The 114,067-nt window shown below is 52.7% G+C and overlaps 8 protein-coding genes and 2 non-coding genes across 14 annotated transcripts; 5 read left to right on the plus strand and 5 right to left on the minus strand.

The window, feature by feature from the left end:
• Window positions 1-7,425: 7,425 nt before the first annotated feature.
• Window positions 7,426-37,951, plus strand: PSKH1 (protein serine kinase H1). 4 transcript variants are annotated; one of them, XM_065640925.1, is made up of 4 exons: window positions 7,426-7,474; window positions 8,865-9,027; window positions 10,150-11,181; window positions 30,923-37,951. In XM_065640925.1, the coding sequence occupies exons 3-4, from the start codon at window positions 10,237-10,239 to the stop codon at window positions 31,238-31,240; spliced, it is 1,263 nt and encodes a 420-aa protein (XP_065496997.1). In that variant the 5' UTR covers window positions 7,426-7,474; window positions 8,865-9,027; window positions 10,150-10,236; the 3' UTR covers window positions 31,241-37,951. The 4 variants fall into 4 exon arrangements, with proteins under 4 accessions (XP_065496997.1, XP_065496998.1, XP_065496999.1 ...); XM_065640926.1 differs by lacking the exon at window positions 7,426-7,474 and adding an exon at window positions 7,842-7,967; XM_065640927.1 differs by lacking the exon at window positions 7,426-7,474 and adding an exon at window positions 8,270-8,305.
• A 1,813-nt stretch (window positions 37,952-39,764) lies between these two features.
• CTRL (chymotrypsin like) lies at window positions 39,765-42,399 on the minus strand. The gene is made up of 7 exons (XM_065641125.1): window positions 42,348-42,399; window positions 42,084-42,187; window positions 41,836-41,915; window positions 41,508-41,589; window positions 41,244-41,424; window positions 40,100-40,233; window positions 39,765-39,926 (listed from the first exon to the last, which is right to left on the minus strand). Exons 1-7 carry the CDS (start codon window positions 42,397-42,399, stop codon window positions 39,765-39,767), a joined length of 795 nt encoding a protein of 264 aa, XP_065497197.1.
• A 708-nt stretch (window positions 42,400-43,107) lies between these two features.
• On the minus strand, window positions 43,108-52,732 carry EXOC3L1 (exocyst complex component 3 like 1). Of its 2 annotated transcripts, XM_065640904.1 has the most exons (13): window positions 52,436-52,732; window positions 51,273-51,433; window positions 50,125-50,344; window positions 49,179-49,839; window positions 48,899-49,016; window positions 48,574-48,699; window positions 48,365-48,465; window positions 47,839-47,949; window positions 47,567-47,696; window positions 46,406-46,528; window positions 45,909-46,064; window positions 45,025-45,149; window positions 43,108-44,527 (listed from the first exon to the last, which is right to left on the minus strand). In XM_065640904.1, exons 1-13 carry the CDS (start codon window positions 52,476-52,478, stop codon window positions 44,341-44,343), a joined length of 2,262 nt encoding a protein of 753 aa, XP_065496976.1. In that variant the 5' UTR covers window positions 52,479-52,732; the 3' UTR covers window positions 43,108-44,340. The 2 variants fall into 2 exon arrangements, with proteins under 2 accessions (XP_065496976.1, XP_065496977.1); XM_065640905.1 differs by lacking the exon at window positions 50,125-50,344.
• A 543-nt stretch (window positions 52,733-53,275) lies between these two features.
• E2F4 (E2F transcription factor 4) lies at window positions 53,276-67,566 on the plus strand. The gene is made up of 10 exons (XM_065640878.1): window positions 53,276-53,455; window positions 55,330-55,439; window positions 55,933-56,094; window positions 56,610-56,653; window positions 59,608-59,669; window positions 60,009-60,294; window positions 61,330-61,509; window positions 62,693-62,740; window positions 64,909-64,953; window positions 65,292-67,566. The coding sequence occupies exons 1-10, from the start codon at window positions 53,303-53,305 to the stop codon at window positions 65,405-65,407; spliced, it is 1,206 nt and encodes a 401-aa protein (XP_065496950.1). The 5' UTR covers window positions 53,276-53,302; the 3' UTR covers window positions 65,408-67,566.
• A 339-nt stretch (window positions 67,567-67,905) lies between these two features.
• Window positions 67,906-76,385, plus strand: ELMO3 (engulfment and cell motility 3). The gene is made up of 20 exons (XM_065640820.1): window positions 67,906-67,995; window positions 68,067-68,107; window positions 68,226-68,298; window positions 68,374-68,424; window positions 68,880-69,049; window positions 69,894-69,993; window positions 70,098-70,249; window positions 71,134-71,212; window positions 71,866-71,916; window positions 72,276-72,398; window positions 72,568-72,699; window positions 72,976-73,080; window positions 73,606-73,714; window positions 73,937-74,073; window positions 74,167-74,330; window positions 74,436-74,548; window positions 75,179-75,283; window positions 75,446-75,528; window positions 75,746-75,826; window positions 76,004-76,385. Exons 1-20 carry the CDS (start codon window positions 67,918-67,920, stop codon window positions 76,214-76,216), a joined length of 2,160 nt encoding a protein of 719 aa, XP_065496892.1. The 5' UTR covers window positions 67,906-67,917; the 3' UTR covers window positions 76,217-76,385.
• A 1,740-nt stretch (window positions 76,386-78,125) lies between these two features.
• Window positions 78,126-83,477, plus strand: TMEM208 (transmembrane protein 208). Its single transcript, XM_065641123.1, has 6 exons — window positions 78,126-78,161; window positions 78,248-78,343; window positions 78,444-78,503; window positions 78,659-78,795; window positions 81,993-82,077; window positions 83,028-83,477. The coding sequence occupies exons 1-6, from the start codon at window positions 78,156-78,158 to the stop codon at window positions 83,163-83,165; spliced, it is 522 nt and encodes a 173-aa protein (XP_065497195.1). The 5' UTR covers window positions 78,126-78,155; the 3' UTR covers window positions 83,166-83,477.
• A 943-nt stretch (window positions 83,478-84,420) lies between these two features.
• On the minus strand, window positions 84,421-96,371 carry MATCAP1 (microtubule associated tyrosine carboxypeptidase 1). Its single transcript, XM_065641089.1, has 6 exons — window positions 95,934-96,371; window positions 92,924-93,067; window positions 87,411-87,543; window positions 86,508-86,813; window positions 85,323-85,420; window positions 84,421-84,853 (listed from the first exon to the last, which is right to left on the minus strand). The coding sequence occupies exons 1-6, from the start codon at window positions 96,369-96,371 to the stop codon at window positions 84,689-84,691; spliced, it is 1,284 nt and encodes a 427-aa protein (XP_065497161.1). The 3' UTR covers window positions 84,421-84,688.
• An 891-nt stretch (window positions 96,372-97,262) lies between these two features.
• Window positions 97,263-104,544, minus strand: LCAT (lecithin-cholesterol acyltransferase). The gene is made up of 6 exons (XM_065641000.1): window positions 104,378-104,544; window positions 101,319-101,475; window positions 100,759-100,874; window positions 100,321-100,416; window positions 99,819-100,043; window positions 97,263-98,417 (listed from the first exon to the last, which is right to left on the minus strand). The coding sequence occupies exons 1-6, from the start codon at window positions 104,523-104,525 to the stop codon at window positions 97,798-97,800; spliced, it is 1,362 nt and encodes a 453-aa protein (XP_065497072.1). The 5' UTR covers window positions 104,526-104,544; the 3' UTR covers window positions 97,263-97,797.
• A 1,179-nt stretch (window positions 104,545-105,723) lies between these two features.
• On the plus strand, window positions 105,724-105,796 carry TRNAK-UUU (transfer RNA lysine (anticodon UUU)). The gene has a single exon. It is a non-coding gene; the product is annotated as a tRNA-Lys (tRNA).
• Window positions 105,797-107,955: 2,159 nt separating this feature from the next.
• On the minus strand, window positions 107,956-108,027 carry TRNAH-GUG (transfer RNA histidin (anticodon GUG)). Its single transcript has one exon. It is a non-coding gene; the product is annotated as a tRNA-His (tRNA).
• Window positions 108,028-114,067: the final 6,040 nt, after the last annotated feature.

Genomic DNA, 114,067 nt, shown 5'->3' on the forward strand with positions numbered 1-114,067 from the left:
TTATTCCCACCCCTGTTACTGTTATGCTGCAAACTTCAGATTTTTTTCCTAGCATGCTAAAACCCACTGCGGCAAACCAGTTCCCTTAGATGCAGATTGATGAGGTGACAACCTCCCCTCTCTCCAGGGAGCAGTCACCTCCCCTTGTCCATCACCTAAAGGGACATTAAAATTGCAAATGGGCCACCCCATCTATTGCACAGATCAGCGGCTCCACAGCAGTGAGTAGATCTGGCTGTAACGTGAGACACCGTCCCACTCGGTAAAGGCAACAACACTCAACGGCCAAAATCCTCTGGCTGAAGTGTTACCATGTTCTGGGCCTGCCATGGCCCCGTCTGCTGTGCAAGGCTCAGCTGCGAGCAGCAGTGATGAGAAAAGCAGCTCTGCGCTGTGAATAGTGAGTTGCTGCCATGTCTTTGATCCCTGGGGTGACTTCAAGGCTGTCCCAAAAACTTCCCCATTGCCAGTGACAGAGCACGCTGGTGGGTTTGGGCTTGGGAGGTGTTTGCACACTGGCCCATGTCTGGAAGACTTCAGTGTGCAAGAAGGTTCATTATTGCTGTCCTCATTGAGCTGGGTAAAATTATTATTCTTTTCATTGCAGAACCTCTTCCTACAAAGTCTGGTCACTTAAACATGTGATCCCCAACCCCTGGGCTGTCACCCCGGCTGCCCTGGGGCCAGGAAATGCTGCAGGGATTGTTGTATCGTGGCTCATCCCAGGGGCTGGGCAGTTGCTGCTGATCCCTGAGCTTTACAGGGGGACTCCGTATTTATTTCACGCTACTTATTTCATCAACCGGTCTAGAGCTTGCTTGGGAGGGGGCACAAAACATTGCATGGGGACGAGTGGGGACGGGTCACTGGCAGCCTTTGCTGGGGAATGTCACCAAGCTCAGGGCAGGGACCCCCCTGGGACACGACGTTGTCCCGGTTCTCTTGGCCGGCAGCTGCCGCTCCCCATGTTTAACGCTGGCGCTGGGGGGATAATCCGCCGATTCTTTCCTTTCCAGTTCCTGACAATCCTGTGTTTAAGGGTGAATTAGTGCTGAATCCCCACAGGGTGGCTAAGAGGATAAATGCCGGAGGGGTCCAGCGCCCATCGCCCTGCTGGCACCTCTGCAGGGCTGGCGGGGGGGGTTGTCACTGCAACTGCTCCTCTTTGTCCTCTGGTGGGGTGGCAGAAGGTGGCTGGGGAGCTGGAGGGCCAGCAAAGTGGTGCTCTGCCAGGCCATCACCACGGTGGTGACACCGGCGTGTGCCAAACCACACCGCTTCAATCCAGCCGGGAGCTGGGGGATGCTTGGGAAGATCCACAAACACCCACCAAACATGCACGCAGAAAGATGCCCCACACGTGTCCCACACCCTTGGCAATGTCACCATGTGTCCTGCATATACCAGTGCATGTCACTGCGCATGCCCCACACCCTTGGCTGTGCTATCACGCGTGTCCTGCAGCTGGAAAGTGTCACCATACATGACACCAGAGTATGTCACCGCACAGCCTGCTGACACTGACAGCTCTGGGGAGATGGGGTTGGGGCTTGGGAACACCGGGCTTGGACATGTGGGACGCTGCTGCTTAGTGGCACCCCATGGGGCAAGGGTCCATAGCAGAGCAGTGCTTTAAACCCACTGTCACTGTGTCACTCCTTCAAGGAGGTGCCCTCAAGGCAAGGACAGGCATGTTGACCCCCAGGAAAGCTCACCAGGTGCTCTGAAATGGGGACAAGCAGTTGGTGTCTGTCCCTGCATTGGGTTCAAGGGTTTGTGGCAAGGATTTGGGACAGTCCTGTGTCTGTGTCCCGCTGTGGGAAGGGACAACGTCCTCGTTCCTGCCCCCAAAACAAAGAGCTGGCTCCCCACACGCTGGCCGGCGTCTTAAAGCAACTGCCCAGGCTGAAACCTGCGGCAGCTGAATGGAGGGACAGGGACCGGTGGCCCCCGGCACTGGGTGCCTCCGAGCACCCGTCGTGCTGTGAAAACCCATCGCTCCGGTTATGAAACTCCAGCGACCTACTTTACACTCCCCGCTTTTGTTCTTAATTCCCAGATATGGCTGCTCTCCAGATTTTGCCCATCAAGGCAAATTAATTGGAGTAGATCCTAATTTGCTCTCTGCTATTCTTTGGGTAGAAGATTAAATGCCCTGCAGACATTATCCCCCTTCCTCTTTCCTAAGAGACAAACCTGAATTATTAAAAAAAAAAAAAAAAAAGGAAAAGGGGATAAAGGAAGGCTGAGTGAGGTTGAGTTGACATTTGAATTCACTCTTTGTAATCACAGAAGGGGCCGGGAAGGACCCTGTGTCCCTGGGAAGCTGGAACCAGATGGTGACACTATTCTGGGCAGCTGTGAGTGAGACAGCACACGTGGCACGGTGACATGAAGGCCAACCTCTCAGCCATGCCACCCACCGCCACACGACGGTTGAATCCTCCTGTCCTTTGCCCAGGGAAATTCCTGCCGGCGAAGGCGCCAGCTGGGGAATGACGCCTGGTCTGCAGGGACGGCACTTGGGTTTCTCTAACAGGATGGGCTGAAGCTGTGCCGGGGCCACCAGTGGTGGTGGGACAGCTCCTTGCCCTCTCACGGTCCCCGGTGCCACTGTCCCAACCCCATGTCCCCGTGGAGGGGCACACCCAGGCACCAGCCATGCCGGGCAGAGCTGCCTCCAGCATCACGGGGGGAGAGGGAGCATCGGGAGCTGTGCGTAGCCTGGAGGACACCATGTCACAGGACTGGCTGCCGTCCAAGCTCATGCAGGGATTTCTGACAAGCCAAATGTCCAACTTTCCGTAAGGAAACACCAAAAGGCAACCTCAATCCCACGGATTGGACACAGCGGGAACAGCTGAGCCGGAGTCACCTCTGCCACCAGGGCCATGCTCAGCCCCCAGCCTGGCACCCGTCTGCGCTCAGCTTTGGGGCTTTTTTTTTCTCCAGAGAGGCATATGGAAAGTTGGATTTCTATTTTTAAGCAGCTTTAATTGAACATCCTGAGCTCAGCCTTGCTGGGACAACCTTGAGCTCTGGCCCAGCACGGCCGCTGAGGCACGGGCTCGCTGCCACGTGGGGCTGGGATGTGGCTGGGGGGGAAATCCAGGTTTGCTGCTTCACTGTGTGTCCATTCGACAGCAGACAAGAGATGTCATTCTGCTCTTTCACCTTCCCATGGCCTGGTGCAGCAGGAAGCCCCGGGCTCCATGAACTGCCCCGTGCCCTGGACGTGCAGCAGTGTCCCGGGCAGCCTGGGGATGCTGGAGGTGGTGCTGGCCCTTCCCATCACTCCGCAGGGAATTACAGCTCGTTGCACTCCCGTGAGATGTCGGATTCAATGGCAGGCAGGTGTTGGATGCAAAGGGAGCTCTGGAGGTCTCTTCTCCAAGCTCCAGCTTCAAGTGGGGTTCACCCTGGCGCTGAATCAGCTGCTCAAGGCTGTCTCTGGATGAGCTGCGCATCTCCAAGGAGAGAGAATTCTCCACCTCACTGGGTTCCCAACCTGCCTTTAGCAGCTTCCACAGCAGAAGCCGTGAGGAAGCAGCTGATTGGAGATGCAAAACGCTACGGTGAACCTGTCCTTGCAGAGGGATGGTGGTTCCCAGGAGGGAGCAGCCAGGCTGCGGGGCCACCTCTGCTGCTGCCTCTCCATCGAGATCCCTACCTTGATGAGGTGAATCCTTCCCACAGTGCTGGGATGGGCTGCGGGTCCTGGGGGTCAGAGCTGGCAGGGGATTTCTGAAAGGGCAAGAGAGCAGGAGGAGGGTGAGGCTCCTCTGTTGTGAGAGCAACATCTTGGGAGGGAAGATGCAGAACCAGGTGAAAGTCAATCAAGACACATGCAGCAGACAGCAAAACAAGCTGCTAGACCATAACCAAATACAGCGGTGCTGTATGAGCACACCAAAAAACTGTTGTTAAAACCAGCGAGGCTTGGCCAGAGCATTGCTGGTGGGAGCCTCAGCACCCAGAGCCCGGCGGGGTGAGAGGCTGTGGCACCTCCCCAGCACTCGCAGATTCACGTCCAACACCGGCACCCTCAGCTGTAAGACACTTACCCTGGTCATCAAACATTTCTTGTTGGAAAAATGACTCTGGGCTGAATAACAGGTTTCAGGGCTTAGCTGAGCCCAAACACAAATCAGGTGCCCAGACCCTCAGGCAGTGGATCACATAGATGAGAGGAGGGTTCCCCAAGGTCTCTGCCCGCTCTCAAGCTCTGTCACAGGTTTCACACTTCCCCAGACCTTCTGCAGTGAGTGACAGATCCTTCTCAGCCTCATCCCTGGGTAGTTTGCCGGGCGGATGTGTTTGTTTCACGTGGATGTCTGATGTGACATTCTCTGGGCTCCCATGGGTCTCGGAGCACTACCATGGCATAAATAATACAAGAAAGAGCCGCTCTGATGGAAGTTCTCAGAAGTCCATGGTTCTGGCCCAAGAGTTCGATATGTGTTGGCTCTTAGACGGTTTTATCCTGACAATTAGCAGCAGTGATGGACCTGTAACTGCTCATTTGGTGTTCTCATGAGCCAGGCAGGAAACAAAGCTGTGAGGAAGCAACTAATGGAAGATGCAAAACCCTGAGGGAAACCCATCCTGGCAGAGCAGTTGTCTCTATCCCAGCAGCTGTGGCCAAGGTGAGGCTGCCCAGAGCTGCACATCCAGCCGTAGCAACTGGGCTGATGAGGAGAGGTGTACGCTTCATAATTTGCTGGTGGCACCAAGCTGGGATGACCTTGAGAAATGGCCTAAAATAACAGGATCGACATGAACAGGGACACACGCAAGGTTTGACACATTGAGCGCAGGCTAAACCACCTCCCAGGGACACGACAGGGGACGTGTGGCTGTGGAAATATGCCCAGAAAGAAATGGGGGCGTTATAGGGCTGAAAACGCACCAGCAGCACCATTAGTATGTGAGAAAACAAGAACAGGCTTGTTTCCCTTGAAGGACAGTGCACAAATGACCAGATCTGCTGAGTGCAGCCCGAGCAGCTCCTTCTCAGACCCATCACATGCTTCTGTATCTCATCATGAATTACATGGAAAAGGGGCTGATGACAGTAGCATGCATCAGCAGGTATAACTCTTGTTACAGTATGACTTACTAAGCATTTTAAAGAGCTGAAGAGCCCAGGAGTGTTAAAATAAGCCGAGCTATTTTAAACAAGCATGGTAGGAGTGTGAAAATAGCCCCTCTTCACCTGAACCACATCGGGAATGACGCAACAGCTAGGCTGGAAAACAAGCCCGACAGTATCGTGTTTGTGTCTTCCCCGGAGCAAGAAGTGCTGCCAGCACCTCTGCAAGGAGGTGTCATCCCACGTCCCTCTGCTGTCGGGTCACCTAGGGCTGAAATGTGGAGTGCTTGGTTTAAGGATGGGGAAAGGGTGAGAGGAAGAAAATCCACCAGCAGTTACCAAGCAAGCCTGGAGGGTTTTGTGGCGCTTAGTAGCCGGGGAAAAGAGAGCAGAAAGGAATGCGCCTCCTTATTCTGCTGTGCACAAGAGCTCGCCCGCAGGGGCCGGGTTTTCCCTGCCAAGGAAAGGGGCTGATGCTTCCGGGTGATTTTCTTGCAAAAGGAGTGTTTTCCCCAAGCCCCGCAGCCCAGCGGGGAGCCCTTGGCGGGAGCAGCTCCTTTCCTTGGCACTGCTGGAGATCTGGTTTGGCCGGGTTTGGCTCTGAAAAGGAGGCAAATTGTCCCTCCTCAGGCAGTGGGTCACCATGGCCGCCCCGCAGAGGCAGGAGCGTGGGGAGCGGGAATGTCAGGGCCATCCAGAGGCCTCTGCTCGGCCGTGGGGCTGCGGGCATCCAGGGCCCCGTGGGGATGAGGGGAATCTGGTGTAAGGAGCCATTGAAGGAGGAAGGTTGTTTTTACCACTGATCTGGCACTTGACCCCAGCGAGGGGGAAGGACTGAGAGACACCAGGCTATGAATCCTTAATGTGAAACAAAGTCTCTTCGAACTAATCCCGGAATGAAAACTGATTCCTGTATTTTAAAAAAGTTAATCTAGGGGGAAGGGTAGCCAAAGAGCCAGGAATCCATATTTTAAATAGATCAATGAGGGGAAGGGGGTTGTTAGAATTAGATGAATGAAATACGTAAACTGAGGCAGGCATTGGGTAGTCTGTAAACCCTGAAGTACCCAACAAATGGGGAACATGGGAGGGAAATTTGCGGCTGGGATTTGGGGGGATATAAGCAGGGGCTTTTCGCCCTATTCCATGTGCTTGCCTTTAGGTCGGACACCCGGTCTGCAAAATCGTTAATAAAATATCACAGAATCACAGAAAGTTAGGGATTGGAAGGGACCTCAAAAGATCATCCAGTCCAATCCCCCTGCCAGGGCAGGAACACCTAGGTGAGGTTACACAGGAAGGCGTCCAGGTGGGTTTGAATGTCTCCAGAGAAGAAGACTCCACAACCTCCCTGGGCAGCCTGTTCCAGTGTTCTGTCACCCTCACTGAGAAGAAGTTTCTTCTCAAATTTAAGTGGAACCTCCTGTGTTCCAGCTTGAACCCATTACCCCTTGTCTTACTGTTGGTTGTCACCGAGAAGAGCCTGGCTCCATCCTCGTGACACCCACCCTTTATATATTTATAAACATTAATGAGGTCGCCCCTCAGTCTCCTCTTCTCCAAGCCAGAGCCCCAGCTCCTCAGCCTTTCCTCACACGGGAGATGCTCCACTCCCTTCATCATCTTTGTGGCCCTGCGCTGGACTCTCTCCAGCAGTTCCCTGTCCTTCTGGAACTGAGGGGCCCAGAACTGGACACAATATTCCAGATGCGGTCTCACCAGGGCAGAGTAGAGGGGAAGGAGAACCTCTCTGGACCTACTAACCACCCGCCTTCTAATCCACCCCAGGATGCCATTGGCCTTCTTGGCCACAAGGGCCCAGTGCTGGCTCATGGCCATCCTGCTGTCACCAGGACCCCCAGGTCCCTTTCCCCTACACTGCTCTCCAACAGGTCGCTCGCCAACTTATACTGGAACCTGGGGTTGTTCCTGCCCAGATGTAAGACTCTACATTTTCCCTTGTTATATTTCATTGAATTTTTCCCTGCCCAACTCTCCAGCCTGTCCAGATCTCGCTGGATGGCAGCACAGCCCTCTGGCGTGTCAGCCACTCCTCCCAGCAAAATATGCTTTGCTGAGAGATCCTGCCAGAGACTGTAATATTGGCAAGATGATTGTTTCCTGCACCAGGGTCTGGGGGGGCCGGGGCCCGTGGGGCCAACTGGGGTCCCGGGGGCGGGGCGGGCCCGGGGCGGGTGTTCCCGGCGGCCCCGGCAGGGGGCGGTAGAGCGCGGGACGGCAGAACGGCGCCCCCTCCTCGCCCCGCCCACCGCCACCTCCGCCAATCGCCGGCCGCGGTTTCCCAGCCCCACTCCTCCCCTCCCCGGCGCTCAGGGATGACGTCAGGAGGCGGTGCCGAGCTGCGGGCCGGAGCGGGCCCAGGTGAGTGCGGGGCTGGCCGCTCCGCCCCGGGCTGGGGGTGCAGCGCTTCCCTCCCTCCTCCTCGCTCCCTCCCGGGCCGCTGCGGCTCGGCCGCCCTGTGGCTCGGCAGCCCTGTGGCCCGGGAGGCGCGGCGGGCCCCGGAGTCACAGCCCCGCCGCTGCCTGGGCCGCGGGTACGGGCGGGCCGGGGAGGGAGCCCTGGCCGCGGCCCGGAGCGGCCCTTCGCCGGGCCCGTTCCACTGGGGTGCGGTGCTTCTGTGACCGCGGGACGAGCTGTCGGCACTGGCCCGGCCCTGGGGCTTCTCCCTGGGGGGAAAACTGGCTAGTTCGGGCCGGGCGATGAAAAACAATCAGAGTTTTGGAAACCCCGGTTGGTTCCATCGATTCTGGCCTGTTCTCGGCTCTGGCACAGCGGCCCGGAGTGCGGCAGCAGCCCGAGCCCCGGGGCTTCCCTCAGAAACCACCCAAAGGCTTCTGCTGCCCGTCAATACCAGGTGTATGTCAGGCGATAAGATGAACTTTATTAGTAAGACTAAAGAGATGGTGCTTTCAGGCCTCTTTTCCCCATTATGCTGTGTTGGCATAAGTGTGATCTGAAGGTTGCCATGTGTGAGTATTTCTTATGCCAGTATCTTCAAATTTCCTTACTGGCATCTCATAGAAAAGTGAAATTAAGTATTTTCAAGTTGTGAGATGTTTAATTGGTGGTGGAGGGCCAGCTAGGCCTGGGGTGGGTTAGTCAGGTGGCCTCAGGACACCCTCAGGTGTGAAACTGCTCAGGCCCTGATGTTTTCGTAGAGGTGGAGGACGCTTCTGGATCAACAGAGCTGAGGTGTTCCCTGCAGAGCCGTGGGATGCAATGTGCTGGTTGTCCAAGGAGAGCAGTGGGCAGATGTTGAAGCATAAACCCAGTGTTCCTTCTCACCACTGCAGCTCAGGCTTTGTGTATGGGTGGGACCTTTAACACAAGTGGTTCTCTTTGTGTGGAATTACTCTAATAAATTATTGTTTGTGGATACTCTCATTCCATTTATCTGTTAACCTAATATGCTTTAAGGTACAGTAACACTGGGAAAAACTGTCTGTGTGAGGCATGAATACAGGAATAGCTATGGGTTTGTTTGGTTTTGGCATGGTACTTCAATCCGAATGAACACCTAATTACAGGACAGCCCTTGGTGAAATTCAAATGTCAGTTAAGCTTTCTATGAAGTCGTTTTTAATTTCTACTGCTCGTACCCTCGTATAAGTACGTCCCTTGTATAAGCAGGTTTGTGCATGGTTTGTGTGCTTGTCTTCACAGTACTGCCAGGAGGTTTTACCTGAGAAGTTACTTTATTGATGTCTGATTTTAAAATTTAATCTTAACTTGAGCCTTGTTTTCTTTCCAGGTTGGATGTAGTGTCTAAACTTCTTCCAGGTGTCCCTCTAAAACATTTCTTGTTTCTCTACATCATTCTCCTAATGGAAGACCAGCTGAGGTTCCCTTTCTGCTGTTTGTGCTGAACAGTCACTTGGAGAGGTGGTGAATGAGTGAAGATACGCTCGGTGATGGTAACGTGTATGATTACATTTCGGTGCTAATGGCTTTTCTGTAGCCTTCTGTGAAGGCTCAGGCACCATATCTATGGGCTCTGAGCCAAAGAGTAGAAAACTAAAACTGCTTGGCTGATTGCCAGAGCATGTGTAGACAGTTTCTCTGTCTCCTAGCCAGCCCTATTATTTTAATCAGCACCTAAAGACTCACTGAAGTGCAGCTGATTTTGTTCTGCTGGAATACTGTGTGAGGAGCAAGAGCTCCCTTTGCTCACCACCTGGAGCAGCTGGTGGAAATTCCACTTTGTACACCCAGCTCCATGTGGAAAAAGAGAAGTGCCACTTGGTACCTGAAGGTGCGAAAGAAAGCAAAGCAGAGTCAAGACATTAAGAGATGTCAAAGCCCACCTTGATTTCTTAGGGTGTGGAGGGTGAGGGAATTGCCAGCTAAAAGCTGCTCTGGTTAAATAAGAGCTGCCTTTTTGCAGGAGATACAGTGAGTTAATTGATAAAGCCCATCCTAAAAGCAGCATGCCTCTGTCTCTGTAATCCCTGCCTCCTGCACCGTTTTGTTGATCCCCAGGAGCAAGGTAGTCAGATGTTTAAGACACCGGTAGCAGTTATATAGACAATATTAGGAAGATTTGTGAAGTGAACAGGTTGCTGAGGTACTTGGTAGAGTTTCTAGTGAGAAGTTTCAAAACTATAAGATTTGGAGTGGCTGCTGCCTTACAAAGTTGAGCAGTTTAAGCAAAATTAAGGAAAATGCTCGGCTCTTTCCTTAATTACATTTTTATTAAGCAATTGGGGCTGGACAAGAAGACCTCCAGAGGTCTCTTCCAACCTCAACTATTTTGTGACTCTGTTATTCAGTGCTCAGCTCCTTAATAAAAAGAGGTACTGTGTAGTTTCCACAGACATCTGTTCTGTGGCTGTGTTTTTATAGGCACTATCTTCACTACCTTGTTGATGAAAGCAGCAAACACCATGCATACTCTGTAGTATAGTACAGTAAAAATCCCAAACTCTTCAGTTTGTGATAGCGTGGCTCCATTCAGATGTGAACTGCTTGCATTTTTTTTTTCCCTGTTTGATACTTAACTACTTTGATTCCTGTTTATGTGTTATTCTTTTCCTAAGGTTCACACGTGGGAATTTCCCCGGACGTGGTTGCTGCTGGCGCTGCCCTGGGAAAATGCCTTGACAGGGAATTAACACCAGTCAGTGATGGGCTGTGGGACAAGCAAAGTGCTTCCCGAGCCCCCCAAAGATGTGCAGCTGGACCTGGTCAAAAAAGTGGAACCTTACACAGGCCACAATGACATATATAAGCATTTCATCAAAGATGACTGTGGGACTGTCATCAAAGCTGGCTCTCCCTCACCTCCGCGTCACGCAAACCCCTGTCTTGGGAACCACCTGCCCGCCCACGTGGACCAGCCCGAACCCCGCAAGAACAAAGTGGCTAAATACCGTGCCAAATTTGACCCCAGAGTGACGGCCAAGTATGACATTAAAGCTCTGATTGGGCGAGGGAGTTTTAGCCGCGTTGTGCGGGTGGAACACAAGGCCACCAAGCAGCCCTACGCAATCAAGATGATAGAGACCAAATACCGGGAGGGGAGGGAAGTGTGCGAGTCGGAGCTCAGTGTGCTACGGCGTGTTCGTCACACCAATATCATCCAGCTTATTGAGGTGTTTGAGACCCAGGACCGCGTGTACATGGTGATGGAATTAGCGACGGGAGGAGAATTGTTTGATAGAATCATCGCTAAAGGTTCCTTCACTGAGAGAGATGCTACACGTGTGCTGCAGATGGTGTTGGATGGTGTGAAGTACTTGCATACGTTGGGTATCACGCACCGGGACTTAAAACCAGAGAATCTACTGTACTATCACCCAGGAACAGATTCCAAAATCATGATTACGGACTTTGGGCTGGCCAGTGCTCGGAAGAAGGGAGACGACTGCCTGATGAAAACCACATGTGGGACCCCAGAGTACATTGCTCCCGAGATCCTGGTCAGGAAGCCGTACACGAACTCTGTGGACATGTGGGCGCTGGGTGTGATCTCGTACATTCTCCTGAGCGGCACTATGCCCTTCGAAGATGACAACCGCACCCGCTTGTATCGGCAGATCCTGAAAGGAAAATACAGTTACTCAGGCGAGGTGAGTATGATGAGGGTTATGGTGAGGGGAAGGCAAAGAAGCAGCTCTGCCCAGGTGTGTCTTTGTGATGATCAGAAGCTCCGTGTCCTGTGCCAGGTGGTAACTTTACCAGGGTTAAAAAAAGAATATCTGTGATTCTGGCTTTTAAAATCTTTTCCTGTTTTCTGTGTACTTTCCAAAACTGCTTCCAGTGCAGCATAGTGAGCTCCTTTAAAACGTGTGTGTAAAAACAAAATAAAAAAACATCTATTCCTGTAGAGCTGGGATGCTTCTGGGTTTCTACCTGGGGAGACATCAGCCATGGTGAGCTGTGGTTTGACACTTCACTGTTGAAACTCGTGCCAGGGTGAGTGTTTGAAGTGCAGTGTGTACATACCTACTCTGATTTCTGGTACAAATCCAAGTGTTGTCTGACAAACACCTCTGCTGAAAGACAAGGTTATGCCAGACAAAGGGACGCTTGCTGCTTAGATCTGGAAATGTGAGCATTTCTGGAATTGACCTGCATTGTCTCTTGAGCTTAGTATGTGACAAAATTGAGGGTTGAGGGATAATTTTCTTAGGTAACTATGGGAAGAGGGACCTTGTGGGGTAGATTTTAGGCAGAAGATGGGTACCCCTACTCTCCCAGAGTCCCGTCACTCTGCAGAATGGTGGGTGCCAGGCTGGCACAGCTCCTGCTGCTTTGCTTCTGGTCACGGTGGAACATCTCAGTTGCCAGCACAGTTGCCGAGTGTCAGCATAACCTCACTGAGAATCACGCTCATAGAAAGCGGGGGTATCCACATTTGAAAGTTGTGTTTTCTGCTTGTATGCCTCACTGAAAATATTAAAAAATTAAGCTTTTATAATGTCGTCGTCTTTAATAAGAGAGGAGAGGTATAGATTCCTGAACGCCATGACTTTGCGAGATGAAGCCCAGTAGGAGTGTGTTAATGAATGGCTAAGTTTATGATTCTGAAACAACAGTAAAATAACTGTCAAAAAACCTGAATAAATTAATGATTGTTCTCATGTTTTTAGATGTGACAGGTATGTTGACATTTTAATGATGAATGGAAGGAGTATAAAATGTTAAGTTTTAAAACATATTAGACTGCTTAAGGATTGTGTTTTAAAAAATCACCCTCTGAGGGATTTTCAGAGGTGTCAGTACATCTTTTATACTTTAAAGTTGTCAGGCCAGCTTGTGTTAATAGTCAGAATATCCAAGTTAAATTAAACTGAGGAATAATTGCATTTGCATAGAAGGCCACAGAGGAGAGCCCACATTTGACACCTTAGTGAATGTTGTTGATTCTTCCCATGACCACTCGTCAGTCCCTGTTATGCAGAGGAGACACAGAACTCAGAAGTCATAAAACCCCAAATTTGGCACTTTCCAGACCAAGTGTTACTGCCCTCAGAACCTGCAGTTTCTTGCTAGAAGTGTTTTATCAGCTGCTACCTTGAACTCCGAGCTTCAGCTGACTTTGGCAGCCTCTGCTGCTTTTGTTAACTTGCCGTGTTAATGTGATTTATTAACCAGTTGCAGAGTTTTAAGAACGCAATTTGGTTTTCCTAATGCAGAAATAGATGAATTACCAGCAACATGTAACATCTGCAGGGTCCCACTGAAAGGCAAAGTCCTAGTTACTTAGTTTACCTTGTAACCATGGGTAGTAGATATAGTAGATTATTTTTCTTATATGAAAAGGCAGTGTTCTCTGGGGTAATTTAATTTGATGTGCTCTGATCCTTTTGCCAGAACTGAATTATTTGAGAAATTTTGTGACTTCATAGCAACTAGGGCCACTGGATGCTTGCAGGTTGTGTCCCAAAAGGTAGCACATGTGCCACAGGGAAAGCATTAGATTTTATATTTTGAAAGTGGCAGGACACAAGCCTGAACCATTTCACGTACACAAATTTCGTAGTTCAGGAGGCTGTTAGGGATACAATGTGTCACATGAGTGGTTGTTTTGGAAAGCTGTAGATGTTTTACTGCTTGGAAAGCAAATCAGTGTCAGCCAGTAGCCTGCATCTTTTGCCCAGATGATTTCGCTTCTTCCAGAGTAAGGGAAAATGGATGCTTTAATTTACTGGTGTAATTAAGCCTATGCCCCAAGACTGCAGATGAGTTTGACTGTAGCCAGGTATTGGCAGGAGATGCATTAACAGGCTGCTCACTTTGTGAATAAATTGTTGGTGGAAGCAATGTGATCCAGAGATTTAGAGGTGCCTGGCATGTTTCCCACAATCTTGCCAGCTTTCATAAAGCCATCTTCTGGACTTAAAAATGCTTCCAAATTTCAAGTGTTCACAGAAAATTGCTGTTCTTTTTTTGTATTACACTCGAAGTGGGAAGATGTCAGAAATGAGGCTGTTAATAAGTTCGTCAGACCAATGAAAATGGTAGAAGCCATAAGTCCTGGTTTATTGGGAACAAGAATGGGCAGAATACTTGACACTGCTGCAGAAAGTGTCTGTCTCAGACGCAGGAGCAGAGATTTCATGGGAAGGACTGCTTTTCTTTTCTGCAATGTGAACTTCGAAGATCTGAAATGGAAGAGGAAACATTAAAAGAAGCCTGCGAAGTAAAGTGCCAAGAGCTGGCAGCTTGAGCTGGGCAGCTCAGACAAGTTTCGGTAGGGAAGGAGAGGACTGTCCTCCGAACCACGTTGTTGTGCTGTGTCATGCAGTGGCAGTGCTGTGAGTTTGCTGAGAATCGGTGCCAAGTCCTGCCTTTTGAAAGGTCTGGCCCCAAAACCTGGTCAGAGAGGACAAAGCTCTATTGAGACAGGAATAAAAGCCAAGATGCACGCTGACCTGAGAAGTAGCTCCATCTTCTTGAAAAACAAGTGAGCTCATGTCCAGCTAATGTAATTGCTTTTCTGACTGGGACGCTCTTACTGCCGCTCTCTTCCTCCTGGAGTGTGAGGTCTGTTTGAAGAGGCCATTAGCAGATCGATAGGAGAGGTCTCCCATAATAGCTAATTCAGGGACTGCTGACGTCACTGCTCTGATTACCTCTTGTATCTCCTTCTGTACTTTCTGATCTGCTCGGCGTAATGGGTAGGGTGAGGAACGAAGAAAAGCCAGCTTTGTAACTTGGTGTGCTTTATTCTGAGCATCTCTGAGTATGGGTTACTTGGGCTCTTGAGGCTGCATTTGATGTAGCCGGCTACAAGTCATTCTCTTTCACTTGGTTTGTTATGACTTGATAAAAAGAAAATTTGGCAATATTTTAATTTAAATCTTGGGGATAAAACTGATTTCCGGGGATCTCTTTGTAGCTTGAGAAGTTGTCTGAAGAATAAAGCTGGAATTCCATTCACAGTATCCTTTGAATTTGAAAGTGCAGAAGTGAATATCAGAACATCGTTATCCTGCTCAGACAGGCTTGCTCTGGTTCTCTTTCAAAGTTTGTCCTTCTCTTGAATACTGATATTTTTATGTTGCTTTACACACCTGGGACATTTGCTGGAAGTGGAAGATAATAAATTTTGTGGATAAATTGGGAAGGTGAGCTAAGGGTTGTTTTGGTTTTGATACCTGATCTGGGCAAATAATTTCCCTTTGTGGTCTGTTTTCCTGGTCATAAAACAGAATCAGCTTTTTCTGCTTTGTTCACCGTGGATGACGTTGGTGGGTGCTGGTGTGGGAACATCTCTTTATCAGCTTAAAACCAAAAAGCTTGTTGATCAATGTGACCTAAGGAGAGACGTGTTTGATATATGGAGGAAGTTGGGCATTGCAATTCTGTAGGAGCTCTGCAAGGTACTCAGCAGCCATGCGGAGAGACGATCTGGTTTTGTGTGGCTTGCTTAGATTTTTCTAGTGATGTTTAATAAAGTTCCTCACCAAAGGCTCTTGAAGGAACTTTGCAGCTCTAACGTGATTGTGGCCTTTGCATGGATCAGTAATTTGCTGAAGGTAAGCAAGAAGTTGAAATACAGAATCAGTTCCACGGGGAAGGAAAAAACAGTGAGGTCCAAAAGATCTATTTCCTTCTGCCCAAAAGTGATCAAGGCAAAGTTTGCTAACAAAGCTGCATGATCTCTGATGATACAGAGTTCTTCAGATGGTGAAAATGAGGGCCGTGGACCTCCTGGATGCAGGCTGCTGTGAACCTTAGGAGTTTGCCTGAGTTCAAAGAGCTACTGGACAAATTCATGGAAGACAAATCAATGGAGAGAATGACACTGAAAAGTCACAAGTTTGGCCAAAGAGGTCCCTAATCCACACATTTTTGAGGCTTGAGAGCATGGAGGGTGTTAATTGTAACATAGGAACTGTTTTCTTGGCCTTTCCCTCTGTGTCTGCTCTTGGCTAATGTTGGGGGCACCACACTGGCCTGGCTGGATCTTTGATCCAGTAACTTTTGGCCCTATTCAAGGTGCTGGTCTTTCCTTCTCTCATTTCATCCCTCAGCTGGGGGCTTCATCCACTCCCAAGAGTTATTGAGCTGAATATCAGGCAGCCTGCAGAGCAGACTGTGCTCCCAGGTTGTATGTGCAGCATCTGGGACACCTGAGGGTGTTCAGCCATCCTGTCGGACATTGATGGAGCAGGTACTGCACATCTCGTGTGGTTTTGAGTTGTGCTTTGGCGACAGCGTTATTGTAACAGAGCGTGAGAATCAGAAATCAATCCCGAGGCTTATCAACTCCCACGGGCTAATTTCAGTTGCTGTATAATACTGCTTTGGAAAGGCTTGACATGTAAAAAGTGAGGAGGGTAAACATTTGCTATTAGACAGAAATGTTCTTGAACTCTTTAGTCACAACCCAGTGTTGGAGTTCTCCTGTAGGTAGGTGAAAAAGCAGGCAGCATATACAGACTGAGTGCATAAAATAAAAAGTGCATTTTGCAGATGATAAAATCAGTTTAAAATTCCCTTTCTCCTGCAGAATAGTTTGTGTTGCTGGTTTTTTAATTTTTGTCCTTGAGAGAAATGAGTCTGTCTTGACATTATACATCTATAAAGGAAAATGTGTTGTGAATTGCATTCTGCTTGTGACTCTGCCCGTCTCTGTTCAGTGACTCATCCAAATTTGAAGCATAAATGCAGAACCGATCTAGTTGTCCTGCCTGGCTGGCTTCTCCCTGGTGTCCTTAACATGATGGCTTCATTGTTTGACAGCTCCCCTTGCTAGTTAGCGTTGCTGTTTAGAATTCTGCTTACTTACTTTCTTTGCGCTCCCAACAGCATCCCAAGGTTCTGTCTTCCCTGTTGCTTCCACTGGCAGATGCGCAAGGGTGACAGCAGGTTTACCTTAGCGTGGTACCTTGTGCTGCCCTGTCCTCTCAGAGATGCTCTGTGCGAAGCCATCACCTTCCTCTGGAAGTTCTCCCTTTGCTCCATGCCTGGGAGGTCCAGATGCAGCAGGATGCTTCTCTCCTGGGGACCCCGGCCAGTCCCGCTGATGATGGTGTTGCCCTCCCTGGCTATGCCGGTCAGTCGTTAGATGCCTTTGAGGCTTTTGCAAGACGTGATCATCACCTTGGCCTCTGATCTTCCTGCCAGAAGACAGAATAGATTTCAAACCAGAAGGGTGGCAAATTTTTTTCAGTCTTCTCCCTGGAGTTTGAGCATCCCAACCTGTTGAAATGTAAAATAATGAGGAAAACAGGCACAGGGCAGTTGAAGACAAGGTTTTAAACCACATTTGCATGATTGTACAAGTCTCTGGGCCTGTGTTTTAGCCTTCTTGGGGGAAGACAGACTTTTTTTTAATAGCAGCTGCTATGTTTTTTTCCTCTGAGCCACATTAGATGGTAGAAGTGCTTTACAATAGTCCTGTTGTTAGAGAAATACATGTGGGGTTTTTTTCCTATCTTTCCATGTAAGGAAAATTGTTTTTTATGTAAGTTGCTGATCCCTTTGCCTGGAAAAAAAAAATAGAAAAAATATCAATTTACAGAGGAATGTGCTTTTGCATTTCATACGGCTGTAAGAACGCAGTGATTTTTGAGCAGAGCTACAAGAGTGTTGGCGAGATGCGGTCAGATGACTCCCTGTTGAAAAGGGCACTATGCTCTGCTTTGAAGAGCTGAAGCACTTGAGCAGGATGAAAGTGTGCCTCTCCTAGCCTGGCACAAAACACCGAGGCCAGCCCTCTAAGTGTATTTCTCTTAGCTTCTGCTCTTTCTTTTCTTTTAATGCACCACTTGGTGGGTGTGAGGATGGTGGATTTGTGTTGCTCCATCCGTATCTGAGAGCTGAAGTGTTTGTCCAGATCTCTCCTGCTGCAGGAACGGACATCTTACGCTCTCTGAAACATGATAATTAAAACCTGGAAAATGCTCCAACCTCCTGCATGTACCAGTGACCATGTTCCTGCAAAACTTTAGTGTGCTGTGTTGGAAAACACTTTATTTGCAGGTAAAGACTGACCTTATCCAGTAAAAGGGCTTTGAAACCAATGTATGCATTTAAAAATCAATTCACCTTTGCTTTGAATGCTTCTGGAGGGTTGGTTTGTTTGTTTTCCAAAAAAAGGTTGTTTCCTCTGATGGAAATGGTGTGTCACGAGGCCCTTTCCCAAAATCATTCCTTTTGCTTTTTTACTATGTTCTTCACCTTAGGTGGCAACTTGGCTGTGAAGATAGCTCGAAATCCGAGGGCAGGGTAAGCAAGGAGAGGGGTGATCTTTCTCTGCACACATCTTCTATTTCCATACAGCTACAGCCTGCAACACCCATTAAGAGTTGATATTTCACAGAATCGTGCATGTCATCAGGTCAGTGAATTTCCTGAGCCAATGGCTTGCGGTAGGCGCGTTGGCTGGGCTTTCCTGTAGTTTGGATTTGCGGTTTCTGTGGCTGGAAGCATCTATTGAAACAATGAGCTGGAGACACCACGTGCTTCATTGTGTGGCTGGTTTGTGCTGTAATGCTCGGATTTACTCCTGTGTGTGAAGCGGAGGAGCCCGGGGTGGAAACTCTGCCTAAGCCTCAAAGCCCCTGGAAACAAAGCGGGGAGTGGATCTCCATGGAGAAGGGGATTGTCAGGTTTTTTTTTTTTTTCCAGTAGTTTCATTCACAGCCCCTTGTCCCTGGGGCTACTCTCTGTACCAGTAACAGCTGTGGGTTCAAGGCAGGGTGAGGGGTGGCAGCATTTTGGTTATGGTTTTGGGGTGAATGACTGGGTTTGGGAAAGTTGTGCACAGCATATGGCACATAATTGCAAGGATGGAGGAAGGCAGGAGTACATCTGAGGGAAAAGGACTTGTAATAAGGCTATGATTTAATGCATTGTATTTTCATTCCTGCATTGCTGGACCCTATAAAATCCTGTTAATGGCAGAATAGCATTTCTGCAGAATTAGGGATGTAGGGATAAAGGGACATTGGTAGGGTAGAAGAAGAATATTAAGCTGCCTTTGTGTGGACTATACATTATTAATAGAAAGGATTTGAACTATCAACTACCACTGGTGTCTTTGACTCCTTTACAGTTCCCTAAAAATAGACTAGGCAGTTTCCTCTTTTACCTTTGGCTGGTTTAATCCTTTCCTTTCTACTTGTGGCTCAGATGTTTTCCCGATACCTTAGTGGGAGGTATATTTTGAGTGGTGAGACATTCTGCTACATGCTCATTTCCTTAGGACCAAGGTTCAGCGAGTAAGAATATATGTTAATTCTGCAGTGGAAAGAGCTGTGATCTCTAAGAAACCAACTCTTACTTGCTGGGAGGATGGTTTAAGCTCATCTGCATCCAGTGTTTCACTTGGGCTTGTAAATGAGCTTGTGTTTCACTGAGGATGCAGGAGGACTGATAACACCTTGCTGCTTTCTTGTATTTCCACCAGTGGATGGGCTAGAAAAGTTGAGTTTCCTACAAGACTGTGAGAGGGAGAAAGAGTAACACCTTAACTCCAGCTCTGCAGGCTTTGGGAGGTGATATCTGCAAACCTGGCCTGTTCTAAGTACAACATCTCTCCCCTCCTCCCCCCTTGTTGCTGGAGATGATCGCCAAGGGGTGGGAGATGGTGCTTCTGAGCAAAGTGGGGTTTGAAGCTCAGCTGCTCCTGGAGTAGGGTTGAGCGGGGTGCAACCCTTGAGCAGGGTACAAGGACTTGTCTGTTTCTGTCATTGCTGTGACATGTAGAAGTTCATCACAAGTCGTGGGGTGAGTGGATGGGGTTAACGTCTGAAACTGCTTCAGCTGCATTTGCTAGACCTGGTCTGCCAAAGACCTGAGGCTGGTATGGCTCCAGAAGGTCATATGGAAATACAAAACTAGAACAGCTGTGTGACTCTAGAGACACAGGGAGCCCTGACTGGCATCCATAAAACATTTTTGAAGTGAGTTTTCAGGTGGGTGCACTCTGGAGAAAGCTACGGCATCTTCCTAGCTCCCAAGGAGCACCAGTCTGCCTTTTTGAAGAGCTGACACCTGGCCCTAGTCCCAGCTGCTGTCCCTACTGGAGGTTAAAAGCTAGTTAATCAGAACTGAGCTCTGCAAAGAAGGGCTGTGAACACACACCTTGTTGCATATCATTTTGTGGCCTGTAATTGACTCGCCTTACAGCGAGGCTGTTGGACCTGGTGCATTTGGAACAATGTGCTGTTGAAAGGTGTCTCAAATTTCCTCTGACCAAAATTTGGGACTTCTCTAGCAGTTGCAGTGTGCTCCTGCCTTGGGATGAGACAAAGGAGGAGTTAACTACATACAAGGCATAGGTAGGAAGTCAAGATTTTGATTTCAGATAGTTAAGATCTCTTGGGGAGTTTCTGTTGGTGCTGAGCTGGACAGTTAGAAAGGTGCTTCCTGAGCCTGGCGGTTTTCTTGGTAGTGTCTTTATCTAATCCCTCAAATCCCTAAATCTGATGAGATTGCAATTGAAGCTTTCAGTCTGGTAGACACAAGGGAGCTGGGTTTGTTGTTTTGAGCTGGAAGGGGTGGCTCAAACCAAGAGCGGTGTGTCCGAGTTCCCCAGTTTGGATCAGGAGCTTCAGGGCTGGTTCTGCTCCCTCTGTTCTCCCCACCCTGCTGCTTTGCCCTCCTGCTGCCCCAAGCAAGTGCCCAGATAGAAATCCCAGGCATGTTTTCCAATACGTTTGTTATTTAAGTGGTTGCTTTTATGGATTTTCCTGAAAACTGAGCTTTTACTAATACACCAGATTAGTGTCGATTGGTGAAATGGGAGCCGTGCAGACAAGTCGAGGAGAGGCAGAATGTTCTGCTGGTGGCTATTAAGAGATCCCTGCTGTTAATGCAGCATGTGCCTGACTGCTGTGGACATGTGTGTCTATAGCTTGTGAACTTCCATCAGCACGATACACCCTATGCATCAAATACATCCAGTGTTTCAGACACTTTGAGTGATTAACCGAAGAGTTTGATTTTTGTACCTAACGAAAGGTAGAATTGAGCTGTCTGAGAAGGAAAGTATTTGCATGTTTTCTACCTTTGTCCATGTCTGAAGAATAATTTCTAAGGGATTCTTTCACACTCTGATCATTTTGAAAATGGGTATGTAGCTCAGACATAAAAAAGGTTTCTCATTATACCTGGGATGACTCAAAAGACTTTATATACTGTTATATCACATGCTGATAGGAATGCCCGAGTTAGTTTATCCCTTTCCAATTAAAGTCCTCCATTATTTTTTGTTTGCTTTTAGCTTTACAAGCTTCGGGAATTCTTAGTGACATTCTTAAGCTACCTTTTTGCTCAAGAGGCTGATTTTGAAAAGATGAGGAAAACTTGCTTGGCTCTTGGATGAGAATGTAAAATCATTTCACAGCATGCTCATCTTCCAAAATTCATAGGAGTTCCTGTACCTCTGGTGTTTGGCACAGGGGTCTGGCAAGGCTGGATCTGGCTTCAGAGATATCTTTAGCTGGTTCATGGAAGTGTTCCATGGTCTCTGAAAAAACCCTGTTTGGAAACGCGTGGTAGTGCTTGGCAGCCTTGCTTTGGAAACCTTCCGTGTGCGCTGAACGCGTGCCAAGCACGTGGAGCTCCTGAATAGCTGCTATGGGTTAATCCTGTGAATAAGTGCGGTAAGCCGTACTTAACAAACAGAGATGGTGAATTAACCACATCTTCAGGCGAAAGAGAGGCAGGATTTGAAGTATTCCTCATGTTCTGAAGCAGGGAGCCTTCTCCTCTCCCTGCCTCGCCATCCTCTACATCAGCTGGTATCTGCTGTGGCGATGGGCGAGAAGTACTTTGAGAGAGGGGGTTTGGCACTAGGAGAAACTGTGCTTCCCCACTTCAGTGCTACAAATCATTTTGTCCTCAGCTGCCCTTCATGCTGAGCAAAACTTCTTTGCCTAGAAGCTCGGAAAACTATGTTCTCCAGTCTTTCTGGGGGCAGAAGCCAGCAGGCGGATTCTGCAAGTACAGCACTTCAGCCACAGGCGAAGCGGGGGGAGCGCAGGGACCAAATCTTGGATATCCCCAAACCTATTGTGTTAGAATTGGTGTTTACTTACCGGTGGCTCATCAACAAAGCAGAATATGAAGTGAGTGTGGTTCTCTAGATGTTGGCAGGAGGCCGGTGGTATTTGGGGCTTTATTGATTAACCCAGCTGAGGGAGGGGAGGGTATGTTCATTATAGTTGCAGATGACATTGAATTGGTGAAAGGGCTGCAAAGTGTGTTGAATTCCAGGTGACCCTAACAAATCTGAGCAATTCAATAGCAGGTGCAAATTTTTAAAAAATGAGGGTAAGTTTATGCACAAAAATAGGTGAAGAATGGAAGATGGTGTTGGCTTCTCAGAAAAGGATCTGCATATGAATCACAAATTATTGTGTGAGACAGCAATATCACACTGGTGGAAAAAGACAAACCTACTGAGGTGTTTGAACAGAAAGACGGGCTGCGTGTGGTGTAATCCTGCTGTATTTGGTGGTTGGTGCAGCTCGCCAAACTGAAGCTCCGACACTTCTGGGCAGTGGACTTCAAAAACACTGCGGGCCAAGCAGAGAGACTGAACAGAAGATCAACAAAAACAATCATGAATCAAAAAACCACTGTCTCTAGAAGACTGAAACTTTTTTGACTGGCATAAAGAAGGTGTCGTCGTAACAGTTTGCAAATATGCACAAGGCTGTTTTGAAGAGGAAAAGGAATAATCTCTTTCTCAGATTATGGCAAACAGGAGCCTTAAATTGCACTTAGATTCACATTAGACCTTTTACAACACTTTACTAGTGTTTCCTGCTCCTAAAAAAAAAAAAAAAAAAAAATCTACCAGGAGGATTGCTGAAGTTGTCTTGAAGAACAAGTTAGGCAGTCATCAGTCAGGAGTGATGCATCTGTGGTGGATCCTCAGGGACTGTGGGATGGACTGGACGATCCCTGAATGTCTCCTGCAGCCCTGTTTTTACCCTGATTTCCCAAGGTTTATGGAGCTGTGCTATCTGTCTTTTAGTCTCCCACAATTGACTATTTAACTTCTAAGGTCAACTTCAGCCCTGTCAGAGTGATGTGGAGAATTCGAAGGCCTGAAGTTCTGTGAATTTTATAAAAGCCAGTGGCTCCGTATGAGAGAGAGCTAAATTCACATCCTTGCCGCAGGAGAGGTAATTAAATATCAGTCCAGATTTATCCAGAGAGCTGATCAGCATGTGTTCATTTCTAAACCATTCGTGGCACGTTTGACCCTGTGAAGCGTATGTGCTGGAGCCCGGGCAGTGGTGTGTGTGGGAAGGAGGGATGTGCTGCTGCCATGCAGGGGAGGTGAGAGTGCTGGCTGGGGATAGGGAGGAGAACGCTGGAATCATAGAAACCTTCGTTACAGGAGATGTTTGGGGATCTCTAATCCCATTCAGCTTGAGGTCGGGCTGTTGCCAATATGAGATCCGGTTGGCTGTAACTTTGTCTTCCTGAGTCTTAAAAGGCTTCAAGCGTGGAGATCGCCCACCTCCCTGGTGACCTCTTCCAGGGCTGCACCACCCTTGCCAGCGATTTTCTTTTTTTTTTTTTTTCTCTTTCCTTCCCCCAGTATTTCCTAATATGAACCTTCTAAGGTGCAGCTTCTCCTTGTTGGCTCTTGTATAATTTGGGCCCGCTGTGTGGCTCTGTAATCTTTGTAACTACTTTCAAATAAATGTAGTCTGCTATTAGGTTGCCCTTAGACTTCTCTTTGCCTCCTCGAAGGCCATGTGCCACAGAGCCCTGGCCAGCTTGGCAGCCCTCACCTGAATCTTTTCCAAATCCTTCTGGAACTGGGGCATGGCCAGGCTCGGCAGTAGTTAGTGTGATTCCACATAGCAAACCGAAAACTTTTGATCTTCTTTTTGGAAAAAACATGGTGTAGGAAAGAACAGAGTAGGATATAACAGAAAAAAAGAGATCACATCAGTACAAGGTAGTAGCTGCAGAATTAGGTATGTGTAAGCTAGGGGTGTTTGAGTTGTCCTTGCTATTTTAGTTTTTCATTCCTGTGTGTATGCAGTTTGGTGCAGTTTCAATGACATATTGTGTTGTTCAGCAGGATCTGTGTCTCCTTCACTGAATAGTTTGGATGCTGAAAGAGGCCGAGAAGATATTAGAGAGAAATGTGGCAGGGTGACATCCTTGCTTACCCAAACCAGTGCTTTCTGGGAGAGAAATTAGATTGGACCATACTGGCCTAACTTGGGCAGCACTTAAATACTTAAAGCTGGGCTTCTAGGACATGCTGGGACAGAAGGGGCATTGCACCTCCTCTGACCTGTGCCGGATTCTGATTAAAATGGAAAGGGTGATGATAAGGAAGAAAGGAAAGGCAAGCGGGGCAGGTGCTGCTGTTCTGCTGGAGCCTGGGCACTGCTGGTGTCTCCAGCACACTCCTCACCACATCCTGCCCTTGGTGCTTGGCCTCAAGGGGGTTACAGGAGCCTCTGTGCCAGCCCGAGCAGCCGAGGAGAGCTGGTGCCATCTGGGCATCAGGGCACGGTTGGACTAACAGCTAAGACTGTCTTCGGATTTACTCCCCCTTTTCTGTTCTCTTGTAAGCACCCGGGGCTTGTGCATCGACAGCTTGAAGCCCACAGGAGGGGGGGTGTGTGTATGCAGAAGGTTATAAGCTTATCTGTTCATTCCCCCTGCTGCACTAATCGGTGTGATAAAAGATATTCTTCCTCCCTGGGGAAGATTTTTCCTCCCTATTGGGACCACTGTTTCTTAGTTAAACTGTTACTCTGAATTGGTACGTAGAAACACACATTAGTTTCAGTTCCAGTTCTCAGCCAATACATCTCTTGAGATAATAATTCAGAATGAGAGAACATCATTCAGATCAAATCTGAGTTTTCCTTTTGAGAATAAAAGCACTGAAGATGTCAGGATACTCAGGTGTTACGAACAGACTGGGAAGGGTATTTCCCGGTTTAGCTACTGTGAATACTGTTGTGAACTGGTGCTGTAACAAACAGCTTTGGAAATTTCTGACTGTTTCCCCTCTGTGCCTTTTTGATGTCAGTCTCTAGCAGTCTGTACTTGGTGATCTCATCTTTTCACCTGTACTCTTCTGAGTCCAGGTCTCTTGACCCTGAGCTTTCTCAATATACAATTTCTCAGCTAAGGCGCTGGTTAGAGTCCCTTATGTCTAGTTGTAACTTGCTGACACATTTTTAAGAGATGGACGTGAAGTGATCCAAGCTAAAATGTAGTTTTACTCCGTTTTAATATGCCAGTTATCTCCTTAGGCATTACAGTTAGAAGAGCTGTCCCTGGCTGTAGAGAAAAGCTTTGTGTTTATTGTTTTGGTAGCTGCTATAATTTTACTGCATGATTCTAGCTGAATACTCAGTGCTTGTACAGGAAAAATCGGCTGGCTATTTCCATTCGAAAAGCTGGGTTATAGAAGTTCACAGCACCAGATGGCCACGCATACTTATAACGTTGTGGATTATTAAACGGCTGTTGTATTTTCCTCTTTCATCTTTCCTTTATTCCTCCTCCCCACATCAACAAATTAATGCGGAATGCTTGGGAATCTATCCTGCGCAGACTTCAGCACATTATATATTTTTGTTGGAAACTTTTTGTTCCAGCCCTTTTGAACTGGCTGGTTTTGATTGCCTCTTTGCAACTGCTCGTGGGCTGAATGTTGCCCGGGACTGTGCAAACCACCATTACTGGAGCCCCAGTGCTGTGCCAGGCTGGTTCAGCATGTGATGTCTCAGAGTCATTGTCCCCAACCTGCTCCAAAAGATGTGAAAGTTGACACTTTCTGTTTTCCAAAGTCATGCGGGAACCTCCTAAATTAGACACAACTGCCATGTTAGCATGAATATGTGAAAGATGCAATGCAAAGAATACTTGGGCACCTCAAATTAATTTATTTTGAAAAACTAACAGCATGTCACTTTACCACCAAAGACATCTGAATTTTGAGATGCAGCTACTCTGAAAAATAACAGAAGATGGAAAGATGTGCCTTGCCTGCAGCACCATACATACGTGTTAGATTGAGTCATTTTTGGAAAAAAAAAGCCTTTGCTGTTCATATTTGGAATAGCTGGGTGCCATCTGAATACAATAGGAATATTTAGAAGAACTAGTGTCCAGCAGGAAAATGGATCAGAAACACCTTCACCATGTATTTTAAGGTAAAAACAAGTAAAAAGTCAGAAAAAAATGATTGTCTTCATAGTGTATTTGCAGTGCAGGCTTTGGTGACTGCGTGCCAGCAGCGTGCGTTCCCATCACCGGCAGAGTAAAATTTGGGGACTCTGCTCTGGTACCCGAAACCAGCCCTGAACGCTGCTGTGCCTGTGGGTGCTGGCTCCCGCCCCCACTGGGGTTTGGTTTTGTTAGGTGAGAAAACTCACGTTGGTAACACAGGTCAGCGTTTTATTTCAGACGCGCACGCCAGGAGCTCACTGCGGCGTGCGCCCTGTTCCTGCTCACTTCAGCTGTCAGCGAAACAGGTGGGTTGGTGGTTTGAGCCGGAGGACAACGGGGTGTGTTTTCCCCCCATGCCGGTGTGGACAGCGCCTCAATAGCTTTTATGCCGATGTGAATAAAAAGCAGGAATGGTGATGGATTTAATCACAGAGAGCCCAGCGCTGCACACAATCCCCTCGCCTAAGTGACACTCATAGGAGGATCTCTTGCTTTTCCTCCTCCTCCTCCAGACTCGGAGCCTGAGTCTGAATAAAACACAGCACACTTGAGAGCTCTTTAAAGCTTTGTAAGTGAGGCTGCTTTCTCCTGGATTTGTTATCTAGCAGGGCTGAAGTTGCAGGTTGGCAATGTGCCCTGTGTTTTATGCAGCTTAGAAGTTCAGGAGATGGTTTTGTAGGAAATGCTGGTGCACCTGGGAAGCAGCAGCTGACAGTCCTGAGGGGCCAGAGCTACAAACCTGCATGGCAGGAGTTTCTCCTGTTGCTGTTAAGGCTGTAAGACAAGACTGTGGCAAGACTGTGGCAGCGGCTTCGTACTTGGTTGAAGTGTTGCTAATTCTGGCCTCTGTGCCTGTCGCCCACTTGAGTTGATGTAGCTGCTTCTGCAGCCACCTGGTGAATCACTACAGAGAAGAATTTGTCACTGCAGCAGCGGGATTAAAGGCAAGGCTATCTGATGGGGTTTAGCTGATGTGATGTTTCATGGCCTCTGGATGGAGCCATTCTCTGTTTCTCCTCAGAGAGTCTCCTCTAGATCCCTTCAGTCCTGTCGTGTTGAGTGCACCTCGTGTCCTGCGCTCGTGTCCTCCTTGCTGTTCCCCAAACACACCAGTGTCGACCTTCCTCAGCTCTTACACAAACTCCAGCTGCTGCCTTGCAATATTAATTGGGAGGGTTCTGGAGGTTTTGCTAAGTTAAAACTGCCATGTTGCCAACTGAAGCAAGGTTTCCGGAGACTTGGATACGTTTCTCCAGGGACTGGGGTTGAAAATTGTGAAATTCATTCCTCTCAGTGCTTCAGCAGAATGTATCCTTACCTATTTTTTTAAGAAAAGGCTTCAGTCAAGTAAAACCAAAGATGTGTTTGGTGCAGCAAATGAGACCTCCAGCTGTGTAAACAGATCAATAAACAGATTTGTGTTTGCTGACCAGAAGAAAAACCTAATTGCAAGTGCTCCATATTCAATGTTTGTGGAGAAACTAGAGTAATTGGAATAATGAGAAATCCAATTTACTTTTATTTGGAGTTTATTCTACTTTAGGTTTCATTAAACTGGACTGGTGCAATGCACAGACCTTGCAAGGCTTGGGCTGGTGATGTATTCACTGTTTCTAGGTCTTCAAACTGACGTGTTCTTCATGGATTTCTTAAAATTCTAAGTCATCACATTTTCCATCTTTTAATACAACTTAAAATGATTGAATTAATATTTTTCTTGGTGTTTAGAGGCTCGTTTCACCTGCCAGAATCTCTTGCTTTGTGTTGGGCAGCCATCAGTTGACTGAAGTTTGAATGCATCTGAAACGCAAAATGGCTCTCAGGTTGCCTCTGGTTCCAGATCTGTGCAGTTACTGACACCTGCAAGAGGAATTAATGCTTTCCTGCATGTCCTGGAGATGTATTTCCAAGAAAAGCATTACTGTATCAGCCCTCAAGTATTTTTCATTTAAATGCATCTCTTGCATCTCTTTGGATTTAGGTGAAAAAGAGAGGATGGAGATCCTGGCATGATTGTATCTCTGTGAGGGACAATATTCAGAAAGGTAAAAGATTTTAGATAGCTGGGGAGAAATGCTGCAGGGAAAACAATGAGGTTGGAGTCATGTGAATATGTTTTCTCCATTTGAGTGAGACAAAAGCTGTTTCAAGGCATCTAAGTCATCTCAATTGCTGGTAACAGTAATGAAGACGGTAGTAAAGAGTTCTTAGTTATTGCAAGGAGAGTAAAATTGTCACCAGCATTTAATAGCACTTCGAGTTATAATTGGTAAATTAGACATATTGTTAGCTTAGGCATCTCATTTGGAGAGTGGAAAATGAGTCCTCTCTAAAGAAAACAGAACAGGGTGAGCTCTGTGTCTGCGAGGACGAGGAGAAGGGAAGAAGTGATGGGAGGTTAATGGGGTGGGATTTCAACTGTATGAGTAGCTCATAACTTAAATGAGTCAAAAAAAAAAAGCTACAGAAAATGTTTTTTTTAAAAGTTTTCGAAGGCAAGCCTGGTAAACTTAGGGGCAAAATCTCCAACTGCCAACAGAGATTAAACTCTGCAAGTTGGTTCCCTTTGCTGCTCTTTACCAAAGGAAGCTCCTTATCCAGAAGTCTGGTAGGAAATCTATAGACAGGTTTGGCTCTTTGGTTCTGATGTTATAAATAGCATAAAGGCGAGCTCTTCGAAGGGTCCCTAGTTCTGCAAAAAAACCCCGGTGTGTTCAATTGCAGTCGTAACCTTTATTGTGATTTTTACTACATTTCAAAAGATTTTTTTGCTATTTTATTTATCTTCTTTATAAACAAACACTTTAATGAGTCTCTGATCAAAGATTGTCCCTGTTCTATTCTAACAAGCACCTGGGGTTTTTTTCTTACTATTCCTTGTCAAGATGTGTTTCATCAGCTAAGAAGAAGTGATTTAAGGCAGGTCATGACAAACTAATTGTATTTGAAAGCAGTAGACAGAAAAGCTTGAATTGTAGGAAATTTTTTTGTTAACTGATTTTGTTCTGAAAACGCAGAGGGGAGTGGATTGTGGATGTGATTTCAAAGCACAGAGGTGGTGTCTGATGCCCTGGAGAAGGCTGTGCTTCCTTTCCGAGCACGCTGGCTCTAAATATTCCCATTTCTATCCTGAATACCTTCAGGAACGTTTATAGTTTTTTATTCATGTGCAGGTATTGTCTTTATATCAAGTAGTTCATATCATTTTCACTCTCTTCTCTTGCACAGTTGCTGACAGTGATCCTATATCCCACTTTAGCTAAGCTGAGCAAGCCAGACTGATTTAGTCATTGCTTGTAAAATAAGACTTTCTGAACTCTGACCATCCTGGTAGCCAGTTCCTTAACTCGAGCTGGAGTTCACCTTTCCTGGCCGTACCACAGGCTGTCCGGGCCAGGAGTGGGGCTGGAACGCACAGAACATTATATTAGAAAATCCTCCTGTGGATTAGCTCTCTTGCTGGTGCCTTTCAGTCTTTCAAAAGAGAAAAATTGCTTTTGGTAGCCATAAATTGCAGGCCTCAAAAAAATCAGGACATACCTTTTTTTAGACCTTTTGCACAAGAAAAGGGCATTATATCTGACTGTGCTGTTGGTGGACCCCAAATTTTAAAATAGCTGGGTTCTTTTCTTCCTCACCAAATGAAAAGAGGAATGAGACACGGAATAACAGCCTTTTCCTTTTTTAGCCACACAGTTACACCTGTGTGTTTGTGCGTGACCTTAATTATTGTATCGAAACATTCACTCTGCTGCATGAATGTACTGAGGCTTTTTTTAATGCCGCTTGGAATGTGGTCTCCATGTATTTGAAAAATTCAGCATTGGTGGTTTCAGGATGAGTGAGACCTCACGGTGGATTTTGCCATGGTTTTCTTCCCAGCTTTGTCTGCAGCCCAACCTTCAGTCATGCTCAAGGAAATGTTCTGGCTTCTCACGTTAGTGCAAATACGATATTTTGTCAGAAATGACACAATTCCAGTGTGCGTGGCTGTAGGTGTTTGTCTCGTAGGTTGTTGTGGCTATACTTTGGTGTATGGGGGGGATATAGGAGGAATTCGTTATAGGAGTAATTAATTAATTTGGGCTTATTTCTTTAAAACTAGTGTTTTGTAAAAAAAAAAAAAAAAATCCTTCTTTCTTTGGTAAGCATTCCTGAAAATTCCTTATATCTAACATTTATATATATTTAGAATGTTTTATGGGGTCGTTTCCAGCCAGGCTGAGCTGGCTGTTCCAGGGTTGACCCAGTAGCAACATCTCCCAGATTTCCACGTCAGAGTGAGACTGAGCACCATGGCTGGAAAACCTTCCTAGGCTTGGCTTCAGGGTTGATGCAGAGATCGGTGCTTGTAGATGTGTACCCTAAGATGAAGAGTCAGAAGAGATCCCGGGGTCTGGTGTCAGGACCCGTCCCCTGCGAGTGACATGTCTCGATTCAAGCAGTGGTGACTTCATGGGGTACGAAGCACTTGGACTAGGGAGGGTCTTCAGTGAGATGCAGCCACTGTTTGTTGTAGTTGTATGAGTCTGGAAGACAAGATGAGAAGATGAGGTGGGAGAACTCGGGGCCAGGACCTGGAGCAGGATGTAGGTCCAGGAGCCCATGTGTGTCTGTGGAGCAGCATCTGGAGCAAGTGTGTGACCAAGGGTGTGACTGCTGGTGGAGATGGAGCCGGACGAGGGAGCGAAGGGACCTGGAAGCTGGGGATGTCCCTGTGTGTCTCTTAAGGACAAGGACGAGACCACAGGAGGATCTGGTGACCAGAGGGACCAGGGAAGTCCCAGCCAGCTGCTGGAGAGATGGTTGAGTCTGGGGGTTGACTGAGATTGCATGTGTGTATGTGCACGTGTGTGTAGGTATCTGTAGGCGTGAGGCACCTGGGAAGACTGGGATCCAGGCCCCTCTGCTGGATGGATCCACGCTGCACCTATGTACGTGTAGACATTTCCCACTACTTCAGCCTCTCCCTCTAACAGTCTCTTGAAGTAATTGTGTCTCCTTTTCCTTGGGAGACACTGTTGGTTACAACTTGGAAGATTTGAGGATGAAAGAAAGAGTGGAAGAAGCCGAATGCCCCGAAGCACCTTTTGGGGATGGGAGGAATTAATTAATGGGAGGAATTAATTAATCAGCAAAGCTGTGCTGGGATGTTTCATTCTAATCATCTCTTTTGTGTTTCAGCCCTGGCCCAGCGTGTCCAACCTGGCCAAGGATTTCATCGATCGTCTGCTCACAGTGGACCCCAGTGACAGGATGACAGCCCTTCAGGCCCTGAAGCACCCATGGGTGGTCAGCATGGCAGCCTCGTCCTCCATGAAGAACCTACACCGTTCCATCTCACAAAACCTTCTCAAGAGAGCGTCTTCCCGCTGCCAGAGCACCAAGTCCGCGCAGTCCACCCGCTCCAGCCGCTCCACCAAATCCAACAAGTCACGGCGGGTTCGGGAGCGGGAGCTGCGAGAGCTCAACCTGCGCTACCAGCAGCAGTACACTGGCTGAGTGCCGGCTGGGACCTGCCGGGCGTCTTTCTCGATGTCTTCTCTGCGGTGTAGGAACATCCAGGTTCCTCCCTCCCTCGAGGTGTCCCCCCATCCATGAGGAGATGTGCCCCCCTGTGCAGAGAAAGGGAACCTCGTGGTGGCCATCACACCCTGCGAGCTGTGCCACAGGGTCTCACACAGGAAACGGGGGAGCCCTTGTGGGCTCAGAGCGCAGCTCAGAGCCTCAAGTCGTACACAAATTAAGGAGCCACGTGGGGAGAAGAGCTCTTTCTGTAGCCCAGGAGCTTGGTTGTTCATAGTTATTTATTAATTCCAGAGCGTTAAGTTTCTCTCCCTTGCATATGAAAAAAAAATGATTTTATGTGTATGTACATCCACGTATGTGTGTGCAATACATGTGTGGGTGTGTATATGTATTTTAAAATTACATATACACAAATTTTGAGCTGGTTTAGTCAGACTGTGGTCCCTTTGCAGTGAAGCAGGTATGAGTCACATGCAGTTAGAAGTAGGATAGCTCTGACTCACTGGCGTGCTGCCCACCAGCTCCTCATCCCGGTACAGCTCGGAGGAGATGCCAGACAGCAGTTTCCTGTGACGACTGTGAAGCTGTGAGGTTTCCCCCGAGGGCTGCCATCCGCCTGATGACATCAAGGGTTTACTCAAGCTGTGGGAGAGCTGCCCTGCAAATTTGCAACACAGGCTGAAGTGCTGCGAGCTCGGAGCTGGAGTTTGGTTCCTTTGATCTGGACTGGGTGGGTGCTCCTGAGGGAGGGGTGGGAAGAGGATCATCGTCCTGTAAAATTTCATGGTATGCAGAGGGTTGTCTTTAGCGAGGCAGGATTTTTGGAAGTTCTGCGCTGTCCCCCTTGAATTATCCTTCCTCTGTTTGCAGCAAGACCAGTGCCTACCACGCAGGGTTTGTTGTTACTGTGACCTGGCCCTGTCATGTCTGTGACCTGTTACATATCTTGTGCCCTTCACACTAGTGTTACTGACCATGTTGCTTCACTAAAACTTTGGTGGTTCCAGGTATTGCTCCCTGTCTGCAGGTTTTTACAGGGCTCCTCTGCTTTGCGTGCCTGTTCTGCCCCAGTCTTGCTGTCCCTGCTCTGGGACAGTGGAGTGGTGGTGGGAGCTGTTGAGATGGCCACAAATGACTCCATAGCATCAGGGTAGGGGCTTGAGCAGCAGAGGTCCAATCCTGGAGTATCAGCAGAGATGATAACCTAGAGATGGTGCAGAAAAGCTGTAGAGCTGTTAGGTGTGACTTAAATCCAACAGGAAAAAGCTGCCTTTCAGGTTTTCTTGTACTGGATGGGTGATGTGAGGGCCTCTTGTGAAGGACCTCACAGGAGAGGTGGGTGCTGTAGAGCCGAGGTTTGTGCAAGCCTGCTGAGACATCTTCCCAGCTGGTCCGAGCAGCAGAGTGGGGCTGTTGGCATAATCTCAAGGTGGATTCGGCTTCTTGTCATAGCAGAGCCAAGATCTGCAGTGGCAGCAAATGCTGCTTTTTGAAGCTTTTCAGACAAAGCCGTAAGGTTTGCTTCATGCTGGGTACTTGGAAAGTGCTGGCATAGCTCTGGGCTGGAAACACAGGCTCTGCAAACTCAAGGGGCTGGCGAGTGTGGCCTTTCCGCCCAGGATTGGTGTCTGTGCTGCTGTGTTTCAGTGCCAGCAAGGTTTTAAGTGGTTGATTACATCTCCAGGGAGCTGTAACTGTACTGGCCGCAGCCCCTCCTGGTCAGCAAACAGCAAAGCAGTGCAGCTGCAGTGGGAGAAGACTGAGTTTTCTCTGCTAAGGAGAGGGGGGAAAAAAAAAGGAATTTCTAGGGGTGTGCTTCCTACCCTGAAGCTGGGCTGGGCCGTAACTGCTGTGAGCACAGCCTGGTGCACCCAGGCATGCGATGGGAATATGGCAGAGGAAACCTGAGGGCAGCCAGTATGTGTCGCAGGGGTGAATTCTAAATCCTTTGCATGGTTTTGCATATTATTTTGAAAACTCCACATCATTTGCAGGCTGCCTTTTCTCTGAGTGGCCATCCTACCATATCATAGAATCATTTTGATTGGAAGAGGCCTTTAAGATTGAGTTCAACCATTAACCCAACCCGGTCAAGTCCTCCTCTAAACCGTGTCCCTAAGAACCTCATCTACACGTCTTTTAAACCCCTCCAGGGATGGTGACCCCACCACTGCCATGGGCAGCCTGCTCCAATGCCAGACAACCCCTTCTGTGAAGAAATTTTTCCTAATCTCCAATCTAAACCTCCCCTGGCACAACTTGAGGCTGTTTCCTCTCATCCTATTGCTTGTTACTTGCCCAACACCCTCCATGCTACAACCTCCACACGCAGTCTTTCTTCCATCAACATTAATGGTTACCACAGAATTACCAAAAATTGTTCTTTTCAACTCTGTGGACTGCAAAAAAAAAAAGTTTCTTCAGCTTCTTTTGCCTTCTCATGTAGTTTTCTGTGGTTCGTTACCATGAACCGTAAACCAGGTGTGATTTCTGTCAAAACAGGCAGCTCCATAAACAATTCAGTGCCCCTCATATTACTGCCAACAGCTCTCTAAAAGCAGCAACCACTCTAAGACAAGAATTGATTGGAATTTTGTTCTTCCCCTGTATGTTATGAGCTGGCAGGATGCTTTCTCAAAGGGCTTCTGGTTTTGAGCCATTATTCATGGAGTCTTCTGCATGTTTGGAGCATCACACCCAGATGCTGTGATCTCTTTTACCTCCTGGGTTCTTCCATGGCCCTCCCCAGATTATCTGGCGTGTTTATCCTCAAAACAGGTGTTTTTGCCTGTGTGAGGAGGTCAGACTGGTGGACTGAGCCAAGACCTGTAGAACTGAGACCCTCCCCTTTAACCACTAGACCATCACAACGCGCAGGAGTGCAGGTGTCTACTCAGCTTGTTCCTTCGTGCTTTCTCCTGTGGGTGGGGGGTAGATGGTGGGCTCTGGTCTGACCAGGCTTGTTTCTCCACCTTCACAAAGCAGAACAAGAATCTTCTCATCTGTGACAATTTTTGCTTTGTTACTCTTTTCGGCAATTAGGTTTTCACTCGCAAAAGTTAACTCACAGTGTGTTTGGCGTGGAATATGTTTTGGGAAGTGAGATGTTGCCGTGTATGTTCTACTAACAGTGTCAGTTTTCTGTGATGATGCTCTAATGGCTGAGGGCTGAATTGGCAGAAGGGAGGATCCTTCACACTCATGAGCGATGCTGGATAGCTGCAACCTGCTTCCTTGTGCTGTGGAGATGTTTGTGGTCCTCAGGCATCTTGCTATGAGAGAATTGCACCAAAGAGGACCACATCCATCTCATAAGGCGCTTTGGCTTTTCTAGAAAAAGAACAGAAAAATCAGTGTAAACACAAGGAAAATCTTTATAGGCTTTCCTTCCATCGTTTGATTGTAACTCTCCTGGCTCAATCCCTCTTCTTTTTCTAAATTCAGTATTTGCAGAAACTCTTACACCCAGAACAATAACGTGTGGGCAGAGGGGAGACGAGCAGAGCTCCATCCAAGTGTCCCTTGGAGTCCTCAGTGATCTTCCTGTTTTCACTCTGTCTGGAAAACTGTGATGTCCAAACACTACATTGCGAGAACAATACCTCAGGTGCTTTTATCCTTGCAATGGGGCCATGTTTTCAGCTGGGTCTGCTGGGAGGGGAACAGGCGAAGTGCTGTAATTTTGAGCCATAGTTTAGGTGCCTTCAATCTGTCCTCTAAGAAGCTCTTCACTGTGAATTATCTCGATCATCTGTCTTCATATATATTCCACAGGAGTATGTCAGTGCTCAGTTTATCTTAAGTCTCAGGAGTTTACACTTTTCAGGTGTGCCTTGTTTGGGGATTTTAGAAGCTAAAATACCCAGGTGGGGTTTTTTTCTGCTCTTCTGTTTAATTTTTTAAATCCCCTTCTATGGCTCTTAATGGTGGTTCTTAATTCAGCTCATGGGGTTTTTTGGAAGATTTCTGCTGATACTGAATTAGCCAGGAGAACACCAGTAACAAAGGCATGTTCCAGACCATTGCTGAGTTGCAGTCTTTATATTAGCTGCCTGCACATCTCAGAGTGCTTTTGTTTTCTGTACTTTTGTTCATGCAATGAAACTGAAACTGGAATGACACCTAGTGGCAAATCGTTGTGTGTCCTTGTCCAAGTACAGCCCTCTCCTGGGTACGTTCCCACTGTTCCTGGGTGAGATGCTCTTACAAAGAGGAATCTGGGTTTGCTGAGTGGTGCTCCTGGACCACACCCGCAGTCCCAGATGTTCAACAGCTTGCTCAATGGGACACTGTTTTCTCCTTTACTGACCCCAAAGAACAGCATCTGAGCCCACGCAGGGATGAGCGTGAGTCCACATGCACGAACTGGGAGTGATGCTCTGTGCTGGGGAAAAGACACGTGTGGCCAACCCACCAGTGTCTCAAGGGGGTGCTCACGAGCACCCTGCCTTGGGGAGACATCTCAGGGCTCCCTAGGAGAAAGCAAAACCTAAAGACACTGAGGCTGGAATCAGTAGGTTTCGGACTTTCTTAAGACATGATGGAGCAGCTCAGTGTGTTGCTTCCCAGAGTATTCTGTTTCAGGGAAACGCAGTTTTAAGGAGTAGAGGGAATTATGGTTGGTTGTGTTTTGGAACTTAGCTGTACTGTGTAAAACAATCTCAGCATTTTGTTCCTGAGAGTTTGGCTGCTCTCCTGAGGGAGAGAACTATGGCTTCAAAGAATGTGGCCTGTTGATTCCTTGATTTTTTTTTTTTTTTTTATTTTTTAAGGGTTATTGGAAATGAATGTGAAAAGGTCTTCCAGGAATAACATTAGGTGGTCTACATAATTGTGAAGCTTTGCATCCAGATTTTTTAGTATGTAATGTATTTTTCCATGCATTTTGCTAAAACAGCAGTTACTCGTCCATGTTTGATTTACTGCCCACCCTTCTCAGGCTTCTAAAAACCTTAATATGTCAACCCAGTGGTGGTAGAAACTCCCCTTCCTTCAATCCAGAAGAAATCTGTGCTATTTAACACTGAGATTGCAGTAACATCCAGATGCTTCTGCCAGTTCCTGGACTGCGTTGTTCTTGGAAACGTACAGCCAGATGTGAGGGACAGCTTTATGTGATGAGAGTCAGCCCAGACAGAAGGGCTCTGACCTGCTGGCTTCGGTAACGATGTGGAAACCAGCTGCAGTGTAGGGCCTGCCTTACATATTTATTTTGGAAATTATAAGCCCTTGAACTCCTAACTTCTTTGGAATTTGGGTATTTTCTTCTTTAAGGTCAGATATTTTCTGCTCTGCTAATTTCCATTCTTTCTCATACCCTGCTCCATTTCTCAATCCTGTTTTCTACCCAGGTGTTTGGCTGAAGTACCGATACAGTCAACTTATACGTTGTTCACAAACGGGAATAGGGATTGTGGTTAACTCAACTACTGGGCAGCAACTCTGGGTTTGGCTCTGCCGGAGCCGTGGTGCGTCCTGGGGCCAGGTAAAAGCATCTGTATGGTGGGAGAAGGCTCTGAGGGCCCTGCAGCACAGGCTCAGCTCAAGATGATCTTGTACAACACAGAATGAGTGCCTGGCTGTTCCAGGCCTCATCAGACTGCATGAGGCCCATAGTCCTAGTTTAAGTGGTGATGCTAAAGATTTGGAGGGTTTGAGGCAGGGTAAATCAAAATCTCAATTATTTGACTTAATTTAGTTTTCTAAATGAAGCAAAGCAACACAGAGATTGGCTTTTTTGGGGCATCACACCCTCTGAAGGAGTCACGGTCTGTTCTCTGGCAGCAGTGTGAGCCCTGGGATTTGCAGGGAGGGTGTTTGTGTCCCGGCCTCTCACCAGCTTGGCTTCATCCTGGAAAATACCACAAAGTGCCTGTACCACTCGGTGCCAGATGCCCAGCCCCAAGTTGTCTGCACCCCTCTTGTGAGGTTTTTGGTGCTTTTTTCTGACCACTCAGTCTCTCCTTGTTCAGCCTGGATTAAAAATGCAGCTCTTGGGTGCTCCAGAGGCAGGTGCGTGCATGTCAGCTGTGCCTTACTGAGCAGTAAATTTGCAAAAAATTTAAAATGTGAAGCAGCAGGGATGTGCAGTGGCAACAGCGTCACAGAGCTTGGTACCTTGCACGCTTGGTGTCCCTGTGGTGAGGGAGCTCTGCCTGCCTGGTGACACTTTTTCCTTCTCCCGCTGTGGTGATACTGTAGATTCCTCGTGTGTGACAGGCGAGCTGCTCGCTGCTGTTGCAAATCACGTTGCACTGTGTTTGTCTGCTGAACGTGGGGGAGACCCACAGCCCCAACACGATGCGTTGGACATGAGCAGCTCCTGTGAGCACACTCAGGTGCCGTGAGTTTTCCTGTTGCCTTTCACTACGGAAAGACACCTCCCGGGAAGCTCTCGGGACCGGAGCTGTTCCGGCGCCTGCTGTTATTTTTGGTCACCAAATTTCCGGTGCTGGGTTGGAACAGTTTGGAAGTAACTCTGGTCGCGTCCCGTTCATCTCACAACGGGGCTGTTTTGAGAAGCCTCCAGTTTTGTGACTTGCCTTTTTGAATCCTGTCTTTACACTAAGGGTTGTTGTAGGATGAGGTCTGAACCATTGTAATTAGTCTGTAACGTTACAATTAGAGTGTACAGAATTATTTATTTTGTGTACTCGGTCTGCTAAACATGTTAAATGTATTCTGTGTACCCCATCGCTCTGCTGTTGTTACTTCTGGCTCGTGGGCTGACTGCTGACAAGCGCCGCCTTCTCGGCTCTGAACCAGTAAATGCATCAAAAGCCAGGAGCTGCTCACCCCTCTGACATATTCTTGGAGCACAGCAAGAAGGTACTGAAGTGCCCGTAAAAGAGTTTCCTGGTTTCTTTAATGCAGCTGCCAGGCCAGGAGCTGCCTGAGGGAAAGCTGGGATGCCTGTGGGGATGCTCTGGGGGAGTCGGGCACTCAGTCTCTTGCTGCAAGGCAGGATTTGGGGGGTGAACAGACACTTAGGGACATTTTTTCACCTGTCTTTGGGTGCAAGGTGACAAACAGGGCCAGGGAAATACCCTGGTATGCCCACAGCAACTTGTACCTCTCTGGTTTCACTCTGAGCAGCTTTTATAGGCCAACAGGAAAACCTGTAATATCAAGTGAAAAATGTGTACCCCTTTTGAGCCACCTCCTCCTGGAAGGGAGGTGATTTTTTAGGTGCAAAGGACCCTGTCCCAGCACTGGTAGAGGTGACAGTGACGTGAACACACAGAGCAAACAACCCATAGTGCCACAGTTCATTCGTTCCCATTTGAAGTTCCGTGTGGCCACCAGTTTCTTCTGCCCTTATGGCCCATCCTCACATCTCTGACGTTCGGCTGTCTTCAAGGTCATTTAGGGGCTAGCTAGAGCCAAAGAAGAGTGTGCTGCTTTCATGTGGTGAGTCTTATTTCAGGTACCGCAGAGTGAAAGCACACTCCAAATGTCACGGCAGAGCAATGGGACCGGTGTATACCCAGTGCAGCTGCTACCATCGGCCTTAGGGGAGATTTCCGAGGAGCTCAGCCCCTGAACCCCTGTCTCTGTGTCCCAGGTGAAGCTTTCCAAGGTGAAGGAGTCTGAGCCAGCAGCTTCACCAGTTTCTCTATAAGCTGCTGTTCCCCCACATCAGTTTGTTCCAGTTGGTCCTTGCAGAGCAGACCACTAAGTAAGGCTAAATTTTATCCAAGCAAACTAAAACTTCTCAGCCCTGGGCTGTATTTGAGCAGCTTTTGGGTTTGGTTTGTTTTTTTAAACTCAAGCCTATGGGCCAGACTATTTGTCTTTACCCTCCCTTCATGATCTAGAACTCTTTCCACAGGCATGTCTCTGCCTGGCCTGGGATGTCTCCAGGGATGGGGCATCCACCACCTCTCTGGGCAACCTGGGCCAGTGTTCCACCCTCAGTGTAAAACATTTTTCCTCATGTCTAGTCTGAATCTCCCCTCCTATAGTTTAAAACCACTACCCCTTGTCCTATCACAACAGGCCCTGTTTAAAAGTCTGTCCCCATCTTTCTTACAGGCCCCTTTTAAGTACTGAAAGGCCACAATAAGGTCTACCTGGAGCCTTTTCCAGGCTGAACACCCCCAACTCTCAGGCTATGAACCCACCCATAACACTATGGTGGTCTCTGGGCCGGTACTGGGCTGTAGATCTGTGTGTGTGCAGACCCCCTGGGCAGCCCCTGCTCCTCAGCCAGCCCCGTTCCCCCCACCTGCGCGTTGTGTGCTGGCTGCTGCACCTCGGGGCACTCAGCTCCGGGAGCTGCTGGGGTGCAGGAGAGGAGCGCAGGGTGCCCCAAACTTCCCCCGTGCACCCTCTGTACCAGTCTGCATCGCACAGGGAAAGGAGCCAGAGGCAGCACCTGGTACAAGCAAATGCTCACACTTTACTCTGCGAGGTGGAGCGCCTTGCTGCCAGCTCAGCCCCTCGCCGGCTCTGCTGAGCGCACCGTGCGGGAGACGGGATCGCTCCGGCACCGGCTCTATCCCTGAGCAACAATGTAGTCGATCCAGTTTCGGAACTCGCTCACGCGGGTGTAGACGGCGGGCACGTTGACGTTGCAGTTGCTATTTCCCCAGGAGACAATGCCGATCAAGGTCCAGATGCCCCCATTCTGGTATACCAGAGGTCCGCCGGAGTCACCCTGTGGAGAAAACATCACCTGCTTAGTGGTCCCAGCATGTGCTCCAAACTGGTCCCTGCCACCCCCACTGCCTGGTCCCCTGGACACAGTTAAATTTCTGGGTCTGTAGATGGAATTCCCCACTGTCCTCCTCCTTCTCGTCCCTGTGGTGCAGCAGGACCTTGGCTCCTTACCTGGCAGGAGGAGGCGCCAGCCCCGCCGGCACACAGCATGGAGCTGGTGATCTCGTTGCCCCAGTACAGCGCGCACTGGCTCGAGGAGACCAAGGGCAGGGACACCTGCTGCAGGAGCACGGCTGAGGCTTGGGCTGGGGGAAAGAAGCACCATTGAATCACCCGGGTTGTCGGTGGGTCTCCTGGAGCCTTTGGGAGTGCACAGACACCCTGGGCATGCTCCCAGATATGGGTGCTGCCATGCGAAGCGCTTTCTGCCTCTGTGCCAAAGTGTCCCTTCTTACCCAGGCCTGATCATCTCATGCAAACAGCCCCGAGCAAGGGCGAGCTTGTGCCCCTGCACATTCACTTCAGGGGTGCACACGCACCCTCCTGCTGAGCACACACCGACATCCACGCTTACACCAACACACGCATGTGCACACTTAGAATCACAGAGTAGTTTGGGTTGGAAGGGACCTTCAAAGCTCACCCAGTGCCACCCCTGCCCTGAGCAGGGACATCTTCACCAGCTCAGGTTGCTCAGAGCCCCGTCCAGCCTGGCCTGGGATGTCTCCAGGCATGCGCCATCCACCACCTCTCTGGGCAACCTGGGCCAGTGTCTCACCACCCTCGGTGTAAAGAATTTCTTCCTCATGTCCAGCCTGAATCTCCCCTCCCTTAGTTTAAAACCATCGCCCCTTGTCCTATCACAACAGGCCCTGCTAAAAAGTTTGTCCCCATCTTTCTTACAGGCCCCTTTTAAGTACAGAAAGACCGCAATAAGGTCTCCCTGGAGCCTTCTCTTCTCCAGGCTGAACGCCCCAACTCTCTCAGCCTGTCCTCCCAGCAGAGCTGTTCCAGCCTCGGATAATTTCTGTGGCTCCTCTGGCCCCTCTCCAGCAGGTCCATGTCTGTCCTGTGCTGAGGACCCCAGAGCTGGACCAGCACTGCAGGGGGGTCTCACCAGAGCAGAGGAGCAGAATGACCTCCCTCGCCCTGCTGGCCACACTCCTTTGGGTGCAGCCCGAGATTGGCCTTTTTGGCTGCACTTGTACGTGCCCAGAGTTACCTGCACAACTGCCCCCTCCCCACATGCACACAGTGTCACCCCCCCCGCCAGGTGCCCCTGGGCACCCACTGCCGGAGGCTGTGGCGTACGTACAGTAGATGCTGTCGCGTCCCCAGCCGGTGGTGACACACTGGAGGTTGCTGGACAGAACCAGGTTGGCGGGGGGCAGGCAGACGGGGGAGACACGGAGTCCCAGCTGGGCGGGCGAGGAGAGCTTCAGCAGGGCAATGTCGTTGTTGAGGGTCTCTGAGTCCCAGTTGGGGTTTGTGACGACCTGTCAAGAAATACCGTAGCACTTTCACCCCTGTCGCAGCTCCAGCCGTGTCCCAGGACCACAGCCATGTCACCCCGGCTCACCTTGGCCACAGACTTCACTTGAACGGACTCTGCCCTGGAGCTGCGATCATATTGCCCAAGGACGACGACATCGGTGTATCGGCTGCAAGAGGTACGGGAGTCAGGGGGAGGCGTGGGAGCAGGACCAGGAGCCACTGCGGGCGTGGGGCACCGTGTGCCTAAGGGAGGCCACCATGGGGACAGCTAGGGTGGGAGTCCCGGGCTGCTCACTTCTCAGGGTGCCAGCTTTTGGGGCTGTCCCAAGCACCACTCGGCAATGCCCAGTGCATCCCAAAGCCCCTGCCCTGCCAGCTGGCCAGCCATGGGCTGGCTGGGCACCACTCCTCACTTGAATTCGCAGTGGGCAGCCGTGACGACCCAATTCTCGTTGATCAAGGAGCCGCCGCAGAAGTGGGATCCCAAACGGGTCTGGGGAGGAAAAAGGGAGGAAGAGCTGGGCTGGACAGACTAAGCCCCCTCAAAACTATGGGCAGACAGAGTGTCACAGGTCTTCTTGGTGCCTGCCCAGCTCGCTGTGCCATGCCACCGCAGTGCTTACGGCACCAACCCTGCCTGGGGAGTGGGAAAGTGCCATACCCGCAGGGACACCTGCCAGGGCCACGAGCCTGGCACCGCATCGTGCCCGTTGATGATCCTCTCACTGTTGTGCACCGAGGGGCTGATGATCGGCACCCCACAGCCTGCAGGAGAGCGAGAGGGGTACAAGGGGGACACCGAAAGCTCAGGGCTTGTGCCTGGGTGCTGCCTGTTCCAGCGCAGGTGGCTTTGAGTCACCATCCTCGGGGTGCCCCAGTCCTGCTGCACCCCAAGGACCTCCCCACACCTGCAGGCAGCACTTACCTGAGACGGTGCTGGCAAGCGCCAGGCAGGCAACTGCCCACAGAAGCGCCATCCTGGGAAGACACAGCTGTGCCCCAGGGGCCACCAGCTTTATAGAGCAGCCAGGAGCCGTGTGGCTCATAGCCCAGCAGGACAAGGTCACCCTCCTGCTTTCTGCCAGCTGCAGCAGCAGTGATGGGCCACACCTGGCACCTACCTTGCCCCATGCACGTGGTGACATGGGAACATGCTGTCTAAAGGCACCCTGGGGTGCTTGGCAGCTGGTGGAGCTGGAGAAGGAGAGCACTGCAGGGCTGTGATGGGGGACACAGGGTGCTGCTTGTGGGCACACGGCTGGGTAGCAGTGGGGCTGGATGTGCTGGGACACACAGCAGTGCTTGTGGTGTGGGAGGTCACCACGTCCCCAGGCCCATTTCAGAGCTGTTGGCACCAGGGCTGTTGTTCCATGTGGCCATGAAGCCCTGGCTTCGGACAGTGCTGGTCCCAGATGGATGTTCCCAGGGCCACCCCTTGAACCATGACCCTGGTGCAGGTGAGCGTGTCCCAGAGCCAACGGGGCAGGTGGGGAGGGCAGACACCTTCCCAGGCAAGTGGGAGACAGCGTGGAGAGCTGGACGAGCACAGCACGAGGACCAGGACAGCGGGCACCTCACCAGCTGAGGTTGACCCCTCCACCTGAGCATCCCCCCGCTTCTGCTGCTGCCTGACCCCTTGCCCCAGGGCTGCATGATGGGGAACAGCATGGTCCTCTCCAGCCTGGACACAGAGGGTACGTAGTGTCTCCACCATCCCCATGTCCCTGGGTGATGCTCCCAGGGTGGCGCTGGGGGCAGGGAGCCATCCTTGGGGTGATGCTGAGCATAGGGATGGATCCCCCCTGTCTCTGTGCCACCCCTACACCCTCATCCCTGCCCCGACCCGCTGGGGAGCAGAGCCCGGACACCGGTGAGAGATTGCAGAGCTCAGGCCTTTATTTCTGGCGGTGGTGCCATGCAAGGACAGCATGGCAGAGCGTGGAGCCCTCCCAGGGTGCTGCAGGCACTGGGCACAAGGATGGAGCACAGGAACAGGCTTTGCTCCTGATCTTCACATGGCAGCTGGGGAGGAGATGACCATCACAGCAGTGGATGGAGGGACAGCCAGGGTGCGGGGTGGTGCTGCCCATCATGGAGGAACCTTGGGACAGGAGGATGCTCAGCACACCAGACGCAACTCAGTTCATGCTCTCCAGGAGGCTCGAATGTCTTGGACTCCAGTCCTGTCTGGGGCCAGCAGTTGGGCAGGTCAGCAGAACTCAGAGCTGTCCCTTCACGCCAGCAGGAACAGGGTTGGCAGCACCACCCAGGGCAATGAGACCCCCTTGTCCCTTCTCCTCTGCGGCCATGAGCCACGATGAGCTGGCTGAGCTGCTCTCCACTGTCCATGCAGGGCCCAGGCTGGTGCAGCAGCAACACCAGACCTCTGGGCTGAGCCAAAACAGAGGAAGACCTCCTATGGCTAAAACCCTCCTGCAAGCCCAGGTCTAGCAAGGCTCCAGTCTGCCCTGGAGCTGGGGTGGTAACAGGCTCCACGGCCAGGACATGCTGGCTCAGAAGGCTGTCTGGAGACTTGGGGAAACTCAAATATGTCTGCAGCCCCATGGAGACGTGGACTCACCCCAGCTACAGATTCCTGTCCTTTGCTCTGTGGCTCCTCTTTCTCCTGCAGGCAATAGGCCAGGCCTGAGCAGCCTCAATTCCTGCCTCCGCAGGCCAGAAAAATCGCTATGGGTCGATTTTCTCCTGACACAGGTCTCCCAGGACTGGTGCTTGCAGGGGACAGTCAGTTCAGTGAGGCAAGACCAGAGCAGGATGGCACGTGTCCAGACTGTCCCCAACGCAGGGCAAGGTGCTGCACGTAGGAGATGCCACGTGTCATCTCCGCTCTCCTCAGAGATGTCCTGTGTGGTCCACACATCCATGGGGACAGCAGGGAGCGGGCTGTGGGCACAGCGTCAGGCACACTTGCCCTTGCGAAGGCAGAAGGGCAGCTCCGGCGCGGGGACCAGGATGGTGCTGAAGATGGGCCGGTAGCTCTTGGGCAGGACCTGGGGGTGCTGTGCCATCATTTCCAGCACCATGTGCCGCACCTCCTTGGAGACGTCACCCCGCAGATCCAGCAAGGTGGAGATGTGCTCGTCGCTGGGCAGAGAGCAAGAGGTGAGTCCGGGTGCTGCTGGCCCATGGCACCGTCCACAGGGCTCGTGTCCCGCAAACCTCCCACGATCCAGAGAAGCTGAGCTGAGGCCAGGGGAGAGCTGGTACTTTGCACCAGCCAACTTTAAAATTTGCTTGAAAATAACCCCACAAACCTTGTGAATTTGGTTTTGACATTTTGTGGGTTTCAGATGACTCTGTTATTTCCAATTTGGTTTGATTTCTCATGCTTTTTTTGGCCACCAAAGGTGGGTGAATGCCACAGCACAACTGCTTTTTCCTTTACATCTTTGCCCTTGGAACTTTGCAAGAACCCCTCAAATCTAAAGCATGGGAAAATGAAACCTCAGGGAAGAGGGGAAAAACCCCCAGGTTTCTGCCTGCTCTGCAGCGTAATCTCACGGGGTCCAGCCCAAACCTCGCACCTCTGGGCAGACTCACACCTACCCCACATCACGGGAGGGCAGAGCTGTGCTTCTTACCTGACATCGGGGTACTTGGTGGTGAAGCCCAGCACCTCCAGGCTGAGTAGTGCCGGGTCCTTGAGGCAGATCAGCTCCCGCAGGGCAAAGACGGCCTCCAGGCTCTGCTGGCTGCGGTCCAGACCCTGGGAGGGAGAGTGGCCTCATGTGAGACCAGGACGAGGCGACCACGGTGGCTGCTGAGACGCAGCCCGGTTCTCAGCGCCCACGTGGGGACCTGGCTCCTTGCAGCTGGTGTCTTCCCATTCAGTGTGTCCCATCGATGGGGGCCAGGTGAGCCAAGGCTCTGCAGCCTCACTGATCTGTGCTGGGCGGGGTGGATGGTCCCCCAAGTCACAGAATCACAAACTGGTTGGGGTTGGAAGGGACCTCTGGAGATCATCTGGTCCAACCCACCTGCTAAATCAGGTTCACCAGAGCAGATCACACAAGAATGTGTCCAGGTGGGTTTGAATGTCTCCAGAGAAGGGGACTCCACAGCCTCTCTGGGCAGCCTGTCCCAGGGCTCTGGCACCTCAAAGTAAAGAAGTTTCTCCTCATGTTCAAATGGAACTTCCTGTGCTTCAGTCTGTGCCTGTGCCCCTCATCCTATCATTGGGCACCACTAAAGAGAGTCTGGTCCCAACCTCTTGACATCCACCCCTGAGATATTTAAATGCATAGCTCCTCTCTAAGCCAGTTCCTCCCATCTTGGCTTCACAACTGCCCAAGTGAGACAGTCCTGTCTCATTCATGGGCTGACAGACCCAACCCATCTGCTGTGGGCTGGAGGGGAGCAGGGGGGTGACAGAGGGGAGCTCTGAGCTCCTTGCACAGACCTCGCCGTGCGATGCTCCCCACCCACAGCCCAGCCCGGCTCCCCATCGCACCCAGGCACCTCTCACCAGGCCACAGAAGAGCTCCCGGAGCTGCGTGGCGTCCTGCAGCAGGCGGTCGCAGAGCTGGCCCCGCTCCTCTTTGCTCTTGCACACCATCTTCTTCTGCATGAGCGCCCGCAGGTACTGGCTCGTCACCAGGAGCTCGCTCTCCGTCAGCAGGAGCTGGGCAGGGGAGAGCTGTTAGTGCCGGGCATCGCCTGGGTGTCGGACCTCAAGTGCCCATGGAAAGACAGAGGGGAAAGGGGCTGGATGCAACACCACGCTGTGGGGACAACCTGCTGGGGAGTCCCCTGGCCAGAGGGGCAGAGAAGGTAGCTGAATGTGGGGGGAAACCCTGAACATCTCTGCATGACGGTGTCCTCACAGCTGCTCCGGAGGATACAGGCTCTCCAGCAAACCCAGCAGCAACCACAGCCCCTGCACCCCAGCATGGCACCCAACCTCCCAATCTCCTCTCCTAACAGTCAAGCAGCCATTTGAAGGATGCCTCACAGCACCCCTACCATGAAGACGGGTTTCCTGACGCGGGAGAAGTCCTTTGCGTACTTGTCAATCACTTCGCACATGCTGCTGACGAGCTGGGACCCGGAGAGCCACTTGCGGGATGGCAGCTGCAGGCAGAGGGGCTGCAAGAAGCAGAGGAGCCGTGTGGGGCACCCCACATCGCATCGCTCTTGCAGCAGCTGTAGGGCAGGATGACACCCCCTGGTGCTGCCCACCCACTGCTGGTGGCACATCCGCTTTGCCTTGCAAAACCCCCAAGGCTCTGCTGCCAGCCAAAATCAGCATAAAAATACAAGAGTGGTCCAGATTAGGAGATTATGGAAGTACACTGCGGCTGCTCCTCCCTGACACTCTGAAATCCACATTTTGGGTTTTTTTCTGGGTCATGATGCCCCATCATGGGCAGCACCTGAAGTCTGGGCGGCAAGTTACTCTCCACACACTCTCTGCCTGTCCTGCTGTGATTTTCTTTTTAATTTCCATTCCTCTTCACTTCCCTTGTGTAGACATAACATGTTTTTGGCTGAGGGCTTTGACCTCCTCCTGCCCTGCTGTCCTTGCCCGTCTTCCTGCCTGCAGGCAGACGTTCCCTCTCTGCTGGGGCCACAGTGGCCTCCACGCTGCCTGTGAGCATTTCACCTTTTTAGCTGCTCCTTTGTTTTCATGGCATTCAAGCCCTAAATAGCAATGCTGTTGATGATTCCAGATTTTTGGTCCAGACTCCAGGAAAGCTAAATTTGACTACACTGGCAGGAAACAACTCGGGCAGTCATACACGGGCTTGTATCCTCTGCACGGATGTTGCCTCTCTCCTGTTGGTTTTCTGCCACGAAATAACCATAAAAAGGAACGTGAGGCAGCCCTAGACGGCTGTGGCTCCCGGTCCCTGTCAGTTAGTGATTTGGGGACCTGAACCATCTGCCCCAGCGATACAGGGCGGTGCTGGCTGCCGACAGACACGGGGTGAGCTGCGGGCAGTTTATCGAGGTCTGGGAGTCAGGCTGGCAGAGATGTCTGCAGGATGATAGGAGGCCACGGGGTACGTCACAGGGATCCTGGGCAGGAATATGCCCATGCCTGGGCGTGTAGCAGGGGGCTGGTCTTGCTGGGGCCAAGTTTGCTGCAGCCCTGCCAGCTGCAGGGGCTGGGGACAAATGTACCTGCAGGTCCAGGAGCAGCTCCTCCAGCAGCAGCTGGCAGGTTTTCTTCTGTGTCCTGTCTAGAGCAGCCTGGAGGGACGCGGGGACTTCTCTGCGGGCAGTGTCAGAGTGCAGGGAGGAGACAGAGGAGCTGGGAGAGAGAGGCAAAGGAGGGGACCAGTAGCCTGGGAAGCTCAGTGGGGACACTGGTCCCACAGGGGCATGGGGAGGATATGGCTTCCTTGTGGGTGGTGGGGTCGTTACAAGAGCTACAAGGTGCTGGTGGATGTTACCTGAGAGCCAGGTTGTTGTTGAGCATGGCCAGCAGGTAGGAGACATAGTACTTGGGGGTGGCACGGTCCTTCTGGTGCTCCTTCCCGCATTGCACGAGGGCTTCCCGCAGGCTGCAACACAACGAGTCAACAGTGATGGGTGGGCAGAGCCCTGGACATCTCACCGCAAGGACCTGGAGCTGGGATGCTCTTGGGGGCATGTGGACCTCCCACAACCCTCCCAGCTCACTCGGCTCTTTCCAGATCCTGCTGCCAGTTGGAGAGTGACAGGTTGTTGGGCAGAGTGGGACAGTGGGACACATTCTGGACCCCTCAGGAGAGCAGGGTCCAGAAGCACTTGGGACAGCAAGCCCAGGGAGCTGATGGCCCCAAGGGCTGAGACAGTAGCCCCATGGGTAGCCCCTGCTGAGCCTACTGGGTGAGTGCAGGGCTCCCCGTGGCAGATCTCCACCATCAGCCTGTGGTGCTTGGACAAGGGGACCCAGGCTCTGGGAAGATGGGCAGGGGTGCGAGGGCCTCCACTGACCGGCCCAGAAACACCTCCAGCTCCTCCAAGGCCATGTTGTAGACCTTCTGCTGCAAAGAGTCGGTGATCAAGGAGGCTACCTGGATATTCTCATTCAGCATCTGCAGAGGGAGAGGAGAGCAGAGGTGAGTCGGCAAGAGGCTGCAGGCCATGACCCCCTTTTTGGGGGGCTCTCAGCATGGCCATGCCCCACGGTGCTGGGGACCCACCTGCATGACAATGACGGGCAGAGCTGACTGGAAGAAGCCCTGATGGTCTGTCTCAGGTTCCTCTTCCCTGAACCACTCCTTGAACTCCACCTCCAGGGTCCTCTGCATCCACTCGAGCACACTAGCCTGTGGGATGGATACCTACCACACTCAGCCCAAGAAATCAGGTACCAACTCCCTGGAGACCCAACACACAGCACAGCAGCGAGTCCCAGGCCTTGTCCCACAGGCTCATGGTCTCCTGCTGCTGTCAGAGCAGTTGCCAACACAGTGGTGGTGGTTGGGTCCCCGTACCCATTGCACATGTGCTGTCCCACTCACGCACCTTGACCTTCACCACGTATTTCCTCTCTGTCTGATCCACAAGCTCAGGGGACATCAAGGGACCCAGAGCAGAAACGTCCACTTCTGGGAGAAGGTCAGGGTGACCCATCATGTCTGGGCTGGAGGGCAGAGGTGGGACAGGCTTGGAAGACCTGTGTTTTCCAACAGTTCCTACCTCTCTCTCTGCCCTCCCAGTGGTCACTCCCAGGCAGCCAGAACTGCCTTCCCAACCCCTCTGTGTGCTCGTGGACAACCCAATGGGTGCTGGGGATGGTGCTGACCTGGGGTACACACGAAGTGCCCACTCAAGGAGGAGGAAAAGTGCCTGTTTGTCCAGGTCCTCTCGGAGGATGTCCTGGAGGTGGCTGGTGAGAGCCTGGTGGTATGTGGTGGTGCAGATGCTGAGGATGTTGTAGTGAGCCGGGACGCACTGGACCATCAGGTCCTTCACCACATGCAGATTGGACACGATGTCCTTCTGCAGCACCGCCAGGTGCCTGGCCAGCCCTGACCCCTCAGCATCCATGGGGGTGGTGCGGAAGTGGGCTCCTGTGATGGTCTCCTGAAGAACGTGGTAAAACTTCTGCCTCCAGCCCTTTGGGCGGCCAGGGGGCAGGAAGGTGGCCTCCAGGAGCAGAGTATCATCTATTTTCTCCTCCCGCTCAATGATCCTTACAGCAGTGACAAAGAGAGCTGGGTCATCGCGTACCAGCTGCAGGCTGCTGCCCACAATGTCCCACAGCTGCTTGGCCAGGCTCTCGTTGAGCTCCTGTAGGCCACTGAAGTAGGACAGCACAGTCGCCTGGGCGCTGGAGAGCCCACGGAGGTGCAGCTGGGAGAGGATGTTGTCCCGGAGGTGCTCCATCATCATGAGCTCTGCGTGGGCCTCCAGGAGGTTCTGCTCACGGAGGAGCTGCAGGGTGTGGGAAAAAACCTCGTGGACTGTGGGAGAGGGAGGAGAGATGCCAGGATTGAGTGTGGGGGGCAAAGGGGCTCAGCACCGGGGTCATGGTGAGGGAAAGGGTCTGAGATCTGGGGACACCATGCTGGATTGGGTCCTGGGTGGTGGTGGCATCTCCATCCACGGAGACTTTCCAAACCCAACCAGCAAAGCCACAGCAAACTGCTTGAGCTTCGCCGCCAGCCCTGCATGGAGCCCAGGGGTGGACTGGAATTCTCCCCAGTGCCTTCCAGCCCAAATCCACGAGGACTAGGCCAGTGCCTTACCCGAGAAGAGCTGGGGCAGCACCTGGACCACCGAGGCCAGCTGCATGTGCTCTGCCATCAGCACCCGCATCTGCTGGAAGCCTTGGAAGCGGTCCGCGCTGTCGAGCAGGGCCCACCGCGCAGCCCCCAGGTCCTGGGACACGTTCTGCACCTCCCGGGCCGCCGACCGCAGCTGCTCCAGCCCCACACTTACCCCCTCCAGGTAGGACTGGACAGTTGACTGGGGAGCAGAAGAGGACGGAGGGGCAGTGGGGAAGCTCTCAAAGGCTGGAGGACTCGCGCACCGTTTGTCCCAGTCTTGCCAGGTCTCTCTTGCATGCACTCACCCAGCCCCACAAGGTCACATCTGCCACCACACCAGCATAACTCCCAGACCTTCCGCCATGACTCCATCCCACCAGACCCAAGCATACCCAGCTTCAAGAAAGCTGCTCCAGCAGCAGGCATGGCTCACTGCACCCCCCCTAGGGGTAAACTGAGTCACAGTGACTATTTATGGGGTCTGGGGCAATGGCTGCTGTGCAGGAGGTGGGAGAAGGGCATTCCTTTGGGGTGACTAAGGCAGCAGGGTGAGCAGGAAACAGATGTCTCCTTTCCATTTTAAAAGTTTACTTTGTTTCTGCAAAAACATTACAGGCCAGAGGGTCCCCATGTGCCCCACAAGGCAAATCAATGGCATAAAACACCTCAGTGGCCGTATGAACCCTCCTTCAAAATCCCTGAGGTGACATCACTTAAAAGAAGTTGCCTTCTGGACAATTCACCCACATTCAGGGTAAGAGAAACCATCTCCAAAATAATCAAAAGAAGGTTGGGGTGCTCAGGCTGATCGAGTCTCGAGGTTAATCAGTCATTCCTCGGGTGATGTAAAAAGGGTCGCCCTGAGCAGGAGGGGTGCACACAGGGCAACAGCCCTTACAGGTGTGTGTAGAGATGGAGTTTCCCCTGTGGGACCTGCAGGTGGGGGCAGACCTTTTACCAGATCTTTTCCACACAAAACAATTGCATTTCTCCCACCAAGCGCCAGCTGAAGGACAAGATTTTGCCAGAAGTGGACACAAAGAGGACTAAAGGCAGAAGAGGGGACCCTGGCAGGGAACCCCGCTTGGGGAGGTTGCGGGTGTCCACGGGCTGCAGCAAACACCCACCTTCAGCCGGGACTGGATGGAGCTGTTCCTCTGCGTCTCTCGGTTCCGGTACTGCCCAAGTCCCTCCAGTTTCTCGGGGCGATAGAATACCCCTGAAGCCCATTTCAGAGCGGCTCCTCTCGCCAGTTTCTCAGCCTTCTCCGCTTCTGGCCACTCCTCCTCTGGGGATGAAGCCCGGGTTAAGGAGTGAAACGAAGCGGGGCAGGGGCTCCTGAGGCCAGTGGCAGGAAGCTGGTCGCCAGCGATGTCCAAGCACACCCAGATGTGGGAAGCTGGACAGCACGGCAGCAAGTGGGTCCTTCCATGGGGAACCCCCCAAGATGCCACCGCCACAGACTGGGGTTGTGACAGTGGCAGTGAGATGGCTGCCCCGTGGAGCTGTCACCGAGCCTGCCAGCTAGGGCTGTCCCCCAGGCTGAGCGCACATCCCCATTGCTCCCCACCAAGCACAACGCTGGGTTGTTTGAGGGGGCTCTGACGGCACCAGAGGAACCCTCAGCAGGGCTGAGGCTTCAGCAGTGAGTCAGCAGCAGGGGTGGAGAGGTGGCAGGTCCCGCGTTAAAGAGAGGCAGGCTGAGGTCAGGCTGGGAGGCTCCTGGTTTCCCAAAGTCACCCACGCAGCTGGGGGGGGTCGAGGCGTCCCCCTTGGCATGGGGTGCGAAGCCGTGCCACCGGCCTTCTGGCCAGCGCAGTGGGCTGAGAACCGGCGCGGTTATCACATGCCAGCCCCCAACCCCAGTGCCTGTTTCATAGAATCATTCTGGTTGGTAAAGACCCTCTAGATCACCGAGTCCAACCGTTAACCCAACCCTGGCACTAACCCATGTCCCTGAGAACCTCATCTCCGTGTCTGTTAAGCCCCTCCAGGGGCTCCCTTGTTTCCCTACAGCAATTTCCCAGCTTGGGGCTCACCAGTCCCAAGCTCCTGCTCTGTTGGGGACCCTGCCTGCATGGGAGGCGGGGAGATTCGGGGGGGCAGCGTTTTTGGGGATAAGCAGCAGGCACAGCCGGGCTTGCACCCCCTGCAAAGAGCACAAAGCACCGGCCCTAGCACAGGGCTAAAGCAGAGGGTGGGGAGCCCCCAAAACATGCAGCCAGCAGCATCATCCCTCCCCTGCCCAGCACGGCCGGCTCCCCGGGGGTGGCCGCACCGTCCCCGTTACCTCTGGGGCTCGCAGCGCGCTCGCCCTCCGCAGACATGCCCATGGCGCCGGGGCCGGGCAGGGCAGCGCGGAGGAAGCCGCAGCCGCTTCCTCAGGCCGGAGCAGCCGCGTTCCTCAGGGCCCCATTGTGTTCCCGCAGCCGCGCTCAGGACGTCAGGGCTGGGGGGCGGAGGGGAGGGGGGACACGGGGGAAGGTGTCGCGGCTGCCGCGGGGCTGGGGAGGGGAAATCGCGCCCTGCGTGCCCTCCCCGGCACCCCACGGACACTCGGCCCCGCTGCAGCCCGCCCCGGCTCCCCGCCCGGTCTCCGGCGAGCCCCTGCCTGGCGGACCCGGCCCAGGCCGGCGCTTTCACCGTCCCCACCCGCAGCGGGAGCCCGGCTGGGGACGGGCTGGGACAGGGTGTCAGCGACAGCCGGACCCGAGGGGCAGCGGGATGGACCCTGCTGGGCTGGGGACGGGGCTGGCCACATCCCCCCGCCACAAACCGCCTCCCCCGGGGCCGGGTCAGGGGGTTCGTCCCCCGCACTGGGTGTTTCGGAGCGGACGAATGTAACGGGCAGCACCGAACCGCGCCGTCCGCCCGGACGGTGTGAGGGACGCCGGTGGTCACGCACGGGATGTCAGTTTATTGTAACGGCTTCGCTACCACGGGACAGCGCGGGGGGTGGACACACACCTCGGGCCCCCCGGGGCGGGCAGCCGGGACCTGGCGGGCTCCCCGGCCCGGGGCCCGATCGCGGCCGGTCCCCTGCAGGAGCCGCCGTTGGCTCGGCCACCGCCCCCCGCCCGCCCCTCCCGTCGTGCCCCGCGGGCCGGAAGCGGAAGCGCGGCGGGGTTGAGCCGGGGCCGGAGCCGGCGGCGGGCAGATGGCGGAGTGCGGGCCGCAGCCCCCCGGGGGTGGGAGCGGCAGCGGGGCTGCGGGGGCGCCCAGCCGGCACGAGAAGAGCCTGGGGCTGCTCACCACCAAGTTCGTGTCGCTGCTGCAGGAGGCCAAGGACGGCGTGCTCGACCTCAAGCTGGTGCGGGGGCTGCCGGCGGCTGGGGAGGGCCCGCGAGGTGGGGGGGGGGCGGCTTCACCGTTCTGCGGGGAGCCCGGTGCTCCGGGGGCTGGAGCGGGTGTGGGGGAGAATCGGGGCACGGCGGTGCCCGGTGCAGCAGGTGCGGGGTCTCCGGTCCTCTTGCCGCTCCCCGCCGCTCCCGTCCGAGCGGTGCCCCCGCCCGGTTCCCCCCCTGGCCGCGCTGCCCCGGCCGCTCCCCCGTCCCAGCGAACCCCACCGGGTGTTTAAGGCCCGTTTGGCCGCCTTGTCTTCTGCTGCCTTCCTGCCCCACACCCAGGTGCTGCTTCATCTCTTTTTAGTGGTGCCCAGCAGTAGGATGAGGGGCAACGGGCACAGACTGAAAAGGAGGTTCCATCTGAATATGAGGAATGAGGAGAAATTTCTTTACTTTGAGGTGCCAGAGCACTGGGACAGGCTGCCCAGAGAGCTTGTGGAGTCTCCTTTGGAGACAGTCAAAACCCACCCAGACACATTCCTGTGCGATATGCTCCGGTAACCTTGCTTTAGCAGGTGGGTTGGACTAGATGATCTCCAGAGGTCCCTTCCAAACCCAACCATTCTGTGATCACCAGCACCATCATGATCCTGCCCTATAAAGCCTCTGAGACTTATAGAAAGAGATACCTATAGGAACTGTGGCTCTCTGCTGTGCTTTGGCCCTCTGGCCTGCAGCAGGACGGGGGGTGCGGGCAGGTTCATCTCTGCCAAAGGTTGTCCCCGAAGCCCCGAGGCTGTGGAGAGGTGCCCTGTGAACGTGCCTTGCTTCTGCATTTTGAAGATCTTCACCTAAAGGGTGTAACTCTGTGGCATATACAGCATGTAAACCTAGGCCTTTCCTATAGGTGAAGTTCATTTGCCGTGGTTTGTACAAACACCTCTGACCCTTTGCAGGCAGTAGACAAGTGCCAGAAAGCTCTGAAGATGCAGGGCTGGAGGAGTCTTCTGGCTGTCAACTTCTGTCCTCTCCTGTACCAAACTCTTGTCTCTTTGGATTTGGGCAGATGACGAATAATTTCCTGCTTAGAGTGTCTATTAAGTGGGAGTCGTATGTGTTAGCGTGATTTGATGAGTTGTGTGGTGCAGGGTCTACCACGTCCCATTACCGGTAAGCAAGAGGGAATGTTGTTCCTGTGCTGAGCCGCTGTGCCTGCAGTGCCACTGACATTGGTGCTCCCGGCTACACCAGTGTGCCGGTGCTCGGTTGCCGTGCAGCAGTGGAAACGGGTGTATCGGTGCAGGCCGGTGTGTCCCGAAACCTGAGGAGAGTTGTGAGCAAGGCAGGGAAGTCCCTGGGCTGCTCAGGAGCTCCTCCTTACAGCTGTGGTTACTCCTCCCAGTGTCGTGTCTTTCAGAGGAATCTGCCCCTTGAAAAGGTGTCAGTTCTCTCTCAAGCGGCATCAGGTCAGATTTAGAAAAGGCCTTTAGAATGTCAGTTTCACTAAACTGCTGTCAGTTGCACAGATGGCTCTCTGCTTTCCTCTTCCAGTATCTTTTTCCCCGAAGGAGCACTCAATTTTTAGGCTGCCAAACTAGTGTCTTCTAGCACTGCTTTGCCACTGAGGATTGGTGATTTTTGGACCCACCACAAGCGAGATGGCTGGAATTTGGTTTGTGCTTAGTGGGGAGGTTGCTGGGTAAGAAAAGGAACGAAGTCAGGGCAGTGGCTTCTTTTCGTGGTCGTAATGACATTGAGAACATGACTTTGTAATTTGAGGCGCTGGGAGAAGAGAGGTATGAGATGGTGAGCAGAGTGCTTGGCCAGGAATTAATCTGACAGGCAGGAAGGAGCAAAACATGACTGAGAGTTTGGAGTTAAGTGTTTAACCTTTTTGCAGGCTGCGGATACCTTGGCTGTGCGTCAGAAGCGACGGATCTACGATATCACAAATGTCCTGGAAGGCATCGGGTTGATCGAGAAGAAATCCAAGAACAGTATCCAATGGAAGTGAGTGACAGAGAAGATTTAAATTGTTCACAGGTCCCTTTTAGTCCAGGTCTAAGTGACACTGGAGTTAAAATGCCCTGCTCCGAGCAAAATGCCTGGGCGCTCTGTGCATGCTTATACTTCCCCCAGCTGGGCTATGCTGATGGTAGTAATGAGGAAAGCTGAAGTACATATGGCATGTCTCTTTTACAGCAGAGCTGTTATTTTGGTACAAACTAAGTATTTGCGGGGCCTTGGGCTAGAAAAGATGCCTTTAAAGGCAGTGGAGATGGGGAAGAGCCCTGCCAGTCTGTGGTTTGTAGGAAGATGTACCAAATGTTGCTGTGCTGGAAGGCGGGGATCTAGAGCAGGTACAGATGAGGCTTTCTGGGCGATCTGCCCTTGATGTGTGACAGGGGTGGCAGTAAGCGGGGTGACAACCTCCCTGAGAGGCTGGGGCTGGTCTGGGTGCCTGCGGAAGCTAATGTGTGTCCCTCCTTGTTACCTCACCCAGAGGTGTGGGTCCTGGCTGCAACACACGTGAAATAGCTCACAAACTTATTGAGCTGAAGGCAGACATAGAGGACCTGGAGCAGCGGGAACAGGAGCTGGAGCAGCAGAAGATGTGGGTTCAGCAGAGCATCAAAAATGTGACAGAAGACGTGCAGAACAGTCGATATCCTTGGTGTGAACTGACGACTCTGTCTCCATGTTTGCTTGCTGGGCTGGAGCGCAGAGAACTGAGGGCGGGGTGGGCGCTGCCCTGCTCAGGGCACAGGGTGGTTGGCAGTGACCTGGCGTTGCTGGAAGATCTGCACTGACAGGGCTAAGAGGCAGCATCTGCCTTTGAAATTCAGGTAACTGTCCAGCCTGGGAACCAGCTTTCTCAGTGGTGCCTGGCTTCTCTGGCTCTTTGAAGTAAAAACCACCATAATATTTACAATGATGAGGAAAGTGCTTCTCCCCGAGCCACAGGTGCTGCTTTCTCGAGTGCAGAGCTGCTCCTGTGGCCTGTCTCAGGGTGTCAGCTCTGAAGATTACGTGGCTTGCAGACCTCACCTGCAGACCAGAGCATGGCATGGAGAACCTTCTGGGAATGACATTTGTTGTGCTTGGGAACGAAACGCCAGGTGCCCTTTGAGTTCTCTGTCTTTGCAGGAAGCTGCAGCCTTTCTCCTTAACCTTGGAAACATTAGCGTATGTGACACATGAAGATATCTGCAAGTGCTTCACAGGTGAGGAAGTGGGGCTCCATCATACCGATGTGACACTGCCGTCCTGTCAGTCTGTCCCAGCCGCTCTCCCCTCTCCAGGACAGAGGTGGCAGCACACCATGGGCTGCCCAGCAGCATCAAGTTCAGTGTAGTGTGAGCTCTGATGCCATCCTGGCTTTGTGTACCCCTGAGTTGTAGCTTTCTTCTCCCCATCAGGGAGTGGATGGTTTCTTTTACTCCTGAGCATCTGAGGCTTGCAGAGGTTCTTTGTTGGTTCACTTGTGTTTTGGAACTGTGGTGCAGGCTGAATTTCAGCTCCTGGTTTTTCTGATTGATGGCTATTGAACTCGCTTTTTCAAAAGCGCGTTAGGGCTTGAAGATTTCTGTGCTTGGAGTCATGTCAAATATGGATTTGTTATTTGGATTCAGAAAAAAAAAGGCAAGAATACGTGTTTAAAGGAATGTAGCTGCTACTCCTAAGGAAGTCTTTTTGTTGGATGTCTCTACGTGGGTGTGGGTGCGTTACGTTAGAAGCTTTTGAGGGCTTGGGCAGGCAACGTTCTAATAATAGGAAGCAAATTTTATTGCGTGGTAGAAATCTGGGTGTAAGCAGAGTGTATAAAAAGTGGTCCCTCAGCTGCATCTTGCCTTCTGCCAACAAGAGTGATTTAGTGAGTGCAAGAGGGAGGTGGTGAAGAGCAGGGCAGAAAGGAGTACATGGTTTGCTGTGACCTTATTCCCTGTGTACTGCCTTCCTAAGGCTGTGAGGTGTCTGTATAAAAAGCCGCATGTTCTGTCTCTGTGGGGCAGAAGTGAACACAACCCACAGGTGTCTCTGTTTCTTCTCTATTGCCAATTTTAATGATAACTGTAGGGCTGAAAAAAAAATAATCTCCGGTGGCCAGTGTGTAGTACAGCAGCCGGCAGGACGTAAACTGCTCTTCTCAGCTGTGTCGGTGTGGAGTTGCAGCTCCTTTCTGCTTCGGTGGATGCCTCACCTCTCCTGACCTCGTACAACCTGCATCTGTGTGTGTGCAGCAGAGACTGAGGCTGTTTGTCCTGACCTCCCCCGGGCATGCCTCACCTCACCCTTCTCTGACTCTCTCCTCGTCTATTCTCACCCTTCACTTCATCAGCTCTTCTATTTTTCATCTTTGCCTTTGTGTGCTTTCCTTGTTCACCAGACTTTATACTGCTTGAGGTCCTGCTAGTAACTTATGCATCACCACCCCCTCTGCTTTACTCTCTCTTCTGATTTAAGCTCGGACTTTTTGGGGGCAGGTTTTCAGTTTGACAGTGCTTGGGGCCAGATAACTTTTAACAGTCTGGAAGAGTTTACTGGAGACCAGCAGACAGCTTATTGCTTGGTTGATTGGGTGTTTTGCATATTATTGCACCTGTTTTTTGTAAACTGGTTTGTGTCTTGCCAAAATGTGCGGAGGTTAGATCTTACTGAGGACGGACCTGAATTCCTTCTAGAACAGAGGCTTGATCCATGTTTTTTTGTTGTCTCTTCAGTTTTCCTGTATGAATATGTATGAATATGCCTTACCTGACTTTTTTGCCCTCTCCTGAGCATCTGAGGCTTGCAGAAGTTCTTTGTTGGACCTCTTGTGTTTTGGAACTGTGGTGGAAGCTGAACTTCAGCTCCTGTTTTTTCTGATTGACTGCTATTGAACTCACTTTCTCAAAGTGAGTTAAGGCTGGAAGATTTCCATGCTCGGAGTCTTGTCAAATATGGATTCATTATTTGGAGTCATTAAAAAAAGTGAGAATATGTTAGCCTTCAGTGACTGGGAAACATAATTTTCCCATCTGTTGCTGTGATGCATTTTGCACTTGCAGAATCAAAAAGAAAGTGGAAACACTGTACACTGGCTTGTAAAAATATTTGGGATGTAGCTATCAAGGGAGATATAAATTCAGCACCTGTATTGTTAGAGCTTACAGGTCCCAAAGCTTGAGCTTCTCTCTTTGAGCTTTGTTATGCATTTTTAATGTCTTTTAACAATATTTTTCTTCTTAAGTGCAGATTTGCTAAAGGAATCCTATCTTATTGACAAATCCTATAATATTTTAAATCCCTGTACCTTTTCCTGATCTGACCTTTATTTGCCTGCCTGAAATTAAAAGATGTTCCCATCTGCTGTCCACTCTCTCTCATCGCTCTGGGGATCTCCTGCGTTAATTATTGAGTGAAGCTTAAAGCAGAATACCGGTGAAGTGTGAATACTAACCACACCAAAGTTTAAACATTCAAAGTGAAAGCTGCTGACTGCTCAGTCTGAATATGTCTAATGTTCGCAGTAGTGGTGTTTCTCTCTTCACGTTTCTCTAAACCCAGATATGGAATGGAAGCTGCTGGCCCGTGACTGTTGCATTATTAGGGGCGCAGGTCTTAAGGAGCTGCCGAACTTGAAAAGGAAAGATGCTGTCAACCTGGCTCCCAGCCCCGCGTGCGCTGGGATCTCTGCAGGGTCCAGGACAATTAACAACAGGCAGCTCTTGCCAGCAGAGACTGGGGAGTGTTGGTTTGGGGTGCTGGTACTCCAGCACAGGGTTCCTGAGCCTAGTTCGACACCATCTCTCCATTGACAGAGCGACTCTTTGAGTTGTGCCCTCTTTTGTGTATAATTCACATCTAAAAGCTTGCAACAGCTAGATGAAGGATCCTCCCCTTAAAATTCAGATGTTCCTAAGAGTGAATTTAGGCCAGCCTTTCTGAGAGAATGAAAGGTTAGTCCTGCTAAGGATTCTGCTCAAAACCTTTAGGATTGCTTTGGGACAGACTTTGCAGGTTCTTTGTGCCCTGGGCAGTTGGCACATTGGCAGCTGTACCATCTATTTAGCAGTTCAGGTGGGTGTCAATGGCAAGGGAGCGCAGGAGATGGGGGGCTTTGAGGAGGGGCTTTTTGTCAGTGCTTAATTATCATCAGAACAGTCCTCACTGAGTGCTGACCAGTCTGTTTTCACAGGAGACACCCTCCTTGCAATTCGAGCCCCATCAGGTACACGTCTGGAGGTTCCCATCCCCGAGGTGAGTGATGAATGCGTGGGCAGAGAGGAGGAGTGTCTGCGGGTGTGGGCTGGGGGCTGTTGCTGGATTGACCAGGGTGGGAGTTGGCAGTCAGGAGTTTGATGGAGTTGGAGGAACTGGCAAACCCAAGGAAGGCTCCAGATATTAAATAATTGCCAGGAAACTTTGATGTTTGGAAGTACGTGAGTAATTGCAGGAGCACCAAGGGGGAGAGTGGTCCTGGGAGTCAAGGGAATTGTGTGTGGAACTGTCACAGCACATCTTCCCTCTGGGAAATTCCTGTTCCGTTTGAAAGGGGCATTTAATGTCTGGTTGTGTTTTGCTTTTGACTTTTCTCAGGGCCTAAATGGTCAGAAGAAATATCAGATCCATCTGAAGAGCACAAGTGGTCCCATTGATGTTCTCTTAGTAAACAAAGATGCTTGGAGCTCTCCTCCTGTTGTACTACCTGTCCCTCCCCCCGAAGACCTCATTCAGTGCCAGGCAGTTGCACCCTCGAAACCACAGATACCACCGCTCGCCCACTTCCAGGAGGCATCGGTTCCCAGCAGCACCCAGCCCTCTACGCCGACACCCAGCAGCACACAGGACCACAGCCCTCCCACGCAGAAAGCCCCGAGCACAGGTGAGAGGGTGATTCCAGGAGGCAGAAACGGGATGGTGGCCGAGAAAGGGGAGTTCCTTGGCCTGGCTGGTCATGCAGCATCATCAGCTCCTGGCAAAGGGGGCACCTCTCCCTTGCTGCAGTGAACCTTTTCTTTTGTCTTGGTTAGTGGGATGGACTCGGTGTGCTCGTGGAAATAATACAGTTGGCTTCTGGAGATTGAGGGGGCAGCGGTGGGGGAGACACTAATCATGCAGATTCATCAATTAGCAGAAGTTTGTAAAACAGTCTTCTCAAGTTTCCTGTTCACCTTGCAGCTTGAAAAAAGACTGTAAAAAATACTAGATTAGGTTGGTCGTGGCTTTGTCCAGCCAAACTTTGAAAGCCTGCAGCAGTGAAGATCGCCAGCTTCCTTGGTGAGCTCTCCATGGCTGCAGCACCCTCTCAGTGAATTCCTTTTTCCTGATGTCTGGATCCCTTGAGTTGCATCTTGTGCATTTTACATCATGGGGCACCACTGAGAAGTTCTTAATTTTTGTAACTGCCTTTCAGGTAGCTGCAAGCTGCTGTTAGTTTGCCCTTAGGCTTCTCTTTGCTTGGCTGTAAAGCCCAGCTCCCTCCACTCCTCCTGCAGGCCATGTGCCACAGACCCCTGGCCAGCTTGGTAGCCCTCAGCTGGATCTTCTCCACATCTTTTGTGAACTGGAGGATGGCCAAAGCTGGACACAGAATTCCAAGCGCAGCCTTAGCCCCAGGCAGGATAGTAACTTCCCGCAGTGCACTGGCCACACTTCTCCTGGTGTAGCTTACTTTGTGTTAACTGCTGTGAGAGTGTGCTCTTGGCTTATGTGCAGCCTGGCACCACCAAGACTGCTCTCCAGAAGAGCTGCAGCAGGACCAGGGAGTTTTTACTGGGTGAAAGCAAGAAACCTTCTTCCTATGAAGCTGTCTGTGCTTGGCCAGTGCTGCCAGCGAGGTTTTGGTCTGTGCCGCAGCTACTTTGCTTTGGGGCTGGTGGGAGATGACGTTCTTGTGTGTGTCTGTGACCCTCTCCAGAATGCGGCGTCTCCACAGCAGAGTCCAAGAGCAGCAGCGACTTTGACCCCCTCAGTAACGTGTCAGCGTCGGCTGGGTTAGATACCCAACCACTCCAGTCCTCCGCCTCGCTGGACAGCAGCTCCGTCCTACCCAGCCCCTCTACCTCCTTCGAGCCCATCAAGCCGGATCCCACGGGAAGTGAGTATGCGCTCTGCTTTCCTCTGCTGCTCCAAGACTCTGCTGCTTGGAGCGAGGGAGAGGCTGCCGGCCTCTGAGGAAGGAGCTGAGCTCCATTCTGCCTCTGCTCTCAGCCAGGCTCTGTGAGGGATGAGCAGGCAATTCCCTGTCAGGGTGCTGGGGAACCTGGGGAGAAGATGACTGTGTCATGTCTAGTGTCCTGCTGCTTTCTGTGATGTCAGTACTAGAAAATCTGCAAGGGACACATGCATGACACACATCTCTGCTGTTATATGTAGGATTATTCCCTCTCAGTCCCTTCTGTAGTGCAAAGTCCAATTTTGAGACTGCATGAATCTGTAGAATTTCTAGCCATCACTGAAAGTACCTTTTGTAACTTTTGTGGAGTTATCCTTTAGTAGGACACTTCTAGTCTCTGTTTTCCTCCTTTACTCAGAAATAATTCATCTATCTTTAGTGATCTTGTGGTCTTAACAGTCTCTCAGTGTATATTTGGGGAGCTTCCTGTTTTGCTTGGTGAGGTGAAATGGTCTTTAAACAAGGAACATTTGAGCTTTATGCCAAGAAATGAAAGGCTGGACAAAGGACAGAAAAGCATCCTCCAAGTAAGACACGCTACTTTGATGTTTTGCAGCCCACCTTCACTGCAGCAACACTCCAGAGGGTTATGGTTAGAAGAAATCTTGCTCAAATGTAGCTCGTGCAGTGCTTTTTCACACTTAGGCTGCTAGTGTGTCCGAGAGAAGCATGAATTGTCTTCATGTTGGAGTAGTCTTGATTGTGGAATTAGGCCTTTCATGTGCATATAACTTATCATATCCCTGTGGGCCTGTGCTGCCTCTCTAAGGGCCTGTCCTCACCCTACACGAGGTAAATCAAGGTGGGGTACAGCAGCTGACGCCATGTGAGGCTTACGCACGGGCAATAATTCCTCCAGAGCTGCTATCTGTGATAACATGTTCATGTCCTGGGGCTCCCACAGATCTATTTTAAAGAAGTCAAGTTTAAGTATTTTATTACTGCTCATTTCAGCAGAAATATGTCACATAGGGTGTGGGAGCAGAATTTCTGGATGGCATATGATGATTTGGGTGCATAAGGAATACAGCAGGACAGTAGGTGATTAAAGCATTTCAGACTCTTCATGTAATGATGCAAACCATTTGGTTTGTTGTATTTGCAGTACTGGAACTTCCCAAAGAGCTGTCAGAGATGTTTGATCCAACAAGAGGTATGTTCACTCCCTGACCATGGCTTTGTCCTGTGCCCGTCTACCCACAGAAGTGGGACACTGTTTTATTTGCTCCCTTTTGGATTATTGTGGGGATTTGTTTTTGTAAGGTGTTTGTGGTCATTGATGGCTGCTGGCTCTCTATTTGTAGTCAGACACTCTTAAAATCGCTGGTTTCTGTCTGTTTGTGAAGGTGAAGGAATTTGGTCTAACATAAGCCTAAACTTGGAAACTTTTTTTTTTTATTATTTTTTTATTCATTTTTTATTTATTTTTCTTCAATACTGGCGTAATACTTTCCAGCCCTGCAGTGAGGCAGAGCCGAGCACACACAGCCACTTTTGTGGTGGTGACAGGATATGTACAACAGTCCCCAGTTCTGTGCTCTAGCAGGTGCTTTGTGAAAGTGCTGCCTCTGTTTAAAAACCCCACAGTCCCCAATGCACGTGCGCAACCGTCCAATCTGTGCTAGGAGCCCTGGAGAACACCCTTCCTTCCTCTTTGGTCAGCACCCGCTGCTGTAATGACCAAGTACACCTGAAGAGTGAATTTGAATTTGCAGTGTGAAACATAAACTGCTGCAAGGCCCCAGCTGGTACAAAAGATCTAGTTTAACTCAAACTAGCTGCACTATGTGACTGTGTGGACACTATTATAAAGGAGATGTTTGCCGTCTGCAGTAATGTATCTTGTTATATGTTGCCAATTTGGAGGATGAAGGTAGAGATCCAGGAGTGAAGGACAATGTAGTGTGACAAAGTCAGATTTTAGCCACGATCCACTACTGAATTCACACAAAAGCTGTGTTCTGCAAAATGAAGTCAACAGCTACTTAGGCAAAGCTCAGGACTGTAAAAAAAGCAACACTGCAGAGCTCAGAGAAATGAGCCTTGCAGCATGTTCCCTGCAGCCTCTTCCATCGCTGTGTGAGCGCAGTAATGTTGCCCTGATGCTGGCGGCTGCTTTAAGGCTGCACAGCTTAAGCTGCAAGAGCCTGGAGTTCTTCCTTAGTGTTTTGTATTGGAATTACTTTTTCTGCATGGTTTTCTCTCTCTTAAATGAGTGCCTAAAAACTGCTTGTTTTAAACTCAAATCCTGGATAAAAACTGAATTTCAACACACACATATACACACCCTGCTATATTCCCAGCCCCGATCAAAGAATGCAGGTTCTGCATTTAATTGCTATTTATTGAAGCTGGTATTAGTCCTGGCTAGTTACTTGGTGTTGAAAATCCCTCATCTCATGGCACTGAATTAGGCACGTAGGTTCCTGTCCTTTAGGAACCAGCCTGCTGTTGATAAGCATCTTGAAAATGGGCTGATCTGAGTTTATTTTGTGAAATCTTATTTCAAGTGTGGGTAATGTCTCATCAACCCAGTTAGATTGAGTTAGATCTTAGTGAAGTGAGAGGGTTGTTTTCAAATGCTTGGCTTCTTAAGAAATTGTCTTGCACGAGCTCTGGCTGCTTGTTCCTCTACCCTTCAAGTAGCTTGCGAACCTCCTATCCAACAGTAACAACACTGGAGGAAGGAATGACATTTCGGGGAGAATTAATGATTTTACGGTTTTGTGTGGGCAGTAGAGGGAGAGCAGAGTTAATGGCCCATGAAGGAAGGATATGCGGAGCTCAGATGTGCGTTCTGTTTGGCAGCAGGCAAGCAGTGAATCTGCCGGGGAGTGAGGCTGGATTAGTGGGCCAAGGGGAGCTGATTAGGGAGACAACTCGAGGTTCGTTAGTTCTACTGCTCATTTGTTTTTAAATTTTTTTCTCCTCTTCTGGCAAAGCTGGTGGGTAATTGAGGACTGTGAATATGTCAGGCTTTACCAGCTCAGTTTCAGCTGCATGTTGAAGCATTTCCTTTGGAGGAGCTTGGCGCACCAGCTCAGATGCCAGTGCAGGGGGAAGGCACAGCCAGAGATGATGGAGACTGGCTTGTGGTTGAGCTAAGCTGGCAGAAACCTCCTGCAGATTTTTTTTTACACCACTTGAATTGTGTGATACAGATTTCCCATCCTCCTTTGGCCACTGGCAGCTGCACACGCTGTGCCTTGGCCAGAGAAGGGGTAACAAGGGCGAGGAGCGCCCTGGGAAGGGTGGGACGCTGCAGAGGAACAGGCCAGGAAAGCAGAGTGCATTGCTTAACCATGCTCATCTCTTTCCCAGAATGCATGAACTCTGAGCTGCTGGAAGAGCTGATGTCATCTGAAGGTGAGTCTTGGAGTCTCCCCCTCATGGCGTGGCCTTTCTGGGGGAGGAAAACAGTATTGTGTGACTTTACCCACCTGACAGTCTTATGACTGCAGACTTGCTCTCATCCTTTCTGGGCTCTGGACACAGACTCTGTTCTCACTGTCCTGCCAGTCCCTGCGAGGTATGAGGACCAGGAGAGCCTCTCTTCCCTACCACAAGGCTGATTTGAGTAACCTTCAGGGCTGTGACTGTGGGGTGGCCTCCGCGTGGCTCCGCAGCTCCGTGCCCACCGGCAGCACTTAGCTGGGGTGGGAGTGCAGAGTTTTGTAACCAACCGTGGGCTTCTCTTTCCCCAGTGTTTGCTCCCTTGCTCCGCCTCTCCCCTCCGCCTGGAGATCACGACTACATCTATAACCTGGATGAGAGCGAAGGCGTCTGTGACCTCTTTGACGTGCCTATCCTCAACCTCTGACTTCTCAGTGCGGCTGTGAGCCTCGCAAACACAGACCATTTTGTAACTCTTTGGAAAGTGTCTATTTTTGGATTCCTTTTGTGCTAGAGCTCAATGAGTGAGTGATTCAGAGATGCTGTCATATGGACTCAGAACCAAGAGATGTGGACATGCACGCTGGGAGCCTCCCTGTAGCTTCTTCCTCTGTTGCACGTGCAACTCACTCTGCTGCATCTCTCTCTCTCCACTGGATCCGGGGCCTCAATTCAAGGGGTCTTGTGTTCTGAGTGTTCCCAGTTCATCCATAGAGTTTGCCCACGTGCCTCTCTGAGCTTCTTCAAATCTGCATGCCTTGGTTTTTCCTGCACTCCTAGAGGCACTTTGCACCTCCTAGGTACCAGCTGCTACAAGGAGCCCTAATATCGTGGTCAGTTCACAAGCCTGGTGGTAGTTAGCTAAATTTTTTCAATGTGAGCAGTTCAGATTGGTGTGTTTATATTTCTGAAAGACAACAAGGAGAGAAGAAAAAAAAAATGGCACCAAAGTGTCCATTTCTGCCAGTGACTCCAGACCAAGTTAGTATGTTTTACAAGAAAAAGCACTTTTTTTAGCCAGCTGTGCCTCCTAGTGGGACTCAGGAGTTGAGCATCCCTAGTAGGACCCAGGAGCTGAGTGTTCACCTGTGTGTGCACCAGCAGTGAGGCTGGCTCGGCGTTCACCAGTCTGCTGATACACGAGCCCAGGTGCTCCAGCTCCTTGTACAGCAGCTGTGCTGTTTCTACAGGGCTAAAGAATAGGTGCCAGTATATTTTTTTGGTTTTGTTTTTTTTTAAATTTCTATTTGTTTTTGCCTGAGTGAGGAAATGTTTGAAAGGACAAGACTGCTCCAGCTGGTGCCTGTAAGGTACTCCAGGTACATCAGAGCCTGCTCATATTTGTCAATAGCTGTCTTCTCCAGCCATTGCACTTGAACCTTCAGCTCTCTAAAAGGTGACCAAGCAGTAACAACTCAGTAGTACTTTCTGTGACAAGTTACATAGGTGTTGTCAAAATAGTGCTTTCCCCCACTCCCCTGCCTTTTTCTCTTGTAGTGTCTACTCAGGATCAGGCTTTCTGTATATTTGAATTTGCTCCTCTGGTGTCTGTACCCACACTCCCAGTTCCTGATCCTGTGGGCAGGTCGCTACCTAGTGTGATGCTTTCTCTGCATCGTTTTTCTGCAAGATTTTCTTCGTTGCTTTGTAATGGAAGGTCTGCTATCGGGTTTATGATGATCAAGTGTTAGCAGTCTTGGACTCTGGAGTAGAACGCCCTGATGGATTTGTGTTGTACTTTGCAAGCCCCAACTTGGGTTTTGGGTCAGATCCTGTATTTGAGTGTCTTCAGTTTTGCACATCTTCCTGCTGACATGGTGATAGCGGCCATCCTGCCTCCCCTGCTCTGCAAACTGCCGAAGAGAGGGCCAGGCCAGGAGCGCGGCTGGCTGCTGTAGCCGTTCACGTCACCAGCTGGTGTTTAACGTCTCAGCTTTAGCTGCCTGCTTCCTGTGAACCACACAACCAGCTGGAGCACCAGGACTAAGGGATGTAAAGTCGTCAGTTCTTTGAACCCTGCAGAGGTGAAGAGTATGTGCTTGAGACCTGTGTCCCCAAGGTGGCTCCTCAGGCCGTCCTGCTTTGTGTGGGATCCCTCCAGAAGAGCCATTCCCCTCTGCGGCCCTAAAGCACCAGCGTCCTCTGTGGGAAAAGCGTGAAGAATTCAGGAGGAACAACAGGACATTCTCTGTTTCTGCTGCTGGCGAGACAGCTGTGGCGTGGGACCCTGCAGGGGTGAACTGCCAGCCCACACGCAGCCAGTCCCGAAATGTGTCCCCCTTCACATGGAAGCTGACCCAAAGCCCTCAGTCCTGCGTGTGTTAGGTGGGCTCCCTGGCTTTGGTGTAGCTCGAGCTCTTTGTGTACTACCTGGCCCTTGCCCTCCTTCCAAGTGTTTGTGTTCGCCACCAGTTAGTTAACCTTCGGAAAAGGATACCTAGAGAAAAATTTACAGTCGCAAATGAACTTTTGATTCATATATAAAGATTATTTTTATACTTTTTTTGCAAGGAAAGAAAATTGCCTGTAATATTTGTACAGTGTTCTCTGTCATGAATAAACAAAAAAACTTTCCAGAGTTTCCCACCCTTCCCCAGCCTGTGCCTCCCCTGTGCTGAGCCCAGAGGGATGGGGTGTCTCCGAAATGTGGGGTGGCGGCTGTGCCCCCAGGGCCAGGCCCTTTCCTGGCGGGAGGCCCCGTCCTTGCCGCGGAGGTGGGTCCTGCCAAACCTGCGTCAGCTCAGGTGAGGGGGCCGGGCCAGGCCTGCTCGGGGCTGAGTCCGGCACCGCCATCGAGTCCGGCGGTGGTGGCAGCGGTTGGGCCCCGGGGCCGCCAGCGGGGCCCCCCGGGAGGCGGGGAGGCAGCGGCAGCGACCCGGAACTGCGGCGGGGCGGGGAGCCGTGCTAAGCGGTGGTGACGGTGCCGTCGCGGGAGCCATGCCGCCGCCCAAGGACGTGGTGAAGATCGCCATCCAGATGGTGGGAGCCATCCCGCAGCTCATCGAGCTCCATCAGGTACTGCCCGGCACCCCCAAACCCCTCCCCGCACCCCTCGCCCCAGCTCATGGCTGCTCTCTCGCTCGCAGACCAAGCCACTCGCCTCGGTGCTCAAGGACGTCTGCGATGCGTGAGTACTGCACCCATTGCTCACCGCCTGGTTGTGACAGCCCTTGACCGGGCCACTGCTGGCCCGGTGGTGACCAGCACTAGCCATACGGTGCTGTGACCAGCCCCTGTCACCGCAGGTGGAGCCTGCCCAACGCCGAGCGCTACGCCCTGCAGTACGCGGACGGGCGGCAGACCTACATCACCGAGTCGGTGAGACGCCCCCCGAGCTCTCCCCAGCCCCCCAGCACAGTGCTCCCCAGCTGAGCGGTTCCTTTCTCCTTACAGAACCGCAGGGAGATTAAGAATGGGAGCATTTTACGGCTGACCACCTCTCCGGTACATCCCTCTGCGTCCCCGTCTCCTCCTCTGCTGTGCGCTCTGGTGGGATGTCCCCCTGTGACGGGCAATGTGGTGCTCCAAGCCCTCTGCTGCTGCCTTCCTCAGCCACTTCTGGCTCCTGATGGCTTCTCTGGCCTCAGACCCAGCAGACTTGTCTCAGCCTTCATTCTCCCTCAGCACAGCTTGGGGGAGTTTGAAGAGAAACTAAATCATCTTTGGACACATGAGCCAACTCGTCAAGTGTTCTGAGCGTTGTTCCAGCTTCACCTCCTTCCTCAGCTCCTCCTGCTCTCGGCTCTGGTGGCTCTGTCTTTCAGTCCAGCTCCTCACTGGGGCTGCTCTAGCCTGAGCCTCCTTCCAAAACTTGTGCTTAAGCTCTTCCAGCCTCTACTTCCAAGCTTTTTGCTGTCTTTTGATGAGTTGCTTTCGCTTGAATCTTTCCTTCCTGGTAGGATCAAGAAGCAGAGAGATTGTACAGTGGGATCCAGAGCAACAACTCAGATGTGAAGACTGACTCGCTGAAGAAGCTTGCAAGCCTCTCCCAAGACGTTACCTTTGCTCAGGAATTCATCAACAGGAATGGCTTGAAACAAATCTTCTATATTGTGGAAGAAGGGAAAGCGTGAGTATCAGGAGGGGACTTTCCTTGTGATTCTTGACTTTTCTTCTCCCTTGCTAATGCTGCATGAGCTCCAAGCTGGCTGTTGGAGAGGACTCCATTCGTGTTCCTGGCGCGTTGATCCCTGTGCTGCACTGGCAGCAGGGCGCATGGCTCTGCAGGTTCCTTACCTGCAGGTACGTGTCCCCACAGGCTGGCAGCCGGGGAAGGTCCCCAGGGTTCTGTGCTCCTGACTCCTCACGAACGTGCCCAGGCTTGAACCTCCCAGCCCTTTGCTGGCCGGGTCATCTGCTGCCCCATGGGTTTTCTGCCAGGAAATCTCCCATGATGATCCCAGCCTGTGCTGCTGCTCGTTCCTGCCTCCCCAAATAACCCGTCTGCCCTGCAGTGTTAGCTGCGAGAGATCTGCAGGCAGCTCGAGAAAACCCAGGTTGCCAAATACTAGCACCTGCTTGACTCTCTCAGGATGTGACAGTGCGTGTCCTCCGAGCTCCTGCCTCACAGAGGATGTGGAGCCTAAAACCAGGCAGCGCAGCACAGTTTCTTGGAAGTAGGGGGAGGGATTTGGGGTCGCTTTGCTTTTCTGAGGGCTTGTCTGCAGTGATCTTTGTACCGTGGTAACACAGCTTTCCAGATACTGTTGAACTTCCCCTGTCTCAGCTTCCTGGGATGACTAAGCAAGGGTCCAATTTCTTACCCAACACTTTCTCTTTCCTTTCTTCTCCTGCTCACTGCTCTCTGATTCTCTAACTTACCCACCAATATGCACCTGAACCTCCATCTTCTAGTGGTGACTGTGGGGTATCTGGACCCATCCTCACTGTGTTTGCTCATCTGTTCCCCCCAGGACAGGGGAAATGCTCGCTCACACCCTGAAGGCCTTCATGGAGCTGATGGAGCATGATTTTGTTTCCTGGGAGACTCTTAGCGCAGCCTTCATCAAGAAGGTAAGTGTTTCCTGCAGGCTCTACAGCCTGCGCCCTTGGGAGTCCTTGTTGTCCTTGTCACCCAGGCTAGGCCTCCTGTCAGCAGATGGGTTTGTGTCTTGTAGATAGTGAGTTACGTGAATATGAACGCGGTGGATGCATCTGTCCAGCAGCTCTCCTTGTCTATCTTGGAGAACATGGTGCCCACCAGTCGCCTCCTCTTTGAGCTAGTGAAAAAAGAAGTGACGCTGGATCGTCTGCTCACCCACCTGCAGGTGTAAGTGGGGAGCCCAGAGCACCGTTCACCCCGTCCCAAGGCTGGTGGGGATGAGGCAATGGAAGGGATTTCTCTGGGTTTTGCTGACTACGCCTTCAGACACATGGTGCAAATTTTGGGGTTGTCATATGCAGGGACAGGAGTTGGACTCCATGATCCTTGTGGGTCCCTTCCAGCTCAGGACATTCTATGATTTTATGACTATCCCTGGCACAATACTGTGTTGTCCCTTCCTAAATAACTTGTGGGAGATCAGCCTGTCTTGTCCACGATGCCAGGGGTTTGAAACCACCCCATCTCCAGGTCAGATTCCTTCATGGATTCCTTCATGGCAGTTTTGTTCAGATATTTTGGCTCTCTAGCTGACCAGCCCTTTTTCTGGCAGTAGCCCTTCCTTCCCATTCCCCAGTGTATTTAGGAGCAGTAGTCTGTTCCCTGCAACTTGGGGTGGTGCTGCTGTACCGAACAAACAGAATTCGTTAAGTCCGTCAGCTAAGGCAGGTTCTTCATTCCCTCTTCTTCGTCATACCTCTGCCTTTCTTCAGTTTGGAGGTTTTCTTTCGTAGAAAACAAAGAGGCTTGTGCCCAGGGTTCCTGCCAGACAGGAGGCTGCTGCTCACCCTGGGTTGTCCTCTGGCTCCAAAACACTGCACCCAGGGGTGTGTGCAGAGCAATATCTGATCCATTCATGGGTGCTTTGTGGTCACAGTTGTGGGGAGCACCCACCCTTGGCCCCACTGGCAGCAGCTGTTCACTCCTGGCTTTGGCCTCTCTGGGTTCCCCAGCTCCATGCAGTGAAGGGGTGAGAGGACTCTGCTTTGTGGGGGGCAAGACCATCCTCAGAGCTGGGGACTGTGCCCATCTTACTCATCCTCCTTCTGCAGGACAAATGCCCAGCTGCAGCTGAAGGCGATGGCCCTGCTCATTGCGCTGCTGCTGGCTGCCACCGACGCGGAGCGGCGGGTAAGGGGCCACCTGCTGCCCACGGGCAGGACCAGGTGATGGCAGGGTGGTGGCATTGCAGATCTGAGCACCGCGGTGTCCCTGTCACAGAAACGCTCTGCTGTCTCACACCCCTTCGAGTAGTTTTGGGGGGATGCAAGATCTCAAATGACAGGAGAAGTGTCATGGCTGGTGGTGGCACAGTAACCAAGATGGCCCAGCCCCAGTGCCTGGCACATCTGGGCCATCACAGCTGGAGCCCAATGATGGGGTGTTGGGCAGCTGGGTTCTCCACAGTAGTGTTTGTGTTGTCTGGGTGGTGGGGCTGTGAGAGGTGGCTGGAGATGTTTCAAGTCAGTGTCCTCACCCTGCCTCTTCTCCTTGACTGACACAACCCGTCCTGGCAGTCTGGTGGGGCAGGATCTTGTCTGAGCCCCATTGGGATGGGCTGGTCCTGACTGCCAGGGCAGTGGAAGCTGGGGACAGGTCTCCAGCCTATCGGTGTCAGAAGCGACTGGTAGTTCCAGACTGCTGGTTCCTTTCTGTCCCCACTCTGCCTGTGGCCCAAAGCCAGGCATAGCAGGGAAGTGGGTCTGCAGAGGGAACACTGGCTTTTTCTGGGAAATGGTGGTGTGCTGAGCTGGGGAACGTCTCACAGCCTCCTCCCTTCCTAGGACATGATGGACTACCTGAGGGAGAAGAACATCAGGCAGTTTATCCACAAGGTGAGGAGCTGGGTTTGTGCAAGGGTCTGCTCTGCGCTTCATCCTCCGTCCTTCCTCCCCAGCCTCTGTCCCCTCAGCCCTTGGTGACCGTGCCTGGCCACACTGCCTGTGTGCCCCACACCCCTTCCTTGATGCCTCCTGGGGGTGCTGCTGCTCTGGCACCCATGTGCCCAGGGTTGCTCCCCCGGCTGCCTGCAGTTCAGCGCACCCAGCACTCGCCCAGCCCCGCAGGGAGCTGCTGGCTTCCTAAAGCCCCTTCGAGCAGCAGGACCTGCCTGGCTTTGGCTGCTTTGCCCTGGGCTTGGAGGAACCAGGAGCAGCAGCCTGGGGAGAACCTTCTCACTCATGGTCTCCCATAGAACATCATCCACAGCTCTGAGCCATTGGGGGATGAGATGGCCCATTACCTGTACGTGCTGCAGTCTGTCAGCCTCAACCTGTGCGAGCGCCGCATGAGAAGCTCCATGGATCCCTACTCACAGGTTGGAGTGCTCTCCTGACAAGCCTGGCCCTGCTCTCTTCCACCTCTGGGTGTAGAGGCGGGTGAAGGTTTGCCTTTGGGTGCACATTTGATTTAATTGTTGGTTTGTACTGGGAGAACCTGCTTGTGTGGGGCTCACCAGTATGCCGCCTTCTCTGCTCTCCCTCCAGGAGCAGCGGGAGCTCCTCCAGTCTCTGCGCCAAACTGCCTTCGAGTCAGAGAGCGAGGTCCCTGCCAGCAACTTCAGCACCGAGCGCCGACGATCCTTGTGTGCCAAGGAGTTCCGCAAGCTGGGCTTCACGGTGCGTCCCCCCCTCTGTCCCCTCCCCAGCCCCGCGCTGGTTCTGTTGCCAGCCTCAACAGCACCTTCTGGTGGCTCCCTTAAACCTGGTGTCCCTGTTGATGCGATGGGCCACCGGGCAGAACCTCCCTTCTGCTCCTTCAGCACCGCTAAGCGGCGGGTGCTGCGGAGCTGCTGGGACTCAAAAGGCAAAAACCCCATGGGTGAGTCAGGAGGACTCTGCTGCTCAGAGAAGAAAGGAGCAGTTGCTGAATTGCATCGTTTTGTGTCCTCCTAGAACAACAGCAACCCAGCAGAGGACCTCCGCCGTGCCCCGCCGGGACTCCTTGCCCTCGACAACATGGTGTATTTCTCCAGGCACACCCCCAGCGCCTACAGCAGGGTGCGTGCCCCCTCCCAGAGATGTGCCGGTAGATCTCCACCTTCTTTTCCTTTCCCTGTGACCTGTCTTTGGCCAAACTCAGGCAAGGATGTCCCTTTTGGGCAGATGTCTTACTGTTGTGCTGTTTCAGATGGAGCCAAGTCCTCCCTGAGGGTAGGAGCAGCCGTTTGAGGCTGGTGGCACTGAAAGGTCCCTATAATTTTTAGTGTTTTGCCCACAGCTTGGTTTCTAGGGTTGAGCAGATCTGGGCAGATCAGGGAAATTTGGGCAAAACCAGCCAGTGGCTGCAGAGCGTGAGTCACATTCCCTCGGCCATGCCTGGGATCAGCTCCTGCACTGAGGCAGGGGAAGGATGCTGGGGCTGGTTTTTGGGGAAAGCTGACTCCTTCTGTGAGGCATGGCTTAACTGGGGAGGACAGCTCGAGTAGGAGGTTCAGGAGGAGTGTGACATGTCTGAGCCCCACCATGGGCACATCCTTCGCGTCCACGGCCCATGTAACGCGACGCACTGGCCCTCTCCTCCAGTTTATCCTCGAGAACAGCAGCCGAGAAGACAAACACGAATGTCCCTTCGCTCGAAGCAGCATCCAGCTCACCCTGATCCTCTGCGAGATCCTGCACATTGGAGAGCCGTGTATGTCTGTGCTCCAGCTTCTCCCTCTCCCCACCCTGCTGCCCACTGGCTGGCAGGAGTTGGGGACAAGCTGCCAGGGCTGTGGCCGTGGGGCCACCAGGCTCTGGTATGGCCGACAGCAGGGGAAGGGAGGGAGGCCTGGGAAATGTCCTGGTTCTCCTGGACACTGAAACCCTCTGGAAAAAACGGGGAGTCTGGCATCATCTGTCCTTCTCACCGCAGGCTCGGAGACGGCTCAGGCCTTTTACCCTATGTTCTTCGGGCAGGATCATTTCTTTGAAGAGCTCTTCTGCATCTGCATCCAGCTGGTGAACAAGACCTGGAAGGAGATGCGCGCTACCCAGGAGGACTTTGACAAGGTGCGAGGGGATGCTCGGCCCATGGGCTGTGCACAAATTCAGGGGCTCTGGGGAACATCACCAAGAGTGGGAGTGACGTCCTCTGCCCTGCAGGTGCTGCAGGTGGTGCGGGAGCAGATCACCAGGACCCTGTCCCTCAAGCCTACCTCCCTGGAGCTATTCAAGATCCGGGTGAACGCACTGAACTACAGTGAGATCCTGAAGCTGCGGCAGACAGAGCGGCTGCACCAGGAGGAGACGCTGGCTGTACCTGTGCTGTGAGTGGGCTCTGGGGCCGTAGTGGGGGACACCATGGGGCTGGGGGAGGTCGGTGAGCACCCACTGAAGTGGTTGAACTCCTCTTCTGCTGGCGCTCACCCCAGGGAGCTGCGCGAGAGGCTGAAGCCGGAGCTCCTGGAGCTGATCCGCCAGCAGCGCCTGTTGCACCTCTGCGAGGGCACCTTGTTCCGCAAGATCAGCAGCCGCCGCAGGCAGGGTGAGTGCCCGGGAGGGTGGCAGAGCCTTGTCCCCATAGAATCACAGAATCACAGACTGCTTGGGGTTGGAAGGGACCTCTGGAGATCATCCAGTCCAACCCACCTGCTAACGCAGGTTCACCAGAGCAGATCACACAGGATTGCGTCCAGGTGGGTTTTGAATGTCTCCGGAGAAGGAGACTCCACAACCTCTCTGGGCAGCCTGTCCCAGTGCTCTGGCACCTCAAAGTAAAGAAGTTTCTCCTCATACTCAGATGGAACCTCCTGTGTTTCAGTCTGTGCCTGTTGCCCCTCATCCTATCATTGGGCACCACTGAAAAGAGTCTGGTCCATCCTCTTGACACCCACCCTTGAGATATTTATCAGCATTGATAAGATCCCCTCTCAGCCTGCTCTTGTCCAGACTGAACAGATCCAGCTCCCTCAGCCCTTCCTTGTAAGAAAGATGTCCCCTCCACTACAGAAGTCACAATGACTCTGTGAGGAGTAGCATGTGTGGCTGGTGTGGGCTCCCCCATGGGGTGGGAGCAAGTGGGGTGTGTGCTGGTGACGGGGCAGCTTCGTCCACCCGGGAAGGGGCGCATCAGCGGGACAAAGCTGATCATCTCCCGCCGGCCCTTCTGCTGCAGACAAGCTCTGGTACTGCCGCCTGTCACCTAACCACAAGGTGCTGCACTACGGAGATGTGGAGGAGGGGGTGCACTCTGCCCCCATTGAGAGCCTGCTGGAAAAAAGTAGGTGATGGGGAGAAAGAAGAGGGGTGGGAAGGAGGGGGGAACCCTCTGCCCGAGTGGCAGGTGGCTGTGAGCCCCCACGCTTGGGCTCTGAGTGCCAGGGACCTGGGGGAGAGGAGAGGAGAAGAGAGCGGGTGCTCATGGCTCCTCCACTCGCCCCAGTTCCTGTGGCAGACATGAAGATGCTGCTGGTGGGAAAGGAGTGTCCACACACCAAGGAGAAGAGCTCCGGGAAGCAGAACAAGGTCAGCACCTCCCACCCCGCTCTACACTGCTGGTGATGGTTTCTGGTGGTGGGTGGTGGTTTCATGGACTGTGGCAGGTTTTTGATGTAGTTTGAGACTGGAGACCTCTTGAGTCTTGTGGGGCGCAGAGGAGGAGGAGGCAGCTCCTGCTCGGAAACGCGCCAGGCTGGGAAGAGTCTGGCGGAGCAGCCGACTGCCCGCTGTGCTGTCCCCGCAGGATGTCCTGGAGCTGGCCTTCTCCCTTGTGTACGATGTGGAGGAATACTGCCTCAACTTTGTTGCCCCCACCCGCTACGAGGTGAGCCCTGAGGGCTGCCTGGGGAGGCAGTGGTGGCCAAGTGTCCTGGCCAGGGGACAGCAGGCAGGGGAGGGAGTCGTGTGTGTGTGTCCCTGTGGTGGGAGCCACAGCGTGGGACGGGGGGCTCTCAGGCTGCCCAGCGCTGGTGGCAGAGACGCCTGTGTTCCGTCTCCCCAGTTCTGCCTCTGGACGGATGGGCTGAACGTGCTCCTGGGCAAGGAGATGACAAGCGAGCGAACGCAGACAGACCTTGATGTCCTGCTGTCTATGGAGCTCAAGCTGCGGCTCCTGGACCTGGAGAACATCAGCATCCCCGACACCCCCCCTCCCGTCCCAAAGCCCCCCAGCAACTTGAACTTCTGCTACGACTTCAGCCACACAGAGCAGTGAGTTTCTCCCTGTGCCCCATTCCCCCCAAAATCAAACCCCTTCCTCCAGGCTCTGTCCTCCATCTCCTGCCCAAAGGGACGAGCCCAGGTGCTGCCAGCCCCTCGCACAGCCTGGGGCGAGCTGCCCCCCCTGCCCATATCCTGCCCTCCTGCGGGAGCCTGGGGATGATCCACAGAGCTTTCGGCTCCTCTTTGAGTGCGGTGACCCCTCTGTTGGTGGTGCTGCCACCCCGCTGCAGCTAGGCTTTAGGCAGGGAGGGCGAGGATGGGGGCAGGAATAAAGGTACAGGCAGCACTACCCAGGTACGAATCTGCACTGCCCGACTCTCCCTGCCAGCGCAGGGAATCCTTTCTGGACAAGAAGGGGTTTAGAAAAAGGATAAAATACCCTTTCTGCTCAGTTTGGCGAGCAGACAGCATCTCCAGAGCACACTGTGCCGGCCCAGCCAGGCCCCTCCTGCACTGAAAGGTTTTTGTGCTGAGCCCTGTGCTTCCCCCGTGTGCCCCCGCTCTGGGAACCGGGGTGTTTAGGGTACAAGCCGCCTCTCCCAGCACCGTTTCAGCTGGGCAGGGGCTGGTTGTGCCAGTCCTGGTGCCTTCCCCTACCCCAGGCGGGTACTCACACACTTCGAGCCCTGCTGCTGCACTACTGCACCACAAGCTACCTCCTGCCCGGCCCCCACCCCACTGCCCCACACCCTCTTCTGCCGACAGCTTTTCCTGGGGAGGCTGCAGTAAACTCTGCAGCCGCAGGTCACCAGGGCTCCAACCGCGGCTCTGCCTCCCACCCATTGGGACAATAAACACTTGTGGGGAACTTGGAGCTGTCTCCTTTCCAAAGTTTTGGGGAAGGGGCCAATGTGGGTGGGAGCTGCAGCACAGAGCACAAAGGAGCCAGGAGAGCCAGCAGGAAGGTTTTGTTCCTGCTGTTGAGCAGGTGTGGAGTCAAGTCCCCTCCGAGGAAGGCGGCTGTGGGGCTGCAGCTCAGGCCGTTTCCAGCCTGGGAAGGGTTCAGAGCGCTGCAGGTGGCCCTGCAGGTGGCCCTGGTGACAGGCTGGACAGGCTCAGCTCCTGCAAGTGGGCCAGTGCCTCTTGGGCTTGGAGCTTGGAGAGCAGCGTCCTGGCCAGAGAGAGGCTGTGACACAGAGAGATGAGGCTGGGGCAGGTGGTCACTGTGGGGCTGCTGCCCTATGGGGCCAGGCTCTGCAGCCCCAGCTTTTATCGCATCCCCTGAACCACCTCCCAGGAGCCAATGGAGCTGCTGAGGGAGTTAAGAGCAGTGGGGCTTGGTTTTGGGTCAGGCATCATAGAACCATTGTGGTTGGAACAGACCCTCGAGTCCAACTGTTAACACTGGCACTAACCCATGTCCTAAGAACCTCATCTACGTGTCTCCTGAACCCCTCCAGGGGTGGTGACTCCACCACTGCCCTGGGCAGCCTGTTCCTGTGCCTGACAACCCTCTCCTGTAAGACATTTTTCCAGATATCCAATCTGAACCTCCCCTGGCACAACTTCAGGCCATTTCCTCTCATCCTTCACAGCCACGAAGGGTCCCAGAAGCGCTGGGCTGCTCTAGGGCAGCGGGACTCAGAAGGGAGGGCCGAGCACCTGCCCCCAGAGCCCCCGGGCTGGGGAAGGGGCTCGGGGTCCTCTGGGCCTGGAAACTGCACAAAGCCCCTGGGGCTGCGGGAGGCCGGCGGGGACGTCCGGGGCGGAGAGGACGAGAGAGGGGGCTGGGGGGACACCCAGGCCCGCGCAGGCCAACCAGGAGGACCCCCGGACGGCGACCAGAGCGGACACCCGCCATCGCGAAGGGGAACCGTGAAGACAGCCCAGACGCTCCCCGGCCTCAGGTAGGCCCCGCCCTTCCGGCCGTGCCACTTCCGCTCGGTCACTTCCGGTGGACGCCGGAAGCGGAGCGCGGAGCCGGCGCGGCCATGGCGGTGAGTGGCGGGGCCGGGGGCGCGGGGCGGGCGAGGCCGCTGGCCGCCTCTCTTGGCTCCGCTGACCGCCTCTCTTGGCTCCGCAGCCCAAGGGGAAGGCGGGCACCAAAGGCAAGAAGCAAATCTTCGAGGAGAACCGGGAGACACTGCGCTTCTACTTCCGCATCATCCTGGGGGCCTCCGTGAGTGCGGCCGGGAGGGCCCGGGGAGGCCCCGGCGGGGCGGGACGGGCCCTGGGCGGGCCCGGGCAGGGCTGACAGCCGCGCCGCGCTCTCTCCACAGGCTGTCTACGCCGTGGTGAACCTGGTGATCTTCTACCCCGCCGCCTCTGCCTGGACGTGGGTGAGTGCCCGGCCCCCTGCGGGCACCAGCTCTGGGCCTGGCCGGCGGGAACCCGGGGCCTTTCCCGGTTGCTGCGACAGGCGAGCCCAGCAGGCCCCCACCGCTCTGCCCGGGCGTCGTGGCGTTTGCGGCTGACAGCTCTTTCCTTGTTGCAGCTGGCGTTCGTCTTCAGCTCGGTGGTCTACGGCACCAGCTACCGGACTATGAACTCCATGGCAAAGCCGTCTTTCACAGATGATGGCAGCCTTGCCGACGGGGGAATTGACCTGAATATGGAGCAGGGGATGGCAGAGTGAGTGTCCACACCTGCACGAGTCCAGGTGAGCAGGACCTGCTGCCTGAGCGTGCACGCAGAGCCAGGAGAAAGCTGGGCCACAGCTCCCACCTCTGCTTGCCCACCAGTGAGGGCATGAGGGGAGCTGGAAACCTGTTGCCATTTTTTCCAAGAATGTACCTAAACTGTCCTTGTTATCTGCACGCTCAGCCTGGTGTGCACTAGTCATGAGCTGCCACGTGGGTCTGTCAGCCTGGAATGGTCACTGTCCCTAGGGCTGGGGCGCAGAGGTAGGAGATCCCTCATGGTTCAGTGGAGCAGGTTAGTGAAGAGACAGCGCTGACACTCTGCACGCTTTGGGAACAGAGGAATTTATATTTTCTTTTCAAGTGCGGGCAGCTCTTTGCAGAGCAGAAGAGCATGTGCTGCCAGCCACCCCATCTTGGCTGCAAATTGTGTCTTGGACTGTTCCACACACTAAAAATCCTCCCCACTGTCACGGGCGGTTCCTTTCACTTCCTCAGCTTTTTTTGCCTCTTCTGTTTGTGCATTCCCCGTGTCTGTCTGCAGACAGTGCCAGGTGTTTGCCTGTCCAGTGTTCTTGGTGGTGCCGGTGGTGGTTCCTTGGTCAGGGAACAAACAACAGTAATTCTTGCAAAGCGCTGTTAAATAAAATAAGGAGGCAACGGTACTGAAACAGCATTTATGTCTGGGGCTCACTGTTGGAAAACACTAGTTACAGAAAACTTCCTGGCAGTCGTGGACACATCAGGCTTTGCTGTCTGTCCTCCCTGCTCTCAGCCTCTGTCTGTTGGTCCAGCCTTTGCTGGGGATCTGCAGCATGTGCTCAGTGAGGTACCAGGGGTCCTTGACCTACAATTTATGGTTTGACCCCGTCTTTCACTTGCTGCCAGGCTTTTGAAGAAAGTCAGTAGGGCCTCTGCATCCCGTCAAGTGTTCTAAGGCTGAAAGTGCTATGTATTGGTGTATATATTCTTATTTTTCCTCAAGTAAGTCTTATTTCTGCAGCCATAAGATGCCAGGGGATGTTATCAGCTGGCAGAGCGACTTGTACGGCACAGAACCTGCTGTCTCTGCACAGGATGAGCTCTTATCTTGGGCATTTGTTAGTGGAGTAGTAAATTTTCTGCCTGCAGCCAGAGTGCCTTGGGTGTCTGGTATGAGGGACAGCCAAGGGACGAGGTGGCCAGGAAGAGAGGAAGTTATTTCTAGTTACTAGTTATTTCTAGTTGTTAGTTACTTCTAGTTAGTTATTTGTAGTTAGTTAGTTATTTCTAGTGCTTCACACCCTCTTCATCCTATAGTGACTTCTTTTTCCTGCGGGTCAGCCGAGCATTTTTCTCCTGTTTTGCACTGTTCCAGCACTCCTGAGTAGAACTGTAAAATATTTTGGATGCCTTTTTTGTGAAATGCAACATGGGACAGTGGAGTAAGAAAAATACTGATGTTGTCTGGGTTATCCTCTTAGCTGTGGGAGGTGTGCGGGGCACCGAAGCAGAGTGAGTGCCCTGATAACTGCCCCGTGCACATGTGGGATGGTGCTGTCAGGGGCAGTGACTGACAGGAGCTGGCACAGGGATCCTGCTGACCTGTGGAAGGGTGTCAGGCACAGCTGTAGCACAGCTGCAGTCCTGCTTGCAGACATAGAACTTCCCTTGGTACCGGGGCTCTGAGGTTTTTCTGCCTGAGCGATACGTCCTTGGAGTAAGTTTTATGACACATTAAAATTAACCGATACTTGTCTGAGGCACGGGCTGCATGAAACACAACACAGTGTGAAGGCAGAGCTGTAAAAGCAAAACCTGTACAGCTGAAATTGCCATCCTTACCCTGGACCTTTGCACCTGAGCCTGTGCAGAGCCCTCAGTCCTGAGACTCTCATTAGTTTAACCCCGTTCGTATGTGAATGCAAAGTGTTAACGAACGCTCAGTGCTCCTCCCGCTGACTGCTCAGCATCAGTTTGTCAGGTGAAGCCTCTAAATTGCCACTTTGGGGACCAGTAAGCCACTCCAGGCTACCAGTTCCCTTCAGAAAGCAGCGGATGTTTTCCTGCCACTCAGCTGACTGTGCCACAGTCAATTAGCACAGGCTGTCGTGGAGCTGCTTCTGGACAGCCGCGAATCTGATGGCGTTTCCCTCGCGCTGTCTGTAGCTGAACCAGACGCCGCATGGTGCTTTGGGGCTGAGGAAAACCAGTCTTGCTGATCCCTGGGAGCGCTGGGTTCGGTGGAAGCTCTGCTGTCACCCCTCGGTGATGCATGAGATTTCTGAATCTTGGTTGTTGGTGGAAGATCATGTGGTGTCTTGAGTTGATGGTGGTGTTTCCAGCCTGAACCAGTTGTTTCTAGTCACTTTGTTTAGTGCAGTGCTGCCCAGAATGAGACAAGCTCTTTCATTACCCTTAAGCTGTTTCATCACCACTCCCTCTGTCTCTGTTTTCTCCACCACATTCTCGGATGTGACTTGAGTGTTTCTTATTCCAGCAGGTGACAATTTAATGGGAGTGAAGGAGCTGGTGGTTTTCTAACCCATTGTGGCACTCCTCATGGCTTGTGTTGCCAAACCAACAGCTATTTATGTCTCCTCGGTGTTGGGTCCCGCCTGAAGGGGCTGGTTGAGGTTTGGGCAGCTCGTCCATGTCCATAGCAGCTCTCAGCTCTGCCTCAGGCTGGTGTGGAAGATCCTGCAGTTGGATAATCAGGAGGGGAGGGGGAGCTGTCTGGGTGTGCTTGCCCTTGCGGCACCCCAGCCCTTTGGTGACTGTGTGAGTGTGTCTGTCAGCTGGTGCAGTGGCACAGGAAGATCTTCGCTTCCCCATGTGCCGCCAGCCGTGAGCTTTATAGATAAAGTACAGACTTCGTGCTGTGAGATGTGTTGCATCAGCGGGTGCTGGCGCAGGCTGCCTGGGTGGTGGTTTTGCTGCTGATTTCCATCCCCCGGCATTCCTCAGCTTTCTCAGTGTCCTTTTCAGAGGGAGCCTGGCTCTTTAACTCATTGGATCGATTCATTTTTTCTGTTTACTGCTCTGACTCTTCAGAGTCTTTTGCGTGGCAAAGCGCAGCTGCAGGGACAGTCCCTGAGTTGGGCAGGGGGGCTCCCTGGAGGTGCTGTGGATGGGCTGTGTTGGCAGAGGAGCCGGTGTGTTTGGCAGGGGCTGGAATAGAACGTTAATGTTTTGCTTTTCTTCCCTCAGGCACCTCAAGGATGTGATCCTGCTGACAGCCATGGTCCAAGTGCTGAGCTGCTTCTCGCTCTACGTCTGGTACTTCTGGCTCTTGGTAAGCCCCTGCAGTTTTCTTTTCTTCACGCCAAAACTGTTTTCTGATTTTTTTTTTTTTTTTTTTTAAATCTCCCTGTCAAATCTTGTTAAAAATGAGGCCATACAAGGAAAGAAGTCCTGATCCCTTTGAGTCAACCACACAAAAACCAGGCTGGCCTTGGCCTTTCTGGTCCTGTGAAAGGGCAATGAGAAACTTGAGGCACATCAAAGCCATCTTTGTGCGTGGAGCCTTTTTGTGACTGCAGCAAACAGACCGTGTTTGGTTTTCTCAGTCATTTACCAGCACAAACCAGGGCTGGGAACTGCTGGACACTCTGCCGCTTGGTAGATCAAACACTGTGGGCTTTGATTTCCTCTGAACACACCAGGCTTTCTACTCATGAGGCATTTGTCATGTGCCTCCAGCTAAAACTGCTTTTGCAGGAGGACAAAAAAATCTCCAGTTAGTTAAAAAAACCCACAGTTGCTTTGAGTATATCCCACCAAGGTATAAAAGGTGAAGTTGGGAGCCTGGAAAATTCTCTCATTTCAGTCCTTCCTCACAAGTTCTTTCTAGCTGGCCGGCCAGAGAGCAGCCTGGGCTCTGACTGGCCCTTGGAGACCATCTGGATCACTTGTTATTTTTTTAAATTCAGGGACGTGGGTGTGTTTTCTGAAGGAGGGAGGGGCAGAATGTCTGGGCAGTTGGATCTTTCTGGGTAATTCAGACCTGATGCTGGGATTTCTATAGGTGAAGCCTGCATGCTGTATACATATGAAAGTTCCTAATCCATATGAAATCGGGCCATTTATTTTGGATGCCTGCCACTGCCTCTGATTTCTGTGCAGCCTGTGATGCCCCCGATCCATCCTGTAGAGATATTGCAGCTCCCTTGGCTCCCTCGGTAGCACCACCCCTGCCAGAGCTGTCCCCAAAGTGACCGAGTTTGTGCCATGTGTGTTTCACAGGCTCCGGGGCGCGCACTCTACCTCCTGTGGGTGAACATCCTGGGGCCCTGGTTTACAGCTGAGTCTTCGCCCACCAGTCAAGAACCAAACGAGAAGAAGCAACGCCGACAGGAACGCCGCCAGATGAAGCGCTTCTAGCCCTGGCTGGGGAGATAGATTAATGCTGTGTCTCATCTCCATGCTGTTATTTCATCAGGGATGTGACTGAAACCAACCTAAAACCATCGCAGTAGCTCTGTTACCCTCTGTCATTGCTGCCATTCCTCTACAAAGGCTGCAAGAGACTTTCCTTGGTTGGTTCTTGGCGCCAGTCAAGGCCTTGCTCTTTGGGATGATGAGGAGGGTGATGCTGGGATGTGTGTAAATAACCTTTTTAAAGCAGCACTGTATCGCGTTTGAGGTTGGGGGTTGCCATGTTGGAGGAAATAGTACATTAAAGAGCAGAGTCTGACTGTGCCACAGTGTGTTCGTACAGGGCTGCTTGCAGAGCGGAGCTGTTAGAAATGCCAGCATGTTCTTGGAGACCTGGACCAGAGGGAAGTGGTCTCATCCCTTCTCAAGCTGCTCTGTGCTGCCCTGCCTGTGGCAGCATCTGCCCCCAGCTGAGGGGCTGCAGCTGCCCTGCGAGATGGGGAGCATGGGGCAGCTGGGGGGCCTGAGAATAGGGCTGGCAGCCAACCTTGGAGCTGTTGGAATTGAGCCTGGGCTCCCTGGAGGCACAAATTGGCCTGTGCTACCTCTGCAGGAGTTCAGTGGGATGAAAGGCAACAGCTAAAAGAAGTCAAAACTAAATTGTGCCTTTTTTTTTTTTTTTTCCTTCTTTTAAATCACCTCTCACAGCTGGAGTGCCATGACTGCTGCAGAGACCATGTGTCAGAGACCAGGAGCAGCTTGGGGCAGCTTCTGCTTTTATCTACTTTGATTTATTAATGTTGTCCCTGCCCAGCATGTTGTTTTACAGGCTCCGGTGACGCCTTCCTACTGCTGACGCACCAGCCCAGAGCCATGCAGCTCCACTTGGTCGGTGTTAGCAGTGGTGCCAGCCTGGCTTCTGACGCCATCCACAACCTTTTGCCCACACGTTGTTTCCATTACATCACTTTTATTACACACTTTTTCCTAACATCAAGCCCACTCCCCACGGTGCATCCTCCTGTGTGTCAGAGCTGGGCAGAGCAGCCGTAGTTGGGGTACAGAGCAATGGTTAATTGTGGGCAGATATTGAGGAGAGGTGGGGAGAGCAGAGATTGGGATTTGGGGGATTAAAGTCCTTCCCCACTCTGCTGGGAACACCCCATGGCACCCTAAGGACATCCCCCCAAAACTGCAACCCCCCCAGCCCAGCCTCCTGCACCTCAGGGAGATCAGTGCATCTCCCCACCTCTGCCCTCACTCCCTCTGAACCCTCTTCTCCAGCTCCCCATAGCCATGTGGAACTGCACAGCGTTCCCCAAAATGCGTAGGGGATGGTATGGGGGACACACAGACACTAACCACCCCAGCCCTCTCGGCCACGCTACCCTACACATGGTACATGCACAGTGGGCACGGGGCGGGAGGCCCACGCTCTGCCCTCCTCCAGGCTCCAGCCCCAATAAATATCCAATAAGTGGCACCAGTTACGGCCTCAGGGCACTGGTTTTGGGGTAGGGGGATGCCCCTCAGTCAGGCAGCAACTGCTCCAGCTCCTCCTCGTTCAGGCCATTGGTGGTGACGATGTGGTCCAGCTGCTTCATGTATCGCTCCAAGTCCTGCATGAAATGGGGGATGCGCGTCTTCTCCAGGACCCCAAATTTCTTCAGTCGATTCACATCTTCATAGGACACCTGATGGGAAGCAGGGAGACAGGGCTCAGCATCCCTATCCAGAAATGGGGGGGTTTGGCCCCCCTACAGCCCACCCACCCCCTGCCCAAAACCCCCTCTTGCCTGCAGGGAGGTACAGGCAGAGCCACTCATGGAGGATTTGCAAGGATTTGTGTTTTCAGTCATTTTTCTGTCACAGCGGTGGCAGGACCGGTGTGGCCAACGGCCAACAGAACCAAACCCGCTGGATTACGCCTCCCCTCACAAGTCTTCCCACAGGGGAGGCTGGATTGTCCCGTCCCTCCTCGCATCCCACCCAGGACAGCCTTTCCCTGCTGCACCGAGGGCCCTGAGTGCAGGGACATGCAAAGAGCAGAAAGGCAGCCAGCCAAGGGCTTGTTTTTGGGGGAAAAAGTGGGACCGAGGGAGCCCACGTGAGCTTTGGGATGGGACAGGGCTCTGAGATCATCCATCTTCCCCCAGCCATTACCTTTCCAAGTGCAGCCAGCAGCGGGAAGTCGATAGTCTGCCGATGGCGCAGGATGCGGAGAATCCCGTCCAGGTAGACCTGGTCCTTACTGAAACAGCCTGGAAGCGCGGGAGAGGATGGGGAGTGTGAGCCCAGCTCACCCAAATGTCTGCCCACCACAATAACCACGGTGCTGGTGCTGGACTGGGGTGACATGAGTGCACCAGGGCTCAGGTGTTGCTGGTGCCATGGCCAGGACTGCTGCACCCCAAAGGATGGGAGCGTTGGGGAGCAGTGCTGGGGACCATGGAGCCAGCCAGGTACAGCCAGAGCACCAAATCTCTCACTGGGGTGCTTTCATGCTTCCTCCTAATGGAATTTTTAATGGTAAACCACTGCAAAAACCTAAATGCATCTCCAAAAATGCCCATTTCTTCCTCTCTTTTGGCTGCTGCCCACCTGAAAGCTTGTGCAAGTCACTCCCATCAGACCAAAACCACCTTATGGGGCTCCCCAGGGTGACTCTTCCATCCCCACCCAATCTTGCACACACGAGGAGTTGACATGCCAGGACTGCATGTAAAAGATCGCTGCCATAAAGTGCAAACCCACAGAAGTGTGGTGCCGGGGATGGGGACAGGCTGAGAGAGTTGGGGGTGTTCAGCCTGGAGAAGAGAAGGCTCCAGGGAGACCTTATTGTGGCATTTCAGTACTTAAAAGAGGCCAATAAGAAAGATGGGGACAGACTTCTTAGTAGGGCCTGTTGTGACAGGACAAGGGATGATGGTTTTAAACTAAAGCAGGGGAGATTCAGGCTGGACATGAGGAAGAAATGTGTTACACTGAGGGTGGTGAAACACTGGCCCAGATTGCCCAGAGAGGTGGTGGATGGCGCATGCCTGGAGACATCCCAGGGCAGGTTGGACGGGGCTCTGAGCAACCTGAGCTGGTGAAGATGTCCCTGCTCAGGGCAGGGGTGGCACTGGATGAGCTTTGAAGGTCCCTTCCAACCCAAACCACACTGTGACTCTATGGGGAGGGATGCAGTGCAGGGCAGAGCCACCATTTCAAATGCTGCTGTGGCCACAGGACCAGTGACACTCAACCCACTCAGCAGCAAAACACACCCACCCTCTGTTTTTTCTTTTAAAAAAAGAAATAAAATCCCTTCCAAAACTCGATGTCTCTTCCCTCCCCGAGCGGTACCTGGCTGCGAGGTGTCGGTCTGGCCCCTCTTTGCCCGCACGCAGTATTCCCACCGCACACCGGCGTCCTGGACGTACTGCTCCAGGTCCTGGAAGAGGGCAGAGAAGGAGAGGCGGCTGGCGCGCTCGATGGTGTAGTAGAGCAGGGCTGCCCGCCAGAGGAAGGGCTGCTTGCGGAAGAGGACGCTGTGCAGGCTGGCCAAGCCTTCCTCGGTGGGGTTGGCGGGCTTCAGGCTGTACTGCTTGCGGCCCTCGGAGCTGTGCCAGGGCTGGCGGGTGTTGTTCACCCCCCGGATGTAGTGGGTGCCTGGGGAGGGGGGGACGGGAGCAAGCGCTGTCAGCTGCAACCTCCGAAAAGCTCAAACCTCACCCCTCCCTGTGTCGCTGGGGTTGGGGCTGAGACCCAGCACCCATAGGTGCCAGCTCCAGCCTCAGCTCGAGATGCTGCCATGGGGTATGCTGACTCCACCACTTCCCTGGGCAGCTTGTTCCAGTGCCTGACAACCCTTTCCGGGAAGAAATTTTTCCTAATATCCAATCTGAGCCTTCCCTGGCACAACTTGAGGGCATTTGCTCTCATCCTATCGCTTGTTACTTGGGAGAAGAGACCAACACCTTCCATGCTACAACCTCCTTGGAGGTCTTTAAAAGACACATAGATGAGGTTCTTAGGCATGTGGTTTAATGAAAGAGTTATGTTAACAGTTGGACTTGATGATCTTGAGGGCCTCTTCCATCCAAAACTATCCTATGATTCTATGGCATCTGCTTGCTCTAGTGCCCAGGTACATGGCTGGCTGCCCAACACCTCCCACCCCACCCACAGAGACAGACCCAGGCAGCCTCAGCCCCTTCCCAAACCTGCCCAGGAGCACCTTCCACGATGCCTCCTTGCCCCGCTGACCTATCTCGTGGCGCAGCATCCCCTCCAGCCAGTGCTGCCGGGCTCCGGCCAGGTTGATGGCCAGTGTCGGCCGGCTGTCCTCCACCATCATCACCGCCTGGGACAGGAGGTCGTCGGTGAGCTGCACCACCACCTGCCGAGGAAAAGGAGGGAAACGGCATTAGCGCTGCCGGGGGAGGAGATGCTCCGTGAGGCCTTGGCTCTAGGTAGAGGCTGAGATGGTGGTGGATGGTCAGAAAAAGCCACGGAGGCCACGGGTGGCACCATCACCACTCTGTGCTGCAGATCCCCAGAGGAAGCACAAGCAGCAGAAGCAGGCAGGAGGGCACTGCCAGCGCTGAGGGGGGATCGAGAGGAAATGGATGATCCCATGAGGGGGATAAAATAACTTCTTTAACCTTTTTACAGCCAGCAAACCTGAGCGGGCACCATGGCGGGGAGTAGGCAGCTCCTGAGCAGCCTGGCTCCAGCATCTCCCCATTCTCCACCAGCTCTTTCCCATGGTCTCCCCATGATTTTATGGCCACACATGACGGCCATCCTCTGGAAACCTGCCTGGTCCCACTCCTGCGTCCCCACTAGTCTGTGATAGCGCCGTAAATTCAGTCATCAAATCAGCCCCACTGTAAACAAACAACAGCACCCGCTTCATTACGGGTCCAACCTCTAGACACCCCAATAAAAATCCCACGAGGGAAGTAAGGCTCTCACTCCATTTTCATGGACTCACCTGTGGATTCTCCTTTTCAAGGCTCCAAAACAAGAGCAGCAAGGATGGATCCGTGCCGACTTGCTCTCGCATGCCGGCCACGATTCACAACATGGACGGGCAACGCATGCGCGGAACTGGAGAACATCTTCAGCCAAGAAAAAAACATCTATTATGGGCAACGTGGCTGTTGCAAGCGCTGGAGCCAAGACAGCTGCTCTGTGTTAATGTGAATTAATGTGCCGGCCAAGCAGCATTTTCTGACCATCCAACTTCAGACCTGCAGCGACTTGGAGTCGCAGCATTGCCGGAGGAAACACGTGGCTTTGCTGCATCCCCGGGAGCTCTCACATCCAAGGTTCAGCCACAGCAATGCTTGGGACCTTCAGGCACATACCAATTTAACTCAAAACCCTCCTCCCGTGTACATATTAACACTAAAACCCATCTATTATTTCACAGGTGGCAGTTTTCAGGATGAAAACTTGCACACACATTACTACACAGCAATTCTTTTATTTAAAAAAAAAAGAGAGGAGACTGAACAAGTTTTGTTTAACACAGATTTATTATTGTCCAAAGCTGTTTCTTAAAGCCGTCAGTGCAACATTAACAGAGCAGAATCTACAACTAGGCAAGCGAAGAGCATAGAAATACTGACAGTGCAATTACTTACCTGGATTAAAACACACCAGCGTGAAAGAGAATCCCTGTAACTCTGAGAAAAGACTTGCCAGTTCACTTCTGACTTGTGTACATCTCCCACAAGCAAATCAAAACAAATAATGGTTGCAGTTTTGCTGCCCTCTGCCATGTCCAGCCATGGACCTTGGTGACCTGGGACAAACTGAGGTAGGGAACTGATCCAGAGTAAAACTGATTTTATGCTTTAAGTTAGTTTCAAGCAAGGTCCTACACATGGGTTGGGGCAATCCCAAGCACAAATACAAGCTGAACAGAGAATGGATTGAGAGGAGCCCTGAGGAGAAGGTTGATGAGAAGCTCAACACAACCCAGCAATGTGGGCTTGCAGCCCAGAAAACCAACCGTGCCCTGGGCTGCATCCGAAGGAGCGTGGCCAGCAGGTTGAGGGAGGTGATTCTGCCCCTCTGCTCCACTCTGGTGAGACCCCCCTGCAGAGCTGGGTCCAGCTCTGGGGTCCTCAGCACAAGAAGGACATGAACCTGTTGGAGAGGGGCCAGAGGAGGGGCAAGAAGATGATCAGAGGGCTGGAGCACCTCTGCTATGAAGAGAGGCTGAGAGAGTTGGGGTTGTTCAGCCTGGAGGAGGCTCTGGGGAGACCTTATAACAGCCTTCCAGTACCTAAAGGGGACCTAACAAGAGAGCTGGAGAGGGACTTTTTACCATGTAGTGATAGAACAAGGGGCTTTAAACCGAAAGAGGGGAGATTTGGATAGATGTAAGGAAGAAATTCTTCCCCACGAGGGTGGTAAGGCCCTGGCACAGGCTGCCCAGAGAAGCTGTGGATGCCCCATCCCTTGGAATGTCCAAGGCCAGGCTGGATGTGGCTTTGAGCAACCTGGTGTAGTGGAAAGTGTCCCTGCCCAGGGCAGGGGGGCTGAAACCTGGGTTAGCGTTCCTGTCCCAAGAGGGCTGAAGCCACAGCATTAATGATCCGCTCACACGATTCACTGTGAGCATCAAACAAGTCCAGCCAAATTGTGCAAAGACAGTCCCTCAATCTTCACCATCATGCCTGAACAGAAGGCAGACTGAACAGCCCAAACCCAAATTTTTTCCTTTTATTTTTTTCCTATGTGATATCACCTTGTGTAGGGTGAGAAATGACAAATGCAGCAAACAGCAGGAAAATAAAAGGCAGCCAAGGATGCAGAGGACGCGATGCTCGGCACTGAAACGAAGTATTGCACAAGCCCTTTGTAGGTAAGGCAGCAAGAGCTGAAGTGAAGATCTAAGCATTCCCTGGCATACCGCGTTTGGAGAAAGATCCAAGGACACGGAAAAATTCAGTTTGCAATAAGCTGGGACACTGGCTGAATATGGAGGGGAGGGTGCAGCTGAAATAACCAGTCTGTATTTTCAAGAATGATGGAAAACTCGAAGCAGGAACAACCCAGAACCTTTAGAGGAAGAACTCGAGTCAGATGGAGCTCTGCTGATTTTTTTCCCCTCTCTCATAGTGAAGAGAAGGTAAAGGCAACACAGCAGCAGCAACACTCAATTATATGGAGTAGAAATTATTTTTCCCTGTACAAGAGCTCAATGGCATCAAGCTAAACAGTTAGGAAACAGATTCAGGACAAAGAAGCATCAGCAAGTGGTACAACCTGCCACATGAGGTTCGCGATGGTTCACAGTTAGGTAGGCAAATTAAAGGCAGGAGTTTTGCAGACAGAAACACACCATGACTTGGTAAGACCCCGCGGCCTGGAGAGAAATTCTCTCCTTCTAAGCAGGATCCTCAGCACATCCTTGTGGTCCATGAAGCTTCTGCTCAGCTTTTGTGGATGCAATGATGGAGAAAGAGCCCCAGAAACCACGGGATGACTGCTGGCACCACGGGGCAGGGGCTCCTGCCTCTCCCCAGCTCCCTGTCTGTCTGCTCAGGACCTCGCACGCCAAGAAAGCACCGGCACTGAGCAGCTCCAGGGCGGAGAGGCGCCACCGATGGGATCCCAGCAGACGCCAGCTAGTGCTGTTTAGGCTAACGACATTTCACAACTCCAGGGATTTCCATGCAGCACTTACCAACATGACTGAGAGTTTCTTTGCTGCAAGCTGGGAGCTCGCCAAAATCCGTACGGAGACCTCTGAGCTCCAGCAGCGTCACCTGGGTCCTGAGCCAGAAGAAAAAGCACAAAAGCTTCAGGATCTGCGGCTCAGAGCGCGACAAAGCAGCTTTTCAAGACGCAAAGTTAATTATAGTGCAAATACTTACCCACAAGCGCGCCACCCGCGGTGCCGGGAGGCGGGATCCTGCCTTTGCGGATGGGCGCTGGGGACAAAGGGCAGCTGCCTGCAGTGGCTGCCCATGACAGATTTTCTTCTTTTTTTGGTTGTTGTTGTTGTTTGTTTTGTTTTAGGAAAGCCATCACAATTAATACACAACAGGGGAACGAATGGCACAGCAGCACAGACAGGGCACAGCAGGTGAAAGTCAGAAATTGCAGATACGGGCGCAGGGAGAGAGACACCACACGTCTGAAACCACCCGCTTCCCCGACAGGTGGTTGTTGTATTATCAGCAATGCAGAAGTTTCAGCAAGTTTTTTGTCCTGTACGTGGAACAAGCTTTGCCAACATCGCTGTTATCAAGAGCAGATGAAACCCTTCCCTCTTTCCTGCCCCAGAGAAATTCAGCAAAATTTGTAGCAGGTGGCAACAAACAAACCAACGCTTTAATGGTTTTAAAAGCACTTACCAAAAGTTTTGGATAAAAGAGCCGTGTATCTCACACTCGGATGTGTAAACATAATTGCTGAACTCTGTGTTCCCTTGAGCAAAGGGGAAAAACTGCACACGGCTGGAAGAAAGCCAGTTGTACACCAATATGTAAGAAAAAAGATGGCTTTCTGCCCAGGCAGAGCTCAATTCCAGTTTAGATTAACAGAGAAGAGAAAAATAATTGAATGTAATGAATTAATAAAAGTCAAGAGATAGACCACAACTAGCAAGTCCTAAGCATGACTAGCCAGCTGCTCCGCTGGGCATTAGGACTGGTTCTGGGTACTAAAAGAAAGCTAAATTATAGCAAGAGCTTTGCAGAGATCCTTTCTGACCCAAGCAAAGGCTTAGGAGGAGCCAAGTGCCAAATCCACATCGCAGGGACTCCCCTGGGAGGGACCATGGCAAACCAAAGGAGGAACGTCCCCTGGCCAGGCAGGATCTTGGGGAACCGCTCGCTCCTGCAGGCATGAAATGTGCTGGGTACCACCGAGCAAGTTGATGCTTCAGGGAAATGCTTGTGAATATCCCTGTTTGGGGATGGAGGTGAAAAATCAGAGCTAGGAAAAATCATCTGGCCAAGAGGCAGCAGCGAGGAAGCTCCCCCAGCGCTGCATGGCCACCTGCTCTGCAGCCAACCACCAGAGGCAGCCCCGTGACCCAAAAAACCCAAAGCCAGGTCCAGAAATCCTTCTCACTGCTTGCATCCGGGATGGTGGAAGTGTTTTGCCCATATCTTGCTGGCATGAAGAGGGAAAAAAAAAAAAAAAAAAAAATCCCCTTAACCAAAGGTGTGGGATGTCCCACGCTGGGTGCTGCTGGGGGCACAGAGGAACCAGATTACGAGATTATGAACTTCCCCCCCACCTCCATCCCGCGTTGCTGCCATCATATCTTAACCACATATTTGCCAGCCTTAAAACTCAAGCTTGGGGTTTCAAAGCGCCATAACCTAGCACATCCCATGAGACAGCAGGAAATCTCTCCCCCCGACTTTGCTTTTGGACACATGAGCACAGGCAGCTGTCTGAGACATGTGCCACACCACCACTAACAGCAGGAACTGAAGCCTCGTGCACATAGGAAAAGGCTCCCTGCATGACCACATGGACAAGCAGCAGCTCCTCTCTCTCTCTCAAGCATAAAAGGGAGATATACACTGAAAAAAACCAAGGGAAATTGGTGAGGAACCAGCACCCACATCCTAATGCTGGGACACAGCAAGCGCAGCCAAACCAGAGATGAAAGGACACCATGGCTCAGAGTAGTAAAGTTTCTTATTTGTACCCAAAACGGTTCTTAATCTGAGTCCTTTTTATCAGAAAATAAATATTTTGCAGCTGTATTTTACAAGAGATAAAGCAGGGACGCGGATTACCTCTCCCACGCAGCCTTCCTTCTGCATGTACTTTCGGATCACGGACCAGATCTGGCACTTGCTCAGCAGCCTCCCGCCCGTGGCAACTTCGAAGCTCTCGTAGGTCCCGTACTTCTCCAGGACGGCACGAATGATCCGGATCGCCTGTCGCACGCAGAAACGAAACACGAGTGCTGACACCCTTCCCACTTATAAACACATCCTCAAATCCCAGGTGCAAGAAAACCCAGTGGAGATAATCGCTGGTAAAGCAAGACATGGTTTTGCAATATCTAAAAAAACAAGGGGACTGAGCCAGCTGGAGGTGGCCACCAGGACAGATGGATATGTAACGCACTGTGTCTTTCCAGGAGAAGCTGTGCAGGGTTTTTTGTGTTGTTATTTTTCGGGAGGTTTTTTGCTGTCTTTGTTTGTTTGTTTTGTTTGGGTTTTTTGTTTTGTTTGCTGAACAACCAGGATTGTTTTTGCAGTGCCACAAGGTACCTCCTGCTGACAGTGGCAGAAAAAGGACCATTTCTTCCTCCCACCTCTGCTCAGCCACTTGCTCTCTCTTCCCAGGGGACCTAAAGCGCTGAGCCAAGAGAAACCCAGCACAGCTGGTGCCCAGGAGTGGGATGACCAAAGGACACGTTCCCTGATGACCTCCAGCACATGTCCCGGGGAGCAAAATTCCTAAGATACCAAGTTTAGTTTCCTGAGAGGCTGCTGAGCATCCCCGAGCAGCCTGAAATCATGCACCCACCATATGCAGAGGGATAACAAATCCTCCAGCCCCAGCTCCGCAAGATGTTCCCTTAACAAATCGGGGACGTGATCAGTGTGATGAGCCTCCATAGGGCTAGAAGAATCCTTTAGTTAATTTTATACAAAAAAAAAAAACCAAAAAACAAAACAAGCATGTGGAGAGCAGCTGGTGGAGCAGCAAGCTGGAAGCAGGGAGCTGGTGTTGGTTTCTCTGCTCTTGTCCAAGGATGCTGGCTTAGCAAAATATCTCCACGATTAATGCATGCTTTTAAAATAAAACCAGTTTATCGCTAATAGTTAGTTGGCAAGGAAAAAGTTTCACAAAACAAAGGAGACTGGAAGGAGGTTACTGCAGGGCACAAGAAAACGAACAGTGACACAAATTCCATCCAATTGCACTGTTGCTGAAGAACTAGGAGAAACGCTGGTAGAAACACTCAGCACTTCGTATCTTTTGCTAATGGTTTTAGGATCTAGGATGAGATGATTCACACTGCTTGCAAACACTTAATTTCATTCATTCAAAATAATGCACAGAAAAAAAATAATCTCAATTATTCATTTTTTACTATATTGTAAGTCAACTGTGCCAAAGGAGAAAGCAAGGGGGGAAATAGCTCTGAACAACTCATTTTACCATATTATTCGGAGAATGACACATGCTTAAATGTGGAAATAAAACACTGAAAAGCCAGCAAAGTCTTTACAGGACTCAGACAGTCTCCCCTGCAACAGCATAGCTAGCACCAGTTTATCTGGGGCAGAGGTACAGCAGGCACTGGAAATGACTAACTGCTCAGAAAGCTGTTTACAGAAAGAGCCTGAATCATCTGGATAATAATTCACGCAGAGATATAGGAAGTAATGCAAGAATAAGTAAACATTCAAAGAACAGTAACTTGGTGAAGAAGCTGTTATTTGAAATACCAGATGGAAGCTCCTGACTAGGAAGAGACGCCTCTGGCGCACATGTCTGAATTTATTGTGAGAGCTTCTCATCTGCTGCCTCAGACGCAGCTAAAAGGGTCCCTGTGGCACAAAGTATGCTCTTGCCAGAGGTGGGATGCTCAACCCGAGGAGCAAACTGGTTTTGGGGCATCACCGGCCTCCTGGCTCCAAACTCAGAGCAAAGAGGGGGAACAGTCCGGTCCTGCCAGGCTCTGCCTGCGCCCAGGAAAGGCTCGTTTGCAGGCAGAGCATCAGACAGCTCCTGACTGTTTCCTCCTGTTCGAGCGGCTGGGTGCTGCTTGCTTGCTGCCATCCACACATCGTTATAACTCGTGGCAGAGAGCAAGTCGGGAATACGGCATTAGCATATAAGCGATGGAAACAGTTAAGTAAAATAATACCGACTCCTTAAGCATAGTCTACACCAACTATTATCATTACTGACCACATTAGCTGATGGTTAAGGATGCTGCTGCATCAAACAACCTTTAGGCCTCCCAGAAAACAAGCCAGACTTAACCACAGGACATTCAGACTAACGTCCATTTCCCATGTGGCCACCCACTCACTTCAGCTCCTTGTCTGCTATTTCTACAGCAACAAGTGCAAAAATAATCACAGCAAGGTGTCCGTGATGGAGCACCAGCTCCCACCCACCACTGAGCATCTGTGAGCAAGAGCCAGTCTGAGGCTGGAAGCATCACCCAGCACCAGTATGACCATCACCCACATTGACCATGTACTGGTCCTGTGAGTAGACCAGGAAACTAAAGAATTGAAGAACAGGGCGAGGGTGCTGAAGGCAGAATACAAAAGATGTTGAGTGGAGCAAGATCAGGCATCAGCCCGGCAGCAGAAGTCGAGAAGGAAAACAGGCCAGGAGGCTTCATGTGGACCATGGACCAGCTCCTGGCTGGCCCGACCAGGGAACGGTCCCACCATGGTACACCCCTGTGACACCGAGCCGGTGACACTGTCCCACGTGAGGACACCCACACTTTCGCACCCGCCGGGTTATTGTCCTCACGGGCTGGGAGGAAGGCGGGGAGCGGGTGGTCAGGGGTCCCCCCGCTCCTCCTCCTCCCAGGCCGAGCATCCCTTCGAGAGCCGCCCAGACGCGCATCCCTCGCCCGAGCGCAGCAGGCAGCGGTACCGGCAACGGAATCACGGCAGTGGAATCAATCACGGCAGTGGAATCAATCACGGCACCGGCGGCGGGATCAATCACGGCAGCGGCCGCTGCCCGCGCCCCGCCCCCGCGCAGGCACGCGGCCACACCCAGGCGCGGGCAGCGCGTGACCCACCGGCCCCGCCTCACCTGAGCAACGAAGCGATCGGAGGCGGCTCCGTACTTATCCAGCACGGCGGCGGGCACCGGCTCGGCGTACTCGAACTGCGGGTCGTAGGCGAAGCTGGCGCGGAAGAACCGCTCCCGTTCCGCCTCCACGTTCCGGGGCCGCAGCGCCACAAGCAGACAGGGGCTCCGCCGCTCGCCGCCGCCCTCGTCCCCCCCCCGCCCCCGCGCGATGTGGGGCAGGGAGGCGGCGGCGCGCAGACCCCCGCGCCCCGCCGCGCTTTCGCTCCGCCGCATCCCGGCGCCGGTTTCCGACAGGCGCCGGGTCCCCCGTGGGAAACGGGGCGCGGGTCCCGGTGCCGGTGGGGACGGGCAGGAGCAGAGCGCCGGGCCATGGCGGTGGGGCAGGCGCGGGGCGGCGCTGGCCCCCAGCCCCCCGGCCGGCCCCGGGTCCAGCACCATGGCCTCCAGCGCGGCGGCGGCACGTGGGCTGCGCCGGGGCGACCCCCGCGCTACCGGCCCCGGGCACGCGCCGCGCCCCGCCAATCGGCGCCGCGCCCTGCGAGCCAGAGCCAATGGGAGAGGAGCGTTTAGGGAGAGCCCCGCCCCTTCCCCCGGCGCGTTGCGCCCCGCCCCGCGCCGAGCGCGTCGTGCCCGCGGAGCGGAGCGGCGGGAGCGGGGCGGGGGGGCCGGAGCCGAAAGATGCGTAACGGGAGCTCGAGGCACCCCCGCCTGCGTCCGCGACCCCGGCTGTGTCGGCGGCCACCGTTGCAGCCCCAGCCCCGGTTGCATCTCCAGTTCCAGTTGCATCACCAGTCCCGGTTGCATCGCCGATCTCATTTGCATCACCAGCCCCTGCTCCATTACCAGCCCTGGTTGCATTCCTGCTTCGGTTGCATCGCCAGCCCCAGTTGCTTCACCAGCCCCAGCTGTGCCACTGATCCTGGTTGTGTGGCCAGTCCCAGGTGCATTGCCAAACCTGGTTGCGTTGCCACCCCAGTAGCTTTGCTAGCCCAAGTTGCATCGCCAAGGCAGTTGCATCGCCGAGCTGGCTGCATCACTAGGCCGAGTTGTGTCACCACCCCCAGTTGCATTGCCACCCTGGTTGTGTCACCAACCCCAATCACCTTGTCACGCTGATTGTGTTGCCAGCCCCAGTCACATCGCCAGCTCCAGTTACATTGCCAACTCCAGTTGCATCGCCAGCCTCAGTCGCATCACCGAGCACGTGGCTTTTCCCAAAGCCTTGGCTCCTGGGGTGCAGCTGGGACCTCAGTTTTTGGTTAGGGCTGGCTTTACTGACCCCATGCGCAAGGACAAGACAGGCTCAGCACTCAGAAGCAAAGTGTGTTTATTATTTTGTAAATCTGCTGATTTCTAGTTGGTTTTGCCTGGGGAGCCTCACTTGCTGCCTGCATGCTGGTGGCTGGCAGAGGTGCTCTTGCAAGCCATACCTGCCATACCACTCCCGCCATGCCACTCCCGTGCCACCCCCATGAGCACCCCAGTAAGTAAGAGCCTGCACTCGTTACATGAGTTGCTCTGTCCCGAGTGAGCAGAGGCTACGGCACCACAGCCTCCACAGCCTCTAAAGTGCCTAAACATGGCTTACTAGCAAGGAGGGCTTGCGCATATGCTGGAATTTGCAAGTGTGATGTTAATGAGCTAGCAGTGCGGTTAATTATCCACCCGCTAGTGGGAAGTGACAAGCCTCTGAAGTATAATTAATTGCTGTTCCCGAAAGAAAAACCAATCAGTGTGGAAGTGGGTGCCAGCCCATCCACCTGAGCTCTTGGTCTTGCTCCTTTTCCTTCCATACTCAGCTCCAAGTCCTTCACGGCAGTTTGTTGTGGCTACCAGCGTGGAGGGAAGGTGGCCCTCATTCCTTTCAGTTCTTTTTGGGCTCCCTAAGGACCTTCCGTCCAGGTAGGGTCTTCCCCCGCTTCCCCTCTGGGCTGGATCTCACCTGCTGCGGCTCCCGCTGCTCTTGTGGGCTCCCCAGCAGGATCTCATTGATGGAACTGAGCGTCAGGTTGCTGAAGACCATGTTGAGGTGGTCGATGCCTCGCAGCTCCTGGACGTGCACCTTCTGCTTTTGCTGGTTGCGCCATCGCTTGCACAACTCCGAACTCCGTGTGCTGACAGTGTCGTCCCCGTCACCATAAATCATGTCCACGGGGTCCTCGTAAGGGAAATGCTCGTCGTATATGTAAGTCTCCACGGTGGGGTAACCCGTGCCATAGAGGCAATACGTGTCCACCCCAGGAGGGGGTAAGCCCTTCAGCAAGTCCTTCATGTCCTCCCACATGTACCAGCCATCCTCCAAGTTGACGTCGGTGAAGAACCGCTTGTAGTCCCGGTAGGTGTAATTGTAGGAGGGCGTGGAGATGAAAACATGGGTCTCAGGCCACGCGAGGCTCGTTGGGAACATCCAGGGGCTGGTGGTGGTCATGCGCTGCTCTTCACGGAGCTTGATGTTGGACATGAGTGGGATGCCCTGATTGTCACCTGCAGGACACACAGGCGGTCATCAGAAACAGCACCAAAACGTTCCCTCGCAAATGGTGCCGCTTGGGTGGCTGCGCTGAGATCAGCCCATCCAAAAATGGCTCCCAGCTGTTTCTGGGGTTTGGTTCCACCTCAGATCTTCCTCTGCTTACCCCTGCCCTGCCCACATCTTCTCCTCACCCCTTTGGCTGCAGATATCCATAGGAACCTTCCAAACTCTTCTCTCTGGCATCACATCTCTAGCTGCTAGAAGGGGCTGAGTGTGGACAAACCTGGATGTGTGATGGCCCTGACCAACCCAGCCCTGGACTTTCCCTGCAACCCCAGCACCTCCACACCCTGCAGGGACAGGAGTGAGCTGAGCCCACTGAGGGTGCTGATAACGGGTGGCCAACTCACATGTTTCCTGCAAGCCTTGGCATTTTTGGTCTGTCTGGAGTCCTAAGACCATGCAATGACCTCAGGTTACCTTAAAAATATCTCTGACCCTTGTAGCAACAGAGAAAAATATGAGGAGGTGACTTAAGGGTGATGATGCAAGGGGCCAGCTGTTAAAATCTTCAAGCACATGATTTTAATTCCATGCATTTGGAGGCTCAGCTTGTGACTTGTAGATATTCTGGGCTGTCAGCATTAGGCAAGTGACTGTGGCTTTCTGGGCTGCAAAGAGACTAAAGAGGAACTTGGATGAAAGGAGATTAAAGCCTGGAGACCGCAGAGTTTATGGGGGATGGGCTTTTAGATGTGGGCACATCCAAACAAGTGGTGCAGGACAGCATGAGTGTCCCTTGGGTGGCCTCCACGTCCTCTGCTGCAGAAGGGCTGTGTGATTTGGAATGAAGGTCCAGCAACCTGCATGGATGGAGGTGATGCATGTGTCTGGAGAGGCAGTGAGAAGGGGGTGAGCATGCTCCAAACTGCTTCCCTGGCCCCAAGATTTTTGGCTGAGCCCTTTTCTAGTCCAGTACGGGTGTTGCAGCTTTCCAGGAGCACGCTAGCACAGGAGTCAACCCTGGGCATGGTGCAGGCTGTGCTGCAGGCTGTCTGGTGAGAGCTGGTGTGGAGGAAGGGGGATGGCCAGGCTGCGGGTGGACTTTTCTGACAGCAGTTTTCCGGACACACAAACCCACCAACCGCAATCATGGAAACCAGAGCATGTTCTGGGTCACTCTCCTGCTGCTGGGGCTGTGGCAGGAACCTCCATGGTGCTTTCTGCACCACCAGCTGCAGCGGGATGTAGCGGCATCAGCACCAGAGCATGAGTGCTGCCCCCACAGACCCCTTGTTTGTCTGTCCCCCACCTCTTCCACCACCATGTCCTGTCCCTGCCCACCACCACCCTTCTGTTTCTGCAGGAGGGAAAGAAAGCAAAGAGGTGGCTGCACGCAAGAGGTCACCCACCAGACGCCAGGACACGCAGGGGCTTGACGGCCCCTCCCCAGGGAGCACCCAGGGAGATGAAACCCCCAATGTACTGATCTTTCCAGGCTTGCGTCTGCTGTAGCAAGAAGTAGAGGACGTTCAGGTTGCCCATGCTGTGCCCGATGAGGAAGACGCGTCGCTGGTACTCATCGTGCATCTCCTCGATCAGTGCCTTCAGGTTCTGGAAATATTCGGGCTGCTCCTCTGCGGACAAGAGGGACACCAGCTCTTGGCCACCTCACTTGTGGGCACAGAGCTCCAGGGCTGACCCTAGGAGCCCTGACCAGAGAGAGCTGTGGGTGCAGAGGCCACAAGTGCCACCATGCATTCACATGAGAGCACCATCAATGGCTGAGTGACCACCAACATGGGCAGTTGTCCCTGTCCAGGGATTCCTCCACACCAGCTGGCTCACCCACCCCATGGGAGCCATCCTGCTTCCCTCCCTGTGTGGTGGCCTGGCCACAAACCCCAAACTTACGGGGCCCAACCCTCCAGTCGTAGGGGGCTGCCCGAACTGTCTGGTCCCTCACGTAGCCGTTGTTCACCAGGTTCTGCACCAGGGTGTGCAGGTAACCTACGGGCAGAGAGAACAGGCAGGAATTAGGTCTGTGGTCTTCTCCTGTCAACCTTTTTCCACCCTGGTCCTGGTCGTGGTCACAATGTCCTGTGGTAAGCCCTGTAGCTTGGTGGGTCTAGCCAGAGGTAACATCTCCATGCATCCCATATGTGCTGGGGTCAAGGATAGGGTGATTCCTGCTGACACTCAAAGGGAGTGTGTCCCTGAGGTCAACATCCTTCAGTCGCAGGTGACCTGGGCTCTCCACAGAACCGGTTTCCCCTGGAGACATGGGAACCCGTCTCCACTTGCAGGGAGCCTGTGGGCTACCTGGACATCCCACCCCTCTCCTCCTCTCACCTGCCAGCTTGCTCTGATCCAGGTATTCCACGGAATAGGTCTTGCCGAAACCAGGCACGCGGATGTGCACGCCGGGGGCATTGGACATTTTCCGAGAGGTTCGGTTGTAAACTACCCTGCGGGGACAGGGCAGAAAGTAGCAGAAGAGCCATGTCCCCAGGGGATGAGGTGGAGATCACAGGGTGGCAGCCTGGATCTTGATGCCTGTTTCTAAGGCTTGTGTGGGTGAGGAGGTGGACTGGTGCCAAGCCAGCATCGCCCAGCATCTCGGGGCAGGAGGCTCTGATGGGCTGTGGCAGCCCCCTTGTCCTGCTGCCCTGGGCAGGGTGGCAGCTTCTCCAGTGGGTGCTGAGGATGGTCTGGCTGGCACGAGCACATGACAGGGACACGGGAAAAGGACGGGTGCTCAGAACGGGAACCATCCAGGAATGTGTTCCCAAACAGTCCCCTGGTGTTCCCGTGGTTTTCCATGTGCGCTGGGTCATGGCCAGAGGGGAGGAGAGGGGGAGGGAGATCCCCAGTAGGACATTTCCCTGGGGAGCTCCTGGTATGAGCGGTACCTGGTGTTATCGATCCAGCAGTCAACTCCCACTGGCAGGAAGGTGTTGAGGTTGAGCCAGATGGTGAAATAGTCCTCTGTTTTGCGGTAGCACATCCAGTTCACCACGTCCGGCTTGTCCAGCTTTGCTTCCAGCTGGTTCCCGAGGCAACCGGGCACTGGTGGCACCACAGAGGGAGAGCAGAGCCAGCTACAGACCCCGTCCCGCTGGCCCAGGACTTCCTCCACCCCCTCAAGCAGGGCTCCCCTGGGGTTAGTGATACCTGGGGACCTGCTAGAAGAGCATCCCTGGAGAACAGCCTGCTCCATGCAGGAGTAAGAGCCTGGGAGCTGAGATGCAAGGTGAGCATGGAAGCAGAGATACAAATGCATCCTCAGGGATCCCCAAGCTTCCTTTCCCACAGGGTGATCCCCAGAACTGCCACTCTCAGCCCAAACCCGCCCATCCCCACCAGCACGAAGCATCCCAGAGTATTCCCCCTGCCTGGCTGGGTTTCCATCCTCGCCTGGCTGCAGCCTGGGGAAGGAGTCAGTGCTGCTTGGGGCTGCCCCCAGCTCTACCACACCGCCAGCACCTTGTCCTGGGCTGGCAGGACAGCTCAGGGATGCACAGAGTCCCCAGGGAGATGAAAGCCATCCCAGTGCTGGCACCCGAGGCCCATGTGCTGTTTTCCTGAACTTTGAACCCTCAGCACACACTCAACAAAGTCTCTGAAATGGCTTGGAGCTGAGCGGAACCGTACCCTGTGAGAATTCAGTGCAAATAGTTTGTACAGTAAACACAGTGTGGTTTTAAGCAAGTTCACTGTCTGTCGCGCGTGATGGAGGGTAACCATCCTCTGGGATTTCTGGCAGGGATGGGACACTCATCCCAGTGCCACTCTGGTATGTGTGCCTGTGCCAGGCGCAAATGCTGGGGAGAGCATTCCCAGCTGGTGTGCAGGAAATGCCGCTCCTGGTGCCAGTGCTGACCCCAAGGGCGAGGACAAGAGGTGAAGAGACTGCAGGGGACAGTGGCTATGAGGCTGGTGGGATGGCAGCACTGGGTGATGAACCCCGTGGCCCCAGTGGGTCCAGGGACTGGCTTGAGATGGACGAATGGGGACAACATGGACCTTTAATGCCACTGAAGGCACTGTCTACTATGTGGCTCGTCACACGTCACACATAAGCTGCTTCCCTCAAGGACACCACGAGCTGTGTTGTGTCCTGAAGTCCCTATAGGTGCCTGTGCTGCTCTGGGACCCAGAGACGGGCTCTGCTGTGGCTGTGGGACCCCACAAGCACAGCAGGGTGGGAGCCACACTGCCTGGGGCAGGGACTGAAGGGTGCACATGAGGAGCATTTTTGACTTGAGAAGGATGACCCCGTTTTTCCTGGTCCCCACCAACCACAGGTGGCCCTGCACCCTAGGGTCCATGGCATTTGGGGGAGCCACAGCGCTGTCCCCATTGCAGAGTGCATAGGCAGCCGGGCCTGGAGATGCTGTACCCCCATCCCACCCGCCACGGCACCAGCTCCTGCAGCGTGGCAGAGGCACAGCTGCAGCCTCCAAAAGCCTCATCCCATGCAAGAAGTGAAGGGAATGTAGTGGTTGCCTCCCTCGACCTGCTTCACAGTTTCCTCACCTCTGTGCCATCTCCCCAGGGATACAGGGAATGTCTAATCCTGCCTTCGAAGCACCCTGTTGAGGATCAGACCAGTGCACCCAGGCACAGAGTGGGCAGAGATGACCTCCCCAGCCAACAAGAAGAGTGGGACCATGAGCTTCTCTGATGGCTCTTGGGGGTGCTAGGGCGGCTGAGAGCAGTGCTGGTGCCTGGCCGGACCCCACAGCACAGCCAGCACCCCCGGCACACAGCCCTGAGCTCTGCCTCCTTTTCCAGAGGACATTAGGTAATTATTAAGGGAGTTCCTGTGGGGGCAGAGGGGTTATCAGTGTCCCAAGGGCGCTGGGGGTTTCCAGGACGCCCGGCCCAGGGGGATGGGCTACGTGCGGATGCTGAGTGGCACATGGAGCAGCTGGACCCGGCTGGGTGTGGGACAGGGGCTGAGGTTGGTACTGGGGCATGGGGAGATGCTCTGACCATCACAGGTCATCCTGAGAAAAGGCATCCAGTGGCAGCCACCTGGGCCTCCTGGCCACCAGCATGGCCAAGCAGGACCTGCCCCAGGGCACCACAGCTCCAGACATATCCCCTGCTCTTTGATGCCTCTGGGGAGGGAGTTGGTGGGATCAGCCCTTGGCATTGCAACAGGGATGTTCTGCTTTTTCTCTTCTCTTTTTAAAGGGGAAATGACTTAATTAAAAAAAAAAAAAAGAAAAAAAAAAAAGAAGAAAAAAACCAGCTCTGCTCAGCAGAGGTCTCATGGCAAAACCCCAGCTTGAGTCCCCAGTGATGGCACAGGGACAAAGGAAGACAGGAGCCATGCGGGATGGAGGTACCAGCTGGTGGCTGCTGCTTCCACCTCCATGAGATGATACCCCAACCTCTCCTTTCACTGCCCCGAGCACCTCTGCCAAACGTTCTCTCTCCTCTGTGCCATCCCCCAGGCAAGGTGGACGTTTGGTGGGATGTGAGATGGACGCCCCACTGCGGCAGCAGAGGATGACTTAACCATCACCAGGGAGCAGCAGAAGACACGGAATGGGGTGGGCTTTGGGGAACCAAGGGGTGGTGGATGCTGGCCCACGACACCAACAGCAGCAGCCGTGGGAAGAGGCAGACGAGGATGCTCTGCCAGCAGAGCACCCCCTGAACCGAGCAAGCCCTAAAACATCCTCCGGGCCAGCTGTGAGATATTAGAACTCCATTTGCTTTCTGGGGTGCCCAGCCTGTCCCCCCAGTTCTGAACAGCTGTGACCAAGCATCACCAGCCCTGCATCCCCAACCTGGTTGATGGGAGGGAACCTGGGAGCCATGTGTCACCCCATGCTTGGTGGCTCCAGCTGCAGACTGCAAAGGGCCACCTCAGCCAAGGGACGCCAAGGTGCCAGCAGCACAACACCCAGGGCACCCACCCGTACCCTGCATGGTGCCAGTGCTGGCGCCACCTTACCGAGTACCACAGGCGGCGTGCTGTTGGTCGGGGGAGCTTCTGGGGTGCTGGTGGGTGGAAAGAGGACGTTGAAGAGCCAGAACTGGGACGAGGGCTGCAGGAGCAGCGACAGCGTCAGCAACACAACCCTGGTGCCGCTGCTCCCCATGGCAAGCTCGGCCAGGATCCTCCGGATGTCTCCAAGCAAAACAGCCTTTTATATTTTTTTACGCAAGTCCAGCCAAAGAGGCACCCGGGCTGCAGGGGAGGGGAGAGCTGCAAGGGGCTGGCCGTGATGGGGAGGAGGGACGGGGAGGGACGAAGGACTGGCCTTGGGGACATGCCATGCCCTGCAGTGCCCAGGGCCTCTCTGCACCCCAAGAGCCCTGCCTGAGGGACCCAGCAGAGCGGGAATGTAACTTTAGCAGCTTCCCGGTGCCTTGGTGTCCTTCTGCTGTGTGCTGGGGCTGTGGCTGCCACACACTTCCCCCTGCACGGGACTCCTGGGGTAACCCCACGGGGCTGTGCGGCGCTGCCTGCTCCCTGCCTGGGTGAACACAGCACCTCTCTGCTCCTCCTGCCCTTGGCGGGGGGCGCTGGGGCTACTGACACGGCCAGGTGGACCCCGAACATCTCAGCCCAACTGGGACACTAAGTGAGCGCTGAACAAACTGATAGAGGAGACAAGGGGGTTGGATCTGGGATGTGGGAGGTCCTCAACCCATTTCAGGGGTGTCACCTTTGGGCTGAGCTCGGTTTGCCAGAAGAGCACATGGGGCTCAGGAGAAGAAGGATCTGGGGATGCATCTCCATCATGCTCTCCTTGGCGGACAGAAACCGGGGACACCCTGGGAGCATGAACAAGAGAGATCAGAAATCTCTGCTTGTCCCGAGTCTTGCCGCATCCTCTGCCTATGTCAGGCTCTCTGCCCTGCAGCCCCTCACTTGGGAGGTATCTACTTACCCCAGGGCTTATTATGGCATAATTTAACTTTTCTCCTTAAAATCACTTCTCTTGGCTTTCAGCCCAGTATGTTGAGCCCAGCCGCGCTGCCAGCACGGGGTGGCGGCTGTGGGCAGAGATGCAGGGGTTTTACAGCCACCCCTGCTCGCGCTCCCCGCCAGCACATCCCCGCGGCACTGACACTTTGCCGTGGCGTGTCCCTGTGCCAGGACCAGTCCCTGGTGGGTGGCTGGACCAGCCCGTGGCCAGGAGCTGGGTGCTGAGCCTGGCGTGTGCCGGCAGCCTCACCAGGGCAGCGTGGGGTGGGAGAGTCAATGCAAGTCCCCACTTTGTCCCTCTGGTGCCACAGTGAAGCAGGGTCCTTGCTGTGTGTCTGAGACACCCCCCAAGCCCCCAGACAGGAGCCTGGATAGCTCAGTTGGGAGAGCATCAGACTTTTAATCTGAGGGTCCAGGGTTCAAGCCCCTGTTCAGGCAAAGTATTTATCCTTTAGGAGCCCGTGGGCAGAAACGGCATCATCCCTTCTGGGACTGCTGAGATGGGGATGAAGCTGTGGAATGTCTCCCCGCTCCTTTCCTCACTAAAAGGTATTCAGGTGCCTAAACCAACTCCATGCTAGCACCTCCTTTTTCATGATCTCCAGGAGGATAATGAAAGGTTTGGGGCATCTCTCCCAGGTGGGAAGGCAAGCTCTTCACAGTGGTGCCCAGTGCCAGGACCAGAGGCAATGGGCACAAAACGGAACACAAGAGGCTCTGTCTGAACGTCAGGAGACACTTTTTCACTGTGAGGGTGACCGAGCACTGGCACAGGCTGCCCAGGGAGGTCGTGGAGTCTCCATCTGTGGAGGTGTTCAGCAGTCATCTGAACACGGTCCGAGGCAACCAGCTCTGGGTGACCCTGTGACCATACAACCTCCAGAGGTGCCTCCAGCCTCAACCATCCTATAATTGTCTTGCTGGTCATCCCAAACCCACTCCAGCCAAAGCAGAGCCCCGTGTTGTTTCAAGGGAAGATGGTTCCTGTGAGAGCAGGGGTTGAAGCCACCCATGGGGCCACCACACTGCTTCAGCCAAGCCGTAGTTGCACTGTGTACATGTATATACACTTTGGGATATTTTTACAAACTAGGAACCCTTCTAACAGAAAGATGAATAATTTTGGATGGAAAATATCCTCTTTGGGATTTCGACTTTTTTTAACCCGAACATACATCAGTTACTCAAGCACAGTACATTCTTCTTCAGATAACCTTAGTGGCTGAATACCCCAAAGTGACATTCTGGGGAATTAAAAAAAAAAAAAAAGAAAAAAGAGGTATGGAAAAGTTGTGTATTTCCTTGTGTTTCTGCTTCTCAGCTGTGTAAAAGTGGGACAGGTATGCCTGCTGCTAAAGGACAACTTCTCTAGATGTTTGTGTTCTCTTCCTCCTGTGTCATCTTTAGAAGGGAAAATGCTTTTTGAGCTTTTTCTGAGTAAGAAATATGTATGTTCAGTAAAAGAGTCGATGAAGATCAGAGGAGTGTGAAGTTGTGCAAGTTGTGCCCTATAAGCTGCAACTCCTGAAGGTAAATGTAGAATTAATTTTGCTCTCCATTTCCTGCTACGGATAAGGTAAGAGAAAAATTATTTTATGCAATAAAAATCCTCCCTCTCCCCTTCCCATGCCCAAACCCTGCAGACACCTGAGCCTGGGCTCTGACAGCTCTCTGCCACCCCCAGTTACCCCTGTGGTGGTGAACAAATCGAGACCCTAGCTGCTTGGGTAGTGTCTTCTTCACTCACCAGCTGAGCCCCGAGGACGACCCCTGTGACATTTTACGCAGCTGGTTGTAATTTCTATTTTGAAAGCTGCCGTCCAGAGTGAGTTCTGCAATGCCGTCAGAAGAGGGCGCCAAGACCAAGCAAACAGCGTGTCTCCACGGTCTGGAGGCTCCTGAAGAGTGAGGGCAACAGTTTAGAACGCTTCCTCAAGCCGAAGCACCTCCTGGTCCACCCCAGAGATTTCCACCCGCCTCTTGGTGCCCAGGAGACCTCTGGTGCCCAAACCCGCAGTGTGTCAGGGTCATCCCTCTGTGCTGGATGGATTTTGCCTCTGGAGGTGCTGCAGCCAAAATTCTGTTCCCCAGGAGGTGGGAGCGCTGGCACTGGGGATTCATCAGCCTGATCTTCCTTGTTCTTCGGGTGGTGGCTGTGGCAGAGCCTTCCTACCCTGCAGGACAGGAGGGACCTCTTGGCTTGTTAGTGCTGAGCCTGGGGCATCAAGCTGCTGCCTCCCACCGCTTCTCACTCTGCGGGGTGGCCACAGCATCTTCTGGTCTCCTTTTTGCAGAACTGGGAGGAAGGATGAGGGAAAGGTGGGAAGCCAGGTGATTTCTTCTAAATTCTCAAGCTTTGCCTGAAAAATTGAGAAGCTGGAGTGCTTTCCCAGGTGTGTCACCGCAGCCCAACTGGAGAGACCCTGCGCAGTGACTACATGTCAGGAAACCATTGTAGGCGTGAATCCAGTCACTTTTAGGAGCAGAAAGCACAGCAGAGTTTGTTGCTGCCTCTTAGGGCATGGCATCTTTGCAAACCACCCTCTTTGCAGATGCCTCCCTTCAATCTGACCTTTTTGTGCACCAGCAAAAGCTGTTGCTGTGACTCGGATTCGAACCGAGGTTGCTGCGGCCACAACGCAGAGTACTGACCACTATACGATCACAGCAGAAGACATCCTGCCACACACCAGGGCCACAGGAGGAAAGCACCTGCACCGTCCCTTCTCTTGGCACGGGGCACCCCGCATGGCCTGGGGAACAAAACCCTACTATTTTATTAAGGTGGCTACCAATGAACTTGGATGCTGCTGCTCGGAGCCTCAGCAATCTGGAACGCGGCCGAAAATTGTGCAAAATTCTGGCAATGCTGGGATGACAGCTGGAGACTGAGCGCGCTGCAAAGGACAACTCTGTCGAGGGGATATTGTGACATGGGGGCATCATGCAGCAGGGAGGAGTGTCACGTTATAATACAGCAAATTTAGGCTTATAATACTTTCGGCTAAGTCTAAGTTATAGAAGAGGTGTGTAATTAAGTAATTTTATGGCATTGTAAGTGCACAATATACAAGTTTGTGGCAACTCAGTTTAAAATAAAAAAAATGGCATGAGGATCTCCACAGGGAACTGAGAGATGCTGTGGGAAGGCCCTGGACAGGGAGGTCCATGTAACCTAGGATGTCCCCAGGGCCCTTCATCCAACGTCCCCAGACCCCACTGCCACTTCCCTGGCTGGCCACAGTCTCTGCAGAGAAATCCCTCCCTGGCAGCATCGCTCTGGCACGGGGATCCCAGGGCAGCTTCTGGGAGGGCTCAGCCTTATGGGGCTCCTTGGTTTGGGGTCTCTGTCCTTCAAGCTCATGTCCCCAGGGTTTGTGCTGACACTGTGGTCCACCTTTCAGACCTTGGTTTTCACCCAAACCCATGCCTCCAACTGCTTCTGTGACATTTTTAATTCTCCCCCATCCCATTTTTGCCCTCCAGTAGCCCAGCTGATGGAGTGTCAGTGCTGCCAACTCTTTCCTCCTCTAGGCTTTCTCCTCCTGCCTCATTTGGAGAGGAAACCTCATTTTCTATCTTCTTTATGACTGGGTCTACACCACAGAGGTGTGAGCGGATGGCACAAGATGGCCCCAGGGTAGAAATTGGCCAAGAGATATGGATCCAAGGCCAGTCTGATCCCCTCTTTGCTTGCTCTCCATCGCGGTGTTCTCCTCCCTTGGGCATGCCAAAACAGCCTCACCTCTGGTGAGGATGGTGAGGGCCAGGAGTTTTGTCTCCCACAGCTGTTACTCCTGCCTTCCTCTCCCCTGCTGGTGCTTGCAGGCTCCCAAAACATCCCAGGTGCCCAAACAGGGACAACAAAATGGTCCCATATAGCCTGAGTTGGGACCACCCTGTGTACATCCCACTCTGCCAAGGTGGACAGGATGGTTGAGGGTCCCATGTTCTTCATTGCTATGTTAAAACACAACCTTTTTATTCAGCATTGATGAAAGAAACACCTCTACATTACTCCCAATTTTACCCCTTCAAGAAGGTGCTTTGGTGACTCCAGAGCTGCGGTTGCTGTTTCTGGCCCTGGCACAGATTGGGCTCAGTGCTAGCTGAGAGGGAAGGGCTTGGTGGAGAGGGAAGGACTTGGTGTGGGTCAGAGCTCCCTGCTCCATGTCCTGGGCAGCCCACAGCCCCCTGGGTACCATCCCACCGCCTCCTCCTTCCCATCCCTCCACGTGCCAAAGGATATGCAACTGGTGGTCCCTGGTTCCCCAAACCCTGCAGGGACCCCAGGGCCCCCATGTGCCCCAGGGACCCTCATGCCACTCCATCAGCCCCATGGTGAAGTCCCAGAGGCCCCCTGAGAATCTCTGCTCAGCCTGGAGCCCCCAGTGCCACGTGTTCCCCATGGAAACATAGACAGCACCAAGAGCTCATCCTGACTCCACACGCTGGCTCAGAAGAAGGAGCACAGCCACCCAGAAGAGAGATGGAGACAAGATTTAATAGAAATATAGATGAGACAGTGATGGGGAGGCCTCTCTGGCTCCTGTCCCCTGCAGTGTGAGCAGCAGGGCTGGTGATGGGGATGGTTTCTCCTGACACCTGCTTTCCCCCAGCCTGTCCCTGGGTGCCAAGACTGTCGCTGGATATGGAACACTGCTTGGGGCTGACATCCATGCCTGGAGTGCTCCTGGTGACCTTCTGGGCCAGCCCCCCACTACTGGCACAGTCTCTGGATGTGGAGCTCCAGGACCTCCTGCACCTTCTCCAGTAGGAACAGGTTCTCCAGCATCTCAGTGTAGATGGGGACAGCACTGGAGTGCAGCGGTATGGGAGTTGGAGACAATATGGAGAGCAGTCAGGGGAGCTTCCACATGGGCATACCTTCACTTGGCCATGCAGGGGTGGCCCTATAGGGCTGGACACTCTTCAGGTCCTGGCAGGTTTCAGGAGGTGGCTGAGGGCCACGTCTGCGGACTTCTCCGTCATATTCATGTGTTCTCTGTTCTGCCAGAAGTCCAGATACCTTTCCCTTGGATCCCGGAGAGTCATCTGCCGCCCAATGCTGTGGTGTTAAGGAGGAACAGTTTGACATCATTGCACAGGGAGGAGAGTGCAGAAATGCTACAGGTTCCATTCAGACTGGCTATTAAGGGATCTGCTTCCTCTGCCATTTCTATACATTCTATGATGGGACACAGACCCTGGCATCTGAGGCGATGACAAGGTCCCCTGTGCAGGCAGCCTGGGGATGGGTTGGGCAAAGCATGAGACTTTGGACCAAAAAGGCATTCACCCATAGGGCTAGGTGTCTTGGTGTCTAGCTAGAAAACACTGGAGGAATCCTTCACCCACAACTTTCTGGTCCCATCTAGAAACCCTACTGGAGTGCCCAACAGCTGGACCTTGGATGTCAGGGTTCCTCTTCCCCATCCTTCCAAGCCTGATACCCTCCCACGAGGATGCCAGTGAGAGACCCCCTTCCTCTGAGTCCTCCTGGTTGTGGAGGGAAGGGCACTGCAAGGGATGGGGAGACACCATCCATAGCTGGAGAGATTTACCAGACTAGCTGATTCTGATCGAAATTCCTCTGCCAATTCAGCTCTACTCTCTTGCTCCACTCTTTCCGACGCATGTGGTAAGTCTTCAAGAGTTGCAAGGTGTAGTTTGCTCGCACAGAAAGCTGGCTGCTACAGAAAGGGAAAAGTCTCTCTCACCTTCTGGCCGAGACTCTCCAGCCTCCTCCCTGCCTTCAACTTGGAGGCAGCTTGGGGCTGCCTGGCATCAGGGTCTAAGCCAGGTCATGGGAAAGGGGAGGATGCCATACCCAGCCTCAGAGCTCAGGGGCTGAAGTCCTTCAAGCCTTGGGCAGCTGCTGCTGGTCCTCAGGTTTCTCCAGTTGAGGTTGGTGAGCACATTCAGTCTGAGTATCTCCCGTGGACCCTTCAGGTCCCTCTTCACCGTGGCTTTGGTCAGGGAGGGAGCAGTCCTCTCCTCTTTCCCAGTCAGTGGCAGTGGTGAGTGTGGTGGAATCTCTGTCAGTGTTTCATGAGACCACCTAGCCTGCATTGGCACCAGAGGACGATTTTTAGGAAGCTTCTCACCTCCTTCAGGTGCTTTGAACATTCAGCAGTGGAGATGACAGTGGCTATAGGGTCCGTGTAGCCCTCCAGCATGGTCTGCTCCACCCTCAGAAACCCCCGTGAGATGAATGAGAGTCACCCCAACACAGCCTTCTGCACCAGGGGTACATCAGTTCCCCACTGGCCCCATGCTCTCATGTTGACATCACTCATGACAAGGTAAACGAGGCAGGGGAATGGCTGTTTTTCAGAGAGGGAACCGTGAGGTGAAAAGCTCCAGTGGGGTTGAGCAGGTCAGAGCACATCACCGAACCACAAAGGTGGCTCAGCAGGAGGAGCTGGAGGCCCTGGGGGCACCATTAGTCCTCAATAACCCTGCCCAGCACCCTCCAGGACCTTTACCCACATCCCATTTCAGCCCCTGCCAGAGCTGATCCAGACCCTGACCTGCCGACTGGCCTCCTGGTGCGACAGGGACATCCTCTTCTTGCTTCTGAAAACGGGAAGTGAGGTTTGAGGTCTGACACCGAGAGTTTGCTTGCGCTTGCCGTCCTTCTCCTCCAGCTCCTGAATTCTTGGCAGAAAGCTGCAAATACCCAAGAGGGTGAGCTGATGTGAGTGGAGGAAGAAAACATTGAGTTGTAGCACCCACGTGAGTCACAATCACCCACGTGTGGTCCCTGTCTTGAGAGGACAAAGAGAACAACAGTGACTTTTGGCACAATCAGAGCCTGGAGGGCCTCCTTCTGTGAATGGCACCGTAGTGGCCGCACACTCAAGGCTATGTTTTGGGGGCACCCGGTGCAGGAGAAGGAGGAAGGGGGAAAAGCGATGCTGGCAATTAGCTCTCTCTGGCACCCCTTCTGTGCCAGACAACCTCCTACAACCACCAGGTTCGGAATTAAATCAGAGTCTTCCAGTTGACTAAATCCAAGGTAGAAAGCAGTGAACACAGACACCACTCTGTCCTGCTGGGGAAGGATGTTCTGAATTTCATTTTTCTGTGAAAAGTGGCTTTGTTTCAACTGAAATGAGAAGATGTTCACAGACATCAAAAGAGAAGGAGAAAAATTTCCTTGGGTCTTGGAGTAATTCTTCACACAAACATCAGTCACTGTGACAAATCCGAACAATCCTTCAGAGACAAGACTGACACTGCGTACAAAGGGAACAACTCATTCAAGAAATCCAAGAGCACAAGGTCACCCTTACCCATTTCTCCACGATGCTCACCTGCTAGGTGACCGTTTTTCTTTGCCCTTCCGCCCCTTTCCTTTCTTTGGGCCAGATAGTGTGGATGGAGACCGAGACCGCCTTCTTCGAGAGAGGAGACATTCAGTAGAAGGACTCTCTGGAACTGTACAAGAGGAAGACTCCTCAGAAAACATCTTTGGGGTTATTTAACAAGAATAACAGGGAAATCAGCTCCAGCATCTGATAAAACAATCCAATTCCCTTGACACCATGATCTCAAAGATGTCTCACTCCCTAGGAGGTCTTTGGCACAGCTTAGTAGCCTTTTAAAAGTAATCTCCAGGCAATTTTTCTCTCCACTTTCAAGTGCACAGGATCTGTGGGACAGGTAGACCCCTCTGCCTTGGCAACTCAAGGCACAGCTTCCTGAAATGAAGGAGCAGCTTGAAACATACACCAGGGCACAGGGCTCTGGGGGAAAGTTGGTTGTCATGAGGTCTTCCATAGCGGGTGCCTTGAGCTTTGCTGTATACAGCAAGGAACAAGAGATGCAGTCTTCCCTCCCAGGGCACCACTTTTTGTCCTTATCTTCAACCACCTACTGCTGAGGACAATACATATACACACAAGCACCCATGCCCATCCCAACCCCCTAGTCAGATGTGACATTACCATTGGTCTCGATTTGCTTATCACCCTCTTCTTCCTCCTTCTCCTTCTCTTTCTCCTTCTCCTCCTTCTCTTTCTCCTCCTCCTTCACCTTCTCCTTCTCCTCCTTCTCCTTCTTTCTGTCTCCTGTTGTCTTCAGAGGTCCTACAGAGGGACATTTCACAGCTTCTTTCTCAGAGGGAAATGTAAAATCAAACCTGGAAATGAAAGGGCACCAGACTGAAGACAGGGCACCACATTCCTGTTGCATCTCCTATTAACAATGCAGTCATGGAGAGACTTGAGGAGGTCTCTCAAGGCTGCTAATTTCCAAAGCACAATGTGCAACGTCCTTGAGATCTGTGTTAGGAAATGGAGTGACACAAGACCTCCATGACCTGGGAGCACACAAGAGGCCCCATCAGACTGCTCCAGGCTTCCCAGTCCCAACTCTGAAAAGGTTGATTCCCTCTCTGAAGACTGTCTCTTAACTCTTCTTCCTGTTCATGGACATGGAGAACAGACTACTGCTTCTTTATCCAGCTGGTCAAGGTTGGTTTTAATTCTAATACTGCCTAACAACTTCCTTACAGATCCTCTCAAGCTCACGTCAGGGCATCTGTAATGCAGAACCACCACCCCTGCGGCCATCAAGGCCACTACTGAGCAGCCCCAGCTCAGGTCAAAGCTCTGAGGAAACCCACTCAAGCACACGAGGAGAAATCACTCCTCCTGTCCCCCGCAGATGCAAGAAGCAGGCATTTAGGGACACTTGAGGCCC

This window comes from Caloenas nicobarica, chromosome 9 (genome assembly GCF_036013445.1).
Source record: "Caloenas nicobarica isolate bCalNic1 chromosome 9, bCalNic1.hap1, whole genome shotgun sequence".
Lineage (NCBI taxonomy): Eukaryota > Metazoa > Chordata > Aves > Columbiformes > Columbidae > Caloenas > Caloenas nicobarica.

Coding starts and splice junctions, on each gene's coding strand:
- TMEM208 (XM_065641123.1), top strand. Junction 78,504..78,658: donor CCGCCTCTGCCTGGACGTGG/GTGAGTGCCCGG, acceptor TCCTTGTTGCAG/CTGGCGTTCGTCTTCAGCTC. Junction 78,796..81,992: donor ATGGAGCAGGGGATGGCAGA/GTGAGTGTCCAC, acceptor TTCTTCCCTCAG/GCACCTCAAGGATGTGATCC.
- ELMO3 (XM_065640820.1), top strand. CDS start 67,918: ATGCCGCCGCCCAAGGACGTGGTGAAGATCGCCATCCAGATGGTGGGA. Junction 72,700..72,975: donor TCCGCAAGCTGGGCTTCACG/GTGCGTCCCCCC, acceptor GTGTCCTCCTAG/AACAACAGCAACCCAGCAGA. Junction 74,549..75,178: donor CAGCAGCCGCCGCAGGCAGG/GTGAGTGCCCGG, acceptor CTTCTGCTGCAG/ACAAGCTCTGGTACTGCCGC.
- MATCAP1 (XM_065641089.1), bottom strand. CDS start 96,371: ATGGTGCTGGACCCGGGGCCGGCCGGGGGGCTGGGGGCCAGCGCCGCC. Junction 87,544..92,923: donor AGGAAGGCTGCGTGGGAGAG/GTAATCCGCGTC, acceptor TTTCCTCGGCAG/GTGGTGGTGCAGCTCACCGA. Junction 84,854..85,322: donor TGCTGGCTGCACTTGGAAAG/GTAATGGCTGGG, acceptor GCTTCCCATCAG/GTGTCCTATGAAGATGTGAA.
- EXOC3L1 (XM_065640904.1), bottom strand. CDS start 52,478: ATGGGCATGTCTGCGGAGGGCGAGCGCGCTGCGAGCCCCAGAG. Junction 48,466..48,573: donor TGCCCGTCATTGTCATGCAG/GTGGGTCCCCAG, acceptor CTCCCTCTGCAG/ATGCTGAATGAGAATATCCA. Junction 46,529..47,566: donor AGCTGCTCCTGGACCTGCAG/GTACATTTGTCC, acceptor TGCTTCTTGCAG/CCCCTCTGCCTGCAGCTGCC.
- E2F4 (XM_065640878.1), top strand. CDS start 53,303: ATGGCGGAGTGCGGGCCGCAGCCCCCCGGGGGTGGGAGCGGCAGCGGG. Junction 55,440..55,932: donor AAGAACAGTATCCAATGGAA/GTGAGTGACAGA, acceptor TACCTCACCCAG/AGGTGTGGGTCCTGGCTGCA. Junction 61,510..62,692: donor CAAGCCGGATCCCACGGGAA/GTGAGTATGCGC, acceptor TTGTATTTGCAG/TACTGGAACTTCCCAAAGAG.
- CTRL (XM_065641125.1), bottom strand. CDS start 42,399: ATGGCGCTTCTGTGGGCAGTTGCCTGCCTGGCGCTTGCCAGCACCGTC. Junction 41,916..42,083: donor CCTGGCAGGTGTCCCTGCGG/GTATGGCACTTT, acceptor TTTCCTCCCCAG/ACCCGTTTGGGATCCCACTT. Junction 40,234..41,243: donor GGGACGCGACAGCATCTACT/GTACGTACGCCA, acceptor TCTTTCCCCCAG/CCCAAGCCTCAGCCGTGCTC.
- LCAT (XM_065641000.1), bottom strand. CDS start 104,525: ATGGGGAGCAGCGGCACCAGGGTTGTGTTGCTGACGCTGTCGCTGCTC. Junction 101,476..104,377: donor CACGCCGCCTGTGGTACTCG/GTAAGGTGGCGC, acceptor TGGTGCCACCAG/TGCCCGGTTGCCTCGGGAAC. Junction 100,875..101,318: donor TGCTGGATCGATAACACCAG/GTACCGCTCATA, acceptor CTGTCCCCGCAG/GGTAGTTTACAACCGAACCT.
- PSKH1 (XM_065640925.1), top strand. CDS start 10,237: ATGGGCTGTGGGACAAGCAAAGTGCTTCCCGAGCCCCCCAAAGATGTG. Junction 11,182..30,922: donor AATACAGTTACTCAGGCGAG/GTGAGTATGATG, acceptor TTTGTGTTTCAG/CCCTGGCCCAGCGTGTCCAA.